This window comes from Triticum urartu, chromosome 3A (genome assembly GCF_056163025.1).
Source record: "Triticum urartu cultivar PI428250 chromosome 3A, HENAU_Tu73, whole genome shotgun sequence".
Taxonomy (NCBI): Eukaryota; Viridiplantae; Streptophyta; class Magnoliopsida; order Poales; family Poaceae; genus Triticum; species Triticum urartu.
The window spans coordinates 89510847-89655025 of NC_141875.1; the positions used below are offsets into that span (position 1 = coordinate 89510847).

A 144179-nucleotide genomic window follows, 5' to 3' on the forward strand; every position below is an offset into this window, starting at 1 on the left:
CTTTCCGTTCAATCTACCCTAGAGTTCGTACTAGAATAACACCTTAAGACACAAATCAACCAAAACCCTAATGTCACCTCGAGTATCCGTGGGTATGATTATACGATATGCATCACACAATCTCAGATTCATCTATTCAACCAACACAAAGAACTTCAAAGAGTGCCCCAAAGTTTCTACCGGAGATTCAAGACGAAAACGTGTGCCAACCCCTATGCATAAGTTCACGAGGTCACGGAACTCGCAAGTTGATCACCAAAACATACATCAAGTGGATCACATGATATCCCATTGTCACCACAGATAAGCACGTGCAAGACATACATCAAGTGTTCTCAAATCCTTGAAGACTCGATCCGATAAGATAACTTCAAAGGGAAAACTCAATCCATCACAAGAGAGTAGATGGGGAGAAACATCATAAGATCCCACTATAATAGCAAAGCTCGCGATACATCAAGATCGTACCACCTCAAGAACACGAGAGAGAGAGATATCAAACACATAGCTACTGGTACATACCATCAGCCCTGAGGGTGGACTACTCCCTCCTCGTCATGGAGAGCACCTGGATGATGAAGATGGCCACCGGAGAGGGATTCCACCCTCCGGCAGGGTGCCGGAACGGGTCTAGATTGGTTTTTCGTGGTTACGGAGGCTTCTGGCGGCGGAACTCCCGAATTATTCTGCTCTCCGGTGTTTTTAGGGTATATGGACATATATAGTCGAAAGAAGTCGGTCAGGGGAGCCACGAGGGTGGGGCGCGCGCCCAGGGGGCAGGCGTGCCTCCCTTCCTCATGGCCACCTTGAAGCTTCCCTGACGTAAACTCCAAGTCTCCTGGATTGCTTCCATTCCAAAAATAACTCTCCCGAAGGTTTCATTCCATTTGGACTCCATTTGATTTTCCTTTTCTTCGAAACACTGAAATAGGCAAGAAAACTGCAATTTGGGCTGGGCCTGCGGTTAATAGGTTAGTCCCAAAAATAATATAAAAGTGTATAATAAAGCCCATAAACATCCAAAACAGATAATATAATAGCATGGAACAATAAAAAATTATAGATACGTTGGAGACGTATCAGTGTTCCCAACACACCCAATACAATGATAAATTGTGTAGGTGCACTAGTTCGGCGAAGAGATGGTGATACAAGTGCAATATGGATAGTACATATAGGTTTTTGTAAGCTGAAAATATAAAAACAGCAATGTAACTAATGATAAAAGTGAGCACAAACGTTATTGCAATGCTAGGAAACAAGGCCTAGGGTTCACACTATCACTAGTGCAAGTTCTCTCAACAATAATAACACAATTGGATCATATAACTATCCCTCAACTTGCAACAAAGAGTCACTCCAAAGTCACTAATAGCAGAGAACAAATGAATAGATTATCGTAGGGTACGAAACCACCTCAAAGTTATCCTTTCTGATCGATCTATTCAAGAGTCCGTAGTAAAATAACATGAAGCTATTCTTTCCATTCAATCTATCCTAGAGTTCGTACTAGAATAACACCTTAAGACACAAATCAACCAAAACCCTAATGTCACCTCGAGTATCCGTGGGTATGATTATACGATATGCATCACACAATCTCAGATTCATCTATTCAACCAACACAAAGAACTTCAAAGAGTGCCCCAAAGTTTCTACCGGAGATTCAAGACGAAAACGTGTGCCAACCCCTATGCATAAGTTCATGAGGTCACGGCACTCGCAAGTTGATCACCAAAACATACATCAAGTGGATCACATGATATCCCATTGTCACCACAGATAAGCACGTGCAAGACATACATCAAGTGTTCTCAAATCCTTGAATACTCAATCCGATAAGATAACTTCAAAGGGAAAACTCAATCCATCACAAGAGAGTAGATGGGGAGAAACATCATAAGATCCCACTATAATAGCAAAGCTCGCGATACATCAAGATCGTACCACCTCAAGAACACGAGAGAGAGAGATATCAAACACATAGCTACTGGTACATACCATTAGCCCTGAGGGTGGACTACTCCCTCCTCGTCATGGAGAGCACCTGGATGATGATGATGGCCACCGGAGAAGGATTCCACCCTCCGGCAGGGTGCCGGAATGGGTCTAGATTGGTTTTTCGTGGTTACGGAGGCTTCTGGCGGCGGAACTCCCGAACTATTCTGCTCTCCGGTGTTTTTAGGGTATATGGACATATATAGTCGAAAGAAGTCGGTCAGGGGAGCCACGAGGGTGGGGCGCGCGCCCAGGGGGCAGGCGTGCCTCCCTTCCTCGTGGCCACCTTGAAGCTTCCCTGACGTAAACTCCAAGTCTCCTGGATTGCTTCCATTCCAAAAATAACTCTCCCGAAGGTTTCATTCCATTTGGACTCCATTTGATTTTCCTTTTCTTCGAAACACTGTAATAGGAAAGAAAACTGTAATTTGGGCTGGGCCTGCGGTTAATAGGTTAGTCCCAAAAATAATATAAAAGTGTATAATAAAGCCCATAAACATCCAAAACAGATAATATAATAGCATGGAACAATAAAAAATTATAGATACGTTGGAGACGTATCAGTGTTCCCAACACACCCAATACAATGATAAATTGTGTAGGTGCACTAGTTCGGCGAAGAGATGGTGATACAAGTGTATTATGGATGGTACATATAGGTTTTTGTAAGCTGAAAATATAAAAACAGCAATGTAACTAATGATAAAAGTGAGCACAAACGTTATTGCAATGCTAGGAAACAAGGCCTAGGGTTCATACTATCACTAGTGCAAGTTCTCTCAACAATAATAACACAATTGGATCATATAACTATCCCTCAACATGCAACAAAGAGTCACTCCAAAGTCACTAATAGCAGAGAACAAATGAATAGATTATCGTAGGGTACAAAACCACCTCAAAGTTATCCTTTCTGATCGATCTATTCAAGAGTCCGTAGTAAAATAACATGAAGCTATTCTTTCCGTTCAATCTATCCTAGAGTTCGTACTAGAATAACACCTTAAGACACAAATCAACCAAAACCCTAATGTCACCTCGAGTATCCGTGGGTATGATTATACGATATGCATCACACAATCTCAGATTCATCTATTCAACCAACACAAAGAACTTCAAAGAGTGCCCCAAAGTTTCTACCGGAGATTCAAGACGAAAACGTGTGCCAACCCCTATGCATAAGTTCATGAGGTCACGGAACTCGCAAGTTGATCACCAAAACATACATCAAGTGGATCACATGATATCCCATTGTCACCACAGATAAGCACGTGCAAGACATACATCAACTGTTCTCAAATCCTTGAAGACTCAATCCGATAAGATAACTTCAAAGGGAAAACTCAATCCATCACAAGAGAGTAGATGGGGAGAAACATCATAAGATCCAACTATAATAGAAAAGCTCGCGATACATCAAGATCGTACCACCTCAAGAACACGAGAGAGAGATATCAAACACATAGCTACTGGTACATACCATCAGCCCTGAGGGTGGACTACTCCCTCCTCGTCATGGGGAGCACCTGGATGATGAAGATGGCCACCGGAGAGGGATTCCACCCTCCGGCAGGGTGCCGGAACGGGTCTAGATTGGTTTTTCGTGGTTACGGAGGCTTCTGGCGGCGGAACTCCCGAACTATTCTGCTCTCCGGTGTTTTTAGGGTATATGGACATATATAGTCGAAAGAAGTCGGTCAGGGGAGCCACGAGGGTGGGGCGCGCGCCCAGGGGGCAGGCGTGCCTCCCTTCCTCGTGGCCACCTTGAAGCTTCCCTGACGTATACTCCAAGTCTCCTGGATTGCTTCCATTCCAAAGATAACTCTCCCGAAGGTTTCATTCCATTTGGACTCCATTCGATTTTCCTTTTCTTCGAAACACTGAAATAGGCAAGAAAACTACAATTTGGGCTAGGCCTGCGGTTAATAGGTTAGTCCCAAAAATAATATAAAAGTGTATAGTAAAGCCCATAAACATCCAATACAGATAATATAATAGCATGGAACAATAAAAAATTATAGATACGTTGGAGACATATCAGTGTTCCCAACACACCCAATACAATGGTAAATTGTATAGGTGCACTAGTTCGACGAAGAGATGGTGATACAAGTGTATTATGGATGGTAGATATAGGTTTTTGTAATCTGAAAGTATAAAAACTGCAAGGTAACTAGTAACAAAAGTGAGCGAAAACGGTATTGCAATGCTTGAAAACAAGGCCTAGGGTTCATACTTCCACTGGTGCAAGTTCTCTGAACAATGATAACATAATTAAATCATATGGCAATCTCTCAAAGTGCGACAAATGTCACTCCAAAGTTCCTACCGCAGAGAACATAAGATGAAATTGCTTGTAGGGTACGAAACCACCTCAAAGTTATTCCTTCCAATCAATCCATTGGGCTATTCCTATAAGTGTCACAAACGGCCCTAGAGTTCGTAGTAAAATAACACCATATGAAACACATCAATCAACCCTAATGTCACCTAGATACTCCAATGTCACCACAAGAATATGTGGGTCAATTATACGATATTCATTAAACAACTTCAGATTCATAATATTCAATCCAACATAGAGAACCTCAAGGTGTGCCCCAAGATTCCTACCAGAGAAACACAGGATGAAAACGTGCATCAACTCATATGCATCGATTACCCCAATGTCACCTCAGGAATCCGCGAGTTGAGTTACAAAACATATATCAAGTGAATCAATATAACACCCCATTGTCACCACGAGTATCCCAAGCAAGACATACACCAAGTGTTCTCAAAACCATAAAAGTATTCAATCCGATAATAGTGAAACCTCAAAGGTAAAACTCAATTCATCACAAGAAGATAGAGGGGGAGAAATACCATATGATTCAACTATAATAACAAAGCTCACGGTACATCCAAATTGTGCCATATCGAGAACACGAGAGAGAGAGAGAGAGAGATCAAACACATAGCTACTGGTACATACCCTCAGCCCCGAGGGTGAACTACTCCCTCCTTATCATGGAGACCGTCGGGATGATGAAGATGGCTACTGGTAATGGTTTCCCCCTTTAGCAAGGTGCCAGAACGGGCTCCGATTGGTTTTGGTGGCTACAGAGGCTTGCGGCGGCGGAACTCCCGATCTAGGTTTATTTCTAGGGGTTTCTATATTTAAAGGAATTTTTGGCATTGGGAACAAGTAAGGAGGTCCATGAGGTGACGACAAGGTAGGGGGCGCACCCTGGGGGGCCCTCCACCCTTGTGGATGCCTTGTGGCTCCTCTGGTCCATCTTCGATGCTCCGTGGACTTCTTTTGGTCCGTAGAAAATCATCGTAAAGTTTCAGCTTGTTTGGACTCCGTTTGGTACTCATTTTCTATAAAACTCAAAAACAAGGAATAAACAGAAACTGGCACTGGCGTCGACGGTAGCGACGGCCAAAGTAGGACCCCGATGGAGACGCTAGAGGGCACGACATGCTGTGTTGGCGGGCTTGTTGGCCTCCTGGGGAGCCCAGGAGTTCAATGCGTAGCTTGGGCATGCGGTGTCCAGGCGAGCGGCGGCGTCGAGCTACGACAATGGCGGTGATAGCTAGGAGAATGGAGTGACCATGGGGAGAGAGGGGAAAAGCCCGGGAGTGCTCACCGGGCCTTGCAGGTGTGTGTACGCGGGCTTGGGGAGGGCTCGCCATGGCCGGAGTCGATGGAGAAGCGGCAGCGACCAAGGAAGAAGCCGAGTCGGGGCGGCGTCGTAGGTTCCTTCTCTCGGGCGGCGGTTGGCACTGGAACACCAGTTATATACCCGTGACGTTTAGTCCTTGCTCCAGCCACGTACCGGGACTAAAGGTCCTTTAGTCCTTACTTCAGCCATGAACCGGACTAAAGGCCAACCTTTTCGGCGACTAAAATTTGGCGCGGGAGCTGAAACCGTTAGTCCGGGGCTGGTGGTTGCTACCGGGACTAAAGGTGCCTTTTAATTAATCTTCATTCCAAAGAAATTATTTGACATATTGAAATTAGTTCTTGTAAAATGCATAACAATTTGAAAACTGAACCAAATGAGTTAATTCAAATTTCTATGGCTTCATCTTGAACATTTCTATCAACTTGTATCATTTCGCCAGGAAGTTGCTTAATTAATTTTGCACTTATTACTTAAATACAGTAATTGAAGACAATATTTTAAACTTTAAAAATTAATATCTTCAGTTCTGTTAAGCCAAATGGAGCAAATAAGATGTCAAATTGTTTGTCTTAACATAACCTACAAATTCATATTTTGTTAGCACATAATTGCATCGATGAACTCCTCTATATGATTAAAATAGTAAAAAGACATGAATAATTAAAAATTGATAACTTAATAAATAGTTATTCAAAAATGATGTTTCAAATGCCAAAATGCCCTAGCTTTTTGGTTGGATTCCAACGCTCCAGAGTCTAGCTAGGAACACCAAAAACACATATATACCCTGACTCTTAGAAAGATTCCCTCAGGTTTTTCTGAAGTGGTACTTTCCAGCTATAAGTCTGGAAACTCACTAGAGAGAAAGTGATGACGGTGAAGCTGGTCACATCCTAGAGTGGGATCTTGGGGTATAAAACTTTTTCTTCATGTATGTCGCTAGCTTATGATTGCGCCATTACCATGGAGAATCTCATCATTTAACAGGATGCTTGTGTCATTATTCACTGTGAAGGGAGGAATTTCATTCAACTTATTATAATCTTCTAACATGTCTGTCTTGTCCTCCACTCCCACGATATTTCATTTCTCTGACAGAACTATGTGGCTCTTTGTCTCATCGTATGATGTATTCGCTTCCTTATCTTCTCTTTTTCTCGATTTGGTAGACATGTCCTTCACATAGAAAACCAGAGCCACATCATTGGCTGGGGCGAATGGTTCGTCTATGTACCCAAGATTGTTGAGATCCACTGTTGTCATTCCGTACTGAGGGTCTACCTTTACCACATCTCCTGCCAGATTGACCCATTTCCACCGAAACGAATGGGACACCACTATTTTGGTTGGTGCTCTTTTTATCTTATGTGATCATGTAAAATGTATTCCCATTTATCTCGTACCCTTTGAAAGTCAATATAGTTGAAGATGGTGACTTGTCCAACAAGTACAACTCATCTCCAACAGTGGTGTTATTTGGGAGATGTGTTTGCAACGAACCGCTAAAAGTCGCCATGTGTGGACGTTTAATCCAGGAGTCAGACTGCTCCGGGTTCTTGGAGCGTACAATATCCATGTGTAACTTGATATACGGATCCACCAAGGTGGAATTATGTAGAACTATGTAGTGTGTTTGAGTGCAAGAATGGATGTCCATACTTGTTACTACTTTCTTTCCTAGCATGCATTTTCCACTCAGTCTCACCTCATGCCGTGATTGAGGAAAGCCAATCAGCTTAAGGTCAGGAATAAAGTCAACACCAAACTCAGTAACCTCCTCTGTTCCATATCCCTTGGAGATTCTTCCTTCTGGCCTAGCACGGTTATGAACATATGTCTTTAAGACTCCCATGAACCTCTCAAAGGGTAACATATTGTGTAGAAACATAGGACCCAGAATGGTAATCTCTTCAACTAGGTGAACTAGGACGTGCGTCATAATATTGAACAAGGATGGTGGGAACACCAACTCGAAACTGACAAGACATCGGACCAAATCATTCTGTATTCGGAGGATTTTTGGATCAATTACCTTATAAGAAATTGCATTGAGGAATGCACATAGCTTCACAATGGCTAATCGAACATTTTCATGTAGAATCCCCCTCAATGTAACCAGAAGTAATTATATCCCTTGTTTTTCTGTAATGAAAGGTTACTAAGAGTAGGCCAATCATTGATGGTTACAAACATCAACGCTCGTAGGTCAAGTTCCTGCTGTTTGTGCTCGTCCCACACACGTACACCTTTTTTATCCTACAGCTGTAAAAGCTCTTCAACTAATGGCCTTAGGTAGACATAAATGTCATTCCCAGTTTCCTAGGGCCTTGGAAGAGCACTGGCATCATAATGAACTTCCACTTCATGCACAACCAAGGAGGAAGGTTATAGATACATAGAGTCACAGGCCAGGTGCTATGACTGCAGCTCCGCTCTCCAAAGGGATTCATGCCATCTATGCTTATACCAAACCATAAATTCCTTTCATCTGAAAAGTCCATGAACTTTCTCTCAAATTTTTCCACTTCGACCCATCAACAGGTACTCGCAGCTTCGCGTCTTTCTTACGGTCTTCTTTGTGCCATCGCAACAACTTGGCATGCTCTTTCTTTTGGAACAAACATTTCAACCGTGGTATTATAGGAGCATACCACATCACCTTGGCAGGAACCCTCTTTCGGGGGCGCTCGCCCTCAACATCACCAGGGTCATCGCGGCTGATCTTATATCACAATGCACCGCATACCGAGCATGCATTCAAATTCTCGTACTCCTCACTGCGGTAGAGGATGCAGTCATTAGGGCATGCATATATCTTCTGCACATCTAATCCTAGAGGGCAGACAACCTTCTTTGCTTCGTACATACTGTCGGGCCATTGGTTATCCTTTGGAAGCATCTTCTTTATCATTTTCAGCAACTTTTCAAATCCCTTGTCAGATACACCACTCTCTACCTTCCATTGCAGGAATTCCAGTGTGGTACCCAGCTTTTTCTTGTCATCTTCGCAATTTGGTTACAACAATATTTTGTGATCCTCAAACATGCAGTCCAACTTCAACCTCTCCTTTTCACTTTAGTAGTTTCTCTTTGCATCAACAATGGCCTGACCAAGATCATCAGCGGGCTCATCTGATGCCTCTTCTTCAGCTTCACCCATTGTAGTACCATCGTATTCAGGTAACCTAGGACAGTTGTCATCATCCTCTTCTTCTTCATTGTCTTCCATTGTAACCCCTCTTTCTCCGTGCTTAGTCCAACAGTTATAGTCAGACATGAAACCGGACTGAAGCGGGTGGCTGTGAAGGATTTTTAGGTAGAGTAATCCTTAGTATTCTTACAGACACCACCTAGAGAACACATAAAAACATTCCGCTTGTTTGCCTTAGCCACACGCATAAAATTATCAAGGCCATTAATGAACTCGGGAGAGAGTCGGTCATCATACATCCATTGTCGACTCATCTTCGTTACACAACATCGAAGTGACCAAACTAATACGAGTTCATCACATTAAAACCAAAGTAGAGTAGTGAACAAATGTTATTAGTGCAGAAATATATACATAAAGTTCATACATACTTCGCATAAAACAACAGACAACTATCTAAATAATGCAAAAACAAATGCGATCAAAATCGCAACTAAGGTAATAATTGATCCAACAACATAATGATACCAAGCCTCTTTATTAAGGGCATATTTTCTAAGCTTTCCAATCTTCAAGCGCATTGCATCCATCTTGATCTTGTGATCATCGATGACATCGGCAACATACAACTCCAATTTCATCTTCTCTTCTTCAATTCTTTTCAATTTTTGTTTCATATAATCATTTTCTTTTTCAAGTAAATTTAACTTCTCAACAAGAGGGTCAATTGCAATTTATGGTTCACATACCTCCTAGATAAAAATATCTATGTCAACTTGATGGGCATAATTGTCATAAACACGAAATGAAACAAATAGTTATAAAAGATAATAAACTAGATTTGAATCATAAACCAAACAAGGGCCAACGGGGATGGATATCGAAACCATGGCACTATATATAACTATCTAAATCATACAAATAAGATTTTTTTTACAAAAAGGATAAGAACAAGAGGCTCACCAAGGTGGTGCCGGTGATGCGACGACGCGGGCGATCGACGGCAGTGAGGATGAGGACGGGAAGGCACGAAGTAAACCACACCTACACATATGCAAACTAAGAAGTTAATTTGAGCTCAAATTGCATATAAATCAAATAAACTCCCACATAATTAGTCCCAAACTAAAACCCATCAATCACTACACATATAGAGCATGAAACGAGCTAAACTATCAATGAGAGATGAAAGGATGAAGTTGCTAACCTTTTAGAACCCTTGGATAAATGGGGTGCCTCCAATCTGGACAAATCTTGGCAAAAATGGTGGATGAACTCGATCTTGGGGAAGAAAAAAGATATGAGAGAAATCTTGGACTCGGGCTGGACAAAGTAGCTTTATATAGGGAAGACCTTAGTCCCGGTTGGATACACCAAACGATACTAGTCCCGGTTGGTGATACCAACCGGGACTAAAGGGGCTCGTAGGGGCCCCAGCCTGCCGCAACCCCTTTAGTCCCGGTTGGTATCACCAACCGAGACTAGAGGTCCCATTTAAACAGGGAATAATCCGGGCCGTGCCCCCATCCGCTCCTAGCCGTTGGAACCGGGACTATTGCTCACATGAGTCCCGGGCCCAAACCCGGCCGGTGCTAGTGCTTCAGATGAAAGGTCAGTTTTCTACTAGTAGACACCTGAGTTTTTTGGAGACCATGAGTGCCCCTGGTGTGTGGGGGTTGCTGCTAGAAAATCTTCTAGCGAAGTCATCATCTCTTCCACATGATTTTATTGTCCGGTTTACACGTCTTAATGAAGCTAATCTCTGGGTTTTCTTGCCGGGTATTATATTGGTATGACTATTCACAAATCTATTATTATGGGGACTGATTATGCTTTTGTAGTTTCTTTTCTTACAACTGGAAACCTTGACAAGTCTCCTCTCGCTGAACTGAATAAGAAGGCATTGAGGGTCGGCTTCTACAGAACTATAAAATTTCAAAAAATTAATTGCCATGTGCGGTGTATGCTTTAATTAATGATTCGCAATAATTTTCTTATTAATTAATATATAGGATGTTTTAAAAAAACACTGAAAGTTATAATAGAAATCATTTGGTTGCCCCACATGAAAAGATAGAAACTTTCTATCATGATGAAATACATGACATGGTTGGCGCAGACACAAATGAAAAATCCCCAAAGATCTCACAATTTGCTGGAAATCCTATAGCATCCTACTGTAGAAAAAAATCGTAGGATTTTCAAAGAGTTCAATCTTTGACATTTTGTAATCTCCGTGGGATTTCCTAGAAAAATTTACGATCCTTGAAACTTAATGTGGAGAGGTGATATTAGCATAAATATCTAAGAGTCGAGGAAACTTACAGAAGTTTTCTCAGCTAATATACAATTTTTATTTTGGGCCGATATGCTGTTTCATGTCGGTGTCCCACCAAATGGGTGCATAGTTGTCTGTCCTCCCGCCTCCTCCCTGATGTCAGCTCCTTCATCCTAATTGTTAGCTAGCCCCCTCATGATGTGGCATTCATTTTGCAATGCACACATGAAGGCTAAATTAATACTTCTCACTGCATTAATTCATGGACTAGTTAAATCGAGGAACTTGTCTTTGGACATGGACAATCATATTCATGCGATTTGAGTATTTGTATGGAATTATCTTCTTCTTGGTAGTTACCCCATCATGGTGCATTGTTGTACAAAGGTGTTAATACGTCCAAAAACTATCATGTTTACTTCTATATTTATGATGTCTTTTTGTGTCATGTACTTATTGTATACTTTTATTTTCATCTATTACATTACTTAATTTCAAGTATAACTAGTAGACATTACAATTTATATGATCTCCCTAAAAATGGCAATGAATAGAACAGGCCCAAATATCAAAGAATATGATGACAAACAAAGTCATGCGCAAAGTATACTTATGGGGTGCAACAAGATGACACCACATGGTTTGTAGGGCCCACCAGTTGCTTCACCGCCCTCATCCAACCGTTATCGCTACCATTCTAGATTGAATACATCATAAGACTTCTTTTATGTTTTATTCATAGAGGAATGGGGGGAAGACGACCTACCAACAAAGAATGTTCTTCGGGGACAAAATATTGCCGAACTCTCTTCTCCACTGGAATCCACGATAGATTGCAAAGGATTGGTTTGTACCCATGGTAATGATAATCCACATAAACTCCACGATGATCCCATAATGTGTGTGTAGTCCATCAAGACTAGAGGGGTTAATTATGTAGTAGTAGACATGTTGATTTCTCCCACATTTTCATCGATCTAGGATTATTTGTGATTCTGCTAAAGTGATACTATTATGGTTGTGTCATAGATACATTGTTATTTTAACAATGATGTGTAATGATTGAGAGTTACTTCTTGGTCCTATCATTGAGTCTTATACCCTCTATAAATCCATTGGGTGAGTGTCCATCAATTGACTCCATCATGATATTATGGGATGATATATTATGTGCATGTATTAATGTATTTGTCATGGGTTTGCATGGACTTCTTGGCCCCTCATTTTGTGTAATTTGTGAAAACCCTGAGAAGGAAATAGTAGTGTGACAAGAGCTATGTCAAGTTTTCCTTTGCACCTATCATTAGTAGTACAAGGCACCATCCTTTTTGGTTAGCCAATAACATAAATATTTGAAGAAGGAGAGAGAGAGATTGTGAAACTATTGAACTCTGTCAGTGCACAAAAGGAGGGGTCCTATTTAGTACCCCTTTACTTGTGCGCGGGCAGTTGGAGCCGCGCCTGAGGCCACACCTAGCGGGGCAGAGGAAGGAAGCAAAGCCACAAGACAACCGGAGCAACGCCAAGCCAGAAACACGAAGAGCAGAAAGGAGAGGTGAACTCCCCCGGCAAGGCCCTTGCCGGGGCGGCCTCCATAGCCCCGGCAAGAACCTTGCCGGGGCAACTTGCCCAACACATGCAAAGCCACCACCGTTGAGTCCAAGAGTTCCAACACCATCAACCACTTTGGAACTGAGGCTCGGGAGGCACTTCTATGGTGGCATGCAGATCCTTGTGGAGACCAGAAGCACACAAGACTAGATGATAACCAGAAGAGAATGGTCCTTGGCAAGATCCTTGCCAAGGATACCCACGAGACCCCCGGCAAGACCCTTGTCGGGACGACCACGACGCCACGGCAAGACCCTTGCCGGGGCCCCGACAAGATCCTTGCCAAAGACACCCGCAGGGCCGCAGCCAGGCCCACATCTGCCAAGACTCCACCATCATTCCAATGCAGCTGCCAGCCCACCAGCTAGGAGAGCACCTGCATGGCGACGTGCGGCCTCTAGGCCAACTCAGCAAGCACTTGCGTGCTGGCATGCAGATCTTCGTGAAGACTCTGCCACCGCACCAACTCAGCAGCCAGCCAGCCAGCTTGGCGCTACACGCCTCGTTAGTTCAGATGCGCGTCAAAGCCAGGCGAGGTGGCAACAGGTGGGACGAGATTCCTTGCCATCCCCGATAAAGCAAGAAGGGCACGTCGGCAGCGCATTAAATGTGTTTGTCCTACGGTGCCAGGAGATAGACACGACCACCGTATAGCTTTCCACCTCCTGTATGCCACTGTGGCGGCCCCTTCGACTATAAAAGGAGGCCCGCGGCGTACTGAGAGAGGATTCAGATTTTTTGGACCCTACACGCTTTGTAGCTAGTCCAAGAACACCAGATAAACATGAAACCAGCAAGAGTAGGGTATCACGCATCACTTGCGGCCCAAACCTAGATAACCCCCCTGCGTTGATCTCTCAATCCCGCTCTTTCCACAGCCCCGTGCCCGCCAACCGTAGCAAAAGGGATTCCTCGTGATCTCGTAGGTGTCGTTTCCCCCGACATCTTTGGCCAGGAGATAGACTCGACCACCGTATAACTTTCCACCTCCTGTATGCCACTATGGCGGCCCCTTCGACTATAAAAGGAGGCCCGCGGTGTACTGAGAGAGGATTCGGATTTTTTGTACCCTACACGGTTTGTAACTAGTCCAAGAACACTAGATAAACATGAACTAGCATGAGTAGGGTATTACGCTTCACTTGTGGACCGAACCTGGATAATCCCCCTGTGTTGATCTCTCAATCCCGCTCTTTCCACAGCCCCGCGCCCGCCAACCGTAGCAAAAGGGATTCCTCGTGATCCCGTAGGTGTCGTTTTCCCCAATATCTTTGGCGCGCCAGGTAGGGGGCACAAGCCGTGGAAATCTGGTTTCGGAGCCGACGCGTCGACTCTTTCATGGTGATGGCTCGAAGGAAGAAGGCGACGTCGATCAGCCGCACTCTGGTGCCTTCCGCGGCTTCGACAGCCATCAGTGTGGTCCCGAAAAGCTAATTTATGATTTTTTGGGGCTAATTTCATTTATATAAGTCTATCCTACTCGAAAGATCTCTTTCCTTATATGGGAAACCTGCACGCAATGGGACCCTTCCGCTATTGGCAATGCCCTTGTCTCTGTCTCGAGTCTGCTCGATAGTTTATGCGGCCGCGCTGAGAAGGGAAAGGTGGCCTACCCACTACTAGCCGCGCTCTTTTCATGTTTCGAGTCCGCTCGACAGCTCAAGCCACCACGCTGGGAACGGCAAGGTGGTTTGCCCGGCAACAAGCGACCTCCCGGCAGAGTGCTAAGGATCCGTCCTCAAAGCACCACGGCATGGGTTTACGCGCCGGCAGCCTTATCTCACCAAGCATAGGGTGCAACCATACAAAGAAAGATCTAACAGGAAGATAGCATGCTTGATATTGGAGTGCTGCAGAGTTATATTGCATCAAATAATCGCAACAGTTCTAACTTAAGATAAAATTGTCTTGGTCTTGAACTAGAAACGGCAATGAGAAACGGGGTGCCTAGTCCCGACATTAGCCCTCCACCCTCTCAACTCCATCGACGCAGTTGATGATGGGCTGGATACGCTCCTTGAGCACCACGAGGTCCGCCTCCTCCGGTAAGCTCTCCAACGCATTGGCAAAGTTGATGGTGGGGTTCCAGAACGCCACCTTGGTGAGTACCTTGGCCAGGGCGCCCCGAAAGAGCCTCCGGGACTCGTTCGCCAAATAAGTTGGCCGGTTGGAGTGGAGCTGCTCTAGGCTCCAAGAACGCCCTCGAAGAATAGGGTCAATCTGGCGTTGGGACTCACGTTCGTCTCTGGGAGGTACCTCACATTCGGCATCCCCATGGCAGCCAGCTTCATGGTGATCCTGCTGGTGACGTCGGCGAGGTGGCTGACCAACAGTTTATGCTCTCCACATACTCCTTGTGTTCGGCGGCATAATTCCTCCGCAGCTGCCTCTCCTCCTCCAGGCCCTTGGTCGGGGTCTCTTCCCGGGCCCTGACCTCCAAAACCATCCCCTCAAGGCCCTCCAGCTTCAGCTTCAGGTCATTAATGGCGCCGTTGGCCTTGGAAAGCAGCTCGGCCTTGCCAAGGACTGTGGCCTGCGCATCCGCCAATGCGCGGTTGGCCGTGTCCTTCTCCTCTGTCAGCATAGGACCTGTTCCTTCAGCCCATTCCGCTCCACCTCCAGCTCCGCCACCTTGCCGGCATGGACCAGGGCTTGAGCATTGAGTGCCTCCATGTGGCTCTACTCCAGCTCCTGGGTCTGCTGCGCGACGAGCTTCTTGACCTCCTCATCCTTGCTGCGGAGTGTGGCGACGAGCGCCTCCTCATGAGTGGCAAGGTCCTCCTCCTGGAAGTTCACCCCAGCCTGGTGCTGGTGCCGGGCGGTCTCGTCCTTGGCGGCCTGTTCCTTCGCCACCTCCTGGGCTCTCTTGATGTCAGCCTGCTTCGAGATGAGCTCCTGTTTGCGCTCAGCCAACAGATCCTGGGAAACTTTCAGTTCATCGTGGCCCTGGTGGAACTAGGCCTGCGTCTCAGCAACGCGCTCCTCGTGGTCCACCTTCGCTTTGTCCACCGCAGCCATCCTGGATTTCGCCTTATCCACGCGGGCACGGTGAAGTGCCTGGAGCTTTTGGAAGTTGACGATCATGGCCCGAAGGAGCTGCTCCTCTTGGGAACCGCTTCCACCGGTGCTCGGTTCGTCGACAACCTCAAGCCCGGCGGCGGAGAGTGCCTCGTCATCGAACACCTCCCCCTCGGTTGGCACCCTAGTACTCGCCGTTCCTGGGAGGTGGATGAACAGGTCGTCGCTCACCTTCAAATATTTGCCTGAGCCAGAGGCAGCCAAGGGGGAAGGTTGCTCGTCGACCAACCCCTCCCCGGCATGCCCCTTGTCGGCCTCCCAAGCTGGCCCCTTGCCGGCCTCCCCAGCAAGCCCCTTGGCGGCCTCTTCAGCGGTGTTCTTGGCAGCCTCCTCGGCGGCAATCTTGTTGACCTCATCCTCGGCGTCCTTGGCGACCTCCTCGATGGCGGTGTCTATATCCTCCCGGACCGCCGAGGAAGGGCCTGGATACCAAGAAGGGGAATGAGACGGAGCCAAGATCAAGATTCAAAAATAAGAAGAAAGAACAGGGACGAGAAGCGAACAACTTACCCACACCAGGCTGGGAAGAAGTGGCGCCTTCCCCGCCAACGTTCGTTGCCCGGGCGGAACCAACGGCACCCAAGCTCGCTCCCTCCTCCTCCATATGTGTGGGCTCGATGGTCGATGCCCTTGCCAGAGATGCCCCTTTGGGTGGCGTAGTCGAGGGGGGCGGCATGTTGGGGTGGCCCTCCGTGACTCCTCCGGCTGCCGTTCTCCTCCTGCAAACCTGGGAAGGTCGGCATCAAAGATTCACACCCCAAGGATCATAAGTGAAGGAGTGAGTGGCGGACCCACGTTGGGTCTGAAGCGGGGGCTGCGTCGGGGGCTATTGTCCGGGCAGCTCTCCACCAACACCGGCGTATGCAGAGTACCCACCGGGGGCTTGTCGCTCGCTGAGGCCTTGGCCCTCTTCGCCACCCTCTGCGCCAACGTCTCCATGTCCCTGTGAAGATGACACCAAATCAAAGGAAGATAACACAGGCATAAGGTCAAGAGATGATGGGGGCAGAATACTTACTCGTTCTCCACAAACTTCCTCTTCCTTGCCGGGCTAAAGGATCCGAGGTCGAGCTCGGCCTCCAAGGTGTTGTCCGAAAGAGGAGGAGAAGGGTACGGTGTCCGGTGCCGCTCGGACGAGGAAGAAGCAGTTGTTGTCCTCTTCGCCGCCGCTGTCGTGGCCTTCATCGCCCTTGTCTCGCGCACGAGCTGCCCTAGGCCGGCTGCCGCTGCGTGGTCCTGCCAGGCTGGACCAGCTTGCCAGAGGTAGCCCGCCGCAAGACGCGTCCCCCCCCCCCCGCGGCCGGGGGGTCGTTCACCTTGACCTCCTCTTCGGACGACTCGTCGCCCGCATCTTCAATGAGGGGAGCCTCATCTCCGGCGCCGCTGGCTTCCCTGGCAGACTCTGCCCACTAGGCGAGTTCCCTCTCCTCCGCGGCCGCGTCGGCCTCATCCTCCACGCCGCTAGCGCTACCGGCCTCCCTGGCGAGCGCCGCCTCTGCCGCCCTAGCGTCGATGTAGTCCAGCTCTTCCTTGGTGGTGTCATGAATGAGTGGCGGCTCATCGCGGACATAAGCCTCAGACAAGGTGTCGAAGAACTCCTACAACCTCTCCACTGGCGGCTCGGCTCAGGCCGGGTCAAGGCCATGTGCGTTGAAATCCGGCATCATGGTGGACTAGCGAGACTTGTTGCTCAGCGGGACCACTCCCGCCGTCAACCCAAACAGGGGCCCCTTGATGGCCTTGCCGGCCTTCGCGGCTCTGCTGGTCTTCTTAGCCCTGCCGTCGCTGCCCACTTCGAGCTGAAAGAGCCTTTGACAGAAATGGTCATGCCCCATCACTATGAAGTTATGCTTCAGGCTAGGGCGGAGCCTCATGACGTCGCCCGCATTCCTGAAGTCCCAGGCCGGCCTCCCCTTGTTGTGCAGCAGGGCGATTCGGCTACGGATGAAGTCCGCCCCAATCATCTCAAGGGTGATCCCGACTGTGGTGAGACGATGGATCCTAGTGGCGGCGATCGAGAGCTTCTTGTCGTTGGCGTCGAGGTCGCTCCAGTCCGTGCGGCGGATCGACGGGCTCAGACAAACCCGGCAAAACTCCTGCGGGTCCTCCTCCTCGATCCAGCACCACCGGCCCGGCCACTCCTCCCACCTCTCCTTTTGGGCACCCTCCGGGTACGAGCCATTCTCCTGGGTCCTCGGGATCCAGGCAATGCTTGTAGAGAGGGCGCCCCCGGGTTGGAGGCGAGGGGAGAAGTAGTGGCGGAAGAGCGCTGTGCTAGGGAGCACCCCAGCAAAGCCCTTGGAGTGGTGGGCAAAGAGAGCCATGCACGCCAATGTGTTCAGCGTGAGATCCAAATGATGGAAGCCGTAGGTGTGTATGACGCCGTTGAAGAAGTTAGAGAAAGGGGGGAGAGCCCGCAAGAGAAGAAATCGATGAAGAAGGGGTACCGATTTGGGCCATCCATGGCAAAATGGGGGGGAGGGGACGAAGCGCGTGGAAGGGTGCCCCGTCGTCTTCCTCCCCCACAGGGGCAAGAAGAAGTTCTTGAGGTGGATCACATCGACCGTCGACCGGAAGTAGGCGAGCTGCATCCGCCGCACCACCGACTCGCTCTCCGGTGCCTCCTTCTCCCTGGCATCCTTGGCCGCTCCTTTTCCCCTGCTGGTTTTGGGCGCCATGGTAGCTGAGAGGGGCGAAGGATCAAGAGCAATGGGTGCACAGCGGCAGCAAGCAGGGGCAGAGGAAGGAAGTGAAGCCACAAGACAAATGGAGCAACGCCAAGCCAAAAACACGAACATCAGAAGGGCGGGGTGAACCCGCCCCCCCCCCTGCAAGGCCCTTGCCGGGGCGGCCTCCATAGCCCCGGCAAGAACCTTGTCGGGGCAACTTGCCCAACACCTGCAGAGCCGCCACCCTTGAGCCCAAGAGTTCCAACACCATCAACCACTTTGGAACCGAGGCTCGGGAGGCACTTCCATGGTGGCATGCAGATCTTTGTGGAGACTAGAAGCACACAAGACTAGATGATAACCAGAAGATGACGGTCCTCGGCAAGATCCTTGCCAAGGATACCCAGGAGACCCCCGGCAAAACCCTTGTCGTGGACGACCACGACGCCATGGCAAGACCCTTGCCAGGGCCCCGGAAAGACCCTTGCCGAAGACACCCGCGGGGCCGCAGCCAAGCCCACGTCTGCCAAGACTCCACCACTATTCCCATGCAGATGTCAGCCCACCAGCTAGGCGAGCACCTGCGTGGCGATGTGCGGCCTTTGGGCCAACTCAGCAAGCACCTGCGTGGTGGCATGCACATCTTCATGAAGACTCTGCGACAGCACCAACTAAGCAGCCAGCGTTGTGCTACACGCCTCGTCAGTTCAGACGCGCACCGAAGCCAGGCGAGGCGGTGAAAACTGGGACGAGCTTCATTGCCATCCCCGATAAAGCAAGAAGGGCACGTCGGCAGCACATTAAATGCATTTTTCCTACGGTCCCAGGACATAGACTCGGCCACCGTATAGCTTTCCACTTCCTATAGGCCACTGTGGCGGCCCCGTTGACTATAAAAGGAGGCCCGCGGCGTACTGAGAGAGGATTTGGATTTTTTGAACCCTACATGCTTTGTAGCTAGTCCAAGAACACTAGATAAACATGAACCGGCAGGAGTAGGGTATTACGCATCACTTGCGGCCCGAACCTGGATAACCCCCCTGCGTTGATCTCTCAATCCCGCTCTTTCCACAGCCCCGCACCCGCCAACCGTAGCAAAAGGTATTCCACGTGATCCTGAAGGTGTCGTTTCCCCCGACAAACTCCGTGCTACTTATCTCTTAAAATTGTTTTTTATTTTACATGACAACCATTTTTTAATAAGTCAGTTAATTGAGAAATGGATACCTTAAGGTTTTGCTTGCACACCCACTTATTAGTTTATCCTGTTTTAGGTTAAAGGAGAAAATTCAACCTACACTTCCATATATTTTGTACTCATTGCGGTGTTATTTTCCAGAGCAGCGTACGTACGCATCGGTGATCCCGATAGTGGACCTAAGGAGAGATTTACATTGAATCTCGGGTCGAGGTAATACCCTACCTGCTGATTCGGATTGATTTCTCTAGACTCATATGAGAACTTTGGTTTATTTGTACAAGGGGATTCGGTCGCTAGATCATATTTGGTGTATGAAGCTGAGATGACTTTGTACCAACTCGGGGAGGGGTGGGTTGCGGCGTATCTGCCACACCTTGTGTACTTGCCCATGGCTACTGTTGAATGAGTCCCGAGTCGATTGGTACATGCATAAAACAGTAGACCTACTGTAGATGGAAAGTAGAGTCATTGTATTGTATGTCAAGGTGGCGATGCGCCCTCTAACATCTGTGGACTTTGAGAGCAGGCCTAGGCCACCCTGTAGTTCTTAGGCTTCTTCCATCCTCCATGGCCAAAGTCAGTGGAGCTAGTGGGCATGGCATCGTGACTCATCTATTATCTTTCCCTAATAATAAAGCATGGATTGATTCCGTGGGTTCACCGCCACAATACGCTTCTTTCCGTGAATTTACGCTTTCAGTTTTTTTCAACTATATTATTTTTGCTATCCAAGGTGGTACTATTTACATGAAATTTCTATTTCTAAAACTGTCCACCGTATTGTGACGGTGAACCCACGGAGTCAATCCGTGCTTTATTATTAGGGAAAGATAATAGATGAGTCACGATGCCATGCCCACTAGCTCCACTGACTTTAGCCATGGAGGATGGAAGAAGCCTAAGAACTACAGGGTGGCCTAGTCTTGCTCTCAAAGTCCTCAGATGTTAGAGGGCGCATCGCCACCTTGACATACAATACAATGACTCTACTTTCCATCTACAGTAGGTCTACTGTATTATGCATGTACCAATTGATTCGGGACACATTCAATAGTAGCCATGGGCAGGTACACAAGGTGTGGCAGATACCCCACAACCCACCCCTCCCCGAGCTGGTACAAAATCATCTCAGCTTCATACACTAAATATGATCTAGCGACCGAACCCCCTTGTACACATAAACCAAAGTTCTCATATGAGTCTAGAGAAATCAATCCGAACAAGCAGGTAGGGTATTACCTCGACCCGAGATTCAATGTAAATCTCTCCTTAGGCCCACTATCGGGATCATCGATGCGTACGTACGCTGCACCAGATGATTATTGTCTGGAAAATAACACCGCAATGAGTACCAAATATATGGAAGTGTAGGTTGAATTTTCTCCTTTAACCTAAAACAGGATAAACTAATAAGTGGGTGTGCAAGCAAAACCTTAAGGTATCCATTTCTCAATTAACTGACTTATTAAAAAATGGTTGTCATGTAAAATAAAAAAGAATTTTAAGAGATAAGCAGCAAGGAGTTTGATGGGGGAAACGACACCTACGGGATCACGAGGAATCCCTTTTGCTACGGTTGGCGGATGCGGGGCTGTGGAAAGAGCAGGATTGAGAGATCAACGCAGGGGGGTTATCCAGGTTCGGGCCGCAAGTGATGCGTAATACCCTACTCCTGCTGGTTCAAGTTTATCTGGTGTTCTTGGACTAGCTACAAAACATGTAGGGTCCAAAAAATCTAAATCCTCTCTCAGTACGTCGCGGGCCTCCTTTTATAGTCGATGGGGCTGCCACAGTGGCTTATAGGAGGTGGAAAGCTATACGGCGGTCGAGTCTATGTCCTGGGACCATAGGACAAATGCATTTAATGTGCTGCCGACGTGCCCTTCTTGCTTTATCGGGGACGCCAATGAAGCTCGTCCCAGTTGTCGCCGCCTCGCCTGGCTTCGATGCACGTCCGAACTGATGAGGCGTGTAGCGCAACACTGGCTACTTAGTTGGTGCTGTCGCAGAGACTTCATGAAGATCTCCATGCCAGCACGCAGGTGCTTGCTGAGTTGGTCCGGAGGCCGCACGTCACCACGCAGGTGCTCGCCTAGCTGGTGGGCTGGCAGCTGCATGGGAACAGTGGTGGAGTCTTGGCAGATGTGGGCTTGGCTGCAGCCCCGCGGGTGTCTTCGGCAAGGATCTTTCCGGGGCCCTGGCAAGGGTCTTGCCGTGGCATCGTGGTCGTCCACGACAATGGTTTTGCCGGGGGTCTCCTGGGTATCCTTGGCAAGGATCTTGCCGAGGACCGTCGTCTTCTGGTAATCATCTAGTCTTGTGTGCTTCTAGTCTCCACAAAGATCTGCATGCCACCATGGAAGTGCCTCCCGAGCCTCGGTTCCAAAGTGGTTGATGGTGTTGGAACTCTTGGGCTCAAGGGTGGCGGCTCTGCAGGTGTTGGGCAAGTTGCCCCGACAAGGTTCTTGCCGAGGCTATGGAGGCTGCCCCGGCAAGGGCCTTGCCGGGTGGGGGGGGGGGTTCACCCCGCCCTTCTGATGTCCGTGTTTTTGGCTTGGCTTTGCTCCGTTTGTCTTGTGTCTTCGCTTCCTTCCTCTGCCCCGCTAGGTGTGGCCGCACGCGTGTCTCCAACTGCCCGCGCATAAGTAAAGGGGTACAAAATAGGACCCCCCCTTTTGTGCACCAACGGGAGCCCCTAGGCCTAGGCCATACATAAGCGTGATGCGTTGTTGGGCTAGGCCCAAAACGGTGTGCGGGCATGCGGGGCCGAGTTGTACCGCAGTAACTCCCTCGCCAGTTGCACATCCCCACGATCTATGTTGAATGCGCGACGTGGGGGTCATGTTTGGGGCGGTTGCTGCCCTCATGCGTCACATCATGGTAAATGGTAAAGAGGCGGCCCGCGCCTTCCCCATAAAGAAGGAAAACCACAGGCGCGCTGCTCATTTACCCTATGCGCCTCTTCCAATCTCGGAACCGCCATTCCTCTGTTCTTCCTCAGGCGAAAGATTTGAAGTTCTTGCCTCTGCTTGCTGCCGCTGCGCACCCATTGCTCTTGATCCTTCGCCCCTCTCAGCTGCCATGGCGCCAAAATCCAGCAAGGGCAAAGGAGCGGCCATGGATGCCAGGGAGAAGGAGGCGCCGGAGAGCGAGTCGGTGGTGCGGCGGATGCAGCTCGCCTACTTCCCGTCGACGGTCAATGCGATCCACCTCAAGAACTTCATCTTGCCCCTGTGGGGGAGGAAGACGACGGGGCACCCTTCCACGCGCTTCGTCCCCCCCCCCATTTTGCCATGGACGGCCCAAATCGGTACCCCTTCTTCGTCGATTTCTTCTCTTGTGGGCTTTGCCCCCCTTTCTCTAACTTCTTCAACGGCGTGATGCACACCTACGACTTCCATCATTTGGATCTCATGCCGAATGCCGTGGCGTGCATGGCTCTCTTTGCCCGCCTCTCCAAGGGCTTTGCCGGTGTGCTCCCTAGCACAGCGCTCTTCCACCACTACTTCTCCCCTCGCCTACAACCAGGGGGCGCCCTCTCTACAAGCATCGCCTGGATCCCGAGGACCCAGGAGAATGGCACGTACCCGGAGGGTGCCCAAAAGGAGAGGTGGGAGGAGTGGCCGGGCCGGTGGTGCTGGATCGAGGACGAGGACCCATAGGAGTTTTGCTGGGTTTGTCAGAGCCCGCCGACCCGCCGCACAGACTGGAGCGACCTCGACACCAACGACAAGAAGCTCTCGACCGCCGCCACCAGGATCCATCGTCTCACCACGGCCGGTATCACCCTTGAGATGATTGGGGCGGAATAAATCCGTAACCGAATCGCCCTGCTGCAAAACAAGGGGAGGCCGGCCTGGGACTTCAGGAATGCGTCCGACGTCATGAGGCTCTGCCCTAGCGTGAAGCATAACTTCACAGTGATGGGGCATGACCATTTCTATGAAAGGCTCTTTCAGCTCGAAGTGGGCAGCGACGGTAGGGCTAAGAGGACCAGCAGGGCCCCTGCTACAGCCCACCCTCACCCCTCCCCCCTTCGCTCACTGCTGCCTCCGTCTTTGCGATGGTCCCGCCCAAGCTAACAAGGCTGACAACCCGAGCGGCCGCTGCAATGGCTCGAGCGTTTGCAAGAACGGATGGTAGCCGCGGCTGTGCGCGGCCGCATCAGTAGTTGTGTTACAGCACCTAGGACAGTGCCTCAGTCCCTCACGCTGACGGTTGCGCGGCGGCCCTGTGGAGCAAATCTAGACAGCGCTAGCCAGGGGCGACCACTACAAACAAAGGCACATCCATGACATTTTGGGCCGAACGAAAAAAAATTCTGTCATACATATGACACTTCTATGACGATAATTGTGACAAAACCCGGTATCATCATAGATGTGGTAGGCTCCTACTTCTATAACAAAAAATCATGACAGAAAATGGGCTTTTCTTCCTGGGCGGGCCGGAGAAGCAGTTGCATGACATTCTTTGGGCCGTCCATGACGGAAAAAACCGTGGTAGAAGCGAGGGCGAGGAAAATTTCGGGGAGTTCCTGGTTACGGTGGGAGGTCGAGGGCCGAGCGATGCGCGTTTCTCTCGTACACGTACGGTTGTGTGTGTGAGGCGTTGGCTCTAACTGAACCCGAGCAAGGCATTGGGCTCTAACTGAACCTGAGTGATTGCACTGCAGGCTACGCGTTACTGAACCCGAGCAATCGATCGATGGATGTTAACTGAACCTGATCGAGCGATTCCTTCGCAACTGCTGCTAACTGAAGCCGGTCGATGCTTCCTCAGGATGAACAGTGAGCATTGGGGGGGGGGGTGGATGAACAGTTCCTAGTGGGGGTGGATGAATAGGACCCCGTGGTGTTGCCTCTGGATGAACAGGACCCCGATTGATCGAGCCGGTTGGGGCTGCATGAACAGGACCCCGTGGAGGGCTGGATGAACAGGACCACCCCGTGGAGGGCAGTATGAATAGTAGATGGTGGAGGGCAGGATGAACAGTAGCCCGTGGAGGGGTGGTTGAACAGGAGCCCGTGGATGAAAAGTCATAGGTGGAGGCTGGAGGAGGTCGACGGTGGATGAACAGTAGCTCGTGGAGGCTGGAGGGGGTCGACGGTGGAGATGAACAGTATCCCGTGGAGTCCTGTTTTGCGGTACGCCACACCCCTCCCGATGAACAGGACCCCCGTTTCGACCGTAGGAGGTCCGTTTCCTCCGTTTTGCGGTATGCCAGACCCCTCCCGATGAACAGGATCTCGTTTCTAACGTGGCCGGTCGAACACAAGGCCGTTTCCTCCGTTTTGCGGTACGCCAGGCCTCGTTTCCATCACCTGTTCCGTCCAAGCCCTCCCGATGAACACGACCACGCATTCCGTTCCGACGCAGCCGGTTGGCTCCCACGCGTTCTGTTGCCTCCCAATGAACAAACCTCATTCCGTTGCCTCCCCATGAACACGACGCATTCCATTGCCTCCCCATGAACACGACGATGATGTTGTTTCTCCGTTCCGACCCAGCCATGTACACGAGCCCTGGCCATACGTATGCGCGAGTAGGCGTTCGAGACCCCGCCCGTATGTACACATACGTGGCCGTATTTTCTTTCTTGCACCCTGGCCGCTGTACGTACGCGTACAAGCTACGTGCGTGCCTCTACTACGACACGTGCGCACCTCTACATCGACCAGTATGTACGTACACGTTCGCGACCAGAATGACAACGCTACGTACGGTTTGACCAGGTGGGTCCCGACTATCAGGCACTTCCTTGCCTGTGAAGATGTAGCTGGTGGGTCCCCGCAGTCAGGGGGTGAATAGTTTTTTTTGCCCAGACGCACTTCCTTGCGTGCAAAGATGTAGCTAGTGGGTCCCAGCAGTCAGGGGGAAATGTTTTTTTCACGAAATACCGTGGCCCGTCCGGTGGGTCCCAGCTGTCAGGTGGAGGAATCATTATTTTCCCTGTAATAAGGAGGCACTTCCTTGCTGCGGCCGTGGACCCAGCTATCAGCCTCTCCATGTACAGTCCACGTCCGATGGAAGTTGTTCCTTGACCACGTTCACCACGCCATGCCGAGAGCACCAAGGCGGTGGACGACGGCGAGGCCTAGGAAGGGGACGACACGGAAGCAGGGAAGACCCGGCAGTTGTTTCCCATGCGGAGGGGAGTACGACTGTACGAGGGTTTACTGGTTCGTCTGCCGTCGCCGGAGAATAACAGTAGGTGTGGGCCAGTAGAGGGATGGCTAGGACAGCGATGGGAGTACGGTCGGGTGGTGAGGCCTGCGCGGCAGCACAGCCGGCCGCGAGGAGGAGGGAGCAGGCAGTCCTGCGGCGCTTGTTTGAGCAGCTGGAGCAGGAAGAGCAGAGATTGAAGAAGCACGACGGTCGTTGGATGGACATCCAGCAGTCAGTGCTTGTGCGTCAACTTTTTTTTTAGGAAAGCCTCAAATCTGTGGAAAACAGCATACAGCCCATCTGCCATTATTTCTAATAATTTACAGCCCATTTGCTAATTCTTAAGGTATTTTTGGATCCCATATTCTTTTTTTAGCATTACAACCCATATTGTGGCAATGGTTAAAAAATTATATGAAATTTTGCATATTTCGGTGCGGTCCGAACTGTTTTTAATCCCAAAATTTTGACTCACATTGTAACTGATTTTAAAAATAAATGTATATCAATATAAAATCGAACAAATTCTTCACGCATAAAAATTAATTTAATTTAAAATCTTCAAATGAAAACAAAGATATTTGAAACTAATTGCCGGTTTGATGCGTTTTAAAAATGTACAACCCATTTCTCATTACTGATGGGCCATTTTCTCGGCCAGCCGAATGAAAGCTCTCCTCCTCTTGAAAGATTTGCAGCCCAACAGGCCTGACAAAGCGACTTACTTGGCAAATCACAAAAAACTGGGCTGTGGCCATGGACCCAGCTGTCAGCCTCTCCACGTATAGTACTCTTCCAATGGAAGTCGTTCCTTGACCATGTTGACCACGCCGCGCGGAGAGCACCACGGCGGTGGACGATGGCGAGGCCTAGGAAGGGGACGACACGGCAGTGGAGGCCCGCGCGGAGAGGACTACGAGGGTTCACTGGTTCGGCTGCGGTGTGAGGCTGCCGTCACCGTAGGGCCTGGCCAGCGGTGGGAATAGTAGGGGGCGGTGAGGCCTCTGCGGCAGCATAGCCGGCTATGGGAGGCAGGAGCATGCGGCATGACCGGCGCTGCTTTGGGCGGCTGGAGTAAGAAGACCAGAGGTTGAAGAAGCACTACGGCCGTTGGATGGACATCGTACGGTCACTGGCGCTAGAATCGTTCATATTGACTAAGTTGACAAATCCCTTTGTCCCCGTCAACTTAGTAGGCCCACAAGTCAGCCTCCCAGCAAGGTGGGTCCCAGCTAGCCGGGGGAGTATTCATTTTTTGTGCGTAATAAGGAGGCACTTCCGGTGGGTCCGAGCTGACAGCGGGGGGGAGGGGGGGACGTTTTTTCGCAAAATACGGTGGCCCGTCCGATGGGTCCCCGTAGTCAGGGGGAAACGGTTTTTTTGCAAAATAATGGTGGCCCGTCCGGTGGGTCACTGCTGTCAGGTGGAGGAATCATTATTTTCCGCGTAATAAGGAGGCACTTCCTTGCTGCCGCCGTGGACGCAGCTGTCAGCCTCTCCACGTACAGTCCACATCCGATGGAAGTCGTTCCTTGACCACGTTGACCACGCCGCGCCAAGAGCACTAGGGTGGTGGACGACGGCGAGGCCTAGGAAGGGGACGACGCGGAGCCGGTGAAGACGCGACAGTGGATGCCCACGCAGAAAGGAGTATGAGGGTTCACTCGTTCGGTTGCGGTGTGAGGCTGCTGTCGTCGCAGGGCCTGGCCAGCGGTGGGAATAGTAGGGGGCTGTGAGGCCTCCGCGGCAGCACAGTCGGCCACGGGAGGCAGGAGCAGGCGGCATGACCGGCGCTGCTTTGGGCAGCTAGAGCAAGAAGACCAGAGGTTGAAGAAGCACTACGGCCGTTGGATGGACATCGTACGGTCACTGCAGCTAGAATCGTTTATATTGACTAAGTTGACAAAGCCCTGGGTACGTCAACTTAGTAGGCCCACAGGTCAGCTTCTGAAACGGTGTGCACCAGATGTCAGGGGGAGGAATCATTTTTTGGGCGGGTGAAGCTATTATATCCGAGATCGAAGAAGAAGCACGGCATCCGTTGGATGGACATCGAACGGCCACTACTGCTAGAACCGTGTGTTGACTATAAGTTGACAAAGCCTTGCATATGCGTCAACTCTGTTTTTTTAGGGGATGCGTCAACTTAGTAAGGCCAGAAGTGTGTGGCAGAGAACTTATAGCCAATTTGAGATTTGTAAGAATGTGTAGCCCCTTTTTGAATTCTAATGGAATTTACTACAGCCCATTTACAGTTTGTTAAAAGTACAGCCCATTTCAACCAACCGTTCAAAATAGAATTCAATAAAATTTCCCACATTTTGATGGGATCCGAAATATTTTTATCCCGAAATTTCTAGTTAGATTAAATACAATTTCAATATAAATTTATATTACGTAAAAATCCAACGAAACATTGCGCTCGCAACAATTAATGAAATTAAAAATTTCAATATCCAAAAATAATATTTTATAAAGTAATCACGTGTTTGGTGCATTTTTTATAGTTACTACCCAGTTTTTATAATTACATCCCATTTATTATTTCTTAAAGCCCATTTTCTTGTTAAGCCTAATGCATCCCCCCTAGGAAAGATTTGCAGCCCAGCAGGGCGGAGAATAACAACTTGACCTTGCCTGGGTATTTCTAAAAAAAGTATAGCTGGGCTAGCCATTTTCAGCTTAAAAAAATTAATATCTGGGCTGGATATCTGGCCTGGGCTAGACGGGCCACAGCCCGCCAGTTAATTCCTGCAGCGATATTTTCGTTGTTGTTCAGAGGAGAAAAATTAATATCTGGGCTAAACATCGAAAAACTCTGAAGTGCTCACACCTCAAAAACACAAATACTGCTCGAGCTGCTTGGTCCCAGCTGTAGGCCGCTTCCTGTGCAATTCTCTCGTTTATTGACTACTACATAGGTTGACAATGGTGTGGGACCGTGATGTCAGGAAACCAGGGGGAAGCAAAATAAATTACTCCAGCGAGCTCTTCCACCTCTGCCTCATTGTCTCCCGTGGAAATCCCTTTCCTCCCTTTTTTTCTCGGGCAAGGACCAATGCATGCAGCACGTCCATGCGGTTATTAGGCAAGAAATAAAAGCGCTTTGCATGCTATGAATTACGATGGCCTGCATGGGTAGCTAATAAGGCATCCTCTTAACTGCTGTGATTAAATGTTGTGTTTAGAAGCGAGAAATATTCTTCTTTTCGACCAATCTGCTTGCACCTAGGTCGTGATGCGCCTTCTAATACGACTTATTCACCTAGACATAGGGAGTATAGTTTTATACACACACACACACACATATATATATATATATAATAAGGAGGCACTTGATCGTGAGGCTATGGACCTGGTGGGTCCCCATTGTCATCCTCTCCAAGTAAAGTTCTCCTCGCCCGCGCGTGCTTTCTGCCCGAAACAGTCAACGCCGCCCGCCCCGCTTCCCGGTGCAGGCGATTGCTCCGCCTTCAAACGACACAAGTGTCGTTCGTCTGTCCATCTATCGTCCACATTAATGATACGCGGTTGCCGAGGCGGCTACTCCGGTGCCACACGTCCGTACTTCCGCCCGCCCACCATTGCTATATAAACTATTGCGCCGGCCATAGCCGCAGTCATCCGCATCCGTTCCCTTTCTCCTGTCCACACCACTACTGCCCACCATGGCTTCCTCGCGCTCCAGTGCTCTTCGGGACAGGCGGACAATGGACCACAAGGAGATGGCAGCCATTGCTGCCGACTGGCTGGCCTGCAAGCAGCCAGAGGACGACGACGTCCCAATGGAGAACATGGTAGTCGATGATCCGGCGCCAACCCCCTCCTCCGCGCCATCCTCGCCGGTGCATTGCACCATGACCATCGGCAAGGCCCCATGCCCAATATATGGACAGTGTGAGGCAGATGCGTCAGGAGCAGTTCCGGGACGCGCAGGCCGATGCCGCCTACAACCAGCATATCCGCCAGGAGCACCTGCAGGCGGACGAGCAGATCCCCGCGGAGAGGGCGGAGCAGGAGGCGCTGCTCGACTCGTACCGCTCCTCCCGCAAGGGCCGCCTCGAGCGCTGGTGGTACTGCATGCGGGTGGCGGAGGCTACGGCCGCCTACAAAGAGGCAAGCAAAGAGGGTGATGAAGCGGGCGAGGCGCTGTTTGGCAAGACCGAGGACGACACAAAGGACAATGCCGGCTCCGACGAGTCCCCGCTACGCTGGCGTCGACGAGGCCCTGCTCCACCGAGGCCCCGCGGCACCAACAACGAGGCAGAGGACACCGCCGGCTCTGCCGAGGCCCCGCCCCGCCAACAACCAGGCAGAGGACATCGCCAGCTCAGCCGAGGCCCCACCCGGCCGGCAACGCGGGCGAGGATTTCCACCGCTCCGCTGAGGCGCCGCCCGCCGGCAACGAGACTGAGGACATCGCCGGCTCCACCGAGGCCCCGCCCCGCTGCCAACGAGGCCGTGCCACACAGAAAACGATGAAGAGTAGAACACGGTAGGTTGCCGCCGCTCGGGTCCAAGTAAGGCCACCGCTGCTACCCTCCTGTTGAAGCCAAGCTAGGCGGGTTGACCATTGACGGCCGGTTAGCATCTTGGCGGTGATGTGGAGTCGGGGAGTTTTGTTGGAGAATAATGCTGCTTCTACTTAACTGCTGGTGCAGTTGGCTGACTGACACGTGGGCCCAACAGGCCACATGTCAGTTACGCAACTGCAGCTGCAGTTAAATCACTGAAGCATCTGTTCGGCTCAGCGGGACACAGGTGGGTAGCTTCGGTTAATTAATTATACCTCCAGCGCACCCTTTTTAGTTGAAGAATGTATGAAATGTAATGAAATCTGGCATGTTTATATGAAATCCGACCGTGTATGAATGAATTTATTTCGATTAGATTGAATTCCTGTATCACTAGCATTGGATGAACATGCAAAACAATACGTACTAGCATTATTCCTAGGGTGATCACCTCGTTTGCAGCAGTTTCACATGTACTCCCTCCGGTCCTTTCTAGTGTGCATACAAGTTTTGTCTGCAGTCAAAGTATCTCTACTTTGACCAATCTTATACAAAAAAGTATGCACTTTCACAATGTGCGAAGTAAAAAGGAACAGAAGGAGTACAAAGAGTTTGAGCAGCTTTTTAGCGTTTCTGTACATTGCAATCAAACACACAGGCCTGGCAATTCATAGAGAACATTCAAAACAATCGATGATTATGCATCTCAGTGACTCACATGTCAGAGGCAATATTTACTTCACAACTAAAGAATAAAGAAAAAATTGATCGACGCTGCTGACAGCAAAGGGCGTCCCATTCGAATATATCAAACGCATGTCTTGCTAAAATCAATGAGCAAAATTTGACAAGGTTGTCCCATTCCAAAATATCAAATGCCTACGATTGTGGAATGGGCAGGGTTTGCCATCAGTTCGGACATTTGTCACAGTAAAAAAATGGAGATTTTGTCAGTCCTTCTAAGCTGAAGTTAGTTTGGTCTTGTGGGGAGTAATCTAACCATCCTTCAACTGCTCCTTCTGATGATAAGATAGACAGGGCTTCTTCATCCTGGCATAATCGAAACTAGTCACTTCACGTACTCCATATTCTTCTTCAGAGGAAGATCATCCTGTTGTGCAAAGACAAGAGGACTACTAAATGCTAGCATCACTGTTTGCTCGAAAAAAGGAAAGGAAATATTTAAAACAGCACAGATGAAGCACTTCTCAAGGACAATACCACTTTTTCATGACAGTATCTAAACAGTAGCACAACACCAACAGAGATGACAAAGCTCAATCATATGGATGAAATCAGTGGGTGAGTACCAACCTTTGTCAGGAGGCTTATTATGTAGAGCATACAGATGAAGCAATTCTCCGGAACCATCTGTTGCTATCTACGGTGGTGGCCATGCTTACTATATACTCCTCGATTAGTTTAATGTTTCCAACATCTTCTTGTGCAGTTCCACTAAAATATATGGTATCTTCAAAGAAGATCCCTGTTTGCACAAGTAGATATAATTACATATTACATTAAGAGTGGCATCAAATCAGTGGCAAAACAATTGCTCGTTCCAGCCATAACAATAAATTAAGATGCAAAATTATATCATTACTTGTGTCATCACAGTTCCAGTGCTTCATTACAGCACCGGGAGTTGATTTTTGTTTTTCTTCCCCTTGTTCTTCCCCTTCATCACTTGGTTCAATAACAAACAAGCTTCGCCTTCAATAAAAGATTTGGCATGTCAATTAGGGAGCACAAGTATAGTACTAAACTTAATTTTCTAATGAAAGTGGCAAAATACAGGCCAGCAGTTGTGAAATATCCTGATCTTACCTCAATGGGATATTACGGTGCACATATAGGTTGGAAGTCTTGTCTCCATTTGTGCAGTTCACTAAAATCAAGCAACATTATTGTACAAGTAGCACAACATATGAATGCACACTGCTGAATCATGTGAAAGAAGGCTAGTACTGACCTCTCATGATGCGGAATTCAAACAACTCACAAGAAGAAGATCCGAACCAAATTCGCCTTAACGGATAGGAAGTAAGATCTCCTCTTGTGCAGTTCCACTAAGATCAAGCAATCAAGCAACATTGTCAGTGTGGCATTTTGGTTGAGCTGCACAAAACACTCTTAAAACAAAAGTGTTTTGTGCAGTGCAACAAAAGGTCACAATGGCAACAAGGTGAAGCAGATAACCCTGTTTACACAGAGGTGCAAAGGAAACAATTAGTGGTCAATAACGGTGGATGACATAGAAGCCAACAAAAAGAAGCATCTACCTTATCTAAATGGGAAAGAAAGCAAGACACTAGCATTTCTCAAACGGTGGCATTAATTAATATTAACATAGAGATTATATTAACAATAAAATTCGTTAAACATGTAATTTGCTTTTAACTGTGGCATTGCATCAATTTTCCAGCGGCATTATTAGAGGGTGTTTGTTTACAGGGACATTTTGGTGTAGGGACTAAAAAAACTCTGTGCCAGTCCCATCTAAACCAAACAGGAGGGACTTTTAGGGACTAAAAGTGGGCATTTGGGACTAAAGAAAGAAGACCCCGAGGGAGTCTTTTTGGGACTTTTTCCAACAGTTGCCCTGGCACGCATCACACCTTGTCTCTATTAGTTCATTACTAGGGGTAACATGGTCTTTTAGCATGTCATTTAATAACCTCTAGTCCATGTTTAGTCCCTGGAATCTAGCAGGTAGGGACTAGGGAGTTTTTAACCAAACAGGGCCTTAGATTAACAACAGCTAATGACTTGCACGGGACAGTGGACGCACCAGCACCATGTGCATCTACCGATGTACTGTGGTCATGCACAGTCTGTTGCAACAAAGAACAAACAACCAAGGAGCATATTTGTGTTGGTCCCAATTTTGTTATCTTTTGACGCCTTTCCCTATGTGAGCGCAGCAAATCTAGTCCTGCTCAAACTCTACAGCCTTGTCCCTTCCCTTCCTTTTTGAACTAGTACTTTCGCCCCTTCCTTTCCTCTTTGAACCACGTCCAAGATTTATGTGATACAACTTTCCCCACAACTTTCCCCCATTCCTTTCCTCTTTGAACCACGTCCTAGATTAATGCTATACAACTTTCCCCCTTCATTTCCTCTTTGAACCACGTCCTAGATTCATGCTATATACAACTTTTCCAAGTACTTTCCCCCACTCCTTTCCTCTTTGAACCACGTCCTAGATTCATGGTATACATGCAACTAGAGCAATGCATGTGGACTAAGTAAATTATACCTTAAGGTTCTTGGGGCATGGTTCGGTGGGCCACGGGACGACAGCGAAGAAGAAGGGGTCGGAGGCCCTCCCGCGCCGTCGTTGGGTGGAAAGTGAACAGCTGCGCCGGTAGTCCCTCGCCGACGGCGACAGTGTTAAGCCTCCTTCCCTTCCCGGCGGACGAATCCTACCGGCTCTTTGAGCAGCAGTGAGGGGAGAGAGAGGCCAACGAAGTCTTGTTTAGATCTGGAGAGGGCGAGAGAGTGTGAAGAGAGCAACTACAAGTGCTAAGGCTCCAGCGGGAGAGGGCGAGAGAGTGTGAAGAGAGCAACTACAAGCGTTGAGGCTCCAACGTGTATATATACTGGAGAGAGAGTGTGAAGCGTGCAAACCCTAGAAAACATTTTGACCAGTCAAAGAATCCTCCTGGCACAAATTATGCTCAAGTGTAGTTATTGAACCTGAGACCTCAAGTTTGATGAGCGAACAAGCTAACCAGCTACACAACCCTCCCGTTATGTTCAATGAGAGGGAAATAACCTTTTATACATTCCTGCATTCGTGTGACAAGCATGCCGTGTTTTTTTTGTGTGTGGGATTCATTGGGATTTCAATCATAATCATGTCATGTGGCTTTGGTGGTAAGACTATCCACAGTGGTGCAGAAATAATGCAGCCTTAGTCACCTTACCTCTCTCCACGCAGTACGTTGGGTCCCACTAGTCAGAGGGTGAAACAAAAAAATTAATAAGAAAAATTAAAAGCGCCAGCGGTGTATCTTACCTCACACATCTCGCTACTGCTCGGGAACACTGTCCAATTGATCCCTCTGTTCGCTCACGTACTATTTTAAGTGAATCCTTATTATAACATGCACACAAATTTTGGGCACTTGTATTCGACTTAAGTCAGTGTGCCACCGTATCTCGTATACTTACTACTCCCTCCGTCTAGGTGTAATAAGTCACGTTAGAAGGTGCAACGGGACCAAGGTGCGTGCGTGTGCGTGTGTGTGTGTGTGTGTGTGTGTGTTGGAGAGAGTGACAGATCGACCTACTCCTACAGAGAGATGTTGTGTAGTGTACGATTTTAGCCGCGAGAGTCGGTGCATCCTCTCGTTTCCGGGCGTGCCGGTAGGGACATGCGGACAGCTGCCACGCCCACTCCTGACCAGCCTGGCTCACCCAAAGCCCCTCCATCGCCCGCGTGCGCTTCCCGCCCAAAACGGTCAGCGCCGCTCCAAAGAATCGGTGCCGCATTTATGCCCGGGCAGAGCGGACGCGACCTCTCACTAGCGCAAGAGTGATGGTTGCTTTGTCCGTCCAACTTACTGTTGGGTCTATGTGATTTGACGGCTCATTGTCTTTATTACTGAGGTGGTAGGACTGCTGGATGTCCCACGCTTTCGGCGAAAGAGGTATACTACTACTAGATTACAATTTTATCCATTCTTACAACGGAGGCGTGCAAGAGTAGTGAAAACACGCAGGCTCGGTGATTACATGGCCCACCTTACATTATCACCGTGCAACACCTAACTCTTTACATAGTACTCCCTCCGTTCCTAAATATTACTAGATAAGTCCCCGCGCGTTGGCGCGGAACAGCGGTATATCTCTGCGCAAAATTATTGATTTCATAGAACAAAGAAAACTCTATAACCGCATGACAAATGTGGTAGCCAAACTAAATAAACTCCCATCATCATTTAGATCATCCCACGTAAGGAAAAAAGATCAGCCAACTCCTACTGCATAATGAGATTATATTTTTCTTTTTGACATGTTAATGGGCCATAAAAGCTCACTTACATGTATGCTACAGGTGCATGCTTGCATGCAGACATGTTGATGTGATTTAAAACCCACTCACATGCATGTGGCACAGTATTTCTGCATGCTTGCATGTGGCTTAGTGCGGATCCTCTCAATGTCAAGATCGGACGGCTATTTATGTACTGATTTACTTCATCTAACGGCTACATTAATTTTGATGACGTGGCTCAAGGAGAGGATAGAGAATTCCTAGTAGTGGGGGCTAGCTATTACCAGTAGATATATGTCTTTGTAGAGATTCCACTACATACGGAACAAAATGAATGAATCTACACTTAAAATGCATCTATATACATCCGCATGTGATTCATGGTGAAATCTCTACAAAGACTTATATTTAGGAACAGAGGAAGTACTAGTATTGTAACGCCCTCGATGCGGCTATATCTCCCACATGTCGAAGCACGACTTAGAGGCATAACCGCATTGAAAGCAATGTCGCAAGTGAGGTAATCTTCACACAACCCATGTAATACATAAGGGAAAGAGATAAATAGTTGGCTTACAATCGCCACTTCACACAATACATGAATAAAGCATTACAACATCCAAATACAATCAAGGTCCGACTACGGAACCAAAATAAAAGAAGAACCCCAAATGTGACAAGGTCCCCGATCGACCCCAACTGGGCTCCACTACTGATCAACTAGAACGAAACAACACAAAGGACAAGATCTTCATCGAGCTCCTCCTTGAGCTTGGTTGCATCATCTGCACGGACTCATCGGCACCTGCAAGCTGGTTTTTGAAGTAATCTGTGAGCCACGGGGACTCAGCAATCTCGCACCCTCGCGATCAAGACTATTTAAGCTTATGGGTAAGGTAAAGGTATGAGGTGGAGCTGCAGCAAGCGACTAGCATATTTGGTGGCTAAACATACGCAAATGAGAGCGAGAAGAGAAGGCAAAGCACGATCGAGAAACTATGATCAAGAAGTGATCCTAGAACAACCTACGCCGACCATAACTCTAACACCGTGTTCACTTCTCGAACTCCGCCGAGAAGAGACCATCACGGTAACACATGCGGTTGATGTATTTTAGTTAAGGTCAACTTCAGGTTTTCTACAACCGAACATTAACAAATTCCCATTTGCCCATAACCGCGGGCACAGCTTTCGAAAGTTCAATCCCTGCAGGGGAGTCCCAACTTAGCCCATCACATGCTCTCATGGTCAACGAAGGATATACCTTCTCCCGAGACATTCCGATCAGACTCGGTATCCCGGTTCTACAAGACAATTTCGACAAGGTAAAACAAATCCAGCAACACCGCCCGAATGTGCCAACAAATCCCCATAGGAGCTACACATATCTCGTTCTCAGAGCACACTCAGATGAGCTCTCCATACAACTAAAACCAAACCTCGAGTTTCCCCGAGGGGGCGCTGCATAGGACTCTAGTTTGGACCAACACTCAGAGGATCACTGGCCCGGGGGGTTTAAATAAAGATGACCCTTGAGTCTGTGGAACCCAAGGAAAAAAGAGGCTAGGTGCAGAATGGTAAAACCAAAGTTGGGCATTGCTGGAAGAGTTTTATTCAAGGCGAACTGTCAAGGGGTTCCCATTATTACCCAACCGCGTAAGGAACACAAAATCCGGGAACGTAACACCGATATGACGGAAACTAGGGCAGCAAGAGTGGAACAAAACACCAGGCATAAGGCCGAGCCTTCCACCCTTTACCAAATATATAGATGCATTAGTTAAATAAGAGATATTGTGATATCCGAACAAGTAAACATGTTCCAACAAGGAACAAACTTCAATCTTCACCTGCAACTAACAACGCTATAAGAGGGGCTGAGCAAAGTGGTAACATAGCCAAACAACAGTTTGCTAGGACAAGGTGGGTTAGAGGCTTGGTTCAATGATATGGGAGGCATGATAAGCAAGTGGTAGGTATCGCAGCATAGGCATAGCAAAAGAGCGAGCAAATAACAAGCAAAGATAGAAGTGATTTCGAGGGTATGGTCATCTTGCCTGAAATCCTCCAAGGAAGAAGAACGAGTCCATGAAGAAGATAAACGGATGTAGTCGAACGGTTCCTCACAAACGCGGCGTTATCGGAACCAACCCGAAGAAGCAACACTGGAAAGAAGCACACAACATAGTCAACAACCACTACAACAACATGGCATGATGCACAACAAGTATGATGCATGTCCGGTTTAAAGAAGGATGGCATGGCAAAGTGCACGAACAATCCTACAAATTAAGTGGAGCTCATTATGCAACGGAGTTGCATATTGACGAAACACCACATGACTTATTTAGTTCTCTCTCGGTTATGTACCCAACAATATTAAATGTTGTTAAACATGGCAAGAGGGTGAAGCAAAGTAAAACTACCTATCTAGTCAAGTTTCAATGAGGACGGAAACAACGAACAACAATTCCAAAAAATCCCCATATGCATATATTAGGTTTAGTACTGTTCTGCCCTAAACACAATTTTAGAGTTGTTAAGCATGCAAAGTGAAGCCACCATGTTAAACTAGGCAAAATTCTACCCCATTTACATATAAAGTTTGTTAAATTCGGAGTTACGGTTATTTAGTTATGAATTAAAGCATTTTAGCATGACATAGGAGTAAATTTAAACAAACAGCATTTTAAACATTTTAAACATGGATGAAAATGACATATTATGAAACTAGACAAAATTCTAAGCAAGTTTCATATATAAAATGTTTTAATCCGATGCACGGTTATTTAGTTATTATATGCGTGAAGTCCAAGGGTTTTTCTGCAAATCTGTAAAACATTGGAAAAACACAAAATCGCAGCAATAAAAAAATAAGTCACGTGCCGAAACTGGGCAGCCCAATAGTGCAGGGGGGGCTCGGGTGCAGCTCACCATGGGCCTCGGCCCAGATCGGCGATGTGGGGACTAGGCCTCGGTCAACGAAGGAAGAGTAGGCGGCCCAGGCGCGTGGAAGTGCCGTCCACGGATCGGGCGGGGCGGGCGAGCTGTTCTACCTGTTTCTGAAGAAACGGAACAACAGCAGGTGGAAGCATCCAGGCAGGGGTGCGCACGAGGATCGCCGGGAAGACAGCAGCGGCCGGCGGACTTGACGCGTGGGATCCGGCGAGGAGGCGTCGGAGATGGCCGGTTCGGGCCAGTTCGAGTCGAGGAGGCGAGGAAGCAGGGGTTTCGCCCTCGTCCACGAGCACTCTTAGAAATAGGGGAGGCGGAGGCGAGATGCAGGGGAGTGGCGGCGGCGAAGTTTACACGGGAATGGCTGGATGCGAGGCGGGGGAGGCAGATGCCAGGGACGGCTGGATCCGGCGTTCCTCCGGTGATGGCGACGGAACCTCGAGGCCGAGCTCAGACAATTGCGCCCCCTTTAGTTCCCTGTCCAGAACAAGATAGGGAGAGAGTTTGAGAGTAAGGAATAAAAATAAGGCAGAGAGAGGAAGGGGAGAACGAGGTGTGGGGGAGGAGATCCGGTGGTCCGGCGGCAGAGCTCGTCGGTGCAACTGCTGGAGGCAAACAGCAGCGAGGTGGGACGCGGTCTCCTTGGTTGGGAGCTCGGGCTCCTATGTGCACGGGCGGATCGGGAAGGTGGAGGTTGGCTACAGGTTGGATCGATGGCGAGAAGTGGCTTGCGCTGGTTGGTCCGGGAGGGATCCCGAGGAACTAGGTGAAGTGACGGCGCGGTGGGAAAGGATGGATGGGACAAGGCCCCTAGAATTTAGGGTTGCTGGTATATATAGTGAGTGGGTCTATATGCAGACTAAGGGAAGCCCTTCGATCTAAATCGGACGGCTGAGAAAATATAGGTTAGGAAGTCCAATTAACAAAACGGAGACATTTTGTAGATGTTTGGGGTTGATCCGGATCCAAAGGTGACGACTGCCCGGGTCGGGTTCGGGACAACTCTCGGACGCGCGCGAGGGGGGAGGTGCGGGCTAACGAGAGAGGTTAGGTTGGAACGGGCGGTAGGTAGAGAGCTGTGTAGACGGTCTCGAGCTGAGAGAAGAGAAGAGAGAGACCCGGCGACTGTTTCCGGAGACCGAAAACGTCCGACGAAAAGACCGGCTATAATGCCGCTATAGTTTAATGGTTGGGCTATCAAACGAACTCCGAATGCGATGAAACTTGACAGGCGGTCTATCTACAGTATGATAAGACCACACGTCAACTCTCATCCCATTCCGAGAACATTTTCCAGCCACTTAGAAAATAATATTTCGGACGTGCCGCGGGCGCGTGCAAGTGTGGTTGGGCTCAGAACGGACAACGGAGAGAACTCGGAGAACCCGGATGGATGCAGGTTTTGAAAACATGATGATGCAATGCACAAGATGACATGATAAGATGCGACACGCAAGCAAATGACATGGCAACGACAACGAATAACTGGAAGACACCTGGCGCATCGGTCTCGGGGCGTTACAAGTATAGTACGTACTGTAATTTATCAGCGAGATAAATTTGTACAATGCTATGAAGCTTCCAGCTTCTGTTACATGTATCTTGCGTCCAAGGTTGCCCGATGCAAAATTTCATCAAATACAAAGGAGACTAACATGCATGCTATTGCATCTCAATGATTGATAGATCATAGCAAATATGTACTCCCTCCGTTCCAAAATAAGTTTCTCAACTTTGTGCAAACTTTAGTACAAAGTTGTACTACTACTAAAGTTGACACTTATTTTGGAACAGAGGCAGCTAAAGAAAAAAACGATCCATGCAGTCCCTAGACCTTGAGCCGTGAACCCTGACCAGGCTTCAATTTAGTGGCAACGTTTGAGCTTCCTAATAAATGAAGTTTTCAACCTTTTGACCATCGGATCATTTTGTGTAGTTTCACCAAAATCGAGATGAGCATCCCTGTGGCAAAGAAATTGAACAAGCGTGATTAGAATAAGATTACTGTGACTAGTTGATGAGACATAAACTCATCACAAATACAGTATGTAGAAGCCAGTAGAGGTATGTACGGGGCAAAGAAGTAGAGAAATATCCACAGGGAGTGATGTGGGCAGCTGGAGCAGTGGTGCAAGCCGACTGAAAGGGAGTTTTACCTGAGGGACGTAGCTCAACCTTGAGGAGAGCGGCGGGACGCGGCAACTGTGCACGTCGCGGCAGTGAGCAAGGGACGAAGGCAACCTCACCAGCTTTATGAGAGAGAACGGCGGGGACCCTTGATCGGGACGTGGTGACAGTGGGTTTTCACCGTCGGCGACGGCCACCGCATCTACACTAAGCATCCACCCCTTCCCCAAGCAGACGTGATCCGCCGGGATGTTAGAGATGTGGCCACAGTCGTTTTGTGCGAGAGAGTGTGAAGATAGCAACCCCAGGAAGCAAACGTGTAGACTGGCCCGTCCTGACTATGTATATAGTGGAGCGGTTTCCTTTTCTCTCCATATGAACCTATCATATTGCGTACGTGCCACAGAAGAAAAAAAAACTTTATTTATAAATGATGCGGCACCTACTACTCGTTCTCCTATAACGTTGCACTTGGCATCTCCAGAATATAAACCTTGAGATTGGCTCTTCGCCTCATCGGGAAGTCGAGCAATAATGGTAGTGCAGTATATATCGTTCTGGCTATATGAGACCGAATGAATTGCTGCACGTCCACCACGTGGGCTAGGGTCGAGGGGCGAGGGAGAGTGCTACATCCGGAGCAAAATGAGTGAATCTACACTCTAAAATACGTCTATATACATCAGTGTTTGGAGTATGTACTTGTAGTTCATACTGAAATCTACTAAAGGACATATATATTCCAAACAATATGATATAATCTCTATAACCAAGGTAGTAGGGACGAGGAGTAAACGGAGGGAGTAGTAAATTTTTCTCCTCGTCCTGCAAGCCACCGCGAGCATGGGCGAAGGAGCGGGCGTAAGGCGTAGTAAGAAAGCTTCACCTCATCCTGTGAGCCACCGCGCCCATGGGCGGGGGAGATGGCGTACTAAGCAAGCTTCTCCTCGTTCTGCGAGTTGACGGGACACATCAAAAGTACCCCAGTGTATAGAGCCTTGCCTCTAAGGTAGTCCCCACATGGTTTGCCTCTTTTTTTAACATAACACGTCAAGTCGCAATTTGTTTGTTCACCCGTGGTAGATGATCCTCCCTCCACCAAGTGGACAACCAGTACACGTGCCAAACTACCATGTGGGCTGCCTTTTTCATACAGAAATGAGCTCCACCGTGTACCCGCGCGGGTGTGGTTGGGAAAGAGATGGGAGTACGTGCGTCGTGCATGCACCTCTTCTCTTCGTGCACGTCCCCCACCTACGTGGGTGTGTGTGAGAGATACAAACCGTGTTCGTGAGTGTTTTTTGTTTTTGGGGTGGGGGTTGATTTCGTGAATTATTTGTGGGAACATGTGTCAATGACATCTCAAACAAAATTTTGCATGCAATGTGTGTGAAATGGAGGCCTATCCATATCAGAAATAGAGGGTCGGGCAATCCACGAGAAGAGAGGGAGGGGTCATAGCTATCGATAGAGTCGAAGAGAGGATCAAGTGGGTGGGTGCGAGCTCAATGAAGAGAGCCATCGAAATTGTGTGTGTGTACAAGTCAAATATATAGGGCGACTGGCCTACCGGAACGTTAGAGGGCACACGTCAAGTTTGTGTGTGGCAGGGAGGCATGACTAGAGCGCTCGATGTATCGGTGTGTGTGGGGGGAGGGGGTGGTGGGAGGGGTAGGCAGAGGCCTCACTATAGAGGTAGAACGACTCGTATATGTGTTGAGAAGGAGAGACCCAGCTATGTCTTGAGGGAGATCGGTCAACATCCATACATAACTGAAGGAATGGAAATATGATGGGAGAGAGAGAGGAGAGAGAGAGGGAGGGAGAGGGAGGGAGAGGGGTAGAGTGCTGGATGGGTGATGGAGTTGCTTCTCGAAGATGGTGGGAGAGGCCTACTAACAAACTGAGGGTGGAACTGCAATGTTATCAATAAGATTGGGGATGTGTTTATGTGAGTGCATGTGCGTGATAGATCTGTCGGGACGCATCCATGGATGATGAAGGGGAACCATGTGTTTGGTAAGCAAACCTAACTAGATCGGTAGATCAATTGTTGATTGTCGAAGGAAGGGAGATACACAACTAATGAGGTAGATCGATTGACGTGTGGGTAAAAATGAGTTATAAGGACCTAGCTAGCTATATGTATAGCGAGGGATCGGTCGGTGTACGTCCATTTGTTAGAGGAAAATAAGGCCCAGTGAGACAGATAGACAGAGAGAATGGAGCTAGGAGGTGGTGCAAGAGGCCCAACTACTAGCTAGATAGGGGGAGGAGTGTGCGGTTGTGAGAGCGATGAAAAGGAGGAGATTGAAGGTGTGTTTGTATGTTGTAGGCAGGCATTGCTGGAGAGGTTTATCGATCGGTGTGTGTCGGAAAGGAGTTGTGGAGACTCTGGGAGAATGACCTAAAGAAAAAATGAATGTGCCCGGTGGATAGAATGCCGAGGGAGGGGGGAGGGCGAGGAGGGCATGTGCATGCACGAGAAAAAGTTAGTGGTAGCTACAAAGGGTAGAGGATTTTGTGGGTGTAAGAGACTAACAAAGATCATAATTTGATATGAAAGCGGATTCATATATTTGAATAGGAGATCATAGTGTTTTAAACATTGCATGCATGAATATAGTGGTGATACACGTGTTGTGCACATGTTATACCATAATGTGATAATGCATGGCGTTTGCAACTCACAGCTAAATGCCGAACAATCTAAACCATACTATACATCAAACAATCTCACATTTTATTTGAATTTGTGATAATGTGTGGTGTTTGCAGCTTACAACTAAATATTGAACAATCTAAACAATACTATATATCGAACATTCTCACATTTTATTTGAATTTGTGGTAATGTGTGGTGTTTGCAACTCACATCTAAATACTTGTAGGCGTAGGGGGCGGGGCACCATACATAATGTGATAAACACAGTATACATATGAGACATGGTTTAGATTATGAAGATCTAGCTAGAGCTAGAAATGTAATGTGATTTGAAATCAAAATAAAGTGGATTCAAAAACTCTAGTTCGAGTTCATATAGTATACATAGTTCATATGTAACTCGAGACTAATCATGTGGTGTGCTGTGAAGATAATACACAAATGATGGTTTAACTTGACAATAATGATGATTGTAGATCTTATTAAAACAGAGAAATGAATTCAAATGCTTTTACTTCACAACAATCATTACTGTAGATCTTATTCAAATAGAGAAATGAATTCAAATTTAGTTCATATATTGAAGTGGTAGTATATACATTTGGAATGCACTAAACCATTCATTTGAGTAGTAGGTTGCATGCATTATACACGTAGTGAAATATTTTAATTGAACATAACATGAATTCAAAGCTTTGAATGACATTTGTAGGGCGCATTGATTTTGTACAGTACATGTTTGGCTTGTCCGGAAATTTCAACCCGCGCCTTGTTAGCCCGAAATATTTAAGATATATCTTTGTCTCGTTGTGCTCCGACAACTCCCTCCATCTCAACCCGCGCCTTGCTATTCCGAAATTACAACGCGCGCGAAAACTCCCACCTCCTATGAAATCCTGACACGCGAAATGCCCGTGGTACCCCTGAACCGAAAGAACCACCTCAAATCGGTGGGGGTACTTTCATAACTTACCCCACATTTCGGACAAGCGCGTCTCTAAGCCATAGTTCCCCACTGCCATCCCATCCGCCCACCCATTCGTACACCGAGGCTGCGAAAACCCACGACGAAACCCCACACCCTGCTCCGTCCACCACCCAGCCGGAGCCTCTTCCCCGACGACGTCGTCCACAGCAACACCTCGACGTCCCTTATCCACCGTACCGGATGAGGATCCGTCGTCCATCTCATCGTCCCGCCGGTTCAGCCACCCCGTCCTCCACCTCCAATGAGCTGCCCCGACATTCCCCTCGTCTTTCGCGCCACCTCCATTCCCACACCGCCGTCTTCACCTGCACCACCGGAAGAGCATCATCATCACCGTTTCCTCGGATGAAGCTGCGGCCTAATCGGCGCCACCAAAGAGGTTGTACACTAATCGCCGCATTTTCTTCTTGATTCGATCTCACAGTGCTGCCGGCACTCGGTCGCGAGCTGACACGGCGCGGCTCCATCCACGGCAGCGGCGCCGGCCACTTCCTCCACGACGTCGCTACCTAGGCGGCGACGTCCACATCAGTAGGACCTGCTGCTACTTTAGCTCTCGCTCGCGCTGCTGCTCTGCTCTTGCTCTTGGTCCCCTGCCTGGTCTGCTCTTGCTATTGCTCTTGCTCGTGCTGCTGCTCTCGCTCTTGCTCTTGCTTGCAATGCTTCTCTGATTTAGCTACACTTCACTCCGATGCCGCCGGGATGAAGGAAGAACCAGCCGCAGCGGGGAGGGGGCTCGCCGGAGAGGTACCCCACTATCTATCTTAGCATTCAGGATGGGGGTGGTGGTCACCGTGGTGGCGGGGCGTTGGCGGGGAAGTGGCATGGGGATCACCGGAGAAAAAGCTCGGCACAGGGGGGGACCTAGAGGGATGGCCGGGGCGGGGGCGGACCGGCGGTGGGGAGTGTTTTCGGGGCGGGCGGGGCGGCGCACCACCGGCCGCAGGCGGCGGGGGGCTGCTGTTTGGCCGGCTCAGGGGGGTGGAGGTTGAAGATGAACCGTAGGCCCTTGATTTCATATCCAACGGCTGCAAAATTGACTGAGCAGAGATGAAAAGTCAGTAGACCGACGTGTAGCCTCACCTTGCTTGTGCGTTCAGTTTTGACAGCAAAATTTAGTTTCGACAGCAAAATTCAGTTTTGACAGTTAAGTTTAGTTTCGACTGTTGAATTCAGTTTCGACAGTTAAGTTCAGAGATGAGCGGCTGATGTATTTTACATCTAGCACTTTGTGTTTATGTATTTTACATCATGTATTGGAGATGCTATTAGAATTCCACTCAGGTTAACGTTGTTCGTTGTCTCTCTTGTCCTGCTTCAGCCTCGGCGTCGTACAACTCACCGGAGCTGCTCCAACGACGAAACCCTCCATCACAGCGGAGCAGTACCTCGGGCTCCATCTCCAGACGCCTAAAATATTCTTCCCCTCCTCCGACAGCCAAGTCAGCCGGAGCATCCTCACTGGCCAACCCAATCACGCTGAGATAGACATGACTTCGCCAAAGAGGTTGTACACTTATTGCATCTCTTTTTTACTCTACATGTTATATATATTGTCCACTGAGCACATGGATTTGTTCCTTTAGTGTCTCCTTTAAAGAAAAAACGTAGGAATTTTAATTTTCACTTGTCCCCCTTTTCAAATTCCTATTCATGAAGCACAAGACTAAGAGATAGTAGAATAATAGCATTATAACCATACATTTTCTTGTGTTTTGACTTAATCTCACCATGCTTCTTCGCATCATGTGATCTTCCAATTGTTTTGAATCAAACACCCAGATTGGCAGAAATCCTGTGTTTTCAAATTCTCTATTTTGCACGTGCATTCCTATCCTATTCCTGTCTATTTCCTATCCCTGCATTGTTGGAATCCTCCAATTCAAACGAGCCCTTACAGAATTACTTCTCTTACAGATAGTTGTCAAAGAAAACCTTGCGTGGTATGTCCCGCTCCTGCTGCACCATCGTCCACCCCAGCTCAGCTGCTCCAACGATAGAAGGGTCCAGCACAGCAGGGATCCGGCCTCCAGACTGTCTTTCGCTACCTCAGATCTTCTTTCCCGCCGCTGGTAGCCATGAAAACTGCACTACCATCATCAACCGAGAAGATGACCTCGAGGACTACACGGGTCCGCAAGAGAGGTCGCACTCTTTCGTCCTGCTTACGTTATGCATCGCTTAATATTACATGCTACTTTATTGTCTTGTTCACCGAAAAGACTCTGAGTCAGCTCCAAACTAATGGTCAAACTTGAGTTTTTAAATGGTTGTGGGGTAGATATCGGGGCCACTATCAATAGTATCTATCTACTATCTGGTTAATCTCCGGTGTCTACTATGAGTCTCATGTTGGGTGGGAAACAAACAGTAAAGAAGCCATTATCTGTATTTTTTAACTGAAGCCATTATCTGCCTGCTATTATTGGTTTTGGGTCTATCCACAGGTTGCTACCATCACTCTGGATATCTGCATGCACTCCTTACATAATCTCACTATGTTTTATTCCTATGCATGACAGTTATTATAAACAATGGAACTGAACATGCAGAGAAAAATAGACAAGCCTTGCATGGAAATAAAATTTCATTTAAACGTCGCTCCATGGTAGGCGCAAAGGCAGCCCCCCTCCACACATTTCGGATTGTAATCGAGAGGAAGATATCTGTTCTGAGGGGGATTCGGAAGGAGAAAACAACTCCTATTTACCCCCTGAGGTCTTCGCTCTGACTTGGCATGCTGATGTTGGTTATATCATGCATATGGTGTCTTGCATTGCTTACTTTATACATCAATTATGTCATCTGCTTAGTTTAGACATCCTTTGTGCGAATGCCATCTGTTTAGTTTATTCATCGTTTAGGTGAATTATGCAACGCCATCTTGTTTAGCTAGGCATCATATATGTGAGTTTTGCAATGCCATCCTTCTTAGCCAGTCATCTTATATGTAAATTGTATCAGGCCATCCTTTTTTTTCGTTACATATTACATTTGTCAACAATGTTATTACATTCAACTGCTCTTCGTGTGCATCTGCCATTTGACACGGTGATGGCAAATTCTGGAGTGAAAACAAGGTCTTCAGAGCAGACTATGCTATCTGACGAAGCACATATCTCGCTGGTTATGGATAGCACCTCAGAGGAGGATTCAGAGACAGATGACTAGTCCTACTCCCCCCCCCCCTCAAGGTGTATGCTCTAACTTGGCAGGGTTATGTTGCTCATATCGTGCGTATGGTGTCTCGAATTGCTATGTCATTTGATTAGTTTAGACATGCTTTGTGTGAATGCCACATGTTCAGTGTCTAATTACCATATATGTGAATTATGCATTGCCATCTTGTTGCAATACATTATATATGTGAATTATACAATGCTATCTTATTGCAAAGGCATTATATATGTGAATTATGCACTGCCATGCTGTTTAGCCAATCATCATGTATGTGAATTATATCATGCTATCATTTTTTTGTATTACGTGTTCCATTTGTCGAGTACGTTTGTATATTCAACTACTCTTCCTGTGCATCAGCCATTTGAAGTGGTGATGGAAGTATCTGGAGTGAAAACAAGGTATTCAGAGTAGACAATGCTACCTGCTGAAGCAGACATCTTGCTGGTTACAGAGAGCTCCTCAGAGGAGGATTCAGAGATTTATGACCAGTCCTATTTTCCCCTAAGGTCTATGCTCAAACTTGGCAGGGTTATATTACCCATGTCATGCATGTTGTCTTGCATTGCTTAGTTTTTACATCATACATGGATTGCCATCTGCTTACTTTCTTACTATATAAATCATATATTTGAATTATGTCATGCCATCATGTTTACATAGTACATACACATCATCTATCTGAATTATGGCATGGCAACCCATTTAATAAAGACATCATATAGTTATATCATCCCATCCTGTTTAGTGTTTACAGTCATCATATATGTGAATGTATGTGAATTATGGCATGCCAACCTATTTAATAAACACATTATATAGTTATGTCATGTCATCCTGTTTACATAGTCTCATATTTTGAACTATGTCTTTCCATCTTTTTTAGTTAGCCATCATAATGTGAAATTGTGTCATGCTATCCTGTTTAGTTAACCATCATATATGTGAAATTGTGTGATGCTATCCTGTTTGGTTAGACAACATAAATATGAATTATTTCATGCCCTCTTTTATTCCCCACTATCCATTGCACCTGTCTATCATACAATGTCTATACTTTCAATTACTTTTCTTGTTTATCGGCCATTTGAATTGGAGAGCGTGATGGCAGTATCTAAGGGAGTAACAACACGGTCTTCAGAAAAGATAGTGCTTCCAGTTGATACAAATAGAAGCACGGTTGTACTTGCCCAAGGACTAGATCCACCACACATAACCCAGACTCTCACAGATTTTACCCCTACCCAGTTGGACAGAGAACCAGCTACACCCCTTCTAACCCCAACCCCGGCAGATAGTAACCCAGTTCCAGTTGACACAACACTGTCTCCACCACAGAGCACCCAAACACGAGCAGTTAGTAAGGGAACTGCAGTGCCCAAAGCATGAGGACCACCACTCCGAATCCCAACTCAACACTTAAAGGAGAAGAAGATTTGTTCTCAGGTCAGGTTCTGTAGCTATGGTTCACACTCCTTTGCTCTTGCATGACTGTATTTACTCATACCAACTATTTTCAAATTTGAAGGATGGAATTGAAACTCTAATGGCGCAACGGGTATGTTTTAAACCTATTTCTTTAACTGGTTTGCTGTTGTAACCTGCTCTATGTTGATTTCAGTTTCAATTGAATAAACAGTTATGTTCTCATGTCATGCACATTACAAGTGTTGTTATTGCTCTACAGTTACCCACACTTATATTTTGTATATTCTGCTTTGTCTTGAACAAATATTATTTGAACTGTGTCTCTATCTTGATTTGGCAACAAAAACTAGAATGATATAGACCATAAAGTGACCATGGTACATAGATATATGTTTGTTTCATGCTGTTATCCTGTCCACTTTACTATTGAAATCATTTACCAAAATGAGTTTCATATACAACATGGTAAACATGTCATGTGTCTGCTTGTTTCTCTTTTAGAATGCAGACAAAATATTGGAGAACAGTACCACGTTATCCAATGGTAAAGGAAGTAATGCAGATAAGGTCAAGATTGTGAGACATCCCTGTTGGTCTCCAAGATAGCTGATAAAAACTATCTTGACGACAGTGAGGGAACCCAAAAGTCCTGTCTTGATGTAGTGTTCGAGTTACTGGCTACTACTGCTGGCACAAGCTCTTCAAACCCGCTGCCTGAATCAGTTTGCCTTCTTGAGTCTCAACTTCAAGTTGAAAGAAATCGATCAGATGTGCTGCGACAGGAAGCTGAAGGACTGAGGAAGTCCCTGCAGAATTCAGATGCATCTTTTCTGGTGCAACAGCAAGCACTGGAGGATTTAAGCGCCAAACAACAGAAAGTTAGTAAGCTTGCTAAGCATCTTGCCAGCATTATGGGTACCCAGGATATTGTTTCTTGAGATCTTCTGAAGTGGTTTCAGTTCCGGATTTGTTTTTCTGCAGCGTTTATTTGCGTTGGTCGCCAACTTTGACAACCAGTGTATATGATATGCTGCTTTGTTCCCTATATTTGCACCAGTGGCGAACTTTGATGCCCAGTGGATGTAATATGTGTAATAGTCGTGATAGCCTAGCGTCAGTTGCTTGCTTATTTATTTCCTTGTTGTCTTGTTTATTTGTTTGCTTGTAGTCATTGCAGTTCTTTTTCCGCGGTTAGCTAGTGGCTGCAATAACCTATTTTTTTTAAACAAGGCAACAATAACCATGGGCTAATATTTACTGTAGTGACACTGGGCCTCCTACTGGCCGTAGAAACAGTGGGCCTTCTATGGGTCGTAAAAACAATGGGCCTTCTACGGGCCGTAGAAACAATGGGCCTTCTACGGGTCGTATTATCAATGGGCCTTATATGGGTCGTATAATCGATTGGCCAAACATGGGCCAAATAGACGGGCTAGAGTTGGAATCGTCCATTCATGGGCAGACCATAACGGGCCATCGTTAATAGGCCGTATTTGATGACGCTATGAAATCGGCCCAACGCATTAACGAACCACAAATGGGCCGACTGTAACCACGGGCTGAATGTGGCCCACAAGAAGAAAATGACAGTAACGGGCCGTAAGTAAACGAATGCTGGAAATGAGCCCAAGAATAAATGGGCTCTGAGAAGTCGAAAGATAACATGGGCTAGAAACGGCCCAACGGAATAACGGGCCATTAATGGGTATAAAGTGATACACTGTTCATTACGGGCCAGTTTCACCACGGGCCGTTAATGGGTGTAAAGTGATACACTATTCATTACGGGCCAGTTTCACTACGGGCCATTAGTAGGCCAAGAGTAACATAGGGCCTCATATGGGCCGAAAGACGTCATGGGCCATACATGGGCCAGAAGTGAAAGCGGGCTAGAATCATATTGGATGGCCCAGATGACGCTACTGGGCCTAATTCGGATAGGGCGTAATGGGCCTTGGGTTAGTGAGTTGTAAATGGGATATATTCGAACAGGCTGTTAACAGGCTTTCCATGGGCCGGCCCGCCAGCTTTTCATCAAGTCAAACGGGCCGGCCTTTTCATAGGAATGGGCCTCTGTTGGGCCGTGCCACGTGTCGACGTATCATAGGCGCCTTCCGTCCAATGAGTGGTTGACATCTGTCCCAATGATGAGCCGACACGTGTTTCCTCCAGCCAATGATGATATTACATGTGGAAAATCCCCATTGGTCGGGGCTGTTAACGGGTTATCGGATCTAAAACCCGACCCGATAGCTTAACGGCGTTCCTTTATGGTGGATGCCACGTGTCGGTCAACCTTGACGAAAGCACTTCTGTGACGCGCGATTTATCATCATGGAAGTGGACACTGCCGTGATGATAATTTTGGTAATGTCATGGAACACTTCTACGACAGCACGGGTATGACTATCTTGATTATGTCATAAATTTGTCATGGATGTACATGCATGACAGAAAACGCGACCTACTGTGACAAACACGTATCATCATGGGAGTGTATTTTTTTGTAGTGGACGGTGGCGGGGTTGTGTGTACGGAGGCGCTGGAACGGGCTGGCGAGGTGAAGAGGATAAGCTCGAGCAGCCTCAGCACGTGCGTGTGTGTTGCTGCTCCTTTGCCACAGTCCATGCTAGGATATTTGGGGCATAGAGCTAGAGAGATAAGAAAAGAGAGTTGCGTGGTTTGAAAATATAGAACCAAATTTTCTTCGCCCACATCCAGCCGCATTCGCCGGATCTGTGTTTTCTATGTACCTGTGTTGTTCTTTGGCAAGCATCATTGTCTTTTTTTACATGTGCATCCAGCCATAGGAATCAATCAAGGAGCAACCATCATGTACGTGCATGTGTTGTTCAGCAGTACTAACACCAGATTTTATGGTTTAAAAAAGTGTCCTCAATTTCAAGTCTGATCTGTTTATACAAGCCTGTGAGCTTGCAGCAAATGGGGTGCTAGGAAGAAGCTTTGTGCACGTTAAGGGTTTAAGGCAAGGGGATCCAGTTTTGCCTCTTCTCTTTGTGATTCCTATGGATGTCCTCTCGAAGATGATGATTCGCGCTACAACCATGGGCGTCTTGAGTGCCTTCACGGGCATTGCCCCTCACCAAGTGGTGTCAATTTATGCCGATGATGTGGCCTTATTTGTCAAGCCACGGCTCATGGATCTCTCACTCGTTCGGTCGGTTCTTACGGTGTTTGGGGAGGCATCAGGTTTGAAGGTGAATTACAACAAATCTCTGGCGATTCTGATACATGGGGACAGTGCGGACAAGGACCGGGTTGAGTCGGTGTTGCAATGCCGCATGGGTACCTTCCCATGCAGATACCTAGGGCTGCAATTGGCCATCAGGTCTCTAACTAGGGCTGAGTGGCATCCTATGTTGGACCAAGCTAAGAGCTTTGCGCCGGCATGGCAAAGGGGACTGATTCACCGGCCGGGTCGTCTAGTGCTAGTGAAATCGGTAATTGTGGCTAAACCGATTCATCACTTCATGATTACGGAGGCTCCTGTTTGGGTGTTGGAAGAGATCGAGCAATGGATGAGGGGTTTGCTTTGGGCTGGCAAGGAGAAGGCCAATGGTGGGCAATGTCTGATTGCTTGGGATGCGGTTTGGAAACCTACTTATCTGGGTGGTCTAGGCGTTCGGAACCTGCAGCTGTAAGGGCTCGCATTGCGGGTGAGATGGGAATTGTAACGTAGAACGGATCCTGAAAGGCCATGGCAAGGGCTGCCAACGATAGAGGATAGAGGTGCCCGCGTGGTGTTTGATAGCCTTGTGAGCATTTCGGTGGGGGAAGGCACTAAGGTTCTGTTTTGGCGAGATCGATGGATCCATGGTTTCTCTGCAAAGGATATTGCACCATTCATTCATTCTAAGGTGGAAACGAGGACGGTTAACAAGAGAACGGTAGCGGATGGCTTGGAGAATGGGAGGTGGCTGCGTGATATATCAGGAGATCTCGGCTTTGGTGACCACATGCAGCTCATTCATCTCAACCTAGCTATAAGCATGGTACATCGTGACGTCTCGCGACCGGACACCTTTTCGTGGCCTGCAGACCCATCAGGTCTCTATACTGCTTGGTCGACATACCAACGGCTCTGCCTTGGTGCAGTTTTGGTTCCTTATGCCTTTTGCATTTGGAAAAGTTGAGCTCTGCTCAAGTGCAAAATCTTTGCTTGGTTGGCGGTGCAACACTGTATTTGGACCTCAGATAGGAGAGCGAGGCATGGGCTGCAAGATCGACCTTCCGCATGCTTTATGTGTCTTCAAGAGGAAGATAATGCAGAGCACATACTAGTCCAGTGTGTGTACGCTAGGGAGGTGTGGCATATCATGTTTGATGCTTTGGGTTTGCAGGAAACCATTCCGGATGCGCAGGATCAACTCTTGGATTGGTGGTTGGCACAAGGTGCAAGATGGAGCCGTGACGCCAAGAGGGGTTTTGACACGGTTGTGATTGCGGTGATTTGGGTGCTCTGGAAGTAGCGTAATGCATGAGTCGTCAATAGGACAAACCAGCAGTTGAATGCGCCGGATTTGGCGAGTTCCGTCATTGGAGAGCTGCAGGAGTGGAAGGCGGCCGGACTAGGAGTAGGACGTTTCTCTGGTTTTTGTGAGAGAGTAGGCTTACGTTAGCTAGGGGGTGTGTAGGGGTGTTTTCCTAGGGGGTTTGCCTGTATTCACCCCTAGATCTCTTGTACATTGCTTTTCTGCTCTCTTCTATAAAAGTAAGGCACGCTTTTCGCGTGCTCTCGAAAAAAAGCTTGTAGCAAATTTGTTCATGTTGGCTCTTGCTGATTGATGCTGCTCCTTCTCAACCCATACTTGCAGATCCTCATATGCGCGGCCGAGGCGAATTAGGCGAATCGTTGCTGCTCTTGCTGGATGATAACAAGGCCGTGAATGGACTGTTCGTCTGATTATCCGGATGTATTTGCAAGCTGGCCTCCTCCACAAATCAATGTATTTTTTTATCGCGCAATGGTGCAAGGTCGTGTTTGATTCCCTCAGCCTCATGCTATCTTATACTTCTTAATCTTTGAGTTAGAAGGAGAAAATTGGATTTTGTATTATGAGTGTATTGGACATGCTGGAAGTTGCATTAGATTCTTGCAAATAAGGAGATATTCTAGATTTTACTGTCAATGCTTTAATTAGGAGAGATAAAATCTTACATGTTATTTGTATAATTCAGAAGTTAATGAGCTTGAACACTGAAATAAGTAAGGGGTGCTTTCAATTGTAGAAAAAGATTTTTGCAAGGACATCGGAGATATGATGAAATACTTGGAAGAGTGAAGGTATTTATCCATGCCGCATCTTTGCAATTGAATGCTTGCGTCTTTGAGAACAAATCATGGTGCCGAAGTGGCATGTTTTGTCTTTGAAAGAGTTCTTTCTTGAGCAGTACAAGTACTAAGGAGAAATAAGTAGTTCATCTAAATTCACAGCAGATTGAAACTATATTGTTTCGATTGGCAACAATGGATCAGACCTATTTTTTGAAGTTAAGATGCAGTAAATTATAGATTTCAGTCTCCTATGAAATTGTGGTAATAGATCATTTCGATCAATTTTGAGAAGCATCTAAATTTTGTATTTTTCATTACTTACATTATAGCAAACCCATCGTTTGTTTGTCTTGTATATATGCCTGCTGATTTCAGTGCTCAAGAGTCTAGACTTTCGAGTATAGAAGAGTATATAAAGGTGTGCTTGAAGTTGAGCTATTTATTATTGTGTAGTTTTAACTTTAGGACCATGGAAGCGGTCCCTTTTTTATAATTAACTTCATGTGGAAAAGTATTCTTTTCGAGGGAAACAAGGTCAATATTTTGCATTAGTGGTTGGCATTGATAATATAATAACTTCCGCATTTTATACCAGCTAGCAAGACTTCACAGAAATTTGTTAGGGGAATTCCAACACCTTTATCAAATATTATTTTTCTTATTCCTTATTGGTTTTAGACAAGAACAATAGGGAATCTCATTTTTTCTACTGTCGCAGTAACTGTAGTAGATCAACTGCTGGCTCAAACTTCAGAGAAGATGGGCATGAATGAATGTTTTGGTTATTCTTGTGAGAAGTAGATGATTGGGGTTTATGATCTGGAAAGTAACACCTTTATTCTAGATACTGTCCGAGATGACCGTCGGCTATGGTCGAGGATCGCTTATGGTAATTTCTATGCCTCAAATTCGTTTTTTCGACTCGAAGAAGGGCATGAGGAACATATGGGGTTGGACTAACGATACTGACAGTTCTTCAGACGATGCAGCAAATGCTTGGGCTGGAATCCATGTAAGAAAAACTGCCTCTCATTGGCTATAACTGCTTCATATTGAAATATTGATTTAGCAAATCAGTGTAGCAACTTGAACCTTGTTTGCTATTAATTTTAGGCAATTCCCAGGACAATTTGGTTAGACAGCCATGGCAAGCAGTTGCTTCCATGGCCAGATGAAGAGATCGAGTCCCTTTGAGGAAATGAAATCAACCATCATGAAATAGAGCTGAAGAAGCGAGGTCTATTTGAGATTAAGGGAGCTGACATTTTTCCGGTGCTTTCCTTTACACAGATAGGCTTGCATATTTACCTCGAAAAGTTTCATGCCAGTAAAAGATGTAGGGTCTTTTGAAGTTAGTAATTATATAAAATTTAACATATTTGGTAACAAAAGGACCGGCATGCTTAGGTGTTCTATATATTTTTCAGAGCAACTATGGCTAATCCAACACATCGTTCTCTTGAAACAGGGTGATGTCGAGTTAGATTTTGAACTGACATCAATCGACAGCGCCGATACTTTCGATCCTTCCTTACTTTTGGACATGGAGAAGCACTGCCAGGAAGAGGTTTATTTGAGATTAAGGGAGCTGACAGTTTTCTGGTACTTTCCACTACAAAAAAAAGACACATCCGTGACATTTTCGGCCAAACAAATTTTTTTTCTGCATATGTATGACACTTCTATGATGATAATTGTGACAAAACCCGGTATCATCATAGATGTGGTGGGCTCCTACCTCTATGACAAAAAATCATGACAGGAAATGGGCTTTTCGTCCTGGGCGGGCCGGAGACGCAGCTGCATGACATTCTTTGGGCCATCCATGACGGAAAAAACCGTTGTAGAAGCAAGGGCGAGGAAAATTTCGGAGAGTTCCCGGTTATGGTGGGAGGTCGGGGGCCGAGCGATGCGCGTTTCTCTCGTACACGTACGTGCATGTGTGCGAGGAGTTGGCTCTAACTAAACCCGAGCGAGGCGTTGGGCTCTAACTGAACCCGAGCGATTGCACTGCAGGCTACGCGTTACTGAACCCGAGCGATCGATCGATGGCTGTTAACTGAACCCGATCGAGCGATTCCTTCGCTACTGCTGCTAACTGAAGCCGATCGATGCTGCCTCTGGGATGAACGGTGAGCATTGCAGGGGGTTTGGATGAACAGTGAGCGGTGGCGTTGCCTGTGGATGAACAGGACCCCGTGTTGTGGTGGAGGGCTGGATGAACAGTAGACGGTGGAGGGGTGCTCGTGGAGGGGTGCTTGAACAGGACCCCATGGTGTGGAGGGCTGGATGAACAGTAGATGGTGGAGGGGTGCCCATGGAGGGGTGGTTGAACAATAGCCAGTGGAGTAGCGCACGGTGGTGGCTGGATGAACAGGAGCCCGTGGAGGCTGGAGGAGGTAGACGGTAGCCCGTGGAGGCTGGAGGAGGTCGACGGTGGAGATGAACAGTATCCCGTGGAGTCCCGTTTTGCCGTACGCCAGACCCCTGTGATGAACAGGACCCCATTTCGACCGTAGGAGGTCCATTTTGTCCGTTTTGCGGTATGCCACACCCCTCTCGATCAACAGGACCCCCGTTTCGACCGTAGGAGGTCCGTTTCGTCCGTTTTGTGGTACGCCACACCCCTCCCGATCAACAGGACCCCCGTTTCGACCGTAGGAGGTCCGTTTTCTCCATTTTGCGGTACGCCAGACCCCTCCCGATCAACAGGACCCCGTTCTGAATGTAGGAGGTCTGTTTCCTCTATTGTTTGGTATGCCAGGCCTTGTTTCCATCGCCTGTTCCGTCCAAGCCCTCCCGGTGAACACAACCATGCATTCCGTTTCGACCCAGCCGGTTGGCTCCCACGCATTCCGTTGCCTCCCGATGAACACGACGCATTCCGTTGCCTCCCCATGAACGCGACGCATTCCGTTGCCTCCCCATGAACACGACGACGACGATGTTTCTCCGTTCCGACCCAGCCATGTACACGAGCCCTGGCCGTACGTATGCGAGAGTAAGCGTTCGAGACCCCGCCCGTATGTACACATACGTGGCCGTATTTTCTTTCTTGCACCCTGGCCATTGTACGTACGTGTACATGCTACGTGCACGCCTCTACGACCCCACGTACGCGCCTCTACTACGACACGTGTGCACCTCTACATCCACCAGTATATATGTACGTACACGTTCACGACCAGAATGACAACGCTACATACGCTTCGACCAGGTGGGTCCCGACAGTCAGGCACTTCCTTGCCTGCGAAGATGTAGTTGGTGGGTCCCAGCAGTCAGGGGGCGAATCATTTTTTTGCCCGGACGCACTTCCTTGCGTGCGAAGATGTAGCTGGTGGGTCCAAGCAGTCAGGGGCAAACGGTTTTTTCGTGAAATACGGTGGCCCGTCCGGTGGGTCCCCGCTGTCAGGTGGAGGAATAATTATTTTGCACGTAATAAGGAGGCACTTCCTTGCTATGGCCGTGGACCCAGCTGTCAGCCTCTCCACGTATAGTCCACATCCGATGGAAGCCGTTCCTTGACCACGTTGACCAGGCCGCACCGAGAGCACCAGGGCGGTGGACGACGGCGAGGCCTAGGAAGGGGACTACGCGGAGCCGGGGAATACGTGGCAGTGGATGCCCACGCGTAGAGGGGTACGAGAGTTCACTGGTTCGCTGCGGTGTGAGGCTGCCGTCGCCGCAGAATAACATGGGGTGTGGGTGAGTAGAGGGATGGCTTGGCCAGCGATGGGAGTCGTAGGGGGAGGTTAGGCCTCCGCCGCATCGTAGCCGGCCACGGGAGGCAGGAGCACGAGGCACGACCAGCGCTGGTTTGGGCAGCTGGAGCAAGAAGACCAGAGGTTGAAGAAGCACTATGGCCGTTGGATGGACATCGTACGGTCACTGGAGCTAGAATCGTGCATATTGACTAAGTTGACAAAGCCCTCCGTCCCCGTCAACTTAATAGGCCCACAAGTCAGCCTGCCACTATACTGGGTCCCAGCTAACAGGAGGAGTATTCATTTTTTTGTGCGTAATAAGGAGGCACTTCCTTGCGTGCGAAGATATAGCTGGTGGGTCCGAGCTGTCAGTAGCGGTAACATTTTTTTTGTGAAATACAGAGGCCCTTTCGGTGGGTCCCTGATGTCAGGTGGAGGAATCATTATTTTGCGCGTAACAAGGAGGCATTTCCTTGCGTGCGGCCGTGGACCCAGCTGTCTTCCTCTCCACGTACAGTCCACTTCAGATGCATGTCAGTCGTTGACCACGTTGACCAGGCCGCGCCGAGAGCACCAGGGCGGTGGACGACGGCGAGGCCTAGGAAGGGAACAACACGGGAAGACTCGGCAGTTGTTTTCCACGCGGAGGGGAGTATGACTGTACGAGGGTTTACTGGTTCGTCTGCCGTCGCCGAAGAATAACAACAGGTGTGGGTGAGTAGAGGGATAGCTAGGCCAGCGATGGGAGTATTGTGGGGTGGTGAGGCCTGCGCGGCAGCACAGCCGGCCGCGGGGAGGAGGGCACAGGCAGTCCCGCCGGCGCTTGTTTGAGTGGCTAGAGCAGGAAGAGCGAAGATTGAAGAAGCACGACGGTCGTTGGATGGACATCCAACAGTAAGTGCTTGTGCGTCAACTTTTTTTTAGGGAAGCCTCAAATCTGTTGAAAACAGCATATAGCCCATCTGCGATTATTTCTAATAATTTATAGCCCATTTGCTAATTCTTAAGGGTTTTTTGGAGCCCATATTCTTTTTGTTAGCATTACAGCCCATATTGTGGCCACGGTTAAAAAATTATACGAAATTTTGCATATTTCAGTGCGGTCCGAACTGTTTTTAATCCCGAAATTTCGACTCACAATTAAACTGATTTTAAAAATAAATGTATATCAATATAAAATCCAACAAATTTTCCACGCATAAAAATTAATGTAATTTAAAATCTCGAAATGAAAAAAAAGATATTTGAAACTAATTGCTGGATTGACGTGTTTTAAAAATGTACATCCCATTTCTCATTACTGATGGGCCATTTTCTCGGCCAGCTGAATGAAAACTCTCCTCGTCTTGAAAGATTTGCAGCCCAACAGGCCTAACAAAGCGACTTACTTGGCAAATCACAAAAAAAACTGGGCTGTGGCCATGGACCCAGCTGTCAGCCTCTCCACGTACAGTACTCTTCCGATGGAAGTCGTTCCTTGACCACGTTGACCACGCCGCGCGGAGAGCACAACGGCGGTGGACGACGGTGAGGCCTAGGAAGGGGACGATGCGGAGCCGGGGAAGACGCGGCAGTGGAAGCCTGCGCGGAGAGGAGTACGAGGGTTCACTGGTTCGGCTGCGGTGTGAGGCTGCTGTCGTTGGCGGGCCTGGACAGCGGTGGGAATAGTAGGGGGCGGTGAGGCCTCCGCGGCAGCACAGCCGGACATGGGAGGCAGGAGCATGCGGCACGACCGGAGCTTCGTTGGGCGGCTGGAGCAAGAAGACCAGAGGTCGAAGAAGCACTACGGCCGTTGGATGGACATCGTGCGGTCACTAGAGCTAGAGTTCATATTGACTAAGTTGACAAAGCCCTTTGTCCCCGTCAACTTAGTAGGCCCACAAGTCAGGCTCCCACCAAGGTGGGTCCCAGCTAGCCGGGGGAGTATTCACTTTTTTGTGTGTAATAAGGAGGCACTTCCGGTGGGTCCGAGCTGACAGCGGGGGGAACGTTTTTTCGCAAAATACGGCGGCCCGTGAGGTGGGTCCCAGCAGTCAGGGGGCAATCTTTTTTTCGCAAAATACGGTGGCCCGCCCAGTGGGTCCCTGCTGTCAGTTGGAGGAATCATTATTTTCCGTGTAATAAGGAGGCACTTACTTGTTGCGGCCGTGGACCCAGCTGAGACTCTCCACGTACAGTATACTTTCGATGGAAGTCGTTCCTTGACCACGTTGATCTCGCCGCGTTCCATTGCATGCATGCGTCCATGGGCGTGGTGCATCCCCACTGTCAGCCAATCACGTACAGTCATCTTCCGATGACTCTCGATTGTTGACCATGTTGACCACACCGTGCCGAGCGCACCCAGACTTGAAGGACCCGGAGATGGGGAAGACGGGGCAGTGGAGTCGTAGATGGAGAGGAGTGGGAAACTTCACTGGTTCGGGTGCGCGGCAGCACAGCCGTGGTGCCGCCCACGGGAGACAGGAGCAAGAGCAGAGGTTGAAGAAGGAGCACGGCTGTTGGATTAACATCCAACGGTCCAGCTGCTAGAATCATTTGTTGATTAAGTTGACAAAGTCGTGCGTACACGTCCGCTTAGTAGGCCCACAAGTCAGTCACCAAATCTGACGGGTCCCAGCTGTCAACGGGATGAATAATTTCTTTCACAAAACAAGGAGGCACTTCCTTCCGTGCGAAGATACAGCCAGTGGGTCCCAGCTGTCAGGTGGAGGAAACATTTTTTCAGCTTAATAAGGAGGAACTTTCCATGCATGCGACCATGGACCTCGTGGGTCCCAGCCGTCAGGCTCTCCACGTATAGTCCTCTTCCGATGACTGTCGTTTGTTGACCACACCGCACCAAATGCACCAAGGCGGTGGACGACGGCGAGGCCCCGGACGGGAACGACTCGGAGATGGGAAAACGCGGCGTGGGGCTGTAGTCTGTGGAGAATAACAGGACATGTCGAGGGGTGGAGGGATAGCCTGGCCGGCGGTGGGGTAGCGCTTCGCAGCTATGCATGCTAAGCAGAGCCGCTAGCCGCCGGAGGCCGGACCAGGCGGTCCCGGCGACGCTGGAGGAAGAAGACGAGATTCACTACAAGAATCCTGTTAATACATGACAGTTTCAGTCTGTCACAGACCTCTACAAAAATGTCATGCAAAGGTATGTGTGACGGATTTAAAATCCGTCATGTATATGGCGTCATAATTTGACCACCGTACACTCCATGACGGATCATTGAAAACCGTCACCGACCATGACGGATCTTGACCGTCATGGCTATAGTGCTCATAACGGCGTTAACTTCCGTGCCACATCATCATCTGACATGGATCTGACATGGCAGCCTGTGTAGTAATCAACCCATCTAAGTTTTGGCCCACTAAATTTCAGCCCTGTCCAAGAGTGGCGGCCCATATAGTAATCAACCCAATTATAATTTAAGCCCATTAATTTCAAGGCCCACTAATTTCATTCCAAGAGATTCACGCATCTCTCATTTTCCATGGAAAATTTACACCAATAAGAATTTGACAGAAAGTATATGCTCATGTCATTAGAGAAAGAAAATTACAACAACATATCCAAAAATACACCTCTACAGGAGCGGAAAAAAGACCCAAAAAAACATTAATTTTACAAGCATGTGCCGAAGAACACTATCCTACTCTACAACCATGTAACGCCCTCGATGCGGCTATAGCTCCCACGTGTTGAGGCACGACTTAGAGACATAACCGCATTGAAAGCAATGTCGCAAGTCAGGCAATCATTACAACATCCCATGTAATATATAATAAAAGGGGGAAGAACATAGTTGGCTTACACTCACCACGTCACATCAAAGTACATAAATAACATCCATCATACAAGCACTCATGGCCCGACTACGGCGCCAAAATAGAAGAGAACCCAACATGCGACAAGGCCCTGAATCAAACCCCAACTAGGCACCGCTACTGATCATCGGGAAAGGAAACATAATAACGCTGAGAGTCCTCGTCGAACTCCCACTTGAGCTCGTACTCGTCACCTGGAGCGGAATCACCTGGACCTGCATCTGGAATTATAGTATCTGTGAGACACAGGGACTCAGCAATCTCACACCCTCGCGATCAAAACTATTTAAGCTTATAGGAATGAATAAGGCAAATATATGTGGAGCTGCAGCAAGCGACTAGCAAATATGGTGGCTATCTTATACGCAAAAGAGAGCGAGAAGAGGGGGCAAAGCGCGAGCGAGAATCTAGAAGAGCAACCTGCGCAAGCATAACTCCAACACCGTGTCCACTTCCCGGACTCCGCCGAGAAGAGGCCATCACGGCAACACACTCAGTTGATTCATTTTAAATAATTAAGGTTTAAGTTATCTACAACCGGACGCTAACAAATTCCCATCTGCCCATAACCGCGGGCACGGCTTTCGAAAGTTCAATCCCTGCAGGGGAGTCCCAACTTAGCCCATGACAAGCTCTCACGGTCAACGAAGGAATAGACCTCCTCCCAAGACGTTCCGATCAGACTCGGTATCTCGGTAACTCAAGACACTTCGACAGGTTAAAACAAGACCAGCAACACCGCCCGAATGTGCCGACAAATCCCGATAGGAGCTGCACATATCTCTTTCTCAGGGCACACTCAGATTGTCCTAGGTACGGGTAGGCCAGCCCAGAGTTGCCCCTGGTGGCCACCGGTAGCTGACAGGTGGACCAACACTCAGAGGAGCACTAGCCCGGGGGGGGTAAAATAAGATGACCCTGGAGTCTGCAGAACCCAAGGGAAAGAAAAGGCTAGGTGGCAAATGGTAAAACCAAGGTTTTGCATTGCTGCAAAAGCTTTAATCAAGGCGAACTATCAAGGGGTTCCCATTATAACCCAACCGCGTAAGGAACGCAAAAATCCGGGAACATAACACCGATATGATGAAAACTAGGGCGGTAAGAGTGGAACAAAACACTAGGCGAGAGGCCGAGCCTTCCACCCTTCACCAAGTATATAGATGCATTAAGATAACATGGCAATATAATGATATCCCAACAAGTAAATAAATGATGTTCCAACAAGGAACGGCCTCCAAACTTCACCTGCAACTAGCAACGCTATAAGAGGGGCTGAGCAAAGCGGTAACATAGCCAATCAACGGTTTGCTAGGACAAGGTGGGTTAGAGGTTCAACATGGCAATTGGGAGGCTGACAAGCAAATGGTAGGCAGCGTAGCATTGGCATAGCAAGAGCGAGCAAACTAGCATAGCAAAGATAGTAGTGATTTCGAGGGTATGATCATCTTGCCTGCACAGTTGTCAGAGTTGACTGGATCCTCACAAGCAAACTCAACGGGCTCCTCGGTAGTGAACTCGTCTCCCGGCTCTACCCTACAAGACAAACAAGAAACAAGGATACAATCAACCACGTGCAAGACCAAGCAATATGATAAAATGATGATATGCTATGCGGGATGCGATGCGGGATGCAAAATGCAAGATATGACAGGAAATGCATGAACCTGGCCTCAACTTGGACTTCCAAGGGTGCCACTGGATAGAGGGGATGAAATTGCTTGAAAACGATATAAAGATCATTGGAATCGGAGTTACGGTTTGGAAATGGCAAGCGTTTTAAGATATGACACCGGTCTGCGATTTACAGCAAGTAGGCATCTAAACGCAACGAAATGAACATGCTACAGCCACCAAACATGACAAAAAAAAACATGGCAGGGATGCCCACAAGATGCTTAACAAAAGACTAGCACTGAGCCACGGCCAATTCATCCATTAAGAGGTTCAAACAAGCATGGCAAAAACGCAAATGCAAAACAGATTCCAAACTTCGTGAAATTAACACTTGTCTGAAATTTCAGATCACGATGCTCTCTTCGGAGCAGCAAAACAATATGATACATGACCTGAACATGACAAGTAAGAACATGGAATCGAGCTACTCAACAAGCTTAACAAAAGACCCAAAGTGACCTGGGGCCAAAAGGGTTCACAAAATATATTAACAGGCACACGAACATAGCTAAAACACAATCAGTTTTCAGACTTAGTGAAAACTGAGACATGCTGAAATATAACTCACGAAGGCATGTAAACGAGCTCGATGCACTCACCATGGTGCAAGTCACAGCAAGGCAAGCATACATCCATTAAGAAGGCACAAAATAAAAGCTAGACATGGCAAGAACAATGGCATAGCATTCACGGATCAACTACAACAACATCGGCAAAATCGCAAACAAGTTGACGATCTGCCCAGATTCACCACGAAGCAAAAGTAGAGCTCGATTGACTCAAGCTATGGTGCCCCATAATTGCAAAAAAAGCCATGTATGGATAGAGCATAACATGATTAACAAAACTCCTCTACTGATCATCCTCAAAAGAGGCAGGGATCACTAGCAAACAAGCTGAACATATGGCATCAAGAACTAAAATATCCCAGACTTAGTGAAAACAACTAAGTCCCTGAAAACAGATTTACCGGGTGCCTCACTTTGCAAGCTTGCACAAGTCACCACACACATCCTAAAAATGCATGGGTTGCACCTCTAGAAAGAAGACAAAATGCTTAACAAAACATATGAAGGACTCACAGGCATAGCATGCACACAATAATCATGGCAAAAATGACAAAAGTCTAAGATGAACTAGCAGATCTGATAATTAACTCACGAAGTCTCCTTCTAACAGCATTTTGGGCATCAATATAAACTCAAATGAAAATGATGCAATGGATTGAAATGATGTACTCGTCGAGACGAAGATTTTCATATATCATATGCCCAAATCGGAGCTACGGATGCAAAGATACGGCCGGTCAAAGTAGGCATAAAAACTTAACGGAGAGAGGCAAAAGTCAACCCTAGGGTTTACTGTAGCACAGATCTGGATCGCGTGGGCGACACTGTTCACCGGCGACACGGAAGCCGAGGACGGCCGGCGACATTGAGGAAGCAGCCGGCGGGGGAAGGCCGCCGGACGGCGAGGGCGAGGCGGGGCCGAGGCGGCGGAGGCAGGCGCGGGCGGCGGGCGTCGCGGCGGCCGGCGAGGACGGTGGCGTCGCCGGGCGGTGAGCGGAGGCGCGGGCGGCGGGCGGTCAGACCGCGACGAGGTGGCAGCGGATTGGCGAGCTCCTGGCGCCGGCACCGGGGAAGAGGAGGTCGGGCGCGGGCGGCGGAGGAGCCGGTGGAGGCGGGCGGCGGCGTGGGCCTCGGGGGCCGGCCACGGGCCTCCCGGGCCTGGCGGCGGGGATGTGGGCGCACGTCCACGTGGCGGCGGCGGATTGGCCGGAGGCGGCGGGGCGGACACGTCCGGCCCGAATCGGACGTGTCCGTCGGCGCGTGGAGCGGCGGATCAGGAAAAATTAGGGTTCCGAGGGGGAAGATGATCCGAAAACGGGGGGGGCTATTTATAGGCATAAGTGGAGCTAGGAGAGTCCAAATGAGGTGCGGTTTTCGGCCACGCGATCGTGATCGAACGCTCTAGGACATGGAGCAAAGTTTGGTGGGTTTTGGGCCAAATTTAAGGGGTGTTGGGCTGCAACACACACGAGGCCTTTTCGGTCCCTCGGTTAACCGTTGGAGTATCAAACGAAGTCCAAATGGTACGAAACTTGACAAGCGGTCTACCGGTAGTAAACCGAGGCCGCTTGGAAAGTCTCGGTCCAATCTGGAAATGTTTAATCCCCACACACGAAAGAAAGCTAGAAATGACCACCGGAGGAGAACGAAGCGCCGGAATGCAAAACGGACAACGGGGAAAATGCTTGAATGCATGAGATGAACACGTATGCAAATGCAATGCACCTGATGACATGATATGAGATGCATGAAAACGAAAACAACACACGGAGACAAAGACCCGAACCCGAGAAATAAATATAACTTAACGCCGGAAATGGCAAGAGTTGGAGTATAAATTGGGAAAGTTATATCCGGGGTGTTACAAACCAGCACCACGCCCACAAAGCGATGGCCACTCTTATCAGGCAGCCACACACCAACTAGGGGTCATCCAAGCAGCAAATCCACCCGTCCATGCCAAAGTTGTCAAAACGCATGTCTTTCTTGTTGAAAATGCTCCCATAACCAATATCTGCCACATGATGAAAAATATGTCGCGTTATAAAATATTACAGCCAGTAGGTTAAACTACAAGTAGCTTACTATAGATTATCAAGTTCTATATTTTTTCACTCCCAGGATGCAAAGTAGTGCAACAAATTAACCAAGGTGTGAAAAGAAACAACTGGTGGCAACAAAAAGAAATGATGAGCATACATAGACCAATAGAGTTGGAAGTAAACTCCGTTTTTCTTATTTAAACAATCACCACAATAAACTTGATAATGCAACCCAACTGAATAATGTGCATTAATGAAAATACCTAGCCATTGTTTCTCATCTCAAAAGGTAAAAAGAATGAAACAATTCCATGATGATTATGTCTTGATGGAATATGTGTCCTATCTAATATGATACTCCACAAGAAAAAGATCTGGCATATGTGGCTTACGATTAATCTAGATGAAAAGACATTTGTAAGATAGTCCTATAGACAAAAATAGTCCGACTACATATACAACAGATATTGTGTAGAAGACATAAAGGATTGGATCAAGTAGAAGTCAGTTTTTGTATGTATTATTACACATATAAAAATAGTCCGACTAACAATTTTTGGCATCCAAACAAAAATATATATGCAATACACATCGACTAACAATTTTTTAGTTCCAGCCTACTTATCACGTAGTACATTTTCTCCATTTTCAATGAGAAAATACTATTACAGTGACCTACATATATTTGTAATAGAATCTGACCTACATATATGAATGTTTTATCATCTCTCAGTTCTTTTTAATTCACACACACCAGGCTAAACATCCAAATTTATAGTTATTTCCAATTAATAATTAGACGGTGTTTCAGTTAAATAATTAGGTTTTTTCTCAAGTACTACATACACGCATCTGCAAAACAAGTCGATTCTGGCAAGATATAGAGTCACAGCTGAATTTATATCTAATAGGTTGAAGTTACCAAATTAACTCCCAAAAGATCTATACTAAAGCAACATGAAGACCTGTACATCTTAGATTTTTTTAGCTATATCATACTATGGATTAGCATTAGCTTGCCTTGATTAAATTATGTGTAACAGTGCAAGAGAACCAGATCCACATAAGCATCGGCAACTAACAAACCTCACATGTTCATCTAAGCAATTGAATTCACCACTAAACTGAACAAAAACATGATTTGTATTTAGATTGCAGGTATCATCCAGATTTGGGCGTAAAGGGGGGAGATGGGAGAAGCTCACCACACTAGGAGGGCAGAACGCAGCTGTCAGTGAGCTCGTCCATGTGCTGTAGGATAGGAGGCCAAGGGGGTGCTGGACATGCTGCTCCACCTCCTCCGGCGAAGAGAGCTCGTTGGGGACAGCCGCATCAAGGAGGAGGATGTCCTGTACACCATTGGATGGGTGGAGAAGGCAGTAGTCATTAGTAGCATAGAAATCAACCCTAATAAATAGTACAACCAAGTACACCAAGTAACCAAAAGACATCATTTTGTTGCTTCGTATGTTACCTCCAGTGCTTCAAATTATTCAGCAAGTCCTTTGCGTGTTTGTTTACCTGTAAATTGTTAAGTGCTGGTTGTAGAACAGGTCCTAAGTCTATATCATATATGCTATTTTTTATCTTTATATCCAGCTACAACTATGGTTCAGAATTTGATATTATGTAGCTATGTAGCTAAAGAGCAGCTGCAATAACTTATCTACACACTGAGCTTCTGTACATAGGCTACACAATCAACTTGCCATATAAAGTCAAGTCAGATTTGATATTATGTAGCAATGTAGCTAAAGAGCAGCTGCAATAACAAATTTTCAGGATATAAAATGTTAATCCTTCCAATAGGTAGTATATTCCAAGGTACTGATGTTACGTAGACACTAAAATTTTAAAATACTAATTCTTCGAATGAGAAATATATGTCAAGGACCGGACTGCAAAGCCAAATCCATCATGATAGCAGAGGTAAACATTACAGGGGAAACACAAACTAGTGAGCTACAGGCCCAATGAACTACACATACACGCGGATGTATTATTATCTCACAGAGTACATTTGCACGAAAGAGATCATCTTTTTTCTTTTTATAAAAATGCAAGACTATAGTTAATGGAAGGCAAGTCATTTACCCAATGCCAGCACGTGTTGTGTTACAAAGATTTGAGATTTCTACATACAAAAATGCATGCTCGGCAGTGTGCACTGTGAAAACTGTATGCTGCTGCTACATTTAACTATGCCTACAACTCAACCCATAAATTACTTGAGCACTAATTGTTATTTTTATTTGAAAATATTCTATTAGGTTGAGCACGGTCGTGCACCTACATCCAGTCATCCACACTAGCTAAGCAATATCAACAATATAAACAAATCCACACAGCAGCAGCACCAACGCAAGAGATGATTGGTACTTGACCAGCAAGCATACAGCAGCAACCAATCGATAGAGAGGAAGAGGGAGCGAGCAGGGGAAGAACAACCTGGGGACGAGAAGCTCGCGGTGGAGTAGCTAGGCGGCGAGGTCAGGGAAGGAAATCACCCAACCTCCGTCCGGCCATGGTATTGAGTGCCTCACCTGCGACCAACCAGAGCAGTAGGAAAACACATCAACCATGGAGATCCATCTATCGATTTAGGGGTGGGATTGGGAACCGGAGAGGCGGTACCGTCCGGGATTAGCGCCATGGACCACGCAGAGAAGGAAGAGGAGGCCAACCTTGGCGCAGAACAACATAGAGAAGGAGACAACCTTTGGCTCTGCTCGGGCGGATCTGGAAGCAGCGCCGCAAATCGGGAAGCGCCTTGGCCTGCTCATTCTGGTGGCCGCCTAGTTTAAGGAGAGAAGGTGAGAGCAGGGGATGGGGGAGAGGGCGGGGTCGGTGGTGGTGGCGGTTGGGGAGGGGGGCACCGAGGTTGCCGGTGGTGGCGGCGGATGAGGGAGAGGGAGATGGATAGGGTTGAATTGGGGGATGGAGGATGGAGAAGAAGATGGGGAGCAGCGGTGGTGGAGGCGGTCAACCACCGTTGGGCCATGTGCCTACCGTGTTATCTGAGGGAGTCGACGGTTGTGATGCGCGATCCGCGAGAAGGGTGGATTGACCAATCAGGATTCAGCATACGCATCACACCGGATACATGCCACATCAGCACGAGTCATCGGTGACGGTCCTGCTTAGGTCCACATGGTCTGTCCATGACGTTTTCCATGACAGTCTTTTATTGTCCGTCATAATGGGGGATCATTTCATTGGCCATTTGCATCTTGTTGATCCGTGACAATTTCTGTGACGACCCGGAGGGACCGGTGCTGTATCTGTGATGGTTTTCAGGAACGTCACCAGAATTCCGTCATGGATTAACAGATTTCTTGTAGTGATTGATGGTGCATGCCGGCCGTTGGATATAAATCCAATGGTTGTGGATGACACAATCATTTGTTGACACAATCCCTGCGTAGGCTTCGACCTATTGGCCCACATGTCAGCTTGCAAAAATGTGGCATATATTTAACCCATGATTTCTAGAATATACAGTCCATTTGCTGGGTTGTGTGAATAAATAATTTCCGTCAATCAGGCCCATTTATATTCTCTAAGAAATCCCAGCCCATTTGCACTTCCTTGAAATACACGTATTAGGTGGGCTCGTTATATATATAATTTTATGTTAGAAGGAGCAATTAATATCAAAGAATGAACCGGAGAGGCACATTATATATATATATATATATATAATTAAGAAATTAGCGAGTTATTGCTCAAAATAAAAATGAGCACGTTATTATTAAATTGGTTCTTAAAATCTTCGCAAGCTTTTGTACGCAATCACCAGGATTTTCCTTGCCTGTGAGTCAAAAACAACCAGGATTTTCCTTGCCAACTTCCGTTAAACATTTACTTTTATAAGTTAACAACACGTGGCATGTTTTTATAATGTATATATAAGTCTCTATAAAATATACGATAATAGTAATGATATAAATATATATAATGTGGTTAGAAGGGACAACATAAATTGGACACAGCATTACTTTTATAAGAGACCTGCGTTTTATACCCCATAGTAGGCATACTAACAAGTTCACACACAAATACAACAGAAAAGGTAAACATTCATATCAAACTCAGGATCACAGGACACGTTCATATTCACAGCCAACATTCACTATCAAGAACTCAAAAGATTCATATATACACAAGCTCAAAATATCTATGGATCCAAATGATTGATAGATCACACGACAATATTCATACATAATTCACAAAAAGATTCAGATATACACATGTTCAGTATGTTTATGCATCCAAATGATTGATATCATAGCCAATATGATCCATGGACGTACTTTAATTACCTAGGGTACAGACTGGTAAATGGTGTTCAATTGGAGGTACTTCTTGCTAAAATTAGTTCTTGTACGAGTAAACTTTCGAGTACATAAGAGGCAGCACAGACAATCTGAACTTTTCTTGTAGGTTTATCCTCAAATAGTGGCCTCGTGCCGAGGGAGGTTTGAGCAACTTGGCCACTACTTTCATCCAACTAGTTTACTGGCTCATCTTGGTCCTCTATCTCGCCAAAATTCTACATTGCAGACGAGAAAGGAGGCGGTTGAGAAAATGAACCACCCAAATTTTTTGTGCAGTTCAACTGAAATGGAGAATCCTTGGCGTGCAGACTAATAAAGTGCCAGATGAATAAACATGTCAACCAACTTGTCTGGAATCTTTAGACTGCATACCATATAGTTCGCTACCATATGTGCCGATAACCAAAAGGCACAAGTTGGGACCAAAGACTGGACTGCGTTTTTCTGGGCTATGCACCAAGCAATATTTTTGGCGTTCACTCTCCTAATACTTGGAGTTTGACAATTGGTTGATGTCTTTGATACTCCAATGAATATAGGCACTTCTTGTCAGCATCGATGCTTGTCTGAGTGAACTTTGGAGTACATAGCAGCAGCATAAGTACCTGCACATCTGATCATTTTCTGCAGTTCTACTGAAATCACCCGATGTAATGATTTGCCTGCAAGTTCAGGCTCCAAATTACTCCTTTATCACTACAAGAAATATGTCAACTTGTGACCACCACTATTGGTCATTGAATGGTCACAAATTCCATTTGTGACCTTTTTGTGACCAAAAACATAAGTTCAAAAGCTGGCCGTCATAAACTGACTATAGCGACCTTTCTTCTGGAATGGTCGAAGACGTTTACGACCAAAATACGTCTACTGTGGCGTTTTGGTCACTAGCAACCTCCCCAGGCCACCTAGGCATCCAGCGTGGCAATCTGACGTGGCACAAGATTCAGCCCGGTCCAATTCGGCGTTTTACATGGGCCGAGCCCATTAATTCAGCCCATTTAATTTATTTTTTCCCTGTGCTTTGATTAGCTAAATAGGCCTGGCCGAACAATCAGGACTTTTTTTTGAGATGCAGTCTTTTACAATCCATTTTTTTGGGGCCTCAACCCTTTTAGAATCTGAAATTTATATTGCTCTTTTTAGAAACAAGTCCAACATAGTTTGGGCCATGGCCTTTTTAGAGCCCAAGTATTGAGTGCAATATAAATTCTGGACAGGGCCTTTTTACAATCCAATAGTGGGCCAAGCCCTCTTTTATTTACAACCAACATTCTCAAATCAGTATAGTAACAGTACTTCTTTCCCACAGTAATAACACAAGTATAGAAAACTTTCTGACACAACTTCATCTCGCATAACATTAGACAGACCGACACATATCAATAACTTATCTCCTATGTTCACAAATACATAACTTCTATCTCACAAAACATTATACAAAACTGTATCTTGCAGGTTGAAATCACATAAACTTTATCTAACAGGTTCCCCGCAACAAAAGATGATCACCATCATCTCTTAATCAAGATGCAAATAACCTGCACATTCAAAAAGAAAGAGCAATATGTCAAAGAGAGACAAACAAAAAATAGAACAAACAAAAATTAGAGACTTGCATCAAGTAGACCTGATGATGTACAGATAGTAACCAAACTAGCATCTACTTTGCCCGAGAGATAGCATGAAGCAGTTTTGATGCCATTTATGCATTATTTCTGAGACTAGCAGCAAAAAATACATAGGATGCCAAACAGCCGGCAACAGCTAAGATCGGTTAGTTGTTGGCTACCACCGATGGCGAGAACTAAACGAGCAGGTTAGATTCATTGGGCTGGGTTGGATTGGATTGATGCTGATAAAGTGACAACAGGAAGGTAATGAGCACATACAACTAGCTCTAGTATACCGGCATGCATGAGCACTTGTTAATATTTATATTCATCACAGCAACCTATAACCACCTACGCATACAAATCAGAAAGCACACATATATACTGAACAAAAGCAACGGCCATGAATAGATGACTTAACAGTTCATGTTTTTTAACAAAACAAGAGTGGACATCTCATAGTGAGTCTAATACAGCTACACTAAGCAGAGAACCACATCAAGACATGAAGAGTAAGCCATCACATTATAGGATGATTGGACTGCATACCTAGTCGTCCTTGAGGTAGAGGTCCATCTTGGTACCCCTGCCGAGCTGCTCCCCAAATGTATCACGAGTGACGGTGAAGGAGCTACCGGCCTGGGACTCCCACATGTACTGCCTGTCGTTGATGTGCTTCATGGTGACGACGACCCTCTCGGCAACAAGGTAGGCAGAGTAGAAGCCAACACCAAACTGCCCAATCATGGACACATCGGCGCCGGCGGCGAGGGCCTCCATCGGCACCGTACTGATCTTGTCCAAGGCCTACGAAAATCACACCGGCAAACACACCACGTCAGCCCAGGAACAAATCTCGCACGCCACGAATCAAACCGCGGGTCAACGGATCTGGCTCGACAGAATCTAAAGCCTGGCATAAAATGGCCAGTGTAATTAATGGCCAGTGCTGCCAGTATTGAATGTACCACATCGGAAAGCTTTATATAGTACTACTATGTAATTGATATGCAAAAGAAGATGCATCTCCCATGTTCAGCAATCAGGATCAACCATGAAGTTTCTACTACTCCTACATCATTTTAGCTAATCATTTAAGATGATCATTTAAGATGCTAATGTTTACTTGTCAAGTACTGTTATTGTTACTCTAAGATTTTAGCTAAGTAAATATAAAGATAAGAAGACACTTTGCCACCAATATTTTGTGACATCTGTAGAATTCTTACCTCATAAACATGCATCAAATGTCTATCTCAAACAAGTATACATACTAATCATGTTTAATTAGGCCAGCAGCACAAAACAACCAATTATATTGCCTTATAAGAAGCTATTTGCATAAAGTAGAGAACTGCAAAACAAGCTATTAACCATCCTACTGGTAGCAAGGACATAAAGATAATCACTTAATAAGATAAGAAGCAGACATGAATCACATAACTATGTACAATTCAATATCCCAACTGAGAGTGAACATGTATTAAACATTTCCTGCATTTCAATACATGCATGACAGATTCACAGTATAACTATATATAGCTGTACAAACATGCATGAATAGGAAAGCAACCAAACTACAAGAACATATAAGGAAACAGAGGGAATCACTATAACCTATGGAGTGACAAGCACATATATGAACTCAAAGTAATGCCCAGCTCGCGCATATATGAGTCGTGCCGTCGAGTCCCGCAACCACCAACTCGCGCCGCTCGCTGCCGCGGTCACCACCTTGGTCGTCGACACGGCGGTGCTGCCAGACCTGCAAAAAACAAAGGAGGCGTGAATGGACATCACACTTTCCAACTAATTAACTATAGCTTGCTACAGAAACATTTCGTTATAAAATTCGCTCAAATGGAACCTTGGAAACACCCTTTCCCAAGTAGTCAGATCCACCGTCCCTCAGTTCCAAAGCTTCATAAAGACCTACAAAAGAGGGATGATTCAGACAAGATTAGTTCAACAAAAATAATAAAATAACATTCGGTAAATAATGATACAAATAAGAGTTTGGAACAGGATACATTTTGGTGAAGTGTCTGTCAGGGAGAAGTGATTCAGAGTTTCAAAGTGAAGTTGTTTCTGAATACTAGTAGTGTAATTACTAATTAGCTAGCTAGATGTGTGCATGAAAGCTACTGTTCCTATTGGGTTGCAGCTTGTACTAGTTAGCTAGCTAGCTAAGGACTTGATAGTATTCTTTTTCCAGATAAAGAGCTGATGCTACTAGTCTAATCACACAGTTTTAACCAGATTAGAGCAAAGACAACACACCAACGGCAGAACCAAGACCAAGTCTCGGCAATCCAATAGGAATCTCCGGAGCTCCATATATCACCACACACACAGCCACGCACCACCTGGCCGCCCCCATCGCAAGTTTGCAGCACACCACCGCACCCGACATTGCAGCAAGCGCGCGCGCTCACGCACATAGCACCGGTGCAAGGTCATGGGGGGCACGCAGGTCATACCTATGTGGGCATCGGTACTCGTCGCAGTAGAGCACGAGCTGGCGGTCAAACACAGTGAGCATGAGCTGGGGGTCAAACACAGTGAGCACGAGCTGGCTGTGTGGGTATCAGCTTCCCCTGATGATGGAATTACGCAAGTCCAAAACTCAATCAAGAACTGTAATGGTATATGCAATGCAGCAAACAATAATGTTTTTTTCATTCAGAAGTTGAGATGTCCCTATGACTCGATGGTGTCATGATTCTAAGCGTGGAATTGCAATTCTAAGCAAGCCTGGAGTATGATAGTGGTACATGAAAGTATGTAGAACAGCAAGAGTAAACACTAGGAATTAGGGATTTTAGGAGTAAGCAATTGTGTTCATCGAGAGACCGTAGCGAGCAAGCATCAGAGGGCCCAAGTGAGACATGGCGTTGTCACGAGCTTAGTGGCAAGTATTGGAGGTGAGGGACAGAGAAGGAGAGGAAGAGGAAGAGGGTACCTTGAAGACCTCCATGTCCATGCCATCGTCAAGCGCGGGGTTCTGTCCCAGCCGAGCGGCACCCAGGCCTCTCATCATGTGGAAGAGCGGCGTCGGAGGGCGCGGCTGTGTGTCGGTGGAAGACGGCGGAGGCATCCACTACAAGCATCACCGTCGCCTCGCCGGCGCATCGCATGGAGATCGTGGAGCACCGGCACCTGACCTGCTCGATCTGGATGCCCCAACACCGAGGGAGATAGGGTGAGCAGAGGGTGGGGCGGATGGATCTAGGAACGCCAGGTACATGAACCACTCGGTGTTCTTGTTCAGATCCGGCGGGGGCACCGCCTGTACGTACCGGCGCGAGCGTGCTGCGGGGCGGTGACTCCTCCCGTCCGGCTCGTCGTCGCAGGTATGGAGATAGGGCGAGGGGATAGGGGCGGCGGCGGCAAGGTCGCTGGTGATGGAGCATGGCGGCAGTTGTGGGTAGGGTTTGGGGTGGGGCAGAGAGAGCTGTGGGCATGGCGGATCTGACGGCGCCCACCTCCTCGATCTAGGGGCCCCGCTGTGTGATAGAAGGTGAGGGGAGGTGGAGAGGATCGGGGGCAGAGGGCGGATGTCGCCGGTGGAGTGGAGGTAGGCGGCGGCGGGGGATGGGTGGGTGGGTGCGGCGGATGTGGAGGAGAGGAGAGGAGAGATCCTGGGGTGGGAAAGGAATGGATAGATTAGGTCACGGTTGGTCTGGGGTCATGGGGTGGCTGGCTCGGGATGGTTGGATGGACGGGTGGATGGACGGATGTACGCCATGTCATCGATCCATTCCTTAGCTGATTCCACCAATAAGAATTAAGGTTATGTAAAAGATATGTTGCTTTTTCTTACAGTTTTTATCCTCTTATTCAGGGCAAACATTCAACATATTAACCACTTAGGCCCCATTTGATACCTCTACATTTTCTACGTATTTAAAGAATGCTACGGTTTTTTCAAATACCATGGTTTTAAAGAATACTACGGTTTTTAATACCAAACACAGCCTTATAGTTTATTAAAATGAATCAATATAGTGCACATGTGTGTATTTTGGGATGACAAACAATGTTGATTTGGGGGGTTCCATTTTCTTTGCACAAAAAATTCATTTTTCATTTTCCAAGTGCACAAAAAGGGTTTTTTGTGAAGAACCTAACAAATATTTTTTCCAAAATTGTACCAAATCATTTTTCTAAAATACTAGGCCATATTTAATGCACAATTGACCAAATGGTTTGGTGTCAAAATATTTGATCCACCTCTCGTGAAAAAAGACAAATTTCTGCCGATTCTGCAGGAAGCGGGTAAAATTTGAACTGCAGCTGCCTCGTAGTTTGCTTTTTATTTTTTCCAAAAATCATTTATAGGTACATAAGTATCTATTTAATCAGAGAAACATCAAAAGTTCTCCAAGATTCAACCACTAGCTAGGAACGGTCAAGCCCCGCCGTTTTGACCGCATTTTGAAATGGGCATAAAAAATTCAAAAAATCAAAAAATTGGAAAACCTTCGCATTGTGTCATGATATGTGACAAAGTTTCCAGGAAAAATAATAGACTTGTAATACGGCTTTCATGGCTTTCAAGCTAAATGATCTCATATTGTGCACAATGGTGCATCTTCGAATAATCTCATATTGTGCACAATGGTGCATCTTCGAATTCCAAACAATGTTTCCTAAGGGAGTTTTCATTTTCTTTGCACGGAAAATTCATTTTCCATTTTTTGAGTGCCCGAAAAGAGGTTTTTTTGTGAAGGAACTACCATATATTTATTGCAAAATTGGACCTAATCAATTTTCTAAAATACTAGGACATATTTAATGCACAATTGACCAAGTGGTTGGGTGTAAAAAAATTTGATCCACCTCTCGTGAAAAAGACAAATTTCTGCCGATTTAGTAGGAAGCGGGTAAAATTTCAACTACAGCTGCCTCGTAGTTTGCTTATTATTTTTTTCAAAAATCATTTCTAGGTACATGAGTATCTATTTAATCATAGAAACACCAAAAAAATTCCAAGATTCAACCACTAGCTAGGAACGGTCATTCCCTCTGTTTTACCGCATTTTGAAACGGGCATAAAAAATTAAAAAAAATTGGAAAACCTTCAGATTGTGTCATCATATGTGACCAAGTTTCCAGGAAAAATAGTAAACTTTTAATACGGAAATTATTTTAAAAAAAGTGTTCTCAAAAATGAGCTATCATGCGTGAAGATTCATGGCTTTCAAGCCAAATGATTAATCTTATGGTCACATTCATGGCATAGTTTGCTCAAATGATCTCATATTCTGCACAAGGGTGCATCTTGGAATTCCAAACAATGTTGCCTCAGGGAGTTTTCATTTTCTTTGCACGGAAAATTCATTTTCCATTTTCTGAGTGCCTAAAACGAGTTTTTTTTGTGAAGGACCTACCATATATTTGTTGCAAAATTGGACCAAATCAATTGTCTAAAATACTAGGCCATATTTAATGCACAATTGAAAAAATGGTTGGGTGTCAAATTTTTTGATCCACCTCTGGTGAAAAAGACAAAATTCCCGCCGATTCAGTAGGAAGCGGGTCAAATTTGAACTGCAGCTGCCTCATAGTTTGCTATATATTTTTTGCAAAAATCATTTCTAGTTATATAAGTACCTATTTAATCATAGAAACACCAAAAAATTCCAAGATTCAACCACTACCTTGGAACGGTCATTCCCGCCGTTTTGACCGCATTTTGAAACGGGCATAAAAAATTCAAAAAAATCAAAAAATTGGGAAACCTTCGCATTGTGTCATTATATGTGGCCAAGTTCCTAGGAAAAATAATAAACTTGTAATACGGCAATTATTTTAAAAAAGTGTTCTCAGAAACGAGCTATCACGTGTGGAGATCAGTGGCTTTCAAGCCAAATGATCAATCTTATGGCCACATCCATGGCATAGTTTGTTCAAATGATCTCATATTGTGCACAAGGGTGCATATTGGAATGTCAAGCAATGTTGCCTAAGGAAGTTTTCATTTTCGTTGGACGAAAAAACCATTTTCCATTTTTCGAGTGCACAATTGACAAAATGTTTGGGTGTGAAGGAACTACCAAATAATTGTTGCAAAATTGGACCAAATCATTTTTATAAAATACTAGGCCATATTTAATGCACAATTGACAAAATGCTTGGGTGTAAAATTTTTTGATCCACCTCTCGTGAAAAAGACAAATTTCCGCCGATTCAGTTGGAAGCGGGTCAAATTTAAACTGCAGCTGCCTCATAGTTTGCTATTTATTTTTTCCAAAAATCATTTCTAGTTACATAAGGACCTATTTAATCATAAATACATGGTTTGGTGGCGATACGTCGAGGTTTTGGCGGTGGTCGAGGGCCAAAACTCTAGAGTGCATAAACTCGCATGCCCGTCGCATGGTCACCGCGTGACCGTAATGTTGCCATGTGTTCTGGGCGGCCTAGGCATGTCTAGTGGGTTGGGCACTCCCCAGGTTGGTGCTAGGAAGAAAATTACAACATAAGATTCTCACGAGGAGACCGATCGATGCTCAGACATGAATTAGCAGCAAAGTGTTTGATTAGCGTTACGGGAAATGCACATGGCCAATGGGCATGAGTTTTGGCTGAGGATGATCATCTACTAAGGAGAATGTCTTCACAAATTTTTAGCTCAAAAGGAGGATCCTAGGTGGTACTTGCTTTGCAAAGTACCACGCTGGACAAAAATATGAATGTTGTAGCTGGGCTCAAAATAATGAATGGAGTGAGCTGAAATTTTGTGGAGGATGGTTATTTGGGCATAGGAAAGCATTGTTGAAAATTGATACCATTTGGACATGCCAAAGTAGTACTTCCTTCACAATGCTCTTCTATGGACAGAAACTTGGGAAAACTAGTGAGAGAGATTGGATGAATGAAATGAGCTCAAAATTGGTGTAGGTAAGTTAATTAGGTATGGTCATGCACTGGTAAATTTTCAGATCATTTGGGTAAGCCTAGCTAGTACTTACTTCACAAAGCTTCTCTCGAGGTAGAAACTTTGGAAATTTCCCAAGAAAGATTTAGTAGGAAAATTGAGCTAAATATTATCATGTGGCAATGATTTGGGTATGGAAGAGTGCCTGAAAAGTTTGAGGGTAATATGAGGGGTTTATATAACACTTGCTTTGCAACGTGCCAATTTGGCCATAAAATATAAATTGAACCTGGGCTCACATAGATGATTTGACTGAGCTGCAATTTGGAGGAGGTTGATAATTTGGGCATATGAAGGAACTGTATAAATTTCATGTCATTTAGAGATATAAAAAAGGTACTTCCTTCACAATGCTTCTAGGTGGACAAAAACTTTGGAAATTTGCCGAGGAAGATTTGCTAGGCACATGTAGCTGAATTTTGTCATGCGGTAATAATTTGGATAGGAAAGAGTGCCCAGAAATTCCAAGGGTAATCAAGAATATATAAATAGCACTTCCTTCATAAAGTGTTGTTGTGAACAGAATAGGAAAATGAATATTGTTGAATTAGTTTTGAACTAGGGAAGGAAGGATTTTTACATATTTGATGAAGATATGCCCCCAAAGAATTTATGAGATTTTTTTGGGAATTTTGGGAATGATAGAAATATAGGTTGCTTCACAACCTAGGACAAAAACCGCCACATGGACATGACACATAGGCAAAACTGATGAGATGGCGCCTAGTCATCACAACCCACCACAATCTACAAGGCTATGACCATCTATATTGGTCATTAACAACTAGAAATAAGGCAGCGGACTAGCACTGTTTGCTTTGTGACCATTTCGTGTAAGGAAATTACGACCTTTCTGACCAAAATGGTCGCAATGGTTTAGGGTTTGGAGCCCCCTGAACAGCTTTTGACCAATTGGTCTAAAATGGTCATAAATTTATGACCAATTCTTTGAGGGTCACTGACAGAAGGTCATAAGTTGACATATTTCTTGTAGTGTATGAAATCGGCAAATAGTAGCACAATACCAAATTACTAATACATATGACAGGCACAATAATCAGGATAAAGACCAGTACCAACCTGTGTGAGGTAGCATATCAATTACTATTTCCTTTGACTGGAAGCCAAGATAAGCCAAGCGACTGACAGCAAAGGAAGAAAGCAAGCGGAGATTAGCGACTGACAGGAAAGGACGGAAGCTGTCAAGGCAATGAAGCACCCAAAGTTTTTGTGCAGTTCCACCAAAATCGAGCATGCTTGTTGGCACATATATTGAGAGAGTGAGATTACTGTAATAGTGGGACTAGTTGATGAAACATACACTAACAAATAGAAGCACCCTCATTATCTTAATGGGTAAAGTTAGCAATATAGTAGTCTTGCTTAAAGAGAGGTATTAGTTTATTTAATCAGTGCCAATTAGCTCAACTCAACACTCAAAGCATTGCCATTTATCATAGGTTGCAAAACTTTAACGTGCAAAGATAAGGGAGTTTCTCATGACAGTAGCACGATACAAATAGAGATGACAGCAAACTAATATGGATGAAGGCCTTAGGCCCATACCAACCTTAGAAAAAAAGCTTATTCATGTAGTCCCATAAGAGATGATAAAGCACTCACTAGAATCACACAATAGTATATATTTTTGTGCACTTCAAATGTATGGTTGAAATCACTCTTGTTTACCAGTGCTGAGATTATATCGAAAGATTATCAAGAACTTCCAGCAGAGTTAAAGCACTGGCTAGGATACAGTTCATTGTATTGTCTTGTGTAGTTCCACTAAAATGTATGATTGGCACAACATGATCCCTGTTTGGACAAGTAGGAACAAGGTGAAACCTTCATTAGCTTACTGAGAGAGGATAGGAAGACATTAGCATATTACTCGAACAGTAGCATCAAATTCATGATGGACAATACGCAAAACATTGCCTCATTGAACCAATGGCATTAAATTGACATGCAAAACAATAGCACTATTATGTCATGACACTAATAATATTCCCTCTCTGCTCCACCACATGATTCACCTCCATAGACAAACATACACACGTACATGATTGAGCATAGGGTCCTACTAAAGATTTCTTTAACTCCAACAGGAAAATTCGGCAGTAATAAATTAGTGGTACTTAAGTACTCCTAATTAATTAAGTGAGACAGCAGAAGTGGAAGGGCTCCCTGGAGGATCATCTCACATGTAAGGTAGTCGTTGCTAGAGCCCTTGAATGGCCTCGACTGAGGCCTCTGGCTTCAGCAAGATCGCTTGGCACTGTTTATTCTTCTTCTTATTCCTCTTCATGCTCTGTTTCTCTTTCTCCTCACCAGTTGGTGAAACCAAGTACATGATTGGCCTTCTAATTCAGAATTGGTTTTCTCCATGATGGAGTACAAGTGTACTAGTAAAAAACAGCATTATTTTCTCATGGCAGTCGGAAAATAGAGATGAACACATGCATTAAATATCATTCTTACCTAAAGGAAGGTTATGGCGCAAATATGGATGATGAGGATTGGAACACAGATCTCCCTTTGGGCAGTTCCACCAAAATGAACCAACTGTTCCATTCTGACATTCCAGTTAAACAGCACAAAAGTCACTTCTTTTAAGAAGAGTTTTGTGTAGTGCACCAAAAGGTCACAAGAGCAACCAGGTGAATTGGATATCCCTGTTTGCACAAAAAGGCACAGAGGAAACAGTCAGAGTCTCAAACAATTACAGGCAAAAACATTTGGCTAAACTTGTCATGGCTTATAACAGTGGCATGGCTTCATTTTTACCAGGGACATTAGATTAAGAACAGTTAAGGCTGCGTTTGGTTCATAGGTTTGGTGCAGGATTTTTGTAGGAACACAATTCCTACGGTATTCTTTTCCTTCCAACCGTTCGGAACACGGGAAAGGTGAATAGTGTTTCATAGGAAAGCTGGTCTGGTAGTACTGATTCCATAGGATTAGAAACATCCACGCGCTGCTCATTTTTTGGGCGAAAGCCCGAGGTAGGCGCTCGCTGCCATGCGTTAGATAGGTTGTTGTGCTGTGTTGCCGGAATAAAAAAATCAACCTACTTGTAGTACGTGAGGTGAGGACAAGAGTAGTCAATGTGCAGCTGAATAAACAAATAGCATCACATACTGCCAAGCATGCTACTCTAAAAAAATATGTACATTTTGTAGTCCATCCGAACACATTCTCTTGAGAGTTTCCTTCGGTTCACAGTTCCATAGTTTTATACTTACATTCCTTTCCTATACCTCTATTTTCATCAAGACCTATTTTTCTGCCCCTTTATTCCGAATGGAGCCTAAATATTTGGTATAAGGGCAAGGGACAATGGGTGCACCAGCAGTCCAGCACCATGTACGTAAACAGGGGCATAAAAGTGGTGATTCATAGTTTGTTGCCCCGAAAAACAAACATCCAAGAAACATATCTGGGTTGGTCCCATTTTTGTTCACTCTAGCCACCTACTCCTATGTGTGGATAGCAAATCTAGTCCTGGTCATACCACTGTGTACAATGTTACCACTATATTTCGCTTTTCGACCAAGAGACCGGTTGGATGACCAGTCTGTACTACTTTCACCCCCTTTCCTTCCTGTTTGTACCAAGTCTGATGTACATACTAAATTCCCCCACCCCAACTTTATTTCTTGTTTGAACCAAGTACTCCCTCCGTACGGAATTACTTGTCATCAAAATGGATGTGTCTAGAACTAAAATACATCTAGATACATCCATTTCAATGACAAGTATTTTCGGACGGAGGGAGTACAAGCTTCGACTCCATGAAGTAGCTTTACCTCTAACAATAGAAGAAAAAAATATGTGACGTTGGACCATCCGATCGAGAGGGGCTGAGAGGTAGAAAATGATGCACATGCAGCGACGTAGCGAGCTGGGGAAGTAGAGCTAAGGCGGTTTCGAACGAAGATATACCTGAAGGTCGTCAGGATGTGGATAGGTGGGCGGCGGGAGGCCGGATCCGCCCACAGGCAACGATGAAGGGATCGGAGGACCTCCCGCGCTGGCGCTCGGCCAGAGATAACGGTGCGGCTGGCAGTGGGTCTCCTCCCTCGCTGTCGACAACGGCCTAAACGCTGCCCCTCCTCCCCTTCACTGGTGGAGGGGGATACGTCCGGGTCTGTAACCAGCGGTGAGGATAGAAAGCCAGTGTTTTTTGAAGGGAGAAAGACAGTGTTACTACCCCTATCTTGTTTAGATATGGAGAGGATGAGAGTGTGTGAATAGAGCAACCCTAGCAAGCAAGCGTGGAGGTTCCGGCCTATATATACGTAGTGGGGTAGTTTTCCTTTTTCACTCCATCAAAACAATCGTTTAAAATTGTGTACTACTACATGCCAGGTCAAGGTTCTTTTTAGTTGTTGATTGTTTTTTGAGATAGCTACCCGCTTGTTCCAAGTGGTGTTACGGTGTGCCAGGTCGCACTTTGTATCTTTCAAGTCTAGTACTACGATTCCCTCCATTAAATGAACAACCACCCCCTCATAAAAATTGTGAACAAGCCCACTCCTAAAATTAGCGGAAACGTGGGTTGCCCCAACATGCATTATTATTTATATTTTCTACTCCCTCCATTCCTAAATATAAGTCTTTTTTATTAGCCACACCTAACACAAGAATTTTTTTATTAGCAATGAACCCCACATGTCATAGACACAAAAATTGTGGTAAGTTTCCCTTAGGCAAGCCAAAGTGTGTCTAAAAATTTGAGTAACTCAGGTTAGGCAAGTGTGGCAAGTGTGGGAAAAATAATGTGACAACATAAGACAAACATAGTCACAATCCAAACAGCCCCGTAATTTTTTGTGACATGCATAAAAATTTGGTTAGTTAAATTTATAGTCAAAATTTGGCAAGGTGCATCAAATCAACACATGCAAGTATCAAAATTAAAGTCACGGCATGCATGCATGCATTGTACTCCCTCCGTTTCCAAATATAAGTCTTTTTAGAGATTGCAACAAGTGACTACATACGAAGCAGAATATGTCTACTCCTACATACGAAGTAGCCCATTTGAAATGTGTAAAAAGACTTATATCGAGTGCAGTGCTTTGATGTGTCGCGTCAACTCGTACAAGACCGAGAAATTTGATTACTACAACGCCCTCTCCCTCGCGGACTGAGCGCCCGTGCCTTAACTGCACCTGCCTTTGGCTGCATGACAGGAGGGCCAACCACCTGTTGGGCCCACCAGTCATAGACGCAAAGGCGGGAGCAGTAAGTTGAAGCTTTCACTACACGCTATCCCTCCCGCACGAGGTGGACGGACATGCAGCAGTGGATTCGATACTGTAGAAGTAGGAGTAAGATCATTGTTCGTCTTCTCAAAGAGGCGAAGAGCCAAGCGCCACCCGAACGTGGCAGTTGCGAACGCTCGCGTGGTGCGGTTCCTTGGAGTACTATCCAGGCTCTTGCATGAGACAAAATTGCTATTGTTTAACAATTAAACTCCACTAGTCGTCTACCCGTGCATTCGCACGGGCTAGCATATTTATTCATGTACCTATTTGTGTCGGTATCCATTACAATGGATGTAGGTCTATTGTAAAAGTCAAGAATTTTTAAATTATTATTTTGAACATTGTGACTTATGAAACACTAAGATCTAGTGTATAATTTCAAATGTGGAAGTTTTTCTATCCGTGGATGTTACTTTTTTATTGGTGATGGAATTACTGTTTTATCAATTAGTCATTGTTCTCTTCATATTTGGACGTTTCCACCATCCTAGTCATATTTTTTTACTTTGCCTATTTAGGCGGACTTCTTACTCTCTTCCATTGTGGCCAATTCTATAATTTTTTCTGCAGCACTTAGACGTATTAAACATTGAACAATTAGAATTTGTTCTATCTATGAATCTTTTGTATAGAATCTCTAGACCTTTGTAGTGTGAGTGGAGAATATATTTTTTAATGTAATACTCGCTCTGCATCAAAATATAAGACTTTTTTTAGACAATGACAGTGTCAAAAAAGTCTTATATTTTGATACAGAGGGAGTAGTAATTTATTTGCATGGAGTGGTGGCGTCCATTTTGATTTGAAAAATTATTTTTTTCTTCCATATTTTTTTGGTATTTAACTTGTATTGCTCCTCGTATAGTTTTATTACGTATATTATTTAGGGTCTGTCTAGGACACATCTAGATGTGACATAGTTATGTAACATCTAACATGATGTCCATTATGTTTGTGGTCTGTTTTTTTTTGTCACAACTTTTTTTTGTTCCTTGTTGCTACTTTATTTGTGGGAGATTAGATGTGACATCCTTAGAAAACATCTAGATGTGAATTAGACAAACTGTATTATTTAATATATGAAACAAAATTTAGTTTGGTAAAAATTGTATTTTCTGTACTCAGTTAGACAGAGACACGTGGCTACTAAGCTGTGTGTATCTTATTAGTGATTGATGACTAATTTTGTCCTGAATCGTTGGTAGGTCTTCTGTCCTGTCTAGTGTTATCCGTCTGAGCGGCGGCATTAGGCTGGTCATAGTGGAAAGTAATTTAGACTAGTGTCATGCATATGAGACTAGTCTAAATTACTACCTTCATAATGCAAAGTAACATAATAGTAGTATCATAGATGGCTTCATTTATTAGCTTGCAGACTCATCTTGTCTTGAAAAGTGTTATGTTACAGTAACATATTATGTTACCATCTCTAATTAATTACTTGCCACATAAGCAGAATTTTCTCAAAGTGTGCTATGTTACTAGTTAAGTTACTCCCACTATGACTAGCTTTAGAGCGGCTGCGCCGGGGGCTCTCCTGGATAACGCCCACATCAGTGCCCTCGCAAAGTCCTCGCGAATTGCAGCGTAGTGTCGGCCGGAGCGCCGGTCATCTGGCTGTTCCTCTTTGCGGTGTGGTATGGCGTCTCCGTTGAATCTGCTCTGCTAGCTGCTCTCACGTGTTGGAACCGCTCTCTCACACGGATGGATGAAGGTAGAAGAAGTAGGAGCACAGAAAAAAACGGAGAAGGATACACTGGATTTCACCCGGCCACTCACGGCCTCGTTTTTCTATTCCAGAGTACCAACTCAAACACAGCACCAATACGTGGCTTATATAGCCGGACTCACACCAGGCACATACTCACGCACGCCAGTCACTAACTGCATGGCCTCTTCCTACGCATGCACTAACACACGCGCCAGCCGGCTTTGTAGCTACAACACCCATGCACGCCCATGCTCCTGGTGATCCGGTCTTCTCCCAACGTGAGCACCTACTCATCCGTAATACCTGGTCACCACCACGCATAGCCAGCGCGCGCTGCAACTAACCACTCTACGATAGTGAATCAAACGCGCGCACACGGGCCATACACTGCCCATACACACACATACGCACACGCCACGCTGCTGCGTGCCGCACGACCTGCTCGTCTCGCGTGCCACCCACGCGCCCGACAAACCCGACGAGTCCGACGGCACCAGTGCATCCTGTCCGTCCCGCGCGCATCCGTCGCGCCCGACGAGCCCGACCACACACGCCGTGGCTTATTCCAACACACACCTTCTAAGCCACGGCCTCGCCGCATGGCCTGCCGACAGGGGCCCTGCCTCGTCGTCGTCGCCTCGTCGCCATGTACGCCTCTGCTGCGTCTCCGGCACAAGCCGCCGCTCGCTGCCGTTGCAGCAGCCCGTAGTCCCGTGCGCCGCCACGCCACATCTCCGTGCCACGCGCCTTCACGGTTGTCGTGCCGAGCCGTCGCGACCTCTGCGCCACCACACAGGTCCTTCGCGACCTCCTCGTCTCCACGACCACCGTGCCCTTCACACGCACGACATCACACCGCATAGCCGTGGACTCGCCACGCATTGCTGTCGCCACGCGCTCGCAGCGCACCGCAGCCGATGCCTCCATATCGGCCGCGCACGCCGCGCTCGCCGCGGACGCCACCGCGCGCCACGGCCGTCCCTCGAACCTTGTGGCTCTGAATATCAATTGTTGGAACCGCTCTCTCACACGGATGGATGGAGGTAGAAGAAGTAGGAGCACAGAAAAAAACGGAGAAGAATACACTGGATTTCACCCGGCCACTCACGGCCCCGTTTTTCTATTCCAGAGTACCAACTCAAACACAGCACCAATACGTGGCTTATATAGCCGGACTCACACCAGACACACACTCACGCACGCCAGCCACTAACTGCATGGCCTCTTCCTACGCATGCACTAACACACGCCCCAGCCGGCTTTGTAGCTACAACACCCACGCACGCCCATGCTCCTGGTGATCCGGTCTTCTCCCAACGTGAGCACCTACTCATCCGTAATACCTGGTCACCACCACGCATAGCCAGTGCCCGCTGCAACTAACCACTCTACGATAGTGAATCAAATGCACGCACACGGGCCATACACTGCCCATACACACACATCCGCACACGCCACGCTGCTGCGTCCCGCACGACCCGCTCGTCCCGCGTGCCATCCACGCGCCCGACAAACCCGACGAGCCCGACGGCACCACTGCGTCCCGTCCGTCCCGCGCGCATCCGGCGCGCCCGACGAGTCCGACCACACACACCGTGGCTTATTCCAACACACATCTTCTAAGCCACGGCCTCGCCGCATGGCCTGCCGACAGGGGCCCTGCCTCGTCATCGTCGCCTCGTCGCCATGTACGCCTCTGCTGCGTCTCCGGCACAAGCCGCCGCTCGCTGCCGTTGCAGCAGCCCGCAGTCCCGTGCGCCGCCACGCCACGTCTCCGTGCCACGCGCCTTCACGGTTGTCGTGCCGAGCCATCGCGACCTCTGCGCCACCACGCAGGTCCTTCGCGACCTCCTCGTCTCCACGACCGCCGTGCCCTTCACGCGCACGACATCACACTGCATAGCCGTGGACTCGCCGCGCATTGCTGTCGTAACGCGCTCGCCGCGCACCGCAGCCGATGCCTCCATGTCGGCCGCGCACGCCACCGCGCGCCACGGCCGTCCCTCGAACCTTGTGGCTCTGAATATCAATTGTTGAAACCGCTCTCTCATACGAATGGATGGAGGTAGAAGAAGTAGGAGCACAGAAAAAAACGGAGAAGGATACACTGGATTTCACCCGGCCACTCACGGCCCCTTTTTTCTATTCCAGAGTACCAACTCAAACACAGCACCAATACGTGGCTTATATAGCCGGACTCACACCAGGCACACACTCACGCACGCCAGCCACTAAATGCATGGCCTCTTCCTACGCATGCACTGACACACGCCCCAGCCGGCTTTGTAGCTACAACACCCACGCACGCCCATGCTCCTGGTGATCCGGTCTTCTCCCAACGTGAGCACCTGCTCTACGATAGTGAATCAAACGCACGCACACGGGCCATACACTGCCCATACACACACATACGCACATGCCACGCTGCTACGTCCCGCACGATCCGCTCGTCCCGCGCGCCACCCACGCGCCCAACGAACCCGACGAGCCCGACGGCACCAGTGCGTCACGTCCGTCCCGCGCGCATCCGTCGCGCCCGACGAGCCCGGCCACACACGTCGTGGCTTATTCCAACATCACGCTCGCATCATAGAGTCATCCAGCAGCAGATGGAAGGTGTCGTGGAGCTAGCTGGTACGGTTAGTGGTCACGGCTACCAAATTAGTTGTTTCATTAATTTATTTAGGAAGCACGTACTATTTGTGAAACTGGATCTGATTTCCTGGGTCTATTTAAGAAAGAGTAGTTATAGGAATTGAGAGAATGATCTTGCTTCCTCTATGCTTCTCTATCTTCAGTAAGTGTGTACTCCACATCGGTGATTCATACAAAATGCATCTTGGATTTCGCAAATCAGTTCTGAGCCATTACATGTAGATGCAGATAGAAGTACCTTGCTCACAAATATAATATTGCGGAGATACTAATTTTAAACAGAAAGGCAGCTATGTCTGCATTACATTTAGAAAAATAAGAATGATTTTACTTGTTTTAATTATAGCTGCAATCCATTTCTACTTGTAGCCCTTGACATTGCAACGTAATATTGATCGTAAGTGAACACTTGCCTTTATAATTACAGTTCGACCTTTTTGAGAGATAGCCCATGACTTCTGCTCATAGTCATAGCAAAGCACACTGATATTGCGTATTTTCTCCTTTTTAAAATGAAAAGCCATTTTGAATCAGTTGGTGCATGATAATTCGTGGCATGTAAACTTTGTCACCAATTTTAGGTCCTATTATGATCTGACCTTCGATGAACCACCTTCCTAGCTGTGTTATTGTTAGTCTGGTCCCATTGCTATGTCTTGCAATTTGGTTGATGTTTGTCATAAGCATTACTGGTAATCCGGTACTTTCAGCCTTAGTTCATGATTTGGTATTCCGAAATGTTAAGACTATTTAGATACTCAACTGGGTACAACATATGTTAATCTTCCACCATTAACATTGCTTTGCATGTTGTATGTGAACTGAGAAATTACCTGTTCTCCCGGAATTTGTCTCAAGATGTAGGTGTTAATCTCGTCGACATTCTCGTCTCTTGGGCACATGATCACTCTTCCCTCTAGGTATGTCTTATGAGTGTACCTGCTTTGCACGTCAAGGTCGGTGCTATTAACAATAGATGCTTTTCGGTTATCTCCTTCATGTAAAATTAGGTCTTCCAGGATGCTTAGCCAATCTTCTTCATGTGTCATTACCGATGTTTAGTATCCAGCTTGCAAATTCCGTTTTCTTTCCATGACTACCATCAGATGAATTCACATGCATATTTTCTGTGAGTCGGTACTCCTCAAAGTTCTTCCATAGGTAGGATCTCTTTATAGATGCGGATATGATATGTTCCCTTTTCCCCACTGGTATAACTGGTAGGATTTTCCTGAAGTCACCTCCCAAGACTATTGTCATTCCTCCAAACGGTCTATGCTTGGCATCCTCATTTGTGAATCAAAGAATGCCCCTCAAACTCTTGCCTAGTGCCTCAAAACAGTGATTGTGTTTCATGGGTGCTTCATACCATATTATTAGTGAACTTTTCTTTATTAGCTCTGCAAGAAATATTCCTTGCTTGATGTTGCACGTGGACTCATTAGTGACCTTCAGCAGATTGTGGAATACCACCTGAAGCTACTGCAAGAAGCCTAGAACTATCTTCCCTTCAGACCTTAATTTCATCGTAAATGCTTTCAATAGAAACGTCTTTCCTGTTTCACCATATCTATCGCCGGAAATCAATTTGCTGAGCCATCCTCTGATTATCGTTCTTGGACCAGTGGCCTAAACTTGTTACCTTACTTTTCATTACCTTGCCATGTATCATAGTGCCCTGAAACATAATAATATAGTGAGAAGATGCATCGATATATAACTCATAGTAGTCTATTTATGTTGCAAAACCATATTCTTTTACCAATCAACTGACCTCTTCATCTAGTTGTATTATGTCAAGGCTAATAAGTTCATTGTCGTTGAGGTTAATAGCATCCCATATCCTAATTACTCTGACCTTCATTTTTCAGGAATCCTTCCCATTGGTAATCGCACTAAGTATATCATATCCCATCGTTTGAAAGAAAAAAAGGATTTGACATGTAAGTAAAACCATATTCTTTTACGAATGAACTGACCTCTTCATCAAGTACTATCATGTCAAGGCTAAGATGTTCATTGTTGTTGAGATTAATAGGATCCCTTAGCCTAATTACTCTGACCTTCATTTTCCAGGAATCCCTCACATTGGTAATCGCAAGGAGCATATTGTATGCCATTGTTTTAAAGGAAAAAAGGAATTTACCTGTAAGCGAACACAATTGTGAAGATTAGTACTGGTTTAGTCTCTGCCAAATCCGAGGCTTTCACTGGTTGTTAGGTAGTTTGTAAGAAATAGGAGGTGCTCGTGATCATAAAATCTTCATCCGAGGTGGCTGAAAAACCGGGGGAGAAAGCAACTAAGCAGAGACACAGCCTTCGTACCTAACATGAGAAGCTTGATCAATGAAGATGTTGACAACTAACAGAATCTCCTTGATGTTGAGATGGTTTGTGCTGGGCTACAGGTTGAATTTATAAGCTAGCCTCATGGGCTTAATTGTGGTCCGAGCCGATATCCATGAGCTATCCAGAGAGTACGTGGGAGGATCTGGAATTGAATCCCTAGATACAACAACAGTATTGAAAGGCGTGATAGAAAAAAGTTGAGTCTGAATCCAATGAAAAATATATAGTCGTTCCAATTATAAACGGGCCAAAAAAATTTCAAACCAAATTAGTGTGAGAAGAGAAACCTGATCTAGATGAGAAACAAACTTTTAATGTGATGAGATCCGTGAGCCGACAACATCCATCCCCAACTTCTTTTGCTCGTGCTATTTGAGAGAGAGAAACAGATCTGTTCTCCACGCGAGAAGAGAGATATGAGAGACGAAGGGAGACATTAGATCTTGAGAGAGACGTGAGAGATTGAGAGAGGCAGAATAAGAGATCGAGAGAGGCAGAGTAAGATTTGCTTCAGGCTGCTTTTTAGTTTTTTAGACAATTGATGTTTTTGTGGGAGAGGAAGAGATGGTGGAGGGCATTATGGGCCTCTCTTTCAGCTTCAATGATGTTGGGCTTTCTAGCCTATGTGTTTTCGGCTGAACTAAAAGCTGACTCTTTTACCAAGGCTAATCTACACCGTAATAATTCGGTCCCACGCATTATGTATGGCTTGTAATTTCTAATTAACGTGAGAATTTTTAGGAAGTCTGTAGTTAGTATAGGTATAGATATGGATTATCCATTGGTTGATACTCATTCTGCATAGGTCCACGCGCTTAACACCGTTTCCTCCTAGGGTCACCAATGTTTATTTGCTAATTAATAGCATTGCATGCAATGAACTAGCCATTGCAAGTCATTAAAAGCATGCACACCTCTCATCTCTTATTGGTTGATATGTCAAGAAATAAGAAACAAGGTAGAAGTTAATGCACCGCGCCTAAGTGTTTTGGGACTATTTGGTTTTCCTAAGATGACTTACACACCTAGACGGAGGGAGTAGTATAGCCCTGTAAACGGAAAAGGAGTATTTTCCTTTCTAGAGATTTCAACAAGTGACTAGACTACACCGTGTGCAGTACTCCCTCCCTTCCGCTTTATAGGGCTCAAATCTCAAATCTCATGAACCAAGGCATTTTGCGATTAGAGGAGTGTATCTCGTACTTTACAAAACTACCCTAATTAAACTCATGCATTAATTATGTATTCCTCTCGTTTTCCTCTCCGCCTTGGTCACGGTGCACATGCGGGACATTTCAAAGCATCCGGGCCCGCGTGCCATCCACCAAATCACAGCGAGGTGCTACAGTCGAGACTCACTTGTCACCCCGTTGTGGTCGTCATGAACCATCATATCACAAATCCCACACCTTTACCAGCAGTGGTAAGGTGGCCTCCAAGTTGGACTGGACGAAGCAACCATCATTTCACTGGAACGCTCGTTCAAGCCCTTTCTTCCCTTTCTTGAAGAAAACCTCACTCCAGGCTACTCACTTCTGCCATTTTTCTTCTGTACCGACGAAGGAAAGGTGGGCGAATCAGTTATGCTGCTATATTTTCATTCCAAGAATCTTCTTTCCGTGAAGCACCGACCGATTCTCACATCCTATTCTTTTCCCGTTTTCATTGCGATTGTGGTTTCCTTTCGATTGCTTTTTGTTTGTCAGTTCATTGATGGATCCTGGAGCACTAGGCAAAGAGTTGCCGGCGGACAACCCACTGGAGACAGCGATCTCCAGGAAGCGAGCACCGACCAACGAGTTGACCATGTTGGCGGGCCAACCCATGGAGACGAAGAACTCCAAGAAACAAGCACTGGCCAAAGAGTTGAGGACGTTGGCAGACGAACTCCTCAAAGAAAGTTGGAAGAACAGCAAGGGCCCCACCATGCCTACCCAGGGACCCTGATTGCCACCTATGTGAGGCTCAAGACTGAGTTTGAGGAGATAGTCGCCGTTGAGAAGCAGTATTCCCCTGGCAAGGTGATGGCCCCCATCGGGGACGAGGAGATGGCCCCCGGAGGGATGAGATCCCCCGGTGAGCTGCACAAGGTAAAAAATAATGACTTATTACCATAGTTGTGGTTTTTGATTATTTGCAATGTGCTTGCTAATATGTTAGGGTTGTGCAGGTGCTGGTGGACGTCCTTGATGATTCCGATGTCGTGGCCCGTCCTGTTGGCATCGCCCCGGAGATCGATTCCGATGCTGTTGTCCATCCTGTGGACATCGCCCCAGAGATCGATTCTGATGTCGCGGTCAGTCCTGTGGACATCGCCCCAGAAATCGATTCCCATGCCGCTGTCCGTGCTATGGCCATTGCTCGAGAGATCGATGACAAAAAATAGTTGGTCGCGCTAATCCTTCAGGGTAGTTTGCATTGCCCTGTGTTTAATTACCAGAACGATGCATGTTATCAAACCATCTTAGGGCTAGTGCACTGTCTTGTGTGGGCGGATCATGCTACTTTTGTTTGATAGTGAATCATGCGATGAATCATGCGAACCCTCTCCGAGTTATGGAAAAAGATGTATCCTCACCAGCTTTTGATGTCGAGTTATGGAAACAGATGTATCCTCACTTTGTATCGTTCAAGTCGGTAATAAATGACCAGGATTGAAGGGGAATCCAAATTTGCTTTGTCTTCTGTCCTTGAGCTCTTGACAAACCAATGCACTATACGGTTGTCCGGCCACTCCACCCCAGAGCTCTCACCAAGCGTCGTTCATGCCACCATGCCGCACACTAACCGGTAAGGCAGCGATGGCATCCCGCCGCGCCGAGTTCCTCGCCGCCCACGACCGCACACAAAATGGTAGGGAAACGATGGCATCCCGCCATGCCGAGTTCATCGCCGCTCGCGACCTCACAACTATGTGGGAGGAATTTAAAGATGCCAAGGCCGAATGGGCGGTAGAGAAAGAGGCGGCCAAAGCCGCACAGAGGGAGTGGAAATGTCGGAAAGCACTCAAGAAAAGAGAGGCTCACCGCCGCAAGAAAGAAAAGGATGCACGCGCTGCTGCGGAGAGGTCGGCGGAGATCCAAGCACGGTGGGGTGTCGCCGACAAAGGCGGGAAGGAGAACGACGACGTCTGGCCAGCATGTGAGAAGTAGTAGTACTAGTAGTTAGTGTGTGTGTGTCTATGTCTGAGTACGAGCATGTACCAATACTACTAATGACTACTGTAGTTCTTAGAGCAAATTACCAGTACATTAGCCTAGACTAAATGGAAAAATTCCTATCCTAAGCATCAAATGTCATCTCTTTCTCTATAGGAATTGACATGCATGTCATCTCACTTCCTATGATTTTCATATTCCTATCCTATGAACGAAAGGAGGCCTCTATTGGAGTAACTACTGTAGCTAGCAGTACTGCTGGTACAGTAGTTTTCTTTAAAAAGCGGAATTCAACGAAGTCATGATGGTTCCTTCGTCCGAGCAACTTCAAAGTGGGAAGTGGGCCTGTGATTTGACAGCTCATTAGTCATTGTTACTGCGGCGCGACGACCTGGGTGAATCTCCCTTAGAGTTCTGCGTGCATGGCAAGTGGACCAAGATGGTCGACGTCCCACATGTTGGCCAACGGAAGTATTCTTTCCGATATCGAGGAGCAAGGAAACCGCGTGGTATAGTATCACTGCTAATTGGTTTGCAAAAAAATAGTATCACTATTGATTTATAATTATTTTTTATTTCTGATGAATGCTAGCGTTTCAACTCTTACGACGAAGGGTGCCAAACACGGCATGTGCTGGATGTCCCACACGTCAGCGAAAGGAGTGGGACATGAACAGCGCGGTAGAGCCCAGCATAAAAAAAACAGCGTGGTAGAGCGTCTCCACTTCTTCCACTTCTGGGTCGGAGACCACACGTAGTAGTACTTACTGGTGCGGCCTGGAGAGAACGACACGTCTAGTTGGAAGGTCTCGGGGCTTACACGTAAACAAATATAAAAGTTACTATGTGCCTCCAACTAATATAGTAGTAGTAGAGTACTTAGGCACGTACTCCATAACATCACCGTGCATTGCACGTACAACATTTAGTGGTAGTACGTAGTAAGAGACAAATGCCTCCCAAGAGTTCCCTTTTCGACCTACTTTTGGGTGTTTGGTAGAGTGTATGGAGGGTGCATGTGTCCACACTAGTTTAGCACAAATACACTAGAACCATGCATGAAGAGAGCATGCATGAAGAGGGGTGTTGAGTTGACCATGCATGAAGAGGGAACAACTATGCTGAGACAAGAACGCAACCAAAGACACCCTATATGCCACACATGTTCATACCATTTGTGCCTTTCTACTTCACTTACTGCGCTACATTACTTAGGTTCGTACGTCCACTCCTGGGTACATGTCCGTCCCGTAGTTCCAGTCCCACGTGTTCTTCATATAGATGGAATGATCCTTGCATAACACGTGCACCTTGATGCTAGATGTATCGCGTGTTGGCAAAAGGATGAACAAAGCTCACGTAAAAAAATAGAGTGGAAGAACATAGATTCCGGACGACCGAGAAGGAGCAAGGAACCTCGTGGTGGAGTGTCTGCATTCATAATATTTAATATTATTCAGCGATATAAAATTAACCAATCATCTCCATAGTGGACTGGAAGAGTAGGAAACACGGTAGCCCAGCGTAGTTACATCATACTAGTACATGGCTAACCCACGCTATCACCATATTTCTTGGCTTCCGTGCGACACCTATCTCTAGTAATCCAGCAGCCGGTATCGCTTCTCCCTCCTTGTCTCTATCAAAGTGCGGCGGGCTGGCGCTTCTGTCGTCTATTGAGGTTTGTTAACTATCACATGTTAGCGACATGCCGAGAGCATTCTAAAAAAAATTCCTTTCACGTTCCGTTTTCAAAAAGAAAAAAAATCCTTTCACGTACGAATTTGTCTGTATGCTTTGAGTAACTTGCATGTCCTATACTGCTCCTGTTTGATACTCTAACTTAGCTAGAGGTTAGACTAAGTCATGACTAACCCTAAACTAACTGTAGCCAAAGAGGTGTTTGGGTGACAGGGTTAGGTTGACAATAAATGCACTTCATGGAGAGAGAAAAGTGTTTTTTCAGTTGTCCCAATGAGAACTATCTCCAGTTAGCACCTCTTGGGTGGGATAGTTTTTTTTGGTGGGTTCGGTGCAACTTGCTCCAATTTAAACCCTCATGCTTGGATACTTTAGGGCTATTTGAGCCCCAACTAGCTCAAACTAACTCTAACCCATGGATCAAAATAGGTCTTATGGCCAGTCTCGACGCGGAGCAGTCGCGTGCAACAGGAAGCGACGCTCTCTCGGTCGTCGCGCCACTTCAAAGCCGTCGCCAGTGAGAGGTTTCCTTTGCTCTGGCCGGGCATTAATGCGGCACTGACGCTCCAGGGCGACGCTGACCGTTTCACACGGGAAGCGCGTGCTGGCAAGGGAGTATAGGTTTTGAACCGTTTCAGGTGTAGTACTGGTAGTTTGCAAAACTAATCAATTATTGCACTCAGTTTCCTAAGAAATTGTGGTAAAAACATTACTCCACAGCCTGCTTCCCTTCTCCTTCCTCTTCCACCGCCCGCGCACGTCCGCGAGAAGCGACCGGTCAACCCTTATATAGGAGTGCTAGCACAAAAAGATGCATGCGTGACCACTACAATTTCCATATTAAAGCGTCGCTCCGGCGGGATTATGGCGTATGTTGTTACCTTCGGCCGGCCCATGGCTACCGGGCGACGGCGACCAGAGAAGAGGCGGCGGGAGGGGAATGAATGCAGCTACTGTTTGGGTTCGCCTTCCGGCTTAAATAAATGCGCAGCATCACGTGTACTCGCGGGTTCACAAATTGTAACATACGTATCTGCTTAAGTGGGCGTCACGTAGCTGGTGTGTGTGTGTGAGAGAGATTTTGAGAGACAGAGTGCGTGTGTGCGACTCTACTCTTCAGACATGTACTCAACCTTTTGCATCGGGATATAAGTATAATGGTATTTACTTTAGCTAGTGATTTACGTGGCCATGTCAACGTGGTTGTGTCAAAAAAATGTCACTTCCTGCTCGTGATTTGCGTTATATAATTACAAGAAATATTTCTCGTGCATTGCAGGGAACATCAATATGCATTTTTTTACAAAACACCTGTTGTGATTGACCCAATGCAGGAGTAACTCCACGTGTAAAAACTAATGATATCTCAAGAATTTTATCGGAAAACTGGTATCTCGAGAATGTCATCGAAAAAATGAAAGATGAGAGATAAGCCGAGGAGGAGTGGAGTGTGGTGGTGACTGGTGGTCGGAATGGGCGGAGGCATGGGGATGGATGGCGCCGGCAGGCGGCAGCGGCCACCATGCATGCTAGATTGTTCCAGAGACTTATTCCTTTTTTAATTGCTCAGCAATGAGGTTGCGGGAGATAATGATGTGGAGAGAGGTGCGGGTATCTTTTGTAAAATTATCATAGTTTGCTTTCTATCCTCAGATATAGATTATACGGTCTGTATTACAAGATGGTAGGCACACCATCACCGCCAACTCGTTTTTTATAAGGGTACAGATGATAAGTTTGCTGACTACTAATGTAAAGTGGATTTTGTCCATGTTATGCAAGTAAATAAAGGTGATTGTTTATCATACGGGTAAGGTTGGATGAAGGGTGGTAGGAACAAATGCTCTGCCTAGAGCATGTGTGTGTGAGATGGAGTCTTAGTGTGTGTGTGGGGTGTGTGTGTGAGAGAGAGAGAGGAGAGAGAGAGAGAGATGGAGTCTTAGTTTGTGTGTGTGTGAGAGAGATGGAGTCTTAGTGTGTGTGTGGGCGGGGTGTGTGTGTTTGTGTGTGTGTGTGTGAGAGAGAGAGAGATGGAGTCTTAGTGTGTGTGTGGGGGGGGGGTGCGTGCGTGCGTGTGTGCGTGCGTGCGTGTGTGTGTGTGTGTGTGCGTGTGTGTGTGTGTGTCGCGGGGTCCTCTGTGGCGGATGTAATTTAAGTGTGCATGGCTTCATCATAGAGAGGTGATGTGTATGGCAGAGGCCACCAACGATGGGGTGCAAGAGAGAAAATGCCCGTAGAGAGGGAAGAGAAGGTGCGTGCGCGTGAGAGGAGTCGACATCGAGAGAACGTGTTTGTTCGAGAGACACCGAGGAAGACTACAATATATAGATGGTGCATGTAGGGGGGAATTAAACAAATGGATGGTCTTATTGGTTTCGGGGATATAGGGGAGGAGTGAGAGGCGGGGGGGGGGGGGGGGGGTAGCTAGAAGGGATTGTTAAGTGTGAGTGTGTGTTTTACCCATCCAGGCGGAAGTTATGTGCACAAAAGAGGAGAACGATTCGATGTGGCATTAGGATTGAGGGTAATTAACTACGTATGGAGACATAGAGATCTTGAATGTGCATGTGTGAGAGGTATACATGTATACGTGGGATGTGTGTGTGTGCGCGCGCGCATGATCGAGATAAAAGAAAGAAGACATAAGTCATAAGATCAACGACATGGGAGAGACGGATCGTTATGACAATATGCATGCATGTGAGAATGCAGGGAAGAAGTCCCGAAATTGAGCATGTGTTTTTGTCTTTAAGAGATAGTGGTGTGGGCTGCAACATGCATCTATGGAGAGCAGAGGGAGTGAGGCGCAACGATTGTGCAAAAGAGACCAACCTATAAATGCATATGTATGGAGAGACATATATAGTGTGGGTGATAGGAAGCAAGACTCCGTGCGAGAAAGAAATGTTGACGGAGAAACTACAGATAGATACAGAGATGGAGATGCTAGCTAGAGGGACATCCGCTAGTTTGGGTGTTCGAGATGACCGTCGGGTGGTTCAAAGGGTGAAGTTATATATGTGTGAGAGAAACATATGTAGTGTGCGTGATAGGAATCAAGAGTGAGGGCGAGAAAGAAGGTTGATGGAGAAATAGATAAATAGAAAGATAAAGATGCTAGCTAGTGTGCGTTAGAGATAGGAGTCGAGTGGATCAGAAGGCTGGGTTATGTGTGTGGGTGTGAGAGAGATAGAGAGAGGGTGCATGTGAGTCACATACAAACAAATATCAGAGAGACGGAGTTTTGTGTCTGCGAGAGAGAAAGATATTCACAATGAGAGTGATAGCTAGAGAGATATACGAGGGAACGCAAGATATCTCTAGCGCGAGAGGGTGTGTGTGAGCGACATACAAGAGAACAATGGAGAAATATGAGACCCTCGGAGACATAGTTTGTGTTTGTGTGTGAGAAAGAGATATTGAAGAGGAAGAGTCGTAGGTTCTGATATCTAAGGAGCGAAAGACATCTCTGTATGAGGGGTGTGCAAGTGGCACACATGGGAATAGTAGAGAGAAATGAGACCCCGGGAGACAAAGTTTTGTGTTTGTGTGAGAAAAAGAGATTCCACATGGAGAATCATAGTTAGAGACACATAGCAGGGAGTGAGATATACTTAGAGAGAGATAGAGTGATGAAGGTCGAGGGAGAGAGTACCGTCGGTGTGTTATGAAGATAAAAGATCATTGTCGACATACAGGTAGCACGAGAGATACATGAGAGACGATGAACGCGTATAGGTCCAGAGAGATAGTCCTATATAAGCATGAGTGATAGCTATATGAGACGAATATCTGGATTAAAGGTGATTCAAATATTTAAACTGGAGATCACGACATCGATAATATCATAACGCAAATTGGTGTATCAAACATGCATATTCATTTGAATTTGGGCACACGTGTAATGTTATATAGTTTATCAATATTGGTGATCCATAGATTGTTCAATTACAAACAATGCATGGTTTATATGCAATTAATGTCTAAGAGGGATTACACTATATGTTGCGTGTCTGAAACACATTATACATGTTTGAGAAGTAAACAAACCCACATGAAACACACATTAATTGGATACAGTTAGCGAGGAATGCATACATTGGATTTCAACATAAAGTGGTTTCAAATATTTGAAAATCCAAATTGATGGATACAACCTTATGAATCTGAGATCATCCCATTTGTAAACCATATTTATGTATAAATGGTGTTGTGCTTTTGTAATTCCAATTGAAAATGGATCCCGCTCGAAAAAATATAGAATACAAACGGGATTCGAATTGAGTTGGCATGGTAAACGTGCACTCTGCAAAATTTGAATGAAGCGGGGAAAGTCGCAGTAACCGCCTAAAACCAAAATCTACGAGATGGAAACCACTACTGCCTATCCCTGCCACGCAAAGCCTATCTGCTGGATTTCTATAGGTTTCGTAGGGGTAGGTTTCTAATTTCACCCAAACGTGACGTAACCGCCTCTCACCCGAATTCATACATGGTGGGCGCCAAAACACAGTGTGTCCTCGGCCGAAATCGACTCCCTCCCCGATTCATATTCATACACGGTGGGTGATGACCCACAAGTATAGGGGATCTATCGTAGTCCTTTCGATAAGTAAGAGTGTCGAACCCAACGAGGAGCAGAAGGAAATGATAAGCGGTTTTCAGCAAGGTATTCTCTGCAGGTACTAAAATAAGTAGTAACATATAGTTTTGTAATAAGATAATTTGTAATGAACAACAAGTAACAAAAGTAAATAAAGTGTAGCAAGGTGGCCCTATCATTTTTGTAGCAAAGGAGAAGCCTGGACAAACTCTTATATAAGGAAAAGCGCTCCCGAGGACACATGGGAATATCGTCAAGCTAGTTTTCATCACGTTCATATGATTTGCGTTCGGTACTTTGATAATTTGACATGTGGGTGGACCAGTTCTTGGGTGCTGTTCTTACTTGAACAAGCATCCCACTTATGATTAACCTCAATTACAAGCATCCGCAACTAAAACAAAAGTATTAAGGTAAACCTAACCATAGCATGAAACATATGGATCCAAATCAGCCCCTCACGAAGCAACGCATAAACTAGGGTTTAAGCTTCTGTCACTCCAGCAACCTATCATCTACTTATTACTTCCCAATGCATTCCTCTAGGCCCAAATAATGGTGAAGTGTTAAGTAGTCGACGTTCACATAACACCACTAGAGGCTAGACAACATACATCTCATCAAAATATCGAACGAATACCAAATTCACATGACTACTAATAAAAAGACTTCTCCCTTGTCCTCAGGAACAAACGTAACTACTCACAAAGCATATTCATGTTCATAATCAGAGGGGTAATAATATGCATAAAGGATCCGAACATATGATCTTCCACCAATTAAACCAGCTAGCATCAACTACAAGGAGTAATTAACACTACTAGCAACCTACTGGCACCAATCTCGGACTTGGAGACGAGAATTGGATACAAGAGATGAACTAGGGTTTTGAGATAAGATGGTGTTGATGAAGATGTTGATGGAGATTGCCCTCTCCCGATGAGAGGAGCGTTGGTGATGATGATGGCGATGATTTCCCCCTCCGGGAGGGAAGTTTCCGCGGCAGAACAGCTCTGCCGGAGCCCTAGATTGGTTCCGCCAAGGTTCCGCCTCGTGGTGGCGGAGTTTCGTCCTGAAAGGTTGCTTCTGGTTTTTTTCTCGAGAAAGACTTCATATAGGAGAAGATGGTCATCGGAGAGCCACCAGGGGGCCCACGAGGCAGGGGGGCGCGCCCTAGAGGGGGGCGCCCCCCACCCTCGTGGACAGGGTGTGGGCCCCCTGGTCTTCATCTTGGCGAGAATTTTTCATTATTTATTATAAGGTATTCCATGGAGTTTCAGGACTTTTGGAGTTGTGCAGAATCGGTCTCTAATATTTGCTCCTTTTCCAGCCCAGAATTCCAGCTCCCGGCATTCTCCCTCCTTATGTAAACCTTGTAAGATAATAGAGAATAGCCATAAGTATTGTGACATAATGTGAAATAACAGCCCATAATCCAATAAATATCGATATAAAAGCCTGATGCAAAATGGACGTATTGACTACCCCAAGCTTAGACCTCGCTTGTCTCAAGCGAAAGCTGATAACAATAAATATGTTCCCATGTTTAGAGGTAGAGGCATCGATAAAAATAAAATACGAACATGAAGGCATCATGATTATTCTCATAAAAACAACATATATAGATATTGTCATATGATTACTTATGTTCAAGTGATGATCTATTCACAATGCAAAAGTATGAATCAAAAACCTTATTGAGAACCAACAAACTATAACCTCTGTCATTGAAGCAATTGTAGTTTATCATAACATCAGAAAGAGTCTATGTTAGAGCTAAAAAGCAAGTCCACATACTCAACTATCATCTAGTCCTTCATAATTGCTAACACTCACACAATACTTGTGGTTACGGAGTTTTAATCGGACACAGAGAAAGATAGGGACTTATAGTTTAGCCCAACTTTTACCTCAAGGGTAATGTCAACAATAGTAAGTCATGCCCCCTACATCCAATTAGATATATCTATCAGGTTCTTTCCAATCTGCTGGGCTTGCCAAAGGATAAAATGAAAAAGGAAAGGTGAAGATCACCATGAATCTTGCATAAGTTAGAAGATAATAATAAAAGATAGGCCCTCGCAAAGGGAAGCAGAGGTTGCCATGCGCTTTTATGGTTGGATGCACAAAATCTTAATGCGAAAGAACGTCACTTTATATTGCCCCTTGTGATATGAACCTTTATTATGCAGTCCGTTGCTTTTATAACTTCCACATCACAAGATCGTATAAAGCTTATTTCTCCCACAGTAATCATACATATTTAGAGCAATTTTTATTGCTTTGCACCGATGACAACTTACTTGAAGGATCTTACTCAATCCATAGGTAGATATGGTGGACTCTCATGGCAAAACTGGTTTAAGGGTATTTGGAAGCACAAGTAGTATCTCTACTTGGTGTTGAGAATTTGGCTAGCATGAGAGGGAAAGTCAAGCTCAACATGTTGGATGATCCATGACAACATACTTTATCTCAGATATAAGAAAACATAACCCATTATGTTGTCTTCCTTGTCCAACATCAACTCTTTAGCATGTCATATTTTTATGAGTGCTCCCAATCATAAAAGATGTCAATAATAGTATATTTATATGTGAAACCTCTCTTTCCTTTTTACTTCCTATTAATTGCAACGATGATCAAAGCTATGTCTGCCAACTCCCAACAACTTTTAATCGTCACACTCTTTCTATGTGAAGTCATTACTATCAATAAGATCAATATGAACTTTTGTTTCTTCTTATTCTTTTTCTCTTTTCTTTTATTCACCCAAGATCATAGCAAGAAAATCAAGCCCTTGACTCAACACTAATCTTTATTATATAGCTCACAGACTCGATTACATAGAGAGATCATAAGGCAAAACTCAAAACTAGATCATGCCATAAACTTTATTCTACTAGATCAAAATACTACTAATAGGATCAAACTAAGGAAAACGGTAAAGATAGGAGTTGTGATTATGATACGATACCGGGGCACCTCCCCCAAGCTTGGTGGTTTTGCCAAGGGGAGTGCCCATACCCATGTTATTATATCTCCTTGGTTGGTGAAGAAGGTGGAGGTGTTGTTGATGATGCGGGCTTGTCATCCATCTTCCAAGGCATAGGTTCACCATCATAGAAGGATGATCGAGTCTCCGGAATCCTCAAATCTGCAGCCAAACTCATTCTTTTGAATCTATATTCATACTCACAGTTTTGGTTTTGCAGGTCATAGATTTGGGCTTGGAGGTGCTCGATCTTCTCATGTAGCTTGAAGATGGCCTCCTCGGTGTTCTTGGCATCCGGCTTGTAGTTGTTAGTGAAATCCGCGAGCATCTTGTGGCTAGCGTTGATTCCACGCTCCACCATCCCCTGGCACTTGAAAACTTGTTGCTCCATTGCTTCGAGCGTCGTCTCCACGCTTCCGGTTCCCTTTGGCCCCTCAGCATCACGGATGTGCAGCAACCCATCACGCATCTCAATGGTTTGAGGGTGTCGCAGCACCTCCACATGTAAGGGTTGATGACCTTCTCGAAGAACTTGTCCTTGGAAACACTTGGGGACGTCATGATAATCTAGATCTGTCAGAAAAACAGCTCAAAACAAGAACAGAGAATATTTGCGTGATACGGGAGTCGAAACCTTAGGGAGAATATATAGTGAATTTTTACCGACCAAAATACGTATCGTGCAAGAAAATGGAGTCCGGAAGGCACACGAGGTGCTCACAAGGTAGGGGGGCACGCCCTCCACCCTCGTGGGGCCCTCGTGTCCTTCCCGGACTGCTACTTCATTTTCTATTTTTCTAAATATTCCAAACGGAGAAATATTGCCTTAAAAATTGTTTTGGAGTCGGTTTACTTACCGTACCACATACCTATTCCTTTTCGGAGTCTGAAACATTCTGGAAAGTGTCCCTTAGGTATTCCTCCGGGGCCATGGTTTCAATAATATTGGTTTCAACATTTATGGGATTACGTGAGATATAATGTTTGATTCTTTGACCGTTTACCACCTTCGGATTTGTGCCTTCGAAGTTGTTGATTTTTATGGCACCGGAACGATAGACCTCCTCGATAACATAGGGGACTTTCCATTTAGAGAGAAGTTTACCTGCAAAAAATCTTAAACGAGAGTTGTATAGCAATACATAATCACCTACATTAAACTCACGCTTTTGTATCCTTTTGTCATGCCATCTTTTAACCTTTTCTTTAAACAACTTGGCATTTTCATAAGCTTGGGTTCTCCATTCATCAAGTGAGCTAATATCAAATAACCTCTTTTGACCGGCAAGTTTGAAATCATAGTTGAGCTCTTTAATAGCCCAATATGCCTTATGTTCTAGTTCGAGAGGTAAGTGACATGCTTTTCCATGTACCATTTTATACGGAGGCATACCCATAGGATTTTTATATGCAGTTCTGTAGGCCCATAATGCATCATCAAGTTTCATGGACCAATTCTTTCTAGACCTATTGACAGTCTTTTGCAAAATTAATTTGAGTTCTCTATTAGTCAATTCTACATGACCACTAGACTGTGGGTGATACGGAGATGCAATTCTATGATTGACGTCATATTTAGCAAGCATTTTACGGAAAGCACCATGAATAAAATGTGAACCACCATCAGTCATTAAATATCTAGGTACTCCAAACCTCGGAAAAATAACTTCTTTAAGCATTTTAATAGAAGTGTTATGATTAGCACTACTAGTTGGAATAGCTTCTACCCACTTAGTAACGTAATCAACATCAACTAAAATATGTGTATATCCATTAGAGGCAGGAAAAGGTCCCATATAATGAAAGCCCCAAACATCAAACGGTTCAATAACAAGTGAATAATTCATAGGCATTTCTTGACGTCTACTAATATTACCAATTCTTTGAATCACAAGATAGGACAAACGTACGGGCATCCTTGAAGAGAGTAGGCCAATAAAAACCAGATTGCCATACCTTATGTGCAGTTCTATCTCCCGCGTGGTGTCCTCCATAAGTTTCGGAGTGGCACTTGCATAGGATCTGTTCCTGTTCATGCTCAGGTACACAACGTCTAATAACACCATCCACTCCTTCTTTATAAAGATGTGGGTCATCCCAAAAGTAATGTCTCAAATAATAGAAGAACTTTTTCTTTTGTTGGTATGTGAAGCTAGGTGGTATAAATTTAGCAACTATGTAATTAGCATAATCAGCATACCAAGGGGTACTACGAGAAGTAATTATGACATTTAATGGTTTATCAGGAAAGCTATCATCAATAGGTAGTGGGTCATCAAGAACATTTTCTAACCTAGATAAGTTGTCTGCAACGGGGTTCTCAGCTCCTTTTTATCAACAATATGCAAATAAAATTCTTGTAGCAAGAGAACCCATCTAATAAGTCTAGGTTTAGCATCTTTCTTCTCCATAAGATATTTAATAGTAGCATGATCAGTGTGGATAGTTACTTTAGAATCAAGAATATAAGGTCTGAACTTATCACAAGCAAATACAACTGCTAAAAGTTCTTTTTCAGTAGTAGCATAATTTCTTTGAGCATTGTCTAGAGTCTTACTAGCATAATGGATAACATTTAATTTCTTATCAACTCTTTTCCCTAGAACAGCACCTACAGCATAATCGCTAGCATCACACATAGTTTCAAAGTCTAAATTCCAATCAGGTGGCTGAATAATAGGTGCAGAGACTATTGCTTTCTTAAGTATTTCAAATGCTTCTACACAATCATCATCAAAGACAAATGGTATATCTTTTTGTAATAAATTAGTCAGAGGCCGAGAAATTTTTGAGAAGTCCTTAATGAACCTCCTATAAAATCCGGGGTGACCAAGGAAACTTCTTTACCTTTGATGTCCTTGGGACATGGCATCTTTTCAATAGCATCAAACTTGGCTTTATCAACTTCAATACCTCTTTCAGAAACTTTATGCCCCAAGACAATACCTTCATTAACCATAAAGTGGCACTTTTCCCAATTCAATACAAGATTACTTCCTTCACATCTCTGCAAAACTCGATCAAGATTGCTCAATCAATAATCAAAAGAAGATCCATAGACGGAAAAGTCGTCCATGAAACCTCACAGATCTTTTCACAAAAGTCAGAGAATATAGCCATCATGCATCTTTGAAAGGTAGCAGGTGCATAACATAAACCAAAACGCATATGTCTATAAGCAAAAGTACCAAAAGGGCATGTAAAAGTAGGCTTTGATTGATCTTTAGCCGACACAGGTATTTGAGAGAAACCAGAATAACCATCTAGAAAGAAGTAATGTGTATGCTTGCATAATCTTTCTAGCATTTCATCGATAAAAGGTAAGGGGTAATGATCTTTCTTAGTAGCCTTATTTAATTTGCGGAAATCAATTACCATCCTATAACCTATAATAATTCTTTGTGTAATCAATTCATCTTTATCATTAGGAACAATAGTAATACCTCCCTTCTTAGGGACACAATGAACAGGACTTACCCACTGACTATCAGCAACGGGATAAATTATACCTGCCTCCAGAAGCTTTAGTATTTCTTTTCTTACCACTTCTTTCATTTTAGGATTCAGACATCGTTGGGGATCACGAACTGGTTTGGCATCTGCTTCCAAATTTATTTTATGTTGACATAGAGTGGGACTAATGCCCTTAAGATCATCAAGAGTATATCCAATAGCAGCATGGTGCTTCTTCAGAGTTTTCAATAATCTTTCTTCTTCATGCTCTGAAAGGTTAGCAATAATAATAGGATATATCTTCTTTTCATCATGATAAGCATATTTAAGATTATCAGGCAACGGCTTAAGCTCAAACACGGGATCACCCTTAGGTGGAGGGGATCCCCTAGGATTTCAACAGGCAAATTGTGTTCCAGAATAGGTTCCCGTTTAAAGAATACTTCATCTATTTCCCTTCTTTCATTCATAAACATATCATTCTCATGGTCTAGCAAATATTGTTCTAAAGGATCGCTAGGAGGTACGACAATAGAAGCAAGACCAACAATTTCATCCTTACTAGGCAATTCTTCTTCACGGTGTTGTTTACTAAATTTAGAGAAATTAAACTCACGAGTCATATCATCTAAGCCGACAGTAACAACATCCCTTGTGCAATCTATGGTAGCATTAACAGTATTTAAGAAGGGTCTACCAAATATAATGGGATAAAAGCTATCTTGTGGGGAACCAAGAACAAGAAAATCAGCAGGATATTTAGTTTTCCCACACAAGACTTCAACATCTCTAATAATTCCCATTGGTGAAATAGTATCTCTATCAGAAAGTTTAATAGTAACATCAATTTCTTCTAACTCAACAGGTGCAATGTCATGCATAATTTCTTTGTATAAGTCAATAGGTATTGCACTAGCACTAGCACCCATATCACATAAGCCATGATAACAATGATATCCTATTTTAACAGAAATAAGAGGCATGCCTACCACAGGTCTATTTTTATCTTTAGCACAAGGTTTAGCAATTCTAGCAGTTTCACCGCAGAACTGAATAGCATGCCCATTAATATTACCAGACAAGAGATCTTTAACAATAGCGATATTAGGTTCAACTTTAACTTTCTCAGGAGGTGTATATGTTTTAGTATTGCTTTTATGAACCACAGTTGAAGCTTTAGCATGATCTTTTATCCTAGCAGGGAAAGGTGGTTTCTCAACATAACAAGTAGGAACAATAGGATCATTATAAGTGACCGTCTTTTCTTCAACTTTAATAGGTGCAGCTACTTTTACTTCTATGGGAGGATGATATTTAAACCACTTCTCCTTAGGGAGATCAAGATAAGTAGCAAAAGATTCACAGAAAGAAGCTACTATCTCAGAATCAAGTCCATATTTAGTGCTAAACTTACGGAAAGTATCGGTATCCATAAAAGATTTAACACAATCAAACTTAGGTGTCATACCTGACTCCTTACCTTTGTCGAGATCCCAATCTTCAGAGTTCCATTTAATTCTATCCAATAAATCCCATCTAAATTCAATGGTCTTCATCATAAAAGAGCCAGCACAAGAAGTATTGAGCATGGTACGATTATTTTCAGAAAGCCGAGCATAAATTTTTTGAAGAATTGTTTCTATTGGGAGCTCATGATTGGGGCAGAATATAACATTGATTTAAGCCTCCCCCAAGCTTGAGCGATGCTTTCTCCTTTACGAGGCCAAAAATTATATATATAATTGCGGTCACGATGAACAAGATGCATAGGGTAATACTTTTGATGAAATTCCAATTTCAATCTTCTATAGTTCCATGATCTCGTATCATCACATAGCCTATACCATGTCAATGCGTCTCCCTTCAAAGATAAAGGAAAGAACTTCGTCTTAGCAACATCATCGGGTATACCTACAAGCTTAAATAATCCACAAACTTCATCCACATATATTAGGTGTTCATCAGGATGCTTTGTTCCATCTCCTGTAAAAGGATTAGCTAGCAGTTTTTCTATCATACCCGAAGGATACTCATAAGGAATTTCATTTTCAATAGGTTCATTAGGTTGAGGAGCAACTCTTTGCTCTACTGGTCGGGGTGAAGATACCCCGAACAAGCCCCTCAGAGGATTACTTTCCATAGTAACAAGCGACAGTAAATTTCAGCACACTATATAAATTTTTCCTTACCAAATTCCACCTACCAAAGGCGCTTCACTCCCCGGCAATGGCGCCAGAAAAGAGTCTTGATGACCCACAAGTATAGGGGATCTATCGTAGTCCTTTCCATAAGTAACAGTGTCGAACCCAACGAGGAGCAGAAGGAAATTATAAGCGGTTTTCAGCAAGGTATTCTCTACAAGTACTGAAATAAGTAGTAACCGATAGTTTTGTGATAAGATAATTTGTAATGAACAACAAGTAACAAAAGTAAATAAAGTAAAGCAAGGTGGCCCAATCCTTTTTGTAGAAAAGGACAAGCCTGGACAAACTCTTATATAAGGAAAAGTGCTCCCGAGGACACATGGGAATATTGTCAAGCTAGTTTTCATCATGTTCATATGATTCGTGTTCGGTACTTTGATAATTTGACATGTGGGTGGACCGGTGCTTGGGTGCTGTTCTTACTTGAACAAGCATCCCACTTATGATTAACCTCTATTGCATGCATCTGCAACTACAACAAAAGTGTTAAGGTAAACCCAACCATAGCATGCAATATATGGATCCAAATCAGCCCCTTGCGAAGCAACGCATAAACTAGGGTTTAAGCTTCTGTCACTCTGGCAACCCATCATCTACTTATTACTTCCCAATGCCTTCCTCTAGGCCCAAATAATGGTGAAGTGTTATGTAGTCGACGTTCACATAATAGCACTAGAGGCTAGACAACATACATCTCATCAAAATATCGAACGAATACCAAATTCACATGACTACTAATAAAAAGACTTCTCCCTTGTCCTCAGGAACAAACGTAACTAATCACAAAGCATATTCATGTTCATAATCATAGGGGTAATAATATGCATAAAGGATCTGAACATATGATCTTCCACCAATTAAACCAACTAGCATCAACTACAAGGAGTAATTAACACTACTAGCAACCTACTAGCACCAATCCTGGACTTGGAGACAAGAATTGGATACAAGAGATGAACTAGGGTTTTGAGATGAGATGGTGCTGATGAAGATGTTGATGGAGATTGCCCTCTCCCGATGAGAGGAGCTTTCGTGATGACGATGGCGATGATTTCCCCCTCCGGGAGGGAAGTTTCCCCGGCAGAACAGCTCTGCCGGAGCCCTAGATTGGTTCCGCCTCGTGGCGGCGGAGTTTTGTCCCGAAAGGTTGCTTCTGGTTTTTTTCTCGATGAAAGACTTCATATAGGAGAAGATGGTCATCGGAGAGCTACCAGGGGGCCCATGAGGTAGGGGGCGTGCCCTAGGGGGGGCGCCCCCACCCTCGTGGACAGGGTGTGGGCCCCCTGGTCTTCATCTTTGATGAGGATTTTTAATTATTTATAATCAGTTATTCCATGGAATTTCAGGACTTTTGGAGTTGTGCAGAATAGGTCTCTAATATTTGCTCCTTTTGCAGCCCAGAATTCCAGCTGCCGGCATTCTCCCTCCTTATGTAAACCTTATAACATAAGAGAGAATAGCCATAAGTATTGTGATATTATGTGAAATAACAGCCCATAATGCAATAAGTATCAATATAAAAGCATGATGCAAAATGGACGTATCAGTGGGCGCCAAAAATAATCTCTCGTTGGCAAATATTCGGTGTATGCGAGATTACCGTCTTATCCCCAACCGACTAATGTTGCTGTGATGTAGTAGAAATTTGAAACGGGGGCTAAGTTTGTAAATTTCCTTGCATTTGAGACAAGCGCTCCCTGAATACATGGTTCCCCCTTCCTCTCTACCTCCGTTTTCCCCATTCGTACTCCGTGGGTGCCAAAACACCCTCTCCACCCCACCCTCCTCCGTCCGCCACCGTCCGCCACCCCATCCACCGCTGTCGTCGTCCACCATGCGGGAGCTGATACCCCGACACCGTCGTCCATTACAAGAGATCGACCTCTCTCATCCACGGCTTTGGACCGGGATCCTTGCATCCCGTCCTCTCACTTCATCCCCACCGTCGTCCACCTTGCCCGCGCAGCTCCTACGACCGTCTCGTCTACCGCGCCCCGCCGCCACTGTCTACCCTCCTAGATCTGCTTCCACACCACCGACAGCCATCGCTACCGCAGCACTGTCAAATTATCAGCAGATGCGTACACGGCGCCACACTAGAGGCGGTACTCTTTCGTATCTGCTCAACTTATTTATCGCAACAAGAAAATAGATCGCCACTGCTTTACTCTGATTTCTTGTCTTGGTTGCTAAGTTGCCTTTGCCATGGCACGCTCAACACTATACTCCCAATGCTTATGGTTTCCCCCTTTTATATTCCACACTAGTTAAATCATGGTAGACTAAATTTCAAAATTGGGTCAGTCGATTTTTCAGAGCTCGCCGGAGTTCGCCGGTGCGATCGAAGGGGCTCGGGTGGTTATGGGGCCTCGCTGAACGAAGAAAACTCGACGCGGGTGGGGGTTGGGTCGGGGGTGGGGTAGCGGAGGAACACAGACAGTGGGGGCCGGTGGTCCGGCCGGCGGCCCGTGCGGTGTTCTGTATGGGAAAAATCAGAGACGAGGAAGAAGAAGGGTTAGGAGACGTAGGATCTTCATACAACCGCCTGAAATGGTCGAGAGACAGCTGGGAGTTGCATTCTTAATGCGCTCTGGTTCATCATGTGTGGGCACTACGCAACCAGCATTTTATTATCCAAAATCGGCTTGCTCTTCTTTACGATGTTCCTCTTCCGTTCTTCTTTAATATGTACTCTCTCCGTTCCTAAATACAAGTCTTTGTATAGATTCCACCATGGACTACATATGGAGCAAAATGAGTGAATGTACACTCTAAAATGTATTTGGATACATCTTTATATGATCCATAGTGGAAATCTCTACCAAGACTTATATTTTGGAACGGAGGGAGTATGATAGTAGTACAGTATGTTCCTTGTACTGAAGATGAGCATGGAAATTTGCAGTGTAGAGGTCTATAAGGTCGGTTGTGATGGACACTTTGAGCCTCTTTGATTCGTAGGATCTTGTAAACATAGGAATAGGATTTTTCGTGACCTGCCCACTTGAATCCTATAAGAATAGCAAGGAAATGCGGGGAGCTGTGTCGCCTTTGAGAGTTACACTAATATTAACAGTACTGCACCTTCACTTGAAGAGAGCTGGTCTCCGAAGCCTTTCTAGCCGTACCGGCAATAGTAGCACATATATTCCAGCAAGTTCCACTTTGCTGATTTTACTCTGATGCTTAAGGTTTTCCCGTTATATCTACACTATGATCTGTGTAGCTGCTTTGTGTCGCACTAGCAGCAGTCCACTCTTGAAGCTAAACACTGCAATGACTTACAAAATTGGCACCAAGGCATTGAGTGCCATTCTGGATGCAATGAAACTCATACGCTCCCCACGTGTTGATTCTTGTTCAGAATATGATCCTAATGACTATTCTAACCTCGAGGAGTCAAAGGCAGATGGCCTGTCCTGTTCACCCATCAAGGTGCCTGTTCTAATTTGGCAATGTTTTATTGATTGCGGGTATCTGGCATATGTTGTCTTGCATTTCTTCTACTTTGTTGCACCGCCATCTGCTTAGTTTACTCATCATATATGTCGAGATACCATGCCCATCCATTATCAATACATATTCCCTCTGTCATCATACCATGTTTTTCCACTCAAATGTTGTTCTTGTGCATCAGACATCAAAAAGGAAGATGGTGATTGCCGAACCTGAAGGAGCACCAGCAAAGTCCTTGAAAAACATGGTGGTGCCGGAGAAATCAGACAGCACCCCACTTATATTAGCTGTACAACCAATGACACAAAACGTAGGACCGACTCCAGCAGACTGTACCCATACTTCACTGGCCACACCACTAGCCCCACCACACAGGACCTGCACTCCAGCAAAAGGTATACCGATTTCATTTGCCATAGCACCAGCTGTACCACAGAAAAATCCCACTCTAGCAAAAAGTATAGCAAGTACACTGGCCGAAGACCTATCCCAACTGCAGAGACGGCCAATTCTTGCAGATTGGAACCCCATTCCATTTATTCCCAGTTTAAAAGACAATGCTTTCAATGCTTTTAGGGACTACGTGCATATATTCCCATCATGGGAAGATTATTGTGAAGACAAACACCATTTTCACATCTTCCTGTCCAACTTACGTGTAAGTGTTATTATTCATGGTTATTATTTTCCTGTTTTCTCTTGATTGAACACATCAATGATTTACATTACATTGTTGTAACTAGGCGAGGGTCAATCTAGATAGTCATGACGAGCAAAGCTTGCTTGTGCTTTTCAAGGAAGCATTGCAGCAGTATCGGTGTTACCTGAGGAAATCACACTTTGATGGTAAGTCTATAAACGAATTTCCGGTGAAGTCTCCTGTGCTAAATTTAGAAGACATTGAATCGAAAAACCTTGTTATGCACTGGTCTTGTTCCCAGGATGAGGTACTGTCTATGAAATCACATGACAATTTGAACTTCTACTTTTCTGCATGTGACGTACGGATCTTTTTTGCAGGAAATCAGCTCGAAGAAGAATTCCGGGTTGACAAGAACGACAGGATATCGCAAATATGCTGCCCGCTGCTTTGCTCTTGTTAGTACCTGTTGTCCTGTATCACTGTACTTGCATACATACCTGGTTCATTATGTGACAGCAGTATGCATGATAGCTTGCTTATCAATTGTTCGCTCCAAATTATCTGATATGTATGAGTGGTTACATTAGTGTAGAATATATCCAATGCCAATTTTTTTTAGCTCTGCATTGTTCTTGTAAGTACATGCTTTCCTTGATCAGTGTACTTATAATGACAGGTAGTTGTTCATGTACCATCACTCTGCAACTTATTTTCCTTTGCCCTCCATTTTTTACACATCAGATCTATGTTTACTCTTCTCATAAGGTTGGCACTGAAGAAGTTTAGTTGTGCATTGCTCTTGGCTGTACCTTTTGCATGTATCGCTGCACTTACATTTATAGCTACTTGGTTATGTAGCATCACTCTTCATCTTCTCTTAAATATTCTCCATTTTTTCGTATATTATCACATCTATATTTACTCTTAACAAAATGTAGAATAAAGGCAATGTTTTTGAAGAAAATTATGTGGTAAAATTCTTGAATCCCCCCCCCATCAGCATGGACAAGGCCTTTATAGAGCCTCTCTTCACCAATAATGTAAGTTTGTCCATCTCAAGCCTTCAAACTTTGTTGTATATATTTGGTTAGGCATGACTGCAACAGCTGTTTATTTTTGGTGTTTGCATCAAATTGCTTGTTTAAAGTGTATTATGTAGTTCATAAACAAAAGTTTGTCCTTTCTCAATTTAAGTTTTTAGTTGTACAACCAAGTTCCTTCTTCATACCATGTAAATTAAACTATACAAAGCAAGTGATCTTCTTTTGCACGACATGTATGCTTCTGTTCTTCATCCGTAATCCAGTGGTGTGGTGAACCTACCCACTACAGCACAATGTCATATTCTGCAATGTCTTAACTATGAACAATGTCATATCATTCTACTATTATTTAAACCGTCTCTTTATTTACCAATCTGAAATGGTATAAATTGACAGCACACTAACCATTGATACTTATGAGTTCTTGTTCTGTAATCCAATGGTGTCGTGAAGCTGCCAACTCCTTCACAATGTCATTTCCTACCATGTCTTGACCTGAACAATACCATATTGTGTTAATGCAATTTTAAACTGTGTACCTTTATTCGTCAGTAAGAAATGTGATGAATTGTCAGCACTGATACTATTATGTGCAAAACCTGTCATCTGTCTGCTTGTTTATCTTTCAGAGTGAGGAAGATATAAGTGTTGAGCAAGCGCAGTCTCATCATCTTGCTCAGCTGCTTGCACTGCAGCTCCCTAGCAGGGCTAAACTTTCTTGAACTCTATTGAAGTGCTGTCGGTTTTGTATATTATTTTGTCGGCGTGTTTATTTGCACTGGTGTCGACCTTTGATGCCCAGTGTATGTAATCTGCTGTCTGCTTGTTCTTTATTATCATAGTGGCGAACTTTGATGCCTAGTGGATGTAATATGCCATAATTTATTTATTGTATAGTCTAGTTTTTTTCTTATTCACGATGCTATAGTTATTTTACTGTATATATATCCTGTCTTCGCAGTAAACCGGCCAAACTATAAAATTACGGTACATAATCGAGGCGTCATGCAATCACGATGTAGGTTGGGCCTGAAACGTGTCGAACAGCTCACGGGCCGGCAACAGCCCGAAATGAACCCCGGCCCATGATTGTGCGAATCAAATCACGGGCTTTTAACAGGCCAAAATTGTCTCGGTCCTTGTTTGGCCCAATCAGATGCAAACCGGGCCGTAGTTAGGCCCAACTATATGACGAGCTTTTAATAGGCCGAAATTAATATATGGCCGAAATGTTAAACGGGCCCTTAACAGGCCAAAACTAATATCAGGCCGAATTACTAAGTGGGCCTTTAGCAAGTGGGCCCAAAAGCATAGTGTCCAGTTGACGGGACGAATTTGATATGGGCCATAATTGAGCCCAAAGCCTCTTAAAGGGCCGGACCTGATCTGGGCCGTAATTTGGCCCAGAACGTGGTAGGCTTTTAACGGGCTGGATCCCATATGGGCCACTATTAGGCCCGAAGCGTGACAGGCCATTAATGGACCGGATCAAATATGGGCCGGCATTTGGCCCAAAACATGGCAGCCAGTTAATGGGCCGGCCTATTAGGGTCCTCAAAATCTTGTGGGCCTACAGCTGGGCCGACCCATTAATGTTGGCAAAATCTCGTGGGCCTTTAGCTGGGCCGGCCCATTATGATCCGCAAGAATCTTGTGGGCCAACATTAATGGGTCGGCCCATTATGGCACACAAAAATCTTGTGGGCCTTTAGCTGGGCCAGCCCATTATGGTCCGTAAAATCTCGCGGGCCTTTAGCTGGGCCGGCCCATTATGGTCCGCAAAATCTTGTGGGCCTTCAGTTGGGCCGGCCCATTTAAACTTGATGGGCCGGTCCACGTGTCAACATATCATAGGCGCGTCTCGCCCATTGGATGAGTGACACCTGTGCAAACGCAGACCTGACATGTGTCTCCTCCAGCTAATGATGATTTTACACGTGGAAAATCCCCATTGGTCGGGGCTGTTAACGGGTTATCGGATCCAAAACCCAACCCGATAGCTTAACGGCGTTCCGTTATGGTGGATGCCACATGTCGGTCACCATTGACGAAAGCACTTCTGTGACGCGCGATTTATCGTCATGGAAGTGGACACTTCCATGATGATAATTTTGGTAATGTCATGGAACACTTCTACGACAGCACATGTATGACTATCTTGATTCTGTCATAAAATCGTCATAGATGTACACACATGACAGAAAACGCGACCTACTGTGACAAACACGTATCATCACGGAAGTGTATTTTTTTGTAGTGTTCCTTTACACAGACAGGCTTGCATATTTACCTTGAAAATTTTCAGGCCAGTAAGATGTAGGGTCTTCTCAAGTTAGTAATTATATAAAATTTAACATATTTGGTAACAAAGGGACCGGCATACTTAGGTGTTCTGTATATTTTTCAGAGCATCTATGGCTAATCCGACGCATCGTTGTCTTGAAACAAGGTGATGTCGAGTTAGATTTTGAACTGACATCAATCGACAGCGCCGATCCTTTCGACCCTTCCTTACTTTTGGACGTGGAGAAGCACGGCCGGGAAGCGGGTGCATCGGTTCATGGCGGCATCGGGTCATTTGGACTTATTGTCCTAGCCTCTGACAACATGGAGGACCACACTGCTGTTCACTTCCGGGTATACAAGTCAGAGCAGAAGGACATGATACTCATATACTTTGATCTAAGAAGGTTAATGCTTTTGGTTTTTTCCTTAATGTTTTATTTATCTCTAAAAATGTCTAAAGAGTAAAAAGAATTATTTTCTTTTCTTTGCACAGTTCTTCATTGAGACCAGGACTATACACACCAGCCTATGGAGGCTTCTTTGAATTTGATCTTGAAAAGGAAAAGAAGATATCTCTGAAAACTCTGGTGAGTCTGGGAAGCTATTTCATTTCTCCTGTTGTTCACTTCACGCACTTTGTGTCAGAACTGAACATGAATGATGTGTCATGCAGATTGATCCGTCAGTGGTGGAGAGCTTTGATGGCGGAAGGGTCTGCATCATCACCAGAGTTTATTCCGTAGCGGTTGTTGATAGCGGGGCACACATGTATGCCTTCAACAACGGCAGTACCACGATCAGAGCACATAAACAGGGAAAACATAGCTGCTCATTTCCTTGACTCTAGGATTCATATATTATAATTTACTCTCAGTGTTATCCCCTGCCAAGTATTGCGTATTTAGGGCTCCTTTGATTCAAAGGAATTACATAGGATATTTGGACGGTTAGAATCCTTAGGATTTTTTCCTATGTTTGTCCTTTGATTCAAAGGATTGAATCCTATAGGATTTTTTCCTATGAAATCAAGTGTACTACATTTCATTGGAAATCAAGCATCCACTCCGGCCTCTTTTACAATTCCTTTGTTTTTTCTGTGGCATCAAACATTCTATACTAATCCTATAGGATTCAAATGGACATGCCACTCGAATCCTGTGTTTTTCCTATTCCTACATTCTGAAAATCCTGCAATTCAAAGAGGGCCTTCGTATGTGCAAATCTTCTAAGGGGCCTCGAGTTATGCTTACTTATGAGGCTGTCTCTTTTTTCTCCCGTTGCAACGCACGTGCCTTTTTGCTAGTATATATAAAAAGTACTTAACGGGCTAACAAGAATAAAGAGAATTATGATAGAAATTTCCACAAAAATTAGAAATATCTAACCTTTAATTGGGTTTATCATAAAACTACAACCGTTAGATCATAATGTAATTATAGAAAATTACCGACCAATACCTTCATCGATGAGGTGCCTCATATACGCTAAATTTATTTCGTTCAATCTCACAAAAAAATCACCCATATGTTCTCTCTCCTGCACATCTAGCAATGCCCATAAGCCAATCCCCAAAGCAAAGCCGATCAGTCGTGGCTCTACGATGTCTACTTTTCCCAATAGGCATCTGAAGGAAATATGCCCTAGCACTACTAGACAAAACCCTAGTAGTAGTGCGGGTTTTGATGCTATCAGTAGCGTGGGTAGCCGCGCTACTACTATGGCGCTACAGCTAACAGTTAGTAGTAGCGCGGAAGGAACCCGTGCTACTAATATTGACTATATCAGTAGCACTTTGATTGACCGCGCTACTATTAAATAGCTGTAGCGCATTTCTATACCCGCGGTACTGCTATATCTTTCACAATTTTCCCTGTTTCTTGCCCTGTTTCACGTTTCAGTTTATAGTTTATAAACTGCAGCTTCACATGTACAAGATAACAATCTCATTAACCACAATATCATATAGTCATACAGTAGTCATACAATAGCATAAAGCATTATAGGTACTCATACATAGTCAACATGCATCCTCACATGAATATAGCATATATGATAAGCAGTACTAGCTAGGTAGCCTAACAGCCACACATATATAACAGTTCTACTAGGTATATATAGTCTATGTAGTTTTAGATGATATCGACGAAGATCATCATCCTCAAGCCTGGGCGCTGGGTGTTCCTGATAGTAATTAGGATGGCCTGTCCAACACGAAGATTCATGCCAACAATGAATCTCTTCCACCCATCCGAGTTTAAGTGTGTGCAACCGTCTGTGTCCATGCGGTAAGTACAGGTGGTGACGGAGCCCCTTGCGGTAAGGCGTAGTCCAGCTGAGCCTTCTTCATCAGGCTTGGTACCACAACTCACAGATAGGCTCTTTGCAATTTTTGAATAAGAAAAACTTATCAATTAATAAATAGCATCGCACATACTCTTGCAAATATATTTCTATTAAGTATAGATTTGTACACTATCAAAAGACACAATACTACACATTTGTACTAAACATGAATTCTGCTAATAAGTATATATGAATTATCTACACTATTAATAGTTCCTTGGATTCTACACTAATAAGCATGTGATCGGACTCTACACTAAAGCATATCACCGACTAGATTCCACATAGCATATCATTGGAGTCTACACTAAGCATATAATCGGATAATCTACATTTGTAACTATAACATACCATATCATGCCAGTCGACCATGGTACTTGTCAGGTGGGTCATGAATGGCACCCCAACAAAGTCATCACGTTGGGGAATTATGTCCCATAGGTCGCACACCTCCTCCTTGCTCAGCCTCATTCTTTGAGCTACGATGGCTTCATGAAGTGGGTCCTCATCATCATCATCATCATCATCATCATCTTCCACCAGGTTGATATAAATGACAGCCAGCTTGGGTCTTTCTGCTCTGAAGGAGAAGCTGATCAACTCACCATCAGTAAGATGCATGCGGGCGAAGAAACGGGCCCATCCATCTCCTCCAATTTATGACATATTGCGTCCTTTCTCGACCTCCATAGTGTACGGCCCCCAGGAGCCTCAGATGTCATAGTGTCTCTTGTCAGCTTGTTGAATTTCAACCTCACATTGCATGGGACGATTTGTGTAAAAAAAGCAAAATGACAAAATGCTTTAATGAAACACTGAAAAATAGTTGTTACATTTCATATAACTTCTTACTACCGCATGACGAAAACTCAGCTGGAAGTAGATGCCGAACAACTTGCCAGTTGCAAGGCTGCTGGCGCACCTTGACTTGCACAGTCGACATGGTGGTGGTGGTGGTCGCACCATTTTCCTAAAGCAATACGAGAAAACAAAACAATAACTTAGCATGGGATGATCATCAATCTCAACATGCAAACCAAGATAGCAAACTAGCATTGACTATTCTAAACCGTACAAACTATCGGTGTACAAAAGTAGGGGCTCTCCTTTTGACCCCTTTAATTGTGCATGGGCAGTCGGACCCACGCGCCGTGGTCACAAGCAGGGAAAAGGAGGGAAGCCGAGAGAAGCTGAAGCATAAGACAACCAAGGCGACGCCGAGACCAGAAGCACAGGAGGGCAAGAGGGCGATGTGGACTGCCTCGGCAAGATCCTTGCCGAGGCTACCCCCCGCAGCCCCGGCAAGAGCCTTGCCGGGGCAACTTGCCCAACACCAACAGAGCGAGCCACCCTTGAGCCCACAGGCTCCGACCCAAACAACCGTGTTGCAACCAAGGCTCGGGAGGCGCCTCTGTGGTGGCGTGCAAATCTTCGTCAAGATCATAAACACAAGATCAGATGAGGATTAGAAGACGGCGACCCTCGGCAGGATCCAAGCCGAGGAAATCCACAAGAACCCTGGCAAGACCCTTGCCGGGGATGACAGCAACGCCACGGCAAGACCCTTGTCGGGCCCCCGGCAAGACCCTTGCCGAGGGCGTTAGCAGGGCCACTGCCAGGCCCGCATCAGCCAAGACTCCACCATCGTTCGCATGCAGCTGCCAGCCCAACCAGCTGGGCAGGCACCTGTGTGGCAACATGCAACTTCCAGGCCAAATCAGCAAGCACCAGCGTGGCGGCATGCAGATCTTCATGAAGGCCCTACCACCGTGCCACCTCAGCTGCCTGCCTACCTACATGGCGCTGCATGCATCGCTGGTCTGGGCGTGTGTCGAAGCGAGGCAAAGCGGCGACAGACGGGAGGGGCCTCGTTCCCGTCCCCGATAAAGCTAATGGACACCTACGTAGCGCATTTAATGTGCTTTGTCCCGTAATACCGTGCGATAAGCTCGCGCACTGTAGGCCTTTCCACCTCCTGTGTGCCATTGTGGCAGCCCCTTTTTCCTATAAAAGGAGGCCCAAGGTGACCAGGAGAGGGATTCGGATTTTTGGGACAACACGTCCACCGTAGCTAGTTCAGAAAGCTCAAGAATACTCAATTCATCCACCAAAGCAGGACTAGGGTTTTACGCATCCTTGCGACCCGAACCTGGGTAAACAACCTGTGTGCTTGCTCCTAAACATGCTCTTCTCACGACCCCGCGCCCGCCGACCGTAGAAGGGATCCCAGTGATCCCATAGGTGTCGTTCTCACCGACATCTTTGGCGCGCCAGGTCAAGGTACTCCGGTGTGCAGAAATTGCTCTTCGGCCTCCTTATGGCCTCGAAGAAACTGCGTCATTACTTCCAAGCCAGCGAGATCACCATCGTCACCCATCTCGCGACCCCGCGCCCGCCGACTGTAGAAGGGATCCCAGTGATCCGATAGGTGTCGTTCTCACCAACACAAGCTATCCTATATCAAAGTGTTATATATGACTAGAGGCTTACACTACTGGAATCTGGCAATTTGCAGTCTGCCACCTCTTTGCCGTCCGCCAGCTGACGGCAAAGAGCCTCTTTGCCGTCCACTTCCACAAAGCGGACGGCAAAGAAAGTGCAGATGGCAAAAAGTCTATTTGCCGTCAGCTGGCTGGCTTCTTTGCCGTCAGCCAGCTGACGGCCAAGAGCTAAAAGGCAGACGGCAAAGGACCAGGTGGGCCCCACAGGGCACGGCGTGGCTAGGTCAAGTTCTTTTCCATCCGTCGGCGGACGGCAAAGAGGAGACGTGGGCCAGCCCTAAATGGCAGCCCTCTTTACCGTCCGCTAGCAGACGACAAAGAAGGTCCACTTAACGGGCCGAGCTGTCTCCCCTCTCTCTCTCTCTCTCTCTCTCTCTCTCTTTCTCTGTCTCCCTCCCGCTCGCCCGCCACTCTCCTCCCCCGCTGCTCTGCCACCGCCGCCCGCCAGCCCTGCCCACCGGACCCAGCCCTCGCCGCCGTCCAGCCCTCCCCCCGCCCCGCGCCCATCGCCCCGCTACCCCGCCGCGCCCCGTTGCCGGAGAGGCCTGCGCTGGGCCGCCCCGCTCCCGCCCTCCTCCCTGCAGCCCCTGGGTCGCCCTGCCCCACCGGCCGACCTCGCCCTCCACCAGCGATCCCTTGCAGGTTTGTTCTTCCCCCACTTTTTTTAGTTTAGTTTTTTAGTTTCTTTTAGCTTAGTTTCTGTTTTAGTTTTAGTTTTAGTTTTAGTTTTAGTTTAGTTTTATTTTATTTTAGTTTAGTTTATTTTAGATTAGTTTTAGTTTAGAAGAATAAGAGGAGTAGAAGGAGGAGGAGGAGGGAGGAAGAGGAAGGAAAGAAGAAGAAGAAGAAGAAGAAGAAGAAGACGAGAAGAAGGAAAGGAAAAAAGAGGGCGCCCGGGGACGAGGAGGTTTGGGGTTCCTCGGTGTCGATGGAACCCTAAATAGCAAGTATCGTCAGTGCGAGATACATGTGGCCGTCGGTGTCGAATACTACATCCATGTCCAACAAGTGACGCCGACGTCCCAAAGCAACTGTTCTCGGCATCGATGGCGGTCGAACACCATTGCGAATTTGTCTGGCAGCCTCTGCGATGACGACTAAATGGCAAGTGTTGAAACTTGAAACACCCAAACTGACTCAAGTCGGTTTGGTTGTTTGAAATTTCGAAACTTGGCTTTAATCCTCATCGCAGAGGCTGCCAGGAAAATTCGCCAAGGTGTTCGACCGTCATCGGCCACCGGAACTATTGTTGAGGGATGCCGGGCGTCGGCTTCACTTGTGGGATGTGAATCTAGTGTTCAACGCCGAGCGCCACATGTATCTCGCACCAATGATACTTGCTATTTAGGGTTCCATCGATGCCAAGGACCCCCTAACCCACTCATCCTGTTATAAAATTTTAGTTAGGTCGACGGAAGAAACAAAATTGCTATGTTATTCATCTTTCGATTTAAATGTGCAGTTGTTTTGTCGCTGCGAGGGTCTGGTGTTCAACGAGCTCTGCCCCTGCGTTCATTGGTGAGCAAAAATGACATCTCCTCCTCCCCCTTCATTTGCTCTGTTCCGGTCTTCGTGCCGATGAAACTTGCTAGCTATAGGTGCCAATCATCATTATGCGTGATATGTCTCCAATGTATCTACTTTTCCAAACACTTTTGCCCTTGTTTTGGACTCTAACTTGCATGATTTGAATGGAACTAACCCGGACTGACGTTGTTTTCAGCAGAATTACCATGGTGTTATTTATGTGCAGGAGCAAACGTTCTCGGAATGACCTAAAACTTCACGGTGACACTTTTCAGAAAATAAGAAAAATACCTGCCAAAGATGAAGGCTAGGGGGGCCACCACCTTGCCACGAGGGTGGGAGCGCGCGTGCCCCCCAAGGGAGCACCCCCCTACCTCGTGGGCCCCCTATTGCCTGTCCGACTCCAACTCCACCTCCATATATTGAGTTTCGGGGAGAAAAAATCAAAGAGAAGAAATCATCGCGTTTTACGATACGGAGCCTCGGCCAAGCCCTAAAACCTCTCGGGAGGGCTGATCTGGAGTCCATTTGGGGCTCCGGAGAGGGGAATCTGTCGCCATCGTCATAATCAACCATCCTCCATCACCAATTTCATGATACTCACCACCGTGCGTGAGTAATTCCATCGTAGACTTGCTGGACGGTGATGGGTTGGATGGGATCTATCATGTACTCGAGTTAGTTTTGTTAGGGTTTGATCCCTAGTGTCCACTATGTTCTGAGATTGATGTTGCTATGACTTTGCTATGCTTAATGCTTGTCACTAGGGCCCGAGTGCGATGATTTCACATCTGAACCTATTACGTTTTCATCAATATATGAGTGTTCTTGATCCTATCTTGCAAGTCTATAGTCACCTATTATGTGTTATGATCCGTTAACCCCGAAGTGACAATAATCGGGATACTTACAGGTGATGACCGTAGTTTGAGGAGTTCATGTATTCACTATGTGTTAATGCTTTGTTCCGGTTCTCTATTAAAAGGAGACCTTAATATCCCTTAGTTTCCGTAAGGACCCCGCTGCCACGGGAGGGTAGGACAAAAGATGTCATGCAAGTTCTTTTCCATAAGCACGTATGACTATGTTCAGAATACATGCCTACATTATATCAATGAACTGGAGCTAGTTCAGTGTCACCCTAGGTTATGACTGTTACATGATGAACCGCATCCGGCATAATTCTCCATCGCCGATCCATTGCCTACGAGCTTTCCATATATTGTTCTTCGCTTATTTACTTTTCCGTTGCTATTGCTATCATCGCTACAAAATACCAAAAATACTAGTTTTACTACTGTTACCTTTTCCTACTGTTATCACCACTATCATATTACTTTGCTACTAAACACTTTGTTGTAGATATTATGTTTCCAGGTGTGGTTGAATTGACAACTCAGCTGCTAATACTTGAGAATATTCTTTGGCTCCCCTTGTGTCGAATCAATAAATTTGGGTTGAATACTCTACCCTCGAAAACTGTTGCGATCCCCTATACTTGTGGGTTATAAAGACTATTTTTTGGCGCCGTTGCAGGGGAGCATAGCTCTATTCTTTGAGTCACTTGGGATATATATCTACTTATCATTATGAAGAACTTGAGAGATCCAAAAACCAAGATCTATCCCTCAACTACGAGGGGAGGTAAGGAACTTCCATCTAGCTCTGCACTTGATTCACCTTCTATTTTGAGTAAGCTTGCGACACCTACACCTGCTTCTGCTATTCATTCCGATATGTCGCACGTTATTCACGATGCCACTTCTGCTATGCTTGATACTTATGATGAAACTACCTCTATGCCTGATACTACTATGCCACTTAGTGATTTTCTTGATGAACAACTTGCTAGGGCTAGAGAAATTGAAAATATTGAATCTGATGATACTGCTGAAAGAGATGATGAAGAACCACTTGCCATTCCAAAGGGTTATGTTTTTGATCAAGATGCTTCTTTAGCCATTTTAGCTTGCAGAAATAGAACTGAACTTAGAAAATTATTAGCTAAATGGAGTAAGCAATCTCTAAATGCTATGATGAAACATGACCCTGCTTTTGGTACTTCACCTATCTTTGTTACTGATAAGGATTATGAATTCTCTGTTGATCCTGATATAATTACCTTGGTTGAATCTGATCCTTTTCATGGTTATGAATCGAAAACTGTTGTGGCACATCTTACTAAATTGAATGATATAGCCACCCTATTCACTAAAGATGAGAGAACTCGCTACTTTTACATCCTTAAAATATTTCCGTTCTCATTAAAGGGTGATGCTAAGATATGGTTTAATTCTCTTGATCCTGGTTGTGTGCGTAGTGCCCAGGATATGATTTATTACTTCTCTGCTAAATATTTCCCTGCTCATAAGAAACAAGCTTGGGGGAGGCTTCTCCAATTACTTAATTCTTTGCCCGATCATCCTCTTAAGAAAAATGAAATACTTGATATCTTTTATAATGGACTAACCGATGCCTCCAGAAATTACGTGGATAGTTGTGCTGGTTCTGTTTTCAGGGAAAGAACACCGGATGAAGCTGAAATTCTATTGAATAATATGTTGACAAATGAAAATAATTGGACACCTCCGGAGCCAATTCCTGAGCCTATTCCTAAACCAACTCCGAAGAAGAGGGATATTCTATTTCTCAGTCCTGAAGATATGCAAGAGGCAAAGAAATCTATGAAAGAAAAGGGTATTAAAGCTGAAGGTGTTAAGAATTTACCTCCTATTGAAGAAATACATGATCTTAATTTACCGCCTGTTGAAGAAAGATATAATCCAAATCCTTTACCTATTGAAGAAACTCATGGTCTTGATAACCTGACACAGGTAGTAAAGGTAAATTATCTATAAATATATGATAAAGTTGTAATCCCATTTACTAAGTTTGCTAGCCCATGATTATATGATTTTGATAAATTTATGGCTAAGCAAGAAGATTATAATGCTTATTTTGGTAGACAATTAAAATACAATTCAAATATGCTTGGACACTTGGGTGATTATATGGCTAATGTTAAAGGTGAACTTAAACTTATTAGTAAACATGCTTCGATGGTTACCAGTCATGTAGAACAAGTACTTAAAGCTAAAAATGATTTGCTCAATGAATTGAATAATAAGAATAATGATAATGCTGTTAGAGTGGCTACTAGAACTGGTAGAATGACTCAGGAACCTTTGTATCCTGAAGGCCACCCTAAGAGAATTGAGCAAGATTCTCAGAGAAATAACATAGATGCACCTAGTTCTTCTATAAAGAAGAAAAAGAAAAATGATATGACTTTGCATGCTCCTAGTGATTCTATTGTTGAAACACCTGAGAATCCAAATGATATTTCTATTTGTGATGCTGAAACACAACCTGGTAATGAAACTGAAACTAGTGATAATGTCAATAATAATGTTCATGATGATGCTCAACCCAGTAATGATAATGATATAGAAATTGAACCTGCTGCTAATCTTCATAACCCACAATCAAAGAATCAATGTTATGATAAGAAAGACTTTGTTGCTAGGAAACATGGTAAAGAAAGAGAGCTATGGGTTCAGAAACCCATGCCTTTTCCTCCCAAACCATCCAAGAAAAAGGATGATGAGGATTTTGAGCGCTTCGCTGAAATGATTAGACCTATCTTTTTGCGTATGCGATTAACTGATATGCTCAAAACAAATCCTTATGCTAAGTACATGAAAGATATTATTACAAATACAAGAAAGATACCAGAAGCTGAAATTTCCACCATGCTTGCTAATTATACTTTTAAGGGTGGAATACCAAAGAAACCTGGAGATCCAGGAGTACCCACTATACCATGCACCATTAAAAGAAACTATGTTAAAACTGCTTTATGTGATCTTGGAGCCGGTGTTAGTGTTATGCCTCTCTCTTTATATAGTAGACTTGATTTGAATAAGTTGACACCTACTGAAAAATCTTTGCAAATGGCTGATAAATCAACTGCTATACCTATCGGTATTTGTGAGGATGTGCCTATTGTAGTTGCAAATGTTACTATTTTAACGGACTTTGTTATTCTTGATATTCCCGAGGACGGTAGTATGTCTATTCTTGGAAGACCCATTTTGAATATTGCAGGGGCTGTTATTGATTGGACTAAAGGCAATGTCACTTTTCATGTTAATGGTAATGAGCACACGGTACACTTTTCGAGGAAACAACCTCAAGTTCATAGTATCAACTCTATTGGAAACATTCCATCGATTATATTTGGAGGTTTTGAATTTCTTCTTCCTACTGTCAAGAAGAAATATGATATTCTTGTTATCGGGGATGTGCATATCCCTGTTGAGGTAACATAGTGTTATTCAAAATTTCTCCGGTTCCATGTTATTCGGAATGAGTTCGTTAACAAGACTTGATCAACCTTGTTAGTGGATTCCTTTTGATGACCATGAGATGGATGAAACTAGAAGGCACAACCTTTTGTACCCCACTTTTAAGTTCTGTTATTTATATTAAATAAAATAAAAATAAATATTTGTCTGTCTGTTATCTGATTACCCGTGCAATATAAAAATACCTCAAAAATCAAAGTTCTCAAAATGCCCTGAAAATTAAATATGATTTTTTCTAGAATATTTGAGGATTTATGGAACTGAGAACACACCAGGGGGGCCAACCACCTGGCCATGAGGGTGGACGGCGCGCCCACCCCTCTAGGGCGCGCCCCCTGCCTCGTGGGCCCACGGTGGCCCTCCTCCACTTATCCTTTCACCCATACACTCCTTCTTCCTCCCCCAAACACGAATAACCAGCTCAAACCCGAGTCGAAGCTCGTTTTGCTACCATTTTCGATCTCCTTGCTCAAAGCACCTCTCACAAAACTGCTTGGGTAGCTTGTTCCTGGGTATGTGACTCCCCCATTAGTCCAATTAGCTTTTGTTCTAGTGCTTTATTCATTGCAAATTTTTGCTGCTTAGGTGACCCTGTTCTTGAGCTTGCATGTCAAATTTATATGGTCAAAAGTAGTTTTGATGCATGATATAGGCTTTGGACACTTGTAGGAGTAGTTACTATCAATATTATTGAGTTTGGCTTACTTTTATTTTGAAGTTACTAAAAATTTCAAAATTTTTCAGAAAATGATGAGGAGACTCTTGAGGGGCTCATCGAGCCAAAGCTCGAAGGAAAAGGCACCAAAGCCTAAGTATAATCTGCCTCGCACCGCGGAGGTTCGGGCATGTGAATGGCCTTCTGAGGATTTCTTAAGAGCAGCCGGGATTTATGAAGATTTTCATGAATTGGCTCAGACTGCAGGCCTTACCTCTTTCCTCCATGACCAATGCGATCAGTATCTCTTGCTCACAAATATCTTTATGCAAAACTTTCATTTCCATTCTAGGAGCTCACCACCTACGGTGGAGTTTTATTTATATGATGAACATAAGGAGATGTCACTTTATGATTTCTGTTGGGTCTGTTTAGTCCCTTTTGAGGGCAATACTGAAGAACCACATCGTGATGATGTGGAGGGATTTATTGACACTATCACTATAGGGGAAACAAGGAAGGTTTCCGATGCACGAATCACTAGCATATACTTTCATGTTTTACGTTATTTTGCATTATTTGCTAGTCGTTGCTTAATTGGTCGCAGAAACTGTGGAAACCTGAGTATCCCTGATATTATTATTTTGCACTACGGTTTATACGGCGATAACTCTTTTAGTATGCGTGGCATTATTGCCAAACGGTTAAGTCTGAACCGTACCAAGGGCCCCATCTTTGGAGGCATCTATGCTACACGCCTAGCTGCACATTTTAACATACCTATTAGGCATTATGAGAAGGAAGAAAAGGTGCTGCCTCGTGTTTATTTAGATTATAAAAGTATGGTGGCGCATGATTTTATTGTTAAGAATAGGGAAGGAGAGCATAAATATCAATTGTTCTTTAATAAACATCATCCTGAGACTATTACCTTGCCTGCTCCTTCTTTGTTTGATTTGACTATAGGCACGTACGTTGTTCCGTTGACGGCTATTCACGCCTACCGGAACCCTGCACCAGCCAAGGAGGCAGAGCCAGAACCACAATTTGATCCTTCACGACATTCTAATTATTAGTGGGATCCGGAGATGATTGTCAGCCAGTGGCAATCGGAGTCTTCCTCTTCTGCATCACAGTACGACCCCAACTATTATTATGGATATCAGCCAGGCCAGCCGTGGCCATATACCAACTTAGGCCAAAAGCCTAAGCTTGGGGGAGTACGTATTTCTCATGACATTACATTTATGCTCACACACTCATTGCTAGATGTCAGTGCTCATACTTTTTCATTGTATCATCCATGCTAGCTTATTTTCCCTTTTTATGCTTTCCTCTTGTGTGTTTTATAAACCTTAAGAAAAACAAAAAAAATAGTTGTAGCTTTTAATTAGTTTACTTTCCATGCTTGTAGTAGTAATTAAAAACAAAAGCCAAAAAGATTTCATGTTCTTCTTTTGCTTGTTGGGAGCTTTCCTCTGTAAATAGTTTTATTTCTTTTCTTTTCTTTGGGGGTCGATAGGAGAAGACCATAATTAAATTGTTGAAGTGGCTCTTATATGCATTACTTTTGATCTCACAAAAGAGCCCATATGGCCTTGTCTTCTACTGTTTATGGAATGCCTGCAGATTCCAGCTTAGTCCAATGCACGTGCACTATTATTATTATTCACATCGTTCGATCGTGCAAGTGAAGGGCAATTATGATGATATGTGATGGACTGGCTGAGATGAGAAAAGCTGGTATGAACTCGACCTCTTTTGGTTTTGTAAATATGATTAGTTCATCGTTCCTGATTCAGCCTATTATGAATAAACATGTTTGCAATGACAACTAGAGATCATAGTTTCTTGTGCCATGCTTGATTAGCTATGAGTTATAATGGTTTACCTTGCGTGCCAACATGCTATTAAAATGGTTATGATGTGGTATGATAGGGTGGTATCCTCCTCTGAATGATTTAAGTGACTTGACTTGGCGCATGTTCACGCATGTAGTTGAAACAAAATCAACATAGCCTTCACGATATTTATGTTCATGGTGGATTATATCCTACTCATGCTTGCATTCGGTGTTGATTAATTTTAATGCATGTTCATGACTGTTGTCGCTCTCTAGCTGGTCGCTTCCCAGTCTTTTGCTAGCCTTCACCTGTACTAAGTGGGAATACTGCTTCTGCAACCAATCCCTTAAACCCCAAAGTTATTCTACATGAGTACACTATACCTACCTATATACGGTATCTACCTGCCGTTCCAAGTAAATTTGTATGTGCCAAACACTAAACCTTCAAATAAATATCCTGTTTTGTATGCTCGAATAGCTCATGTATCAACTAGGGCTATCTGTATCTTCCATGTTAGGCGGGTTATTCTGAAGAGGAGTGGACTCCGCTCCTCACTCACGAGATAAATGGCTGGTCACCGGGATGCCCAGTCCCATGCTTTATGCAAACTAAACCAAAATAATTGCAAACAAAACTCCCCCTAGGACTCTTGTTAGTTGGAGGCACTCGTTGTTTCGAGCAAGCCATGGATTGATGCTTGTGGTGGAAGGGGGAGTATAAACTTTACCATTCTGTTTGGGAACCGCCTATACTGTGTGTTGCATGGAAGATATCGCCATCTCCTGGTTGTTATGTTGACAATGAAAGTATACCGCTCAAAATATTATTCACCTCTGTTTCAAAACCGAGCTCTCGCACCTCTACAAATCTCTGCTTCCCTCTGCGAAGGGCCTATCTATTTACTTTTATGCTGAGTCATCATCCTCTTATTAAAAATCACTAGTTGGAGAGCACCGCTGTCATTTGCATTCATTACTGTTAGTTTACATTGAGTGTGACTTGACTAGATCTCTTTTACCATGAATTACAATGTCTAGTCAGTCCTTCATCTTTAAAGGTGTTCTGCATCTATGTTTTGTGGTCTTAGAGAGGGCTAGCGAGATACCATCCTGTTATATTATATTATGATTGTTTTGAGAAAGTGTTGTCATCCGAGTTTTATTATTATCGCTCGCTAGTTGATTATGCTATTGATATGAGTAAACTTGAGACCTATGCATTATTGCAAATGTGGTTAGTTATAATCTTTGCTGAAAACTTGAATGCTGGCTTTACATATTTACAACAACAAGAGCAAACATATTTTCTAAAAGTTTTTCTTTATCACTTTCAGTTTTCAACTAAATTTCTCGAGGACAAGCAAAGGTTTAAGCTTGGGGGAGTTGATACGTCTCCAACGTATCTACTTTTCCAAACACTTTTGCCCTTGTTTTGGACTCTAACTTGCATGATTTGATTGGAACTAACCCGGATTGACACTGTTTTTAGCAGAATTACCGTGGTGTTATTTATGTGAAGGAGCAAACGTTCTCAGAATGACCTGAAACTTCATGGAGACACTTTTCATAAAATAAGAAAAATACGTGCCAAAGATGAAGGCCAGGGGGGCCACCACCTTGCCACGAGGGTGGGGGCGCGCCTGCCCCCCTATGGCGCGCCCCCTACCTCGTGGGCCCCCTGTTGCCTCTGCGACTCCAACTCCACCTCCATATATTGAGTTTCATGGAGAAAAAAATTGGAGAAAAGAAATCATCGCGTTTTATGATACGGAGCCACCGCCAAGCCCTAAAACCTCTCGGGAGGGCTGATCTAGAGTCCATTCGGGGCTCCGGAGAGGGGAATCCGTCGCCATCGTCATCATCAACCATCCTCCATCACCTATTTCATGATGCTCACCGCCGTGCGCGAGTGATTTCATCGTAGGCTTGCTGGACGGTGATGGGTTGGATGGGATCTATCATGTAATCGAGTTACTTTTGTTAGGGTTTGATCCCTAGTGTCCACTATGTTCTGAGATTGATGTTGCTATGACTTTGCTATGCTTAATGCTTGTCACTAGGGCCCGAGTGCCATGATTTGAGATCTGAACCTATTATGTTTTCATCAATATATGAGTGTTCGTGATCCTATCTTGCAAGTCTATAGTCACCTATTATGTGTTATGATCCGTTAACCCCGAAGTGACAATAATCGGGATACTTACCGGTGATGACCGTAGTTTGAGGAGTTCATGTATTCACTATATGTTAATGCTTTGTTCTGGTTCTCTATTAAAAGGAGACCTTAATATCCCTTAGTTTCCGTAAGTACCCCGCTACCACGGGAGGGTAGGACAAAAGATGTCATGCAAGTTCTTTTCCATAAGCACGTATGACTATGTTCGGAATACATGCCTACATTATATCAATGAACTGGAGCTAGTTCTGTGTCACCCTAGGTTATGACTGTTACATGATGAACCACATCCGGCATAGTTCTCCATCACCGATCCATTGCCTACGAGCTTTCCATATATTGTTCTTCGCTTATTTACTTTTCCATTGCTATTGCTATCATCACTACAAAATACCAAAAATATTAGTTTTACTACTGTTACCTTTTGCTACCATTATCACCACTATCATATTACTTTGCTACTAAACACTTTGCTGCAGATATTAAGTTTCCAGGTGTGGTTGAATTGACAACTCAGGTGCTAATACTTGAGAATATTTCTTTGGCTCCCCTTGTGTCGAATCAATAAATTTGGGTTGAATACTCTACCCTCAAAAACTGTTGCGATCCCCTATACTTGTGGGTTATCAATGCGTGACCACTATGCGTCTCCCATTAGAAAGGGTTACATCTATAAATATGCATGCATTTGCATATTTATAATCCTGATTCTTTCAAATTGTCCAACTGTAACACCCCGGATATGATTTACCTATTATGTAATCCAACTCTTGCCGTTTCCGGCATTAAGTTATTTTATTTTCTCGGGTTCGGGCTTTTGTCTCCGTGTGTTGTTGTCGTTGTCATGCATCTCATATCATGTCATCATGTGCCTTGCATTTGCATACGTGTTCGTCTCATGCATTCTGGCATTTTCCCTGTTGTCCGTTTTGCATTCTGGCGCTCCGTTCTCCTCCGGTGGTCATTTCTACCTTTCTTTCGTGTGTGGGGATTAAAAATTTCCAGATTGGACCGAGACTTGCCAAGCGGCCTTAGTTTACTACCGGTAGACCGCGTGGCAAGTTTCGTACCATTTGGACTTCGTTTGATGCTCCAACGGTTAACCGAGGGGCCGAAAAGGCCTCGTGTGTGTTGCAGCCCAACACCCCTACATTTTGGCCAAAAACCCACCAAAACCGCACCTCATTTGGACACTCCTAGCTCCCTCTATGTCTATATAAACACCCCACCGAAATTCTCCTTCTCCTCCCCCCCCGAAACCCTAGATCCACCCACCTCGCGCGCATCGGACACGTCCGGCCGCAACCGGACACGTCCGCCGCCTCCACCGACCAACCCGGTGCCGCCACCTGTCCCGCCCGTGCCCACATCGCCGCTCCCGCCGCCGGCCCGCGAGGGCCCGAGGCCGGCCCTCCCCATCGCCGACCGGGCCCCGAGGCCCCTCGTGCCTCGCCGCCTCTTCCCCAGCTCCGCCCTGAGCTGCCGCACCTCCACTCCGGCCGGTGCGCCGCCTCGCCGGCCGGCGCGCCGCAAGCCGCCGCCGACCGCCGCCCCGCCTGCCGGCCGCGCCGCCCCTCGCCGCCACTCCGGTGCCCGCGCCCGCGCTCGTCTCCACCGGATCCGGCCGGCCCCCGCTCCCACGAGATCCTCTGACCAACTCCGGCGAGCTCCAAGTCCCTCCGGCCATCCTCGAAGTCCGTGCTCCGGCGAGATCCAGATCCAGATCTGGAAAACCCTAGGGGTTGACCTTTTTTTCACTAAGTTCCCAGATTATTTTGCACACTTTGACCTATGATAACTCCGCATCCGTAGCTCCGTTTTGGGCATATAGCATATCAAAATGTTTCTCTCGGAGAGCACATTATTTCATATCATTGCATCATTTTCATTTGAGTTCATCTTGATGCCCGAAATGCTGTTGGAAGAGTGCTATTTGAGATAATTGTCAGATCTGCTGCTCCAATTAGATATTTGTCATTTTTGCCATAATTATTGTGTGCATGATGCCCCTGAGCTCTACATGTATTTTGTTATATGTTTTTCCATCTTTCCAGAGGTGCAACCCATGTATTTTTGTGATGTGTGTGGTGACTAGCACAAGCTTGCAAAGTGGTGCATTCATTATGCTGATTTCAGGGACTTAGCAATTCAAGTCCTTGATCTGTTTATCTCAATATGCCATATGTTCATGTTGTTTCCTAGTGATCCGTGCCTCTTTTGAGGATGATCAGTAAGGATGTTTTGTTATTCTTGTAGTGCTCTATCCATCCATGTCTTTGTTTGCAATTATGGAGCACTCTAGCTTGAGTCAATCAAGCTCTACTTTTGCTATTTCGTGAATCTGGGCAGATTGTCTACTTGTTAGCGATTTTGCCGAGGATGTTGTAGTTGATCCGTGCATGCTATGCTATTGTTCTTGCCATGTCTAGCTTGCATAATGTGTATTCTTGATGGGTGTATGCTTATATTGTCATGACTTGCTCTGTAGTGAGTGCATCGAGCTCGTAAACATGCCTACTTGATATCTGATTTGCATGCTCCAGTTTTCACTAAGCCTGAGAACTGATTATGTTTTTGCCATGTTCACATGCTTGCAAATGTATTTTCTGATCCCTTTTGTCTCAAGGTCACTAAGGGACTTTTGTTAAGCTCTTTGAGTAGCTCCATGCCATGCTTTATTTTGCCATGTTCAGGCCCTGTAGCATATAGTTTTCATGCTCCAAAGTGTGCTACCTGATCTGAAATCCCAGACAAGTGTTAATTTCACTAAGTCTGAAATCTGTTTACCAAATGCATTTTTGCCATGCTTGTTTGAACCTGTTAATGGATGAATTGGCCGTAGCTCAGTGCTCATATTATGTTAAGCATCATAAATGGATCCCTGACATGTATTTTTTTCCATGTTTGAGTGCTGTAGCATGTTCGTCTTGTTGCATTTAGATGGCTACGTGCTGTATATCGCAGACCGGTGCCATATTTGAATTGCTTGCCATTTCCAAACCGTAACTCCGATTCCGGCGTTCTTTATATCATTTTCAAGCGATTTCATCTCACCTTTTCAGTGGAACACTTGGATTTCCAAGTTGAGGCTAGGTTCATTCATTCCTTGTCAAATCTTGCATATGCATCACATATCGCATCCCGCATAGCATACCATGTTTGCATCATATTGTTTGAGCTTTGCACGTGGTTGATTGTGTCCTTGTTGCTTGTTTGTCTTGTTTGGGTAGAGCCGGGAGATGAGTTCGCTAACGAGGAGCCCATTGAGTTTGCTTTCGAGGATCCAGTCAACTCTGACAACTTTGCAGGCAAGATGATCATACCCTCGAAATCACTACTATCTTTGCTTTGCTAGATGCTCTCTCTTTTGCTATGCCTATGCTATGATGCCTACCACTTGCTTATCATGCCTCCTAAAATTGCCATGTCAAACCTCTAACCCACCATGTCCTAGCAAACCGTTGATTGGCTATGTTACCGCTTTGCTCATCCCCTCTTATAGCGTTGCGAGTTGCAGGTGAAGATTGGAGAACGTTCCTTGTTGGAAAATTATTTACTTGTTGGGATATCATTATATTATCTTGTTATCTTAATGCATCTATATACTTGGTAAAGGGTGGAAGGCTCGACCACTCGCCTAGTGTTTTGTTCCACTCTTGCCGCCCTAGTTTCCGTCATATCGGTGTTATGTTCCCGGATTTTTGCGTTCCTTACGCGGTTGGGTGATAATGGGAACCCCTTGATAGTTCGCCTTGATTAAAGCTTTTACAGCAATGCCCAACCTTGGTTTTACCATTTGCCACATAGCCTATTTTTCCCTTGGGTTTCCGGAGCCCGAGGGTCATCTTATTTTAACCCCCCCAGGGCCAGTGCTCCTCTGAGTGTTGGTCCACCTCATCAGCCGCCGGTGGCCACCAGGGGCAACTCTGGGCTAGCCTACCGGAAGTTTGGACAATCTGAGTGTGCCCTGAGAACAAGATATGTGCAGTTCCTATCGGGATTTGTCGGAACATTCGGGCGGTGTTGCTGGATTTGTTTTAACTTGTCGAAGTGTCTTGTAGAACTGGGATACTGAGTCTGATCAGAATGTCTCGGGAGGAGGTCTATTCCTTCGTTGATCGTGAGAGCTTGTCATGGGCTAAGTTGGGACTCCCCTGCAGGGATTTGAACTTTTGAAAGCCGTGCCCGCGGTTATGGGCAGATGGGAACTTGTTAATGTCCGGTTGTAGATAACTTGAACCTTAACTTAATTAAAATGAATCAACTGTGTGAGTTACCGTGATGGTCTCTTCTCGGCGGAGTCCGGGAAGTGAACACGGTGTTGGAGTAATGCTTGCCGTAGGTTATCCTCTAGTTACTCGTTCACGCTTTGCCCTCTCTTCTCGCTCTCTTTTGCGAACAGGTTAGCCACCATATATGCTAGTCGCTTGCTGCAGCTCCACATATTTACCTTGCCTTACCTATAAGCTTAAATAGTCTTGATCGCGAGGGTGCGAGATTGCTGAGTCCCTGTGGCTCACAGATTACTTCCAAACCAGATACAGGGCCTGATGACTCCATTCCAGATGACGCGCTTGAGCTCAAGTGGGAGTTCGACGAGGACTCACGCCGTTACTATGTGTCTTTCCCTGATGATCAGTAGTCGTGCCCAGTTGGGGCGATCGGGACCATGTCGCACGTTGGGTTGATCTTTTATCTTAGCACCGTAGTTGGGCCATGAGTGTTTGAATGATGTAATGCTATTTATGTACTTTGATTGACGTGATGAGTGTAAGCCAACTATGTATCTCCCCTTTATTATCTATATATTACATGGGATGTTGTGAACATTTCCTAACTTGCGACATTGCTTTCAATGCGGTTATGCCTCTAAGTTGTGCCTCGACACGTAGGAGATATAGCCGCATCGAGGGTGTTACACCAACATTATCCATGGACAGCCCGAGTATGTGTAGATTGGGTTCGTTTTCCCATATGCTCTACTCCGGATCCGATGTAGAATTTCGTCAGTGCCTCCCCGTTGTTCTTCTGGTACACATCCTCTCTGCTTATTGCCGAGACGTGTATCAGGAGAACAGCGGGGAGGTGCTGCCGAAATTTTGTGTTGGATCCAAATTAGAGCATGGGAAAACGAACACAATCTACACATACTCGGGTGGGTTTAGGACCTATCTTTACCTATTAGCGTGTAGGTTGCATGGACGTAATAAAACTGACAAACTCCATTAACTGATGGATATGCATGGTTTGCTTAATTATGTATATATTTCTTGTGTGTCCAGTAGGAAGTCAATATGAGTGATCGTGTATGGATGTACACCGGTTACACTAGTCAGAAAGTTTGGATCGAGGAATGGTTAACAAAAACCAAGGGGTTTGTTAGAGGCGCATTTGCAAATGGCTAGGAAATAAGCTGGTGCCCCTGTGCCCGTTGCGACAACTCTAAAATGAGGGACAAGCTTGAAATGAGTAAAGACCTGCAGAAGTTTGGTTTTACGCCTGGTTACACGGTCTGGACATTACATGGTGAGTTTGCCCAACGTGCCAGAGCCGAGGGGGTTCGTCGTCGCACCGACGAGCATGGTACCAGGACCGCAGACATGGTGCAAGACTTTGACGATGCTCGAGACTCGAACAAGGATATGGAGGAATATGCAAAGGCCTTCACTGAAATGTTGGAGTCCTCAAAACGTCCTCTCCACGAGCACACAGAGCTTTGTCAGCTGGATGCCATCTCACAAATAATGGCTTTGAAGGCTCAATTCAACTTGGGCAGAGAATGCTACGATGCGATGATGACAATATTCGGACGATTTCTACCCAAAGGCCATGTGCTACCTCCAAACCTGTACTAGTCAGACAAAATCCTCCGTGCTCTTAACATGCCCTATGAGAAGATACATGCCTGTGAGAAAGGATGTGTCTTATTTTGGCTTCAGTATGATGACTTGAACTATTGTCCCATTTGCAATTCTGCCAGGTATGTGGTGGTAGACAATGGTATGGGTGAGAAGATGCAGACCAAAATACTCGTGAATGTTCTTCGGTATATGCTAATTGTACCAAGACTTCAACGTCTTTTCATGGTCGAAGATACGGCCAGACAGATGACATGGCACAAAACGGGCAAAAGAACCGAACTAGATGCAGATGGGAATGTGATGATGGTGCACACATCGGATGGTGAAGCGTGGAAGCGCTTCGATGCATTAGATAAGGAAAAACGGCAGATCGAAGGCATCCTCGAGTCGCCGTCAGTACAGATGGGTTCAGTGTGTTTGGTCAGATGGCAACCGCATACAACTGTTGGCCCGTGTTTGTCATTCCACTCAATCTACCCCCCGAGCAGATTATGCAAAGAAACAACATTTTCCTGACGTTGATAATTCCAGGGCCCAACTATCCGGGGAAGAATATGAATGTGTACATGCAGCCGCTTAAGGACGAATTGCAAGAAGCTTGGGATAATGGGTTCAAGACATACGATGCCTTTAGCAAAGAGAACTTCATAATGCGTGCCTGGTACATGTACTCAACGCATGACTTGCCGACGTATGCGCTATTCGTTGGCTGGTGTGTGCATGGAAGGTTCCCGTGCCCCACATGCAAGGGAGCTCTTGAGTTTCGTTGGCTGACGGCAGGGCACAAGTATAGTTGCTTCGACTTGCATAGACCGTTTCTACATCCTGGCCATAAGTTCAGGAAAGACAAGAAGAACTTCATCAAAGGTAGAGTTGTCAAACACTCTGCACCACCTGTGTTGATAGGCCAATAGACCCTAGATCAGTTAAACGCTCTCAAGCCAGATCCAGAGCGTCCAGGGTATTTCAAGGGGTATAATAAGGAACACGCTTGGACTCACAAGACATGCTTCTGGGATCTGCCTTACTTCAAAGACCTCCTTTGCCCACACAAAATCGACGTGATGCACACTAAAAAGAATATCGCCGAAGCCATTTTTGGTACATTTTTCGGCATAGAGGGGAAATCAAAGGATAATACTAAGGATAGAGTCGATCAAGAGGAGCTATGTGATAGACCGTTACAAAACATGAATGAACCGAAAGGAGAGGGGAACTAGACGAAGCGAAAGGCATGGTTCAATCTTGGAAGGCCAGCTATGAAGGAAATTATTTTGTGGGTGAAAATGCAGTTGATGTTCCCCGATGGGTATGTAGAAAATCTAAACAGGGGAGTGAGTCTTCAAATATTGAAAATATTTGGTCTAAACAGTCATGATTGGCACATATGGATTGAGCGGATAATGCCGGTGATGTTGCGTGGCTTCATCCCTGACGATGAATGGCTAGTACTGGTAGAGCTAAGCTATTTCTTCCGTGTTCTTTGTGCGAAAGAACTATTGCCTGGCCTCCTAGAAGAAATGGAAGAGTTGGCGCCAGAGTTGATCTGCAAGTTAGAGATGATCTTTTGGCCAAGCTTCTTTAATCCAATGCAACACTTGATTTTGCATCTCCCGACCGAGGCACGATTGGGGGGCGTGCAAAATCGTTGGTGCTACTCAACTGAGAGGATGCAGAAGACACTTCGAGCAAAATGTAAAAATAAACATAGAATAGAAGCATCATGGCGGAGGCATTCATCACTGAGGAGGCGACAAACTTCGTGACAGCACACTACGAAGCCAAAAAACATCATTTGCATAATCCGAAGCCTCGGTACAATGCTGACGAACCTCAAAAGGGTCAATCCAACCTCAGACTATTCAAAGGGAATCTCGCACTAGCTAGTGGTTGGAAACCAGTAAGGTTGGATGTTGAAGAATGGCGGACAATTTCGCTATATCTCTTCAACAACCTAACAGAAGTGCGGCCGTACATCGAGTAAGATCTCGGTACATTGTTTCACAACTTCTAATTCCTTTGAACTTCTCTTATTCCTGGATATTTGATGCAGTCGATACGTCGCCATATTCTCGTATGGAGCAGTGATCCAAAAGGATTCCATTGAAGAGTATGAGCTTCTGGAAAAACAAGGAGCCGAATATCCCGGTTTCATCTCTTGGTTCAAAAAACGGTAATTTCCATTTGACCCTTTCATTCCTTTGGCTAATTTGCGACTAATGCAACAATCCTTTAGTATTAAACTTTTAGCCTAATTCAGAGATTATGGATGCCGAATTGAGACAAGTAGCTAATGGTTTTGACTATAAGGTCTGTTCATTTGAGAAATCCGACATCAACGGGTATCGCTTTCATACCTATGGCAAAGAGCTATCTATGGCTGACCGAAAGTCTACAAATTGTTGTGTCTCTGCTATCGGCGAAGGAGGTATCGAGTATTATGGAAGAGTTGAAGCAATTTATGAACTTGAATTGTATGGTGAAAACCCACCAAACGTCGTAGTCTTCGGATGTTATTGGTTCCAGCCGAGGGAGACTAGAAGGACTCATGAACATATAGGGCTAGTCGAAATCAAACAAACCACCCATTTGGATGTTCCCGATGTCTATATTACGGCTCAACGGGCAACCCAAGTTTTCTATCTACCGTGGGCCTGTCAAAGTGATCCAAATCTCAATGGTTGGGACGTCGTTTATGAAGTGCCACCACGTGTTAGACCACCTCCCCCAATGAAAAGGATTATGAACCTCATATTAACCAATACATATATGACAAAGGATAATTGTTCCAAGAAACACGTCTTTCCAAAAAAACATTTCAAGAACCGCTCTACTCCACCCCAGAACATTGAAGTAGACAACGATAGTGAATCCGACTTCACCCCTGAGCCGGAACAAGAAGAGCCGGAAGAAGAAGAAGTTACTGCTACAGATGACCTGTCAATGCTTGAACGATTACATAAAGGTGGCCTTCCACATGATGATGCATTTATTAATGATCATGATGAGCACGTCATTACCGATAGTGATGATGATGATGCTTTTATTAATGTTGATGATGAGCACGTCATTACTGATAGTGATTATTAGGTATTCAAATTATTATGTTGTACTTGATTTATATAGTTATTTGTATGATTGTATGATTTATATAGTTGGTATTTATAATTTTCTTACTTTGTATGATTGTTTCTTATACATAGTGCCATGGTCTTGATGTCCGTCCCGGTCGGCCCTCGCCCGCTTTATGATTCGGATGTGGTAAATTCTCTTTCATAACTATTTGTTGCATTTCACATTTATGACAATTATGGCCATCAAGTCGACATAGAGATATTTTAATGTAGGAGGTATGTGAACCGGAATTTGAAACGGACCCTCTTGTCGAGAAGTTAAATTTAGTTGAAAAAGAAAATGAGTATTTGAAAGAAAAAATTAAAAGAATTGAAGAAGAGAAGATGACATTGGAGTTGTATGTTGTCGATGTCATCGATGATCACGAGATGACGATGAATGCAATGCGCTTCAATATGGATGCAATGCGCCTGAAGCTTAAGAAGATTAGAAAATATGCCATTGATAATGAGGCTTGGTATCATTATGCCGTTGGATCAATTGTCACCTTAGTTGCGATCTTCATCACATTTGTTGTGATTAGGGTAAGTTTTCTCTAGTGTTTTGTTCACAAATGGATACTTACCTTATTTTCCTCCTAAATGGCATAATTACCTAAGTTAGATAAAAAATGAGCTATACTTAGCTTATTCAGTTCATTTACGACATAATTAGCATACTTAGGTAAAAAATGGCATGATAATCTTTGTTAGCTCCAAAATGATATGGACTTAGCTTATTTTCCTCGAAAATGACATAATAACCTTACTAAGCTCCAAAATGACCTATTTACCTAGCTTAGCTCTAAAATGACCTACACTTAGCATTTTTACCTAGCTTAGCAATAAAATGACAATTTACCTACCTTAGTTAGAACAATAAAGAAGAGGAGAGGAGAAAAAGAAAGAGAAGAAAAAAATCTTCTTCTTCTTCTAACTAGTCTTCTTCTTCTTCTAATTTTCATCTTTCCCAATTTGCAGATTTGCTTTACATGAGGAAGCATGGATTCATGGAGTGTACTATTCTTCTGGTGCTTCCTTGATGTTTATGAAAACTTGTTTGGATATGTTGTTGGAAACTTGTTTCTGGTTATGTATATATGGATATGTTAGACTTTGTTGACCTATGTTGTTGGATTTAATGAAATATGTTGTTGGACATGTTGTTGGATATGTTGGATATGTATGCATGTATATCTGTGTTTGAAACCATGTCTAATTAATGGGATTTAAATAAAAACAGGGGATATATAGCCTCTTTGCCGTCCGCTAGCAGACGACAAAGAGGACACATGGCAGTCACCTGTGCAAACTGGGAACACTGGCTGCCTATTTGGTCATTTTGCGTCCGCTGGCACACGGCGAAGTGACCAGCTATGCCGTCTGCCGGCAGATGGCAAAGATTCAAACTTCTTTGTCGTCTGCTGGCGAACGACATATCTGGACACGTGGCAGCTTCCCAGTGCTGCCTAGCTGGGATCTTTGCTGTCTGTCAGCGGACAGCAAAGAGCTTTGACTCTTTGTCGTCCGCTGGCAGACGACAAAGAGCGATGTTAACCCCTAACGGCCCTCACGCCACCGCACTTCCATCCACTGTCTTTGCCGTCTGCTGGCCTCGGATGGCGGACGGCGTAATCCTTTGTCGTCCATTTCTAAGAAGCGGACGACAAAGAAGGCCTTTGCTGGCACGTGTTCATCCGAACAGTTTGCCGTCCGCTAGCGGACGACAAAGAAGTTTGCCGTCCATGATCTATGACTTTCCCGTCCGCCATGGTGGACGGCAAAGAAGCTGATTCCAGTAGTGTTATATCAACTAAAAACTATCAACTATGTCTAAATTTTTACTAATCAGTTAATCATATCAACTAAAAACTATCAACTATCATATCTCTCTCTCTGTCTCTCTCTCTAAATGTTGCATATCAAATAGCCTACTAAATCAAAATGTTCTAAATCAACTAAAACAACTAGCCTACTAAATCAACAAAATCGAAATGTTCTAAATCAACTAAATCAACTAGCCTACTAAATCAACTAAATCGAAATGTTCTAAATCAACTAAATCAACTAGCCTACTAAATCAACTAAATCAACTAGCCTACTAAATCAACTAAATCAAAATGTTCTAAATCAACTAGCCTACTAAATCAAATCAAAATGTTTTAAATCAACTAAATCAACTAGCCTACTAAATCAACTAAATCAAAATGTTCTAAATCAACTAAATCAACTAGCCTACTAAATCAAGTAAATCATATCAACTAAATCAAAATGTTGCATCTGAACTAGCCTACTAAATCTAGCTAGAGCAGCCCCCGGGGGTTGCTGATGAGGAGGGGGGTGGCATGGTGACCTCGGTCGGGGGTGCTGACTTGGGGAAGGCCGGTGACTTTCCTACGAGAGGGGGCGATGACAGCGGCCGGCGAGGGGATCGAGGGCGATCGGCCAAAGGCGCCCAGCCAGAGCTCGCGGGCGGTGACAAAGTGGGCGGCAAAACGGTGGAGGAGCAGTGGAGGGGGCGAGAGGGGGGAGGAGCATTACCTGCATCGGCGGTGGCGGCGGCGCGCGGTGGCGGAGGAGAAACCCTAACCACAGCTGCCGGCGTCGGGTGGAGGGGGACGATTGAGAGATGAGCGCGTGCAGGGGGGCGCCCTACGTGTTTTCTTTTGCTGTAGTAGTAGCGTGGGGACAGGGAGAGCGCTACTACTAAGCCAAATATCAGTAGCACTTTGTCCTGAAAAAACGCTACTGATAAGGCTAATTATGTAAAAACATCAAAAATATACATTGGTCATCATTGATCTTTTTGTGTAGAATCTAAATAGTCAACATGAATCCTCACCGTACCTTTATAGGCACAGGTGAAGATTCATATTTCAGCCAAAAACCCTACACATATAGTTCAATGAAGACCAAGTTCTCATCATAGTTTAAGAAGTAACATATTTAAGGTGGTAAACACCCTGTTTGCTTAGTAGTATGGGACTAAACTTAATTAGTTGCAAGAGGGGATGATACTTAGCAGTAGCGAGTGTTGGAGAAATGCGCTGGTACTAAGTACTTTAGCAATAGCGCAGCCCTGAGAAGGGCACTACTACTATACCAAGCCTGGAGGCAGTAGTAGCTCTCTTTTCGACTAGCGCGCTACTACTACCGTGATATTAGTAGCGCGGTCGACTGAAGCTTGTTACTGCTAATTAGTAGTAGCGTCTATTCTTAAACAACGCTGCTGGTAAGATTTTGTGTATAAGGTTTTCCCTTGTAGTGTAGATGCAATAATAAAGTTGTTATTTCTATTTCCATATATCATGATAAATGTTTATTATTCATCACTACAAAAAAAATACACTTCCGTGATGATACATGTTTGTCATAGTAGGTCGCTTTTTGTCATGCATGTACGTCCATGACAAATTTATGACAGAATCAAGATAGTCATACCTGTGCTGTCGTAGAAGTGTTCCATGACATTACCAAAATTATCATCACGGAAGTGTCCACTTCCATGACGATAAATCGCGCGTCACAGAAGTGCTTTCGTCATGGGTGACCGACACATGGCATCCACCGTAA

At 45.4% G+C, this 144179-nt stretch overlaps 1 pseudogene; it reads left to right on the forward strand.

The window, feature by feature from the left end:
- Positions 1-29731: 29731 nt before the first annotated feature.
- Positions 29732-117058, forward strand: LOC125546688 (beta-fructofuranosidase, insoluble isoenzyme 4-like; annotated as a pseudogene).
- Positions 117059-144179: the final 27121 nt, after the last annotated feature.